This window comes from Bos grunniens, chromosome 25 (genome assembly GCF_055505025.1).
Source record: "Bos grunniens cultivar Pamir isolate PY7600 chromosome 25, Bosgru_T2T1.0, whole genome shotgun sequence".
Classification (NCBI taxonomy): Eukaryota; Metazoa; Chordata; class Mammalia; order Artiodactyla; family Bovidae; genus Bos; species Bos grunniens.
The window spans coordinates 22,523,189-22,638,299 of NC_141189.1; the positions used below are offsets into that span (position 1 = coordinate 22,523,189).

The 115,111-nt window shown below is 44.5% G+C and overlaps 1 protein-coding gene, 1 long non-coding RNA gene and 1 other non-coding gene across 4 annotated transcripts; 1 reads left to right on the forward strand and 2 right to left on the reverse strand.

Moving 5' to 3' along the window:
- Window positions 1–18,766: 18,766 nt before the first annotated feature.
- LOC147345272 (uncharacterized) lies at window positions 18,767–20,631 on the reverse strand. The gene is made up of 3 exons (XR_015154779.1): window positions 19,886–20,631; window positions 19,642–19,775; window positions 18,767–19,203 (listed from the first exon to the last, which is right to left on the reverse strand). It is a non-coding gene; the product is annotated as an uncharacterized LOC147345272 (long non-coding RNA).
- Window positions 20,632–28,154: 7,523 nt separating this feature from the next.
- OTOA (otoancorin) lies at window positions 28,155–107,871 on the reverse strand. 2 transcript variants are annotated; one of them, XM_086375334.1, is made up of 29 exons: window positions 107,704–107,871; window positions 98,084–98,175; window positions 97,722–97,750; window positions 97,599–97,629; window positions 97,457–97,484; window positions 95,302–95,389; window positions 91,677–91,808; window positions 87,523–87,758; window positions 84,127–84,230; window positions 79,768–79,868; window positions 77,050–77,189; window positions 74,806–74,929; window positions 72,216–72,431; window positions 70,277–70,444; window positions 69,388–69,528; window positions 66,165–66,223; window positions 65,871–65,988; window positions 62,568–62,641; window positions 59,741–59,876; window positions 58,589–58,779; window positions 56,750–56,843; window positions 50,011–50,140; window positions 46,180–46,367; window positions 44,196–44,351; window positions 35,211–35,353; window positions 34,840–34,976; window positions 34,232–34,329; window positions 30,842–31,037; window positions 28,155–28,733 (listed from the first exon to the last, which is right to left on the reverse strand). In XM_086375334.1, exons 2-29 carry the CDS (start codon window positions 98,169–98,171, stop codon window positions 28,663–28,665), a joined length of 3,417 nt encoding a protein of 1,138 aa, XP_086231460.1. In that variant the 5' UTR covers window positions 98,172–98,175; window positions 107,704–107,871; the 3' UTR covers window positions 28,155–28,662. The 2 variants fall into 2 exon arrangements, 1 of the variants encoding a protein (XP_086231460.1); XR_015154639.1 differs by lacking the exons at window positions 28,155–28,733; window positions 30,842–31,037; window positions 65,871–65,988.
- TRNAD-GUC (transfer RNA aspartic acid (anticodon GUC)) lies at window positions 83,344–83,417 on the forward strand. Its single transcript has one exon. It is a non-coding gene; the product is annotated as a tRNA-Asp (tRNA).
- Window positions 107,872–115,111: the final 7,240 nt, after the last annotated feature.

Consider the following 115,111-nt stretch of genomic DNA (forward strand, 5'->3'; position numbering starts at 1 on the left):
ATATACTATAGGTAGGGCTTCCCAGGTGGCTCAGTGGCAAATAACCCACCTGCCAATGCAGGATATGTGGGTTCAATCCTTGGGTTGGGAAGATCCTCTGAGGAAGGAAATGACAACCCACTCCAGTATTCTTGCCTGGGAAATCCCATGGACAGAGAAGCCTGGCGGGTTATAATCCATGGGGCCACAAAAGAGTCTGACATGACTTAGTGACTAAACACATACTCATTTACCATATATCACAGTCAAGAGTCAGGCAGGACGACAGAAACTGCACACGTTTATTTTATCAGAATTATTTAAACAGAGAACTAACAATGCAAAAAGGGAACACTTGAGTTAACACAGAAATAATAAATGCTGGAAGCAACTACCATCCTGAAGGAACAGAGGGGAGTGTATGGGGTTATTAGCACTTAGAGGCTTGAAGCAGAGCCCCTGAAAGCTGGAACTCAGACCTTTGAGAAGGAGCTGATGCCCAGACAGTGTTGGTGTCCGTGAAGGGGCTCCCGATTATGGTTCTGGGAACGTGAGCGACGAAATCAGAAACTGGAACACCTGCCAGTGTGATCAACTGCCATTGCCAAGGTGTAGAATCATTACTGGAGTGATACTGGCCAGAAAAGAAAGCAGACAAGAAGGAAGGCACCCTTTCTTCTTCCTCCTTCCTTCCAGTCTCCCTGTTCACAGAGCATCCGGCGGGCAAAGGAGAAATGTGGTTCCCAGGTCCCCAGCCCCAGCATCGCAGAGTGGAATCTAGAAGGATGGGTTAATTGAGAGACAATAGCTTAACAACCAGCACGCCACACTTGGCAAAATACTTCCGTACAAAAAGAAGTGCTCAGAAGAGAAATGCCTGTTTGGGTAAACATGCTTGTGTGTTGTGAGAGAGAGACAAGTTGGAACAGGCTTTCCAGACCCCCTCGAGGCCCAAGAAACAAATTGTAATTTAGACAAGTCTGGGATTCTTCGCAGCTCAGCTTGCGGTGAGGATATTAGCTTCGCAACTCCAAACAAGCTAAGCTGTCTGTGTGAAAGCCCCTCAGCAGCACCTCACTGGAAAGCCTGGTGGTGCTGAAAACGTGAAGCTTCTGTTCCTGTTTCCAGCCACAGGGGTTGAGCTGGCAGATGGATGCTGTGTCCAGCCCTGGCCCACCATCCATGTGGTGAGACAAGACAAATTCTCAGAAGTTTCCACCGTAGTGCAGCACAGCTCACCTTGGCACGTGCCCAGTTATTGCCAGTTCCCACTTTAAAATCTCTTGTGCCTTCCAGTCACACAAATTCCTCACTCGGTTGTGAAACCGCCCTTAATTGTGCACCCCTCCGTACATCCCACCGTCTATCATGTGACTTTGCAGCTCCTCCCATCAGGAATTGGAACATATTTCCTCAGCCCTTGTTTGGGCTGGCTGTGTGACTTGCTTTGGCCAATAGAATGTGGCAGAAATGGTAGTGCCCGTTCTGAACAGAGGTCTTGCATGCTTCCACTTTCCTCTTAGAACCCCGCCACCAGGGGAGCAAGCCTGCCTGAGCTAGCCTAGGAGAAAGATGAGAGACCAGATGGAGGAAAGGCCAGGTGGCCCAGCCAACAGCCCACTGACCCCCAGAGGCCCCGGCGCCTGCGGGTCCTTATCTGACTGCAGATGCAAAAGGGACCTCAGCCTAGATCTCAGAAACCACGAGCTGAGTCCAACCTAAACTGTCAATCTGCTGAATCATGAACCAGTAAATGACTGCCACGTCAACTCGCTACATTTTGGAGTAGTTTGAAAGGCAGCAATAGCTAACTGCGAAACATGGCCGACAAGGCAGTAGAAGAACCTCTCCTGCCACTCTCTCCAGCCACATATTTCATTTCTCTCCCCCTCATTCACTATTCTAATCCCTCTACCTAGACCACCCTTTCCTCTCCCTCATCCACCACCCAACACCAACACATTTAGATCTCAGTTTAAATATTCCTCCCTCCAAGACCTCCCTCAACCTCTAATATAAATTAGATCCATGTCTTATACTCTTGCACAGAATATTCTAATTTTTCCTGCAGGGGATGCATCATGATTTGTAATTATACATCTACCTGTGGGATTCTTTGTTTAATGTCTATATCCTCCAGGCTCCTGGAAGCTTCATGAGGACCTCTATGCACCCAGCACCTAGGCAACGCCTGGCACACACAGGAGGTGCTCCATTAATTCAGTAATGAATCATTGATGTCTTCCAAGTTAAACGGCTGAGAGCCCTTCATATCACATTCTTAAGGAAAGAAAAGAAGCCTATTTGAAGGATTAAAACAGAAAGTGGCATCTCTTCTTCCTCACTGTTTTTCCCATTCGTGTCACCAAGTCAGGCTGCTTGGAATGGATGTGACTGATGACAGGTGCAGACTTATTGCCATTCCTGAACCATGATTCTGCCAGACTCTGAACCCAACTGTCCCCAAACCCAACTGTCCCCAAACCCAACTGTCCCTCCTTCCTTTTATACTCCCCTTATGGGGTTTTAGGAGAAGGCAATGGCACCCCACTCCAGTACTCTTGCCTGGAAAATCCCATGGGCAGAGGAGCCTGGTAGGCTGCAGTCCATGGGGTCGCCAAGAATTGGGCATGACTGAGCGACTTCACTTTCACTTTTCACTTTCATGCATTGGAGAAGGCAATGGCAACCCACTCCATTGTTCTTGCTTGGAGAATCCCAGGGACAGTGGAGCCTGGTGGGCTGCCGTCTATGGGGTCGCACAGAGTCGGACACGACTGAAGCAACTTAGCATGGGGTTTTAACAGGGTGCATGGCCACCTATTTTAACTGATAGGCAGGGAGTTAGCTGAGAGCCAGGAGACACAGACCCTTCAGTTAGCCATGGAATAGCCGCCTAACTCCAACAAGCTATTTACCAGTCCTGCCCCAGTATTCCAAAAATAGTAAGTGGGCCCAGAAAAACCTGGGACTTTCCCTACTTTAGCACATGTGCACATTTCCCACTGTCCTGTATTGAGGTAACCTTTGGCAGCCATTGGACTCACTAACTGCTCATAAAGATTCTTGAATGTATACATCTAATTATAACAGACTGAATTATGGGAAAGACATGCACATTCGAACGTCTTGGTATATAACCCGCAGCAGTCAATAAAGGCTATCAATCAGTGACACCCCCTCAATGTGCAAACGACCTGCTTTAAAAGCTCTGTAACCCAGCCCTCTGTAACCCAGTGCCTCCCTGGGCGTGACCCACCTCTCTCTCAAGGTGTTTTCTCTGTTCTTTCCTCATGTGTTCTCAGGAGTGTCCAACTCTTTTCCACCTGTTCTTTCTTTCCTTATTGTTAATAAACTTTCTTGCAACAGGTATGACCTTAGATTCTTCTTTGTGTCCTTACTAAGAACAGAAGCCCGCAGGAGGAAGGGTCTCCAGACGCCCCTTCAATGTATTAGGGTTCTAATGGAATCTCAGTTCTCAGCAAGTAGGTATGACCACATGAGTAAATTCTCACCAAGGACGTTTGAGTATAAGTGATGTATCAGCAGCTTTACCATTTTACTTACAAGAAAATTATGGGTCCTCAATTTCCTCTCACCCTTCCTACGAGCTGGACCAACGATGTGGTGCTGGTGCGTCAACTTTAATCACATGAATAAAGATGACACCCCAGGGGGTGACAGAGCAGTAAGACAGAAGAAGCTTGAGTTCATGGAATCAGCCTGCCTACCCAACCCTGGACCAAACTGGACCAGAATATGGAAAAGAATTGTAGGCTTTAATCACATTCTTGAGGCATTGTATTTTAGGGTTTCTTTGTTATAGCAGCTTCACTGGTGGTCTAACCAATACACCTCACCAAGCTTCCGGTTCCTGGGGGACTCAGGAAAGGGAAATAGATATAAAACATCAACTCCACCAGCCTCTAGTGGGTGACCAGAGCTCAGAATCTCACAGTATTCCTTCTCCACATCTCCCCACCTAGTTCTCGTCATCAGATAGGACAAATTCCCACTGTCTTTTTCCATCACAGATTTTATTTTAGAATAAGAGCTTAGCCTCCACTGCCTGGGTCCTCCTAAGACTCACTCAGAAAAGGAGGAGGAAACATAAACAACACTTTATCTTGCCAAGGCTGACGGAGTTTAACAGGGGTAGGAATTAGGGCATTCGAATCATCGACTCATGATGACTCACACCAAAAAAAAAAATTTAATTCATTATACATTTTAAATGAAAACATCCTTAATGTCTTAACCTAAACAGAATCTGTACCCAGGAAATTCCTTACCCAGGTGGGGGACTGGTCTCCTGAACTTTCAGAAAATCTCATCACACCAGTGTCAGGATTTCCCACACTTTTCTATCCCAGTCTCCTCAAACTGCACCAGGAAGAGAATTTGAACCCAAAAATGTTTAGGGATTTAGCACAAAGTAGCCCTCCACAAGCAGGAGATTTCTTTGAAGTGTTATATTTTATCTTTAAAAATTACAATGCAAATTACTTACATAGTCTGCTTGTTTTAATATGAAATAATGTTTTCTTTTGCTTGCCATCATTTTAAAGCTGTTGAAAATACATTCGACCTCACTCACAAGAAGAAAAACAAATTAAAATTACGATGACAATATTTTTCACCTATAAAATTGGGTACATTGTTAAATGTGATCATACACTCTGTTGACAAGAGTGTGAGAAAACAATTCTCTCCTCCCTGCCTGGTGGGACTGTAGGCTGGCACAGCTGGGTGGGAGGAGGGGGTGTTTAGACATTATGCATCGAAATTTTAAATACAAAATTTAAATTCAACCCCTGGGAACTCATTCTCCAGATATTCCTGCATATGCGTACAAAGACACGTGTGCAAGGATTTCATTCAGCACTACCTGTAATAGCAAATAAACGTAAGCAGCCTCCATGTCAATCAGTAGAAGACTGGATACATGAGATGTGGTGTGTGGGTGGGTGTGTGGCAGTGGGTTCTAGATGGGTTCTCTGAGAAGCAGATATCCAGAGGGAGTATAAAGGGTTCATGAGGGAGTAACAGTTATAAAGGAAAGGAAATAGGATTGAGAGGGTGGGGTGCCATTAGAGCCCAATTTAGAGCTAAGAAGTTCCCCACCAGCCCAGAGAAAGCCAAGATTGACTGATAGAAAAATAGCCAGGCCCTTGTACCACCACCTTACTAAGTTCTGGGTTGGAGGCTGCCCCAAGAAGAGTGTGACCCCAACTCGACACTGAGGAGGACCCTGAAAAAGCCCCAGCTTAAGGCTGTCAGCTCCCTCCTCCTCACAGCTAGGCAGCTAGCCCTTTCTCAAAAGCTGATCTGAGCTGCTCATCTCCAGGTCTGGCACAAGAGTCGCCGATAGAATAAAGAAGAAAGAGAGGAACTTGCACTTCCTAGTATGGAACAAGCTCCAGGATGTACCCTTGAGTGAGAAATAATAACAATAAAAAGTGAAAGAAAACACAATGTTTTGGAACTAGACAGAGGTCTTGGTTGCACATCAACATGAGTGTACTAAATGCCACTGAATTTTGTTATGTAAATTTCACCTCAATGTTTTCCTTAGAAAGAGAGAGAACGCAGGGTGCTACTATTGTGCTAATAATAAAGGGAATGCATTTATGTGCACAGATAGGCATGGACAATCTCCGGAAGGAGCTGCAAAATACTGGTGCTGAGGGGAGAGACTTAATTTTCACTGAATACCCTTGGTACCGCTTAAATTTTTACCATGTGCGTGTAATTACACCCCTTCTAAAAAGAACAGCATTAAAGAGGGCGTTTAATTGTTCTCATGAATGAATAAATGACTTGCCATCAGGAAACACCAATGAAAAATTCCCCATGAGATTTTGATTCGCAAGACCCTGTCATGTTGATCTTTCCATTTCAGAAAATGCAGCCTCTGTCCAGGTACGGGACATCACAGCTTCAGGGTTGTCCTTTCTCTCAGGGTCAGAGAACTCCAGGAACAGAGACACAGTACATTTCTGAACCGCATGGCAAGTATCAATACTGCTAGAAAAGGAGAAAAATTATATCTTGCTGAAAATTGTTCACCAGCTGCTATCCCATTCACCACTGAGCAAATTAGCACACCGGCATGGCCTTCATTATTTTAAAACGTAATACGGTAAAATGGCCAAGCCACTGACATTTCCCCTTTCATCACACATAAAGAGCTGGCTGCCCCTGGGTCTCTCCACCAATTGCCCAAGTGCGTCTTTTGAACCCATTTGATGGCATCACTCAATACGGGCACCTTTTTCAACCTGGCTGCCTCTTTTTGACCCAAAATAATTTCAACCATTTCTACAGCTCCAGGCTCCACCAGGTTTTCTATTATTACATGTACCCTTTACAGTGATTCTAAACTGACCTTGAATGAAGAGACAAGCAATTTTTATCTGTTTGTTTGATTGTACTGCTCCAAGCCAAGACTTTTTTTTTTTGAGTTGCAAAAACACAAGCGCTTTGCCTCCCAAGTCACACAAGTGGTTTTCCAATGTCTCTGCAAGCCCTTTGTTTCATGCAATCAGTGCTCAGACTTTTCTCGATGGAGACATATGGTTTGGGCCCATTTTAGCATTTCCATAATAAAACCAATTATAAAAATAAGCATCTAAGAATATCTTATGCTTTTAAGATTGACACCACCACTCGCTACTCGATTGCTGGTTGTGGTTGGCAGTGCACTCAGCGTCTTTGTGGTCAAGTTCACTGGCAAACTCAGAGGCAGTGTCGTATCCCAGATCAGAGACTTTGGGTTGTAGGGACATCCATCAATCCATAACACAAGTCATTGATTTTGAGTTTTTGCTTCAAACTCTTATACCTTCTAGGTGAAAGTATAGCTTTAAACATTTTGCTGTTTAAGAAAGTAAGTGGAAAATGATACTGAAAACCAAAAGCTAGAATAGTCAGCAATCCTACGTATCTTTCTTCATTCATTTATTCAAGAAGTATTTATCAAGTGCCTCTTTACATTCCAGGCACTGTATGGGAAATACAATCAACAGTGAGCAATAAAAACAAGGCCCTGATCCTGGAGCTTATGATCTAATAGGAAGACACAAATGTTAAATAAATCATCACACAAACAAATAATTACATATTGTGGAAAGTGTCCAGAGAAAAACGAACCTGTTTCAATTTGGAATGTTAGAGAAGTGATATTTTAGATGAGACCATGTCTTAGTCTGTTTGGGTTAATAAAATACCAGACAACAACTTATAAACAATATAAATTTGTTTCTCATAGTTCTGGAGGCTGGAAATCCAAGATCCGGGTGCCGGCATGGTTGAGTTCTGATAAGAGTCCTCTTCCATGTTGTAGATGGCTGACTTCTCTTGTGTCTTCACATGGCAGAGAGCGGGGATAGAGTGCAAGCTTTCTTGTGACCCTCATAAGGGCACTAATGCCATTCATGAGGGCTCCACCCTCCTGCCTTCATCTATTTCTAGTTACCTCCCAAAGGCCCTACCTCCTAATACATACGAATGTGGGGGGATGAGTGCTGGACACGGACATTTAGTCCATACCAGACCTGAAAGATAAGTCATTTCACTGGTACAAAGTGGAAGGAAAAGTGCTTAAGCAGAAGGAACAACAAGAAGGGGAAAGAATGAGAGGATATAGTCAAGGAAATGAAGGAAGGGTCAGCATGGCTGGGGTACAATGATGGAGGTGATGATGGAGGGACCTGGCTGGGCTTTGCAGGCCACAATAAGAGTCTAGGATGCTTACAGTAACTTTAAGGGAGCCTCTGAAGGTTAAAATGAAGGGACTCACATTAGCAGATATGTATTTGTTTGAGGTGTCTCTGGCTTTTGTTGAAAGAAAACAGTCTTATGCAGGAGGCAAAAGAGGAAGTGAGGGGATCAGGTACTGTACAGGCTGTTGGGGGAGGTGGAAAGAAGTAGAGGAACTAAAGGTATGTTTTGAAAGTGGAATAGACAATACTTGGAAAGACAGTGACTGTTCAGAGGCGGAGGAGTATGAAAGGCAGTGTTGAGAACGTCAGTAGAGCAGCTGACACATCCCCTTTTTAGAAACTGGTCTTCCTGACGGTCTCCAACATCATATCCAAGTCTCAATTTCCTCCTCTATGAAAGAGGACACCACTATTTACCTCTTCAGGTGGTTGTGCTGATCGAAGGGGATAACGCATGGACAGCACCATGCTCAAAAAATGGCTTTCTTATGATTATCCCCTTTTTGCCCTATAACTTCAACTTTGCCCTCTATAATATTGCTATTCTTCAGGTGGGCTAGATTTAGTCCTCTCTCTGCCCATGCCCCCACCTCCACCCACATTTCCTCTCTTGGAATTCCCTGGCAGTCCAGTGGTTAGGACTTCATGCTTCTACTGCAGGGGACACAGGTTCGATCCCTGGTTGGGGAACTAAGATCCCACTTGGCATGTGGCACAGCCAGAAAAATTCCTCTCTCTATTCCTTTTGTGCAATACTGAGGTTACCCCTTCTCAATCCATTGTTGTTGTTCACTCACTAAGTCATGTCCAACTCTTTGCAACCCCATGAACTGCAGCACACCAGGCTTCCCTGTCCTTCATTACCTTCCGGAGTTTGCTCAGACTTACGTCAATCCGTAAGTGCCCCCATTATCAGAGTTCATGTCCAAGGTGATATTTTTCTGGGACACTGAGCAAAGAGTTGGGCTCTCCTTTATTATCAGCACATCCTTGAGGTTCTATGATCTATTTAACAGGGGCTTCCCAAGTGGCTCAAGTTGTAAGAATCCACCTGCCAATGCAGAAGACAGGAGACACCGGTTTGATTCCTGGGTCAGGAAGATCCCTGGAAGAGGAAATGGCAACCCACTCCAGTATTCTTGCCTCAGAATTTCCATGGATGGAGGAGCCTGGCTGGCTACAGTCCTAAAGAGTCGGACACAGCTGAGCATGCATGCATGCATCTTTTATTATTTTTGATGGCAAGTAGGTTAGCTAGACTTGTCCCATCATGGTTGCTAGGGCATTGACGCAACCAAATGAAGAATAAAATATCCTCCAACAAGGTATTCTGGATATGCTCCTGGCCCACACAGAGTACTCAAGGAAGAGTCCTCTCTTCCTTTTGATGAGGAAAATCACATCAGGCCCCTCACAACAAGGGGATGTCATCATGGAAATTTCTAACATATAATCTGTTTACTGTTCTCATAGAGCATAGTTGCAACTTCTCGGGCCCAGAATTACAAAGTTTGTGGTAGCTGCTTCTGGACAATACCCCAATTAAGTAATTAATCAATAAAGCTTAAAAATCAATTGGAATAGTACTAAGCCAACGTCAATTTCTTGTTTTTGACAATGTAATAGGATTATATAAATATCCCTGGGAGAAGCTGGGTGATGAATATTCAGGACATCTATAACTCTTGTACATCTTTGTTGTTTTAGTCGCTCAGTCATGTCCAACTCTATGTGACTCCAAGGACTCTAGCCTGCCAGGCTCCTCTGTCCATGGGATTTCCCAGGCAAGAATACTGGAGTGGGTTGCCATTTGCTTCCCCAGGGATTGAATCTGTGTCTCCTGCATTGGCAGGCGGGTTCTTTACCCCTGAGCCACCAGGGAAGCCCTTGTACATCTTACATTGTTTTAAAATAAGAGGTTATAATTTTAAAGATCAAATGCAGCTTAAAAAATTATACAGCAATCCAGTCTTGAAACACTCTGCCATTGTACTTCCACACACTCTGAGGAGGAATAAAATGCTTCACAGACCATCAGAGCTGCAAAAGCAGATGGAAGTCACGTGGAAAGTCAGACAGACACAAAGCAACAAAAATACCTCATTGGCAGAGTCTGAGTTTCAAGTTTATCCCAAATTCTGAGTGGTAGCAGTTGTCCCCAGGTCTGCTGGCAAAGGTTATCTTGTATCCTGGGGCTTTCAGGACCCCAACACAAGAGCCCTCCACAAGCCAGCCAGCCCCAGGGCCCTCCCCACCTTCTTCAGCCTAAATCCTGAAAAGTTCACTAAGTAGAAAGATCAACCACGAATTTATTCTCCCATAACCCTTGGTACAAACGCCCTCAGGTGTGTCTGGTAAAGTTCACTTGAGGTGCTGAGAATAATAGCAGCTAACACTGGGCACATCCAGTATCCTAATTCCTGTAATAAAATCAAGAGTGAGATCAAATAGTTAATGGGCACAATAAAGGACAGAAACGGTATGGGCCTAACAGAAGGACAAGATATTAAGAAGAGGTGCCAAGAATACACAAAAGAACAATACAAAAAAAGATCTTAATGACTCAGATAACCATGACGGTGTGATCACTCACCTAGAGCCAGACATCCTGGAATATGAAGTCAAGTGGGTCTTAGGAAGCATCACTACAAACAAAGCTAGTGGAGGTGATGGAATTCCAGCTGAACTATTTCAAATCCTAAAAGATGGTGCTATGAAAGTGCTGCACTCAATACACCAGCAAATTTGGAAGACTCAGCAGTGGCCACAGGACTGGAAAAGGCCAGTTTTCATTCCAGTCCCAGAGAAAGGCAATGCCAAAGAACCTTCAGACTCCTGCACAGTTGCACTCATCTCACACACTAGCAAAGTAATGCTTAAAATTCTCCAGTTTTATTTATTTTATTTATTCTCCAATTCTCAGTATGTGAACCGAGAACTTCCAGATGTTCAAGCTGGATTAGAAAAGGGAATACCATCTTACCTGCCTCCTCATAAATCTGTATTGTAGGTCAAGAAGCAACAGTTAGAACTGGACATGGCACAACAGACTGGTTCCAAATTGGGAAAGGTGTACATAAAGGCTTTATATTGTTACCCTGCTTATTTAACTTATATGCAGAGTACATCATGAGAAATGCCAGGCTGGATGAAGCACAAGTTGGAATCAAGATTTCCAGGAGAAATATCAATAGCCTCAGATATGCAGATAACACTACCCTTATGGCAGAAAGCAAAGAGGAACTAAAGAGCCTCTTGATGAAGGTGAAAGAGGACCATAAAAAAGCTGGCTTAAAGTTCAACATTCAAAAAATGAAGATCATGGCATCCATTCCCATCACTTCATGGCAAATAGATGGGGAAACAACAGAAATAGTGACAGACTTTATTTCCTTGGGCTCCAAAATCACTGAAGATGGTGACTGAAGCCATGAAGTTAAAAGACGCTTGCTCCTTAGAAGAAAAGCTATGAACAATCTAGATAGCATATTAAAAAGCAGAGACATTACTTTGCCGACAAAGGTCCGTCTAGTTAAAGCTATGGTTTTTCCAATAGTCGTGTATGGATGTGAGAGTTGGACCATAAACAAAGCTGAGCACCAAAGAATTGATGCTTTTGAACAGTGGTGTTGGAGAAGACTCTTGAGAGTCCCTTGGACTGCAAGGAGACCAAACCAGTTCATCCTAAAGGAAATCAGTCCTGAATATTCATTGGAAGGACCGATCTGAAGCTAAAGCTGCAATACTTCACATCTTCCTGATGTGAAGAACTGACTCATTGGAAAAGACCCTGATGCTGGGAAAGATTGAAGGCAGTAGGAGAAGGTGAAGTCAGAGGATGAGATGGTTGGATGGCATCACCGACTCAATGGACATGAGTTTGAGCAAGCTCCAGAAGTTTGTGATGGATAGGGAAGCCTGGTGAGCAGAGTCGGACATGACTGAGCGACTGAACTGAACTGAAATCAACAATCCTTATCCTAAACCAGTGTCTTTTCCATGCAGTTTTCTGCTCCCATGGTAATTAGGATGTGTCTCCCCACCCCCACCTTCATTTCTAACCCTTCTGGCCCCTCCTCTAATGTCAAAGAACTTGTAAGTAAAAAACACCCCACCTTTTGAGATGTGGAGTGAGGAGAGCAATCACTCTTGCTTTCAACCAAGATTATGAAAAATAAACTTAACCAAACTCGAGATAAATTTTGAATGCTTTTGAAAAGATTCATAAATCAAATAGCATTTGCTCCTCTCTCTGCTCTCTAAAATTATCATGCATGCACCTGAAGTTTAAGCAAAGAAATGCATTAAACAAACAAACCCCAAATCATAAAGATTTAGAGACTTATCCCTTCACTCTAATGAATGTCCAATTCAGAATAACATTTTGTCTTCAAAGAACCCTGAAGGTTCTTATCTTTGCTATCTTTCTGTACTGTTAGCAGAAATATTACATCTTTGAAAAGAAGAAAAACATTATTCCCAGAGCTAAAACAGAAAAAGCTTTGAAGTATTTAGGGATAAATCAACTCATCGTTACCAATAAACTAAAAAGAATGAAAGAGACTATTTAAAACCAAGTGGGCCCCTCTTACATACACAGTATTCAAGTGTTAATTTCCAAATCGGCCTTAGAATATGCACATATACATTCAAATTCTGCTGAAATATCACACAAGCCCTGGTTCCATCAGATAAACAATTTAATTCTTTCTCTAAGAAAAGAAAATTCAAGTAAAGCTTCTGGACCCTGATTCAGGTAGATTGTACAGGGTTCCATCTAACCTCGTTCGCCCGGATGGCATTCTTTATAACTTATACACAAATTTACCTTAACTTCATTTAGATTTTAAAATGCTTCTCTGAGCTGTCCAAGTGGCTGAGTTTTGTAATAAGGAAGAATAGCAAGCACCCTCAGGGCCTTCAAGCACAGTTGGGCTGTGCGTGCACTTCACAAAGCATCTGACCAAGGTAATGAATGAGGTCAGAAATCAAGCCCTCCCTCGGATCACTAGGTAAGCCATCTGGCCGGGTCCAGAGGGCTTCAGCCAAAGGAAGGGATGCCTTGCAGTAACTGGTCCACTCTACCCAGGGGAGGAACTTCTTTTAATCTACCTGTATAGAAGTGGTACCTCCTTATAACTCATCTAAAGGAAATGCCGATGCCAGCTGTGGCCCTGGACTCCACGCACTGCCCCAGGTGATGCATGCACTCTTGTGGGGAGAACCAGGCTTTTGTCCACAGCCCTCCCCAGATCCAACCCTTCCCTGCTATTGTCTCTCAGACTTCACCTTCATTTTTCTTTTTAACAGTTCACTTAATTTCTTTAGGCTGTGCAGCATGTGGGATTTTAGTTCCCCAACCAGGGCTCGAACTCACACCCCCTACAAAGGAAGCACAGAATCCTAACCATTGGACCCCCCAGGGAAATCCCCCTTCACCTTTATTTTAAACTTTTAGCTTACAGTTTCATATATTCCAAGACCCATTCTTTCTGATTCTTATTTAACCTAGAAGTTCAAGTACAGATGTTTCCTGGAATGCTCGGCCTTTGTCATGTACAGACATATAGAGTAAAGCACACAGTACAATTTCAGAGGTGAAGAAAATCACGTTACAGATGAATGCACAAAGTGGTGCCCAGATGAATAAACCGAAGAACCTCGGTATATGAAAATTTAAAATTAAGTTTCTGTCTTATAGGATCATGTGAAAATGGCTGGACAGATTGCCAACAAAGTTAGGGGGAATGTTTGCGATAGCTTTCATTTAAAATGTAGGAGACAGGGCACATTGGGAATACACCTCAGGGGCTGCTGGAGGATCTCAAATAAATAGATCATTATGTTCTAGAGTTTTGTGAGAGCCTTTCTGATCAGGAGGCATGGCCCATATACATCAAGATGCTGTCAATACACACTGCCATACTTAAAATGGATAATTAATAAGGACCTACTATACAGCACAGGGAATTCTGCTCAATGTTATGTGTCAGCCTGGTTGGGAATGGAGTTTGGGGAGAATGGATATATGTGTATGTATGGCTGAGTCCCTTTTCTGTCCCCCTGAAACTATCCCAACATTATTAAGCAGCTAGACTCCAATATGAAGTTTAAAAGTTTAAAATGCTGTCAATACAGAAAACCAGCAGGCTTTCAAATAGAACTCCTCAGATGTCACCTGGTCAGCCTCTCTTTTTCTGTTCCTTTTTTGTATAATATTTTTTCCAACTTTATTAGGGTATACAAATAAGTGACAAATAAAAAAGTCTTTAAGGTGTGCAAAATTCTCCAAGCTAGGCTTCAGCAGTGCGTGAACAGAGAACTCCCAGATGTTCGAGCTGGATTTAGAAAAGGCAGAGGAACCAAAGATCAAACTGCCAGCATCCACTGGATCATAGAAAAAGCAAGAGAATTCCAGATAAACATCTACTTCTACTTCATTGACTAGCTAAAGCCTTTGACTGTGTGAATCACAAAAAAACTATGGAAAATTCTTAAAGAGATGGAAATACCAGACCACCTTACCTGTCTCCTGAGAAACTTGTATACAAGTCAAGAAGCAACAGTTAGAACCAGATATGGAACAATAGACTGGTTCCATATTGGGAAAAGAATGCGTCAAGGCTGTATATTGTCACCCTGCTTATTTAACTTATATGCAAAGTACATCATGAGAAATGCCAGGTTAGATGAAGCACAAGTTGGAATCAAGATTGCCAGGAGAAATATCAATAACCTCAGATATGCAGATGACACCACTCTAATGGCAGAAAGCAAAGAGGAACTAAAGAGCCTCTTGATGAAGGTGAAAGAAGAACGTGAAAAAGCTGGCTTAAAATTCAACATTCAAAAACCGAAGATCATGGCATCCATTCCCATCACTTCATGGCAAATAGATGGGGAAACAGTTGAAACAGTGACAGACTATTTTCTTGGGCTCCAAAATCACTGCAGATGGTGACTGCATCATGAAATTAAAAGACACATTCTCCTTGGAAGAAAAGCTATGATCAATCTAGACAGCATATTAAAAAGCAGAGATATTACTTTGCAGACAAAGATTTGTATAGTCAAAGCTATGGTTTTTCCAAAAGTCATGTATAGATGTGAGAATTGGACCGTAAAGTAGGTTGAGCACCAAAGAACTGATACTTTTGAACTGTGGTGTTGGAGAAGACTCTTGAGACTCTCTTGGACTCAGTCAAGACTGATCTCTTGGAGATCAGTCAGTCCTAAAGGAAATCAGTCCTGAATATTCATTGGAAGGACTGATGCTGAAGCTGAAGCTCCAATATTTTGGCCCCCTGATGCAAAGAACTGACTCATTAGAAAAGACCCTGATGAATGAAATGAAAAGCAGTGTGCTTTTTATTTTATTTTTGGCTGCTCTGGGTCTTTGCTGCTGTGCATGGGCTTTCTCGAGTTGCAGTGAGTGGGGCTACTCTCTAGTTGAGTGCTCGACCTTCTCATCGTGGTAGCTTCTCTTGTTGCAGAGCACAGGCTCTAAGCACACAGGCTTCAGTAGCTGCAGTGAGTAAACTTCTCATTGTGGTGGCTTCTCTGGTTGGATTTCCCCTGTGACTCAACTGGTAAAGAATCTCCCTGCCAATGCAGAAGACGCAAGCGATGCAGGTTCAATCCCTGGGTGGGAAGATCTCCTGGAGAAGGAAATGGCAACTCACTCCAGTATTCTTGCCTGGAAAATTCACAGAGGAGCTGGGTGGGCTACAGTCCATGTAGTTGCAAAGAGTCGGACATGACTAAGAGTGCACACACACACACTCTTGTTGTGGAGCATGGGCTCTAGGACACGCAGGCTTCAGTAGTTGTGGTACACAAGCTTAGTTGCCCCGAGGTAGATGGAATCTTCCCTGACCAGGGATCGAACCCATGTCCCATGCATTGTCAGGCAGATTCTTATCCATTATACCACCAGGGAAGTCCAACAGTATGTTTTTATAGGAGCTGGTCAGGGAGGTAGCCAAGTGGTGACATTTGAGCAAAGACCTAAAAGAAGCGAGTACACAAGCATGGAGGCAGTGGTGTAAGCTCCTTCCAGGCAGAACAGCCAGCGCAGGTCTGGGGACTGCAGGGACCAGGAGGGAACTGAAGTGGCAGGAGAAAGGATGGGGAGCTCGGACAAGTCGGGGTGGGAGACAGCGTGTGCCTTGTAGACAGAGTTAAGAAATCAGGGGTGGGAGAGAGCATGTGCCTTGTAGACAAAGCTAAGAAACTTAGTTTTTACTTATGTGGAAAGACACTGGAAGGTTTTCAGCAGAGAAATGTCGTGATCTGACTTACTTTTTTTTCCCCTACATCCCTGAAACAACATCCTTCTTTGGCCCCATCAGGCTGTCTACCTTTGGAAACACTATGATGTGTTGCTGGCTGTAAATGGGCTTATACAATAGGTGGCCATTTGTGACTGATGGCTTTCACTTAACCTAATGTTTTCAAGGTTTATCCATAATGCCGAATGTATCCGTGCTCCATTCCTCTGGATGGGTATATGATGCTTCATTTATCCACTTATCAGTGGATGGACATTTGGTTGTTTCTCCAGTATGAAACAGATCCAGTATGAACAATGCTCGGACTTACTTTTCCAAAGGATCATTCTGATTGTTGTGTTGAAAATAAACCCCAAAGGGGCAAGTCTGAGACAAGAAGAAAAGCTGGGAAGTTCTCACAGGGATCCAGGTGAGATCTGTCAGTGCCTCACACTTTAAAAAGTCAGAAATGGCCATGTGCTGATGTATTTTTTTATAGTTTGCTCCTGAAGTTTTCCCTGTATCTTTTTCTTTTTTTAATCATTACAACTATTCCTTCACTGCATTTTTGCCAATATATTGGATCACATGTTTAAAACATTGATGTAAACACCTACATTTATCTTTCTGGCTTGAGTATATGTTAGGTATTTAGCAAGGTCTTAGCTCACCCAGGGTTTGCCTACATGAACCAACCAAATCAAAAAGTGCAAAACAGGAAATCTACAGTTTCACTATAACAATCTCACAGCCTTCGCAGTAAAGAACCCTCCTGCCAATGCAGGACATAAGAGACACAGGTTCGATTCCTGGGTCCGGAAGATCCCCTGGAGGAGGGCATGGCAATCCACTCCAATATTCTTGCCTGGAGAATCCCATGGACAGAGGAGCCTGGAGGGCTACAGTCTATGGGATCACAAAGAGTCAGACACGACTGAAGCAACTTAGTACACAGTCTCTAAAACCATCTCAAGTTCAAAGAGTGTGTGTTCTGGAATTCTTTTCTAGCCCATATTTTTCCAACAATGGTACCAACTATTTTTCTGTTGCAATATTCATGTCTAACATACAAGGTGAAATGTTGAAAAGCATAGGATTTAAAAGGCTTTTCTCCAGCAGCATGTACTTCTCCTTCACATGCCACATGAGAACTTGACTCAAACAATGTCATACAGGCATTTTCTCCGTTAAATGGAAATATTGTTTGTGCATTTTTCAATAGCTTTAAGCTCTTGAATAGCAATATATGCAAAAAAAAAAAAAAAGCTAAGAGACTTATGTAACAGATATCTTTTAGATCTATAACCCACACCGCTCCCCGAGAAAGGTGGGCTGTGTTGACAGAGGGGACATTGTTCTGCTGGAAACTTGGGGGAATTTGTCAACAAGTTAGGGAGTAGAAGTTAGTAAGCAGTAAAATTCTCTGAAAAATAGAGAAAGAACTGAAACCTGAAGTCAATGAAGCTGCTGCTGCTAAGTCGCTTCAGTCCTGTCTGACTCTGCGAGACCCCATAGACGGCAGCCCACCAGGCTCCCCCGTCCCTGGGATTCTCCAGGCAAGAGTACTGGAGTGGGTTGCCATTTCCTTCTCCAATGCATGAAAGTGAAAAGTGAAAGTGAAGTCGCTCAGTCGTGTCCAACTCTTAGCCACCCCATGGACTGCAGCCTCCCAGGCTCCTCTGTCCATGTGATTCTCCAGGCAACAGTACCGGAGTGGAGTGCCATTGCCTTCTCCAATCAAGCTAGGCACTGCCAAGCTGAAGAGTGATATCAAGGGAGAGCAAGACAGAGGATCCTTCATCACTGACGGGGCTGAGGATGCAGGAAAATGCCTGCTGGACCGCTCCATTATTTGCTGTGCAATGCAAGTCCCACTTTGGCCTCTCCACTGAAATCATCAGTAAAGTTCACTGTGCTAGATGTTTAGATTAGATTACTGTGTTAGATGCTGGAGAAGACTTTTGAGAGGCCCTTGGACTGCAAAGAGATCAAACCAATCAGTCCTAAAGGAAATCAACCCTGAATATTCATTGGAAGGACTGATGCTGAAGCTGAGGCTTCAATACTTCAGCCACCTGATGTGAAGAGCCGACTCATTAGAAACGACCCTGATGCTGGCAAAGATTAAAGGCAAAAGGAGAAGAGGCAGAGGATGAGATGATTAGATAGTATCACTGACTCAATAAACATGGTTTCTTCAAACTCCAGGAGATAGCAAAGGACAGGAAAGCCTGGCTGCTACAGTTCGTGGTGTCTCAAAGAGTCAGACACAACTGAGCAACTGAACAGCAGCTGTGCTAGATGTATATCACTGTGTAACAAATCATCCCAAATCTTAGCAGCTTAAGACAACACATATTTACTATCTCACGGTTTATGTGGGTCAGGAATTTGAACCTGGATTAATGGGGCCCTCTGCTTCAGGGTCTCTCACATGTTGCAATAAAGGTCTCAGCCAGGTTTTATCCTAAGGCTAGACTAGGGAAAGAGAAGGCAATGGCACCCCACTCCAGTACTCTTGCCTGGAGAATCCCAAGGATGGAGGATCCTGGTGGGCTGCAGTCCATGGGGTCGCTAAGAGTCAGACACGACTGAGCGACTTCACTTTCACTTTTCACTTTCATGCATTGGAGAAGGCAATGGCAACCCACTCCAGTGTTCTTGCCTGGAGAATCCCAGAGACGAGGGAGCCTGGTGGGCTGCTGTCTATGGGGTCGCACAGAGTCGGACACGACTGAAGCAACTTAGCAGCAGCAGCAGCAGCAGACTAGGGAACTCACTCACATGGTTGTTGGCAGAATTCAATTCCTCGTGAGCTGTTGGCAGAGGCTGCCCTCAGATCCCTGCCATGTGGTCCTCTCCCTAGGGGAACTTACAAGGTGGTGGCTTGATTTATCAGAGTGAGCAAGAGGGAGCATGTCAGAAAGAAGGAAATCCCAGTTTTTTGTAACTTTATCTCAAGGGCAACATATCGCTACATTCTACTGATTAAAACAAGTCAGTGGACCCAACCCACACTCAGGGAAGGGGATTACACAGAGATGTGAATACCAAGAGGCAGGGGTCGTTGGGGGCTATCTTAGAAGCCGCCCACCACAGTTACCCACCAGCGCCTTATGTGAATGGGTTGTCTGAGATATTTCACACCCGAGGCAATGAACGCATCAATAGTATACACGTGGGAGGATCCTGGGCTTCGCAGGTGCTGCAGTCGTAAAGAATCCGCTTGCCTGTGAGGGAGACACACAGGTTCAATCCCTGCGTCAGAAAGATCCCTTGGAGGAGGAAATGGCAGCCCACTCTGGTATTCTTGCTGGGAAATCCCATGGACAGAGGAGCCAGGTGGGCTACAGTCCGTGCGGTCACAAAGAGTCGGACACCACTGAGCACATTTTAGTCTTTTTAGGAGGACCCCAGAGGCATTGCTTCACCAGGAATTCACAGAAACCCAGATAGGGCTTTGGTTTTTCCCTGGTCATGAAACTCGGGGGCTCCTCACAGGCTGGATAGATTCAGCTGACCCCAGATTAATTTGAAAATTGTATCCAGGGTCATTAACAACAGATGCAGTGTCCAGCTAGCTATTCCTGAGTCAAATGTAAGAAGGATGCATCTTCATGACATCAGTAACAAATTTGATCAGATAAAGTAGGGCAGCATTAACTGACCTGATTCATCCCTACTGGAGGTGGACAGCCGCCCCAATCAAAGGGAGATTGGAGAAACTTCTTTGGGACTCCCTTTGCAGCCTTTGGAGAGTGCATTTTTTGACACTGGATGTTCTAAACGGATCAGTCTGGTCCTGGAAGGAAAGGCATAGCACACTCAAATGGGGTACTTGAAGAGAGTTCAATGAAGGGAAGATTGCAGAGTTGCAGGCAGGGTTAAGAGAAAATACGAGATGTAAATTACCCTGGAATTGTCAACAGTGGCAAGCTCTTACCACCGGGCTTAAAGGGGAATGGAGAGAGAGGCTTCTGGAATCCAGAGAGAGTTGCAGCTGTATGAAAGAGTCCCCCAAAAGAACCATGGCCTTCAAGGAGGATGGGACCCTCAGGCTGACAGAATGGGAGTCAGGACACTCCAATCGTCTGCCACGCCCCACTGCCCAACCCAGGTGGAAACCAGAGACAGTGGAGCCTACCCAGGATCTGGGACAGAGGGGAACTGATAAGAGTGGAAGGTGGATCTGGAGGTATGAGCAGAAAAATATCCAAACAAAACACCAGGCAGCTTGTTCTGAGCTTCTAAAAAGTGCAGAAGTCAAAGTAATTCTCCTGGGAAGGAGCAGACATCAGAAGGCTCTCCACAGCTGGTATTCCAACCAACATGGAGAAACACAAGGTAGCTTTTAAAATAAAGCCAGACTGAACTGGAGGCCTTGTTGGTAAGTGTAGGACAGGCAAGAGCAGGGCTTTGAGCCTGCTTCTGGATGCTGTAAGAGTGTCAGTCCTTGGGGAGCGTCGGGGAGTAAAGAACCATAATATCATGTTCCCAGGGATCCAATGAGCAGCCTTGCCTCTTAAGCTCCATTCTTTCATTGCTACAGCCCAGTACTTGACAAGACTGGCGGGGGTGTTTGACTACGGAGACAGTCGTGGACTATACAAACAAAGGGAAAAGCCCCCCTGTGTAAAGACCAGGGAGGCCTTTATAGGAAATCATACGAGATGCAGCTGGATGCCAGTTAGAAAATCAGACTTGCTAAGAGCAGGCTGCATGGGAGAACTAAAAGCCCCTCTTCTGTACCCAGAATTCGTGCCGTGCTTGATGCTAAATCAGGAGGAAGAAAAGCAGGAGGTGGTACTGGCTGCCTTCGGGGGACAGGAGGCACTACCCCATTGGACAAGCAGATCTAGACTGGTATTTGGAGTCAGCCGGATATGACTCAGCCACCTGAGGCCAAATTCCCAACAAGGAAGGTCCCTGGAGGGTGAGAGGAGCAAATCTCCCACCTCAGATGAGTGTCACCTCCAGAACAAGACCAGGGCTCAAGGCAAAAACCTTGAACATTAAATCATTACTTTGTCATCTATGTAAAGAATAGTTTTCAAAAACAGGGCCCCTATAAACCCAACAGACATTCAGGTGCATCTGAGCCTAATTCAGAGTAAAACAAAGCTGTTAGGGGCCCTGTGAAGCCAAGATACCCATAAACAATTTGTTATAGAGGAAATGACACCTTGTGATCTGCTATACCCATAATAAAAAAACAATTTGCAGACATTTGGAAATCAAGAAAAAGAAAGAACAGAGAAGCTATTCAAACCAATTGGAAGCATCAAAAAATCCAACCCAATTTTGTTCTTGTAACTGAATGGTCCAAAGACAGATGTGCAGGTATGGTTTGATCCAGGCTCCAGAAAATTCTACCAGAACCTGGGTTTTCTTACGTCATCACTCTTTTTTAAAAAAAGTTTTTGTTTGTTGTTTCTCACATCCTCTCTCAACTCTATTCTTATTCCATTTCTCAATTCCATTCCTTCATACAACCTCTCTTCTCACAATTTCAAGATGGCTGAACAGCTTGAGTCCAGAACAAAAGAACATCCCCCTTGCTTTCTCCCTCTCCTTCTCCCTCACTCTTCTAAGAGTTGAATAAAAATCCCAGACCTGGCTCTCACTGGCCCATCCCTCAATCAATTACTGTGATCTGGGGAATGGGATATGCTGATTGGTTTCAGTGCATCAGAGCCCAGCACTGGAAGTGAAGGCAGTATTGATCCCACCTAATCCATGTGAGTGAAAGTCCTAAAGGAATGTTCTCAAAGGAAATTCATAGTATCGTGGAAAAGGAGGAAATGAGGCTAAGTGAAAGTCGCTCAGTCGGGTCTCACTCTTTGCAACCCCATGGACTATATAGGCCATGGAATTCTCCAGGCCAGGATACTGGAGTGGGTAGTCTTTCCCTTCTCCAGGGGATCTTCCCAGCCCAGGGATCAAACCCAGTTCTCCCACATTGCAGCAGGATTCTTTACCAGCTGAGCCACCAAGGAAGCCCAAATGATGCTCAGTCACTGTCAATGACAAATGCAGAAAATAAACACACACACCAGGCCTCCCTCCTGCCAAGAAGCAAAAGAGGTAGAATGGCGGGGGGAGGGCGGTAGGGGGTGTTCATGCTCAAGGATATGTTTCCAGGCTAAGCTTAAATTCCAGAGCTGGTCTATTTCAACCAGAGCTGACCACTCGGCTTTCAGCTCCTCAGACACCTCAGTCACTTTGCCTCCCCTGCCTTCATTTCCCCTTATTCTGTGTCTTGGTATTCCATTGCTACAGAAGAAATTGACAGAAACGGAGTGGCTTAAATGACACACATTTATTATCTCACAGTTCTATAGGTCAAAAGGTGCAGCTGAATTCTCTGCTCAGAATCTCACTGGGCTGAAATCATGGTGCAGCTGGGGCTGGGGTCTTGTCTGGGGCTGAGGTCCTCCTCCAGAATGGCTGGTTTTCGCAGACTTCATTCCTTCTGGTCGTACGACCGAGGTCTCTGTTTTCCTGCTGGTCATCAGCCAGGGCCCTCTCTCACCTTCTTAAGTGCACCCTGGGTCCTTGCCTTGTGGTCTCCCCACATGTTCTCACATTCTGAACAGCTCTGTCATCAGCAAGGGCCTGGTTCCTTTCAAGGGCGCACCTGATCAAATCAGTTCCACCCAGTTGACCTCCCTTTTGAGGAACTCAAAGTTAGTCGATCAGCATCCCAGTCATGGGAGTGACATCTCCCCACACGCACAGGTTCTGCCTGCACTTATGGGGAGGAGGTTACATGGGGCATGCACTCCAGGGAGTTTGGGGCCAGCTTAGCATTCTGCCTGCCATGGTTTGGTAACTGAACTCTCCTGGAATCAGCCCTCTGCTGTTTGGTCACTGTGATCTGGGGTAGGGTTTGGGGTCACCTCCTGACCTAGCCTTGGCCAGTTGGTGTACTTCACCATCTCGGCCACAGGGGTCAGCTCAGCGATGTCACCTGCCTCAGGTAGGTTTGATTAAAGTAAATCCAGGGACTTCCACTGGCGTGACCAGGAAAGACCAAAGTCTCTCTCTCTCAATAATGCTAACATGTTAGGCTATGAGTCTAAATGCTGATGGTGGCCACTGTGAAAGGGGAGCCTGCCTAGGAAAGAAGCCAGGCTTAAAGGCAGAGTCAGAAGATAGCAAGAGGGAAGCCCACTCCCGGGGATGTTGTCACAGCTCCTGGATCCAGCCAGGCCTGAATCCAGAACGTTTTCCAGCTCTCAGAAGGCATATAAGTCAAGAGGGTCCTGATACATCACCTACAGTGATGCAGAGAGACTCCTGCGGCTGACCGCTCACCTGGCTGTGTGGGGAGAAGGAGATGTGCTCTCAGGGGTCATCAGCATGGGGCGGGAGGGAAGGGTCAGGTCTCTCCCCACACCAAGGACACAGCAAGAGGCTTGGAAACAAAATCCTGAGTTAAATCTTCTAAGATTAAGATAATGCTCACCAAACTGAACTGATGCAAAGACTCCTTTACAAGGAAGCAACAGGATGAGAACTACAGGGAGTGGACAATATGTAAAGGAGGCAAGACAGAACCCACAGGAGTTCTGGAGCCACAACCACTTTTTCTGAGTTCCCCTTGTGTCACGGCAAAAGGGCAAAGATCCCACGGGGTTCAACCTCCTTCCACTTTCCGTTCATTCAGAATCAGGAGACTAAGCCCAGTGATGCCCCCGAGGCCTTGCCTGATCTGGCCCGTCATCTCTCCAGCCTCATCTCCTGCCTCTCCCCACCCACCATGCCACCTGCTGGTCCTCAGACACCCGGAGCTTCAGTCCTGCCTCTGGGACTTCACACTTGCTCCTCTTTGCTACCCAGACTGGATACAGACAGAGATGATGACATCAATGTAGATATGGATGCCAATGTGAATATAGATGGAAATACAGGTATAAGTTTAGGTATACGCATGCCGCCCCATACCGCCTTCCAGTCTCTGCTCAATCACTATCTTTTCCATGATCACTTGATTTTTACCTAAAGCTTGTTCTCTGCCCTCACCCCCACCACCACCAGACTGACTTCTTTCCATTGTATTGATCACTATCTGATCACTGTCTGCATGTGTCTATTATGTGCCTCTTCTAGCTCCCAGCACAATGTGGCCTGCATGAGGACAGGGCTGTGTGTGTTCTGCCTCCATCATGACTAGCACAGGGGCTGGCAAAAAGTGAATTCTCAATATGCTTTTTTGTTAAATGAGTAGATTCTTATCACATCTCCTCAGCTCCCTTGGAGCTGAAGTTTACCAACACTTGCCTGACCAGAGGTCCTACTGAGTTCAGTCTGATGTGAGGGGGAAAGTACTTTCACCTACATATTCAACAAATATGCAGTGAACACCAACCATGACCCAGCCCATTGGGGACTGCTGAGCAGGAAGAATGCATCATTGAACAAGACGGTCAGGGTTTCTGCCCACGGGAACTTACATTCCAGTGGGGCTACATGCTTGTCATGTTCATTCCTCCAATTCCAAATCCTTCCTGGTGTGAGAGGTCCTGAAGCTGACTGGACACTAGTGGAAAACCACCAGCCTGCCCATCAGTCTCAGGATCCCTGACCCAAGATATCAGAGAGTGGGGTCTCAGTGGGCCTGACATGGCAAGGAACAGAAGACGACGGATGCAGCAGGCCCCCAAGGGAGATAGCTCAAAGTCAGACTTGTGGACCTCAGCCACTTCAGTGGGGCTTCCAGCTTCCAGTGTGAGTGGAGATGACACACACCTGGAGGAGAGCCCGATGGCTTCTCCAGCTGGGATGCTCTCCCCTGAGGATGGGCCGGTGCACCTATTCCATGCGCTATTACCTGACCTGAAAATCCATCCCTCTGGGAAACTCCAGCTAACAGAGCCTTGATGGTATCAGGGGGTAGAGCTAAGCTGCAGAGCTGGAGGCAATGATGTTGGATCGGTGAGTGCTCCAGGTGAAATAGTTCGATGAGCCATTAGATATGAAGGCTGCCATGGCAGAGCAGATGGAACAACCATGTTATGGGCAGAAGCTCTGACCCCAGAGGAGCAGTTACCTGATTTCTACGGCCCCTGGTCTTGGAAACGGGAAGTAAGCGGCAATTAGGGGCCATGGTGTTGTATCAAGAAGCACAGCATTTGACAAAGAGCTTCCCTAATGGGCACAATCTCCAGGGCAAATGATGGGAATGTGATGAAAGGGTCAGAGTGCACCACCTTCCTATCCCCAGCACGTGACCAGCCCGTGCCAGGGAGGCATGTGGAAGTCATGGAGTACAAGTCAGCTTTGGCTACAGCAACCATCAACCCTAAATCTCAATGGCTTCCCTTAACAAATACATACTTCTCACGTATGAGTATTCAGGTTGGCTGTGGCTCTCCTGGGCTTGGCTGAGCTCAGCTGGGTCCTGCTGGTCTCAACTTAGCTCCTAGCTGTGCACTGGGCTCAGGTCTGCTCCACGTCTCCTCACCCACAGGTCTCCTCACACACAGAAGCAATTACCAAGAGGTCAAATCACACAAGCGTGTGTAAGACTTCTGCTGGAGGGGTGGTGTCCTGTCTGCTCAACGGCCAAAGCCAAAGTTAGCAGGTGGAGAAGCAGACTCTACCCACTGAGGTGCACATGGAAGCCACATGGCAAGAGCCTGGCTGTTGCATCCTAATAAAGGGAGTGAGCAGAAGAGTTGGGAACCACCGTCTAGCTGCCCCCAACACAGGAGTGTTCCAGAGGGTCTCGGAGACTAGAAGGAACTTCTCAGGGCCAGAGTTCTCCTGGGAAAGGACAGCCCCTTCCCCCACATTTCATCGGCAGGCATTTTGTTGGGCTCGTAAAAGGTCAGGATGAAGGCGAAGGCAAATAAGATCTTCACCTGCCAGCGAGTTGCCAACATTTCAAGGATCAGACAAGCTATGTCCCTTTCTGAAGTAATCAGTTTCTGGGGCAGGAAAGGCAGAGAAATGGACAACGACCCTCCTGCAGTGGTTGAGAATCCCAGGACTTGCTAGACGTCCTGGGTGGATTTGTAGCAAGGACACTCACTTCAAGAAGATTTCAAGATTTGCACTTTGAAGACATGCCACTTAGACACTGTGTGGGCTGGAGTTCTGCCAGGCCTCCCTGTTCATTACATATATGCTTTATAGGGAGGCAATATAGATGTGTTTAAAGGAGGCAAGGATGAATGAAGAACTTTTAAGGACAAAGAAAATACCTAATATTTAATATTAAGTTGTTTACTGCCTCTTCCATGACAGCGTTTCTTCAGTAAAGCCAGGTAAACACACACTCACACATGTTCACACACGCACCAACTCACAGCCACCTTTCATTGGCAGTGGAGCCCATCCCAGCCGCGGTGGCTGAACCCCTGGGTACCAGGACTAGAGCGAATAGCTTAAATCTAAGTCCCATTGGATGACAGACTGAAGGTGCAGAAAGACTCCCAGCCCCCATCAAGCTTGATGGTAGGGGATCTGTAAAAGGATCTAGCTGAGCAACGTTGAAAAATTTGAATAACCGTATGGCAAGGCTCTGACCGATCAGAGCCATAACCAGCACACCGTGACCCGCACGCCAGGGACCGTGATCTCTGCAAACAGCTGGGGGGAGTTGCAGAAGGTGGAGGCTGGGAACCCAACAGCATCGCTGACGTTGAAAAGGTGAACAGGGAGCTGTACCTGCGGTGTGACTGCTGCTTTTCTGCGTGCAGAAGGCTGCACACTTCAACCCGAGACCCCGGGGGTCCTGCAGGGCATAAGCTGGATTTGTCTTCCTGCCTGAGGCAATCACTAATTATATGAGCTGTGAGGCAAGCTGGCCTCCCACCAGAGGAGAAGGGGAAGGGATCTACAGAACCTCTCTCTGATCTAACTCATTAGAGAAGTTCAAGAATATCCATCCAGGAGGCAGCAGAGGGCGAGACGAAAAGTCAGAATCCAAATCCTCGCTATCTGAGAGGCCTTAGACAAGAGTTCCTTCATCTTTCTCGGGTTCAGTCACCTCATCTGGAAAATGGGAACCAACAGCATCCACCTAGCGGGATCATGATGATGATGACGTGAACTAATGACACAGGTAAAGACCTCAGAGCAGCGCCTGATGCAGACTGGACCTGCAGAACGGGAGCCGTTACTGTCATCCACAATGGGAGGAACAACCCAGAAACTAACCCAAAAACAAATGATCAGAAGCGAAAGTGAGACGCAAAGCTACTTGGCGTTGGCAGCATGAAGTCTGACTCATAGGAAGTTGTGGTTGCCCAGGATAATTCAAGGCTGGAAGAAAGTGGGACTACTGAGCAAGGTCCAAGGCCTCTCTGATGGGAATCTGGGCAGACACATTCTCAGCCAGCATCCCGCTCGAAGCAGCCGGTCCCGCCCAGCTAACCTGGGGCTGGAGTTTGTAATGAGATAAATGATCTGGGCTCCAGAAGCAGTACTAGCAACCACTTCCCCACCAGGATGAAAGAAAATCAGATCAGACCCCAAGTAATACCCACAGGGCCACACCCTCCACACCCCAGTCTTTTAATTTTCTGTAATAACCACACAAGACTTCTGAAGACCCGCCAGCCTCCACAATATCTACCTGTATTAATAACCAGTACAGCACAGGTCCTGACCGATCAGAGCCATAGCGAGCACACTGACTCACACACCAGTGACCATGATCTCTGCAAACAGCTGGGGGAGTTGCAGACGGTAGAGGCTGGGAACTCCCCCTCCCCCCCAAAAAAATTGCCACCTTAAGCTATGTCAAGAGAAACAACTTTGATGGCTGAATTTGAGAAGGCATAACATCCAGGAAGTAGCAAAGCACCCCTTCCTAAGCTCTGCCTTCCTGAGCATCTTGCAAATTTCCAAAAGGACTGGGCCACTGGGTACATTTGCTTTGCTCCACCATAATAGCAGGAGTGACTGACTTACACAGTGTATTTTTCTTTTATTTCAACCCATCCCCAAAGCCCAGAGCACTTAAAACCTGGAAGAGCCACCACCTCCACCAAGAAAGGTATATTTTTGAAAGTTTAACAGCCATTCATTCAGCTGACTCCCAAGGAAGTGGAAGGTATCTGGAAAATGTATTTTTAAATTGATTTAATGTTGAGCCATGTTAAATGTTTTAATTTCCAAGCAATGCAATGCCCACCAAAAACATCAATTAGTCCCAACAATCAGGCAGGAATATCGGCGTCTATTACGGGATTCATTTATTTCAGCTCTGCTAAATATCTAAGAAGGAGAAATCCAATATGGCCTATATCTCCGAGGAAGGGAAATTAAAACCAGAAGAGAAGCCAGAGCAGGCCTTGGTGAAACCGGGGGCCTTGGCCTGCACCCATCGCTGGCTGGCATCTCCTTCTAGAGGGAGGATGTTAACTTGTACTAATGTCTTCATGGTGTTGACAGGAAATGGTCTCCCCTCCCCAGCGTCCCTGTCTCCAAGCTGGAAAACTAGGGAGACTGAGATGAGGTCTCCCTGCTGAGGATGCAAGCCAGTTTAAGAAGGTGTAAGACCATATTTTAATAATTATTCTTCCTTCAGTGCCTCTTCAGTTCCAAAGTCCCAGGGTCTCCTTGCCCTCGTTGAGACTCTGAGTCGGGGTGGGGGACTCCCACCCTCTGCAGCATCCTCGGGGTCTGCAAGCGCCTTGGCCAGCTGCCTGGGCCCCAGGGCGATGCGCAAACACCACTCACCACACGAGCTTGGGCATCAGGACCAGGAGAAGGTAGCCCAGCCCAAGACCCCTGGAGACCCAGGCTCCTACAAGGAAACAAGACAAGAGTTGACAGGAGGTCTCAGCAGCCCACAGAGGGTGGGCACATCGCACCCTGCACCTCCCCCCTCTCTAGGTCTTGGCTTGCTCAACCCTAAACAAGAATAATGATCCCAAATAGCAAAGGGTGGGAGGGCAAAGTATATGAGACTGCGTGAATTAGCAAGTACCAGAACTGACTCATAGGAGTCATCTGGGGAGATGGCCAAAAATGCAAATTTGGGGATCTTCCCCTGAAAATTCTGATTCAGCAAGTCAGGTACCAGGCCAGGGGATCTGGATTTTAAGTATCACACCCAGGTGGTTCAGATAACAAAGCAAGATTAGGAAACAAGATTAAGTGCCTGGCCCCCAGGAACGTTTCACCGGGCTGCCAGGACCAGCTCAGGCCAGTGGGGTGAATGGAAGGAAAGAGGATCTAGGCTTCTCCTGCATCAGAATTTCCAGATGCACCGACCCTCTGACCCCCCCAGTCTCACTTGGAAGAGTTTACCCTGCAGATATACTTGAACAGATGCAAAGTATATAAAGTCATTTGCTGCAGCATTGATTGTAGCAGTGTAAAAATAGAAACAACTGAATTATCGTCTATAGAGATCTAGTTAAAGACAGTTACAGCATAGCCAGGAAACCAAGAACTGCACGGCTCCTAGATATGGACATGGAACTGTCTCTAAGGTAAATTTTCAGGTGAAAAATGCAAGTCACAGAACAAAGTATATAATAAGCTTTTGTAAAACTGCAGGAATAATCTATGGATATGCATGGCATATCTCTGGACAGATACACAACTGGTAACACTGGTTGCTCTGAGGAGGGGAACTGGGTGACTATGGAACAGCGGGTGGAGGGTGGATGTTTCACTTCACAGCTTTTCAGACTTCTCATATTTTAAACCATGTGCATGGTCTACTGTGTGCATTATATAAGACCCAAAACACTGCAGCATTTTCAAATAACTTTTACATGTATGCAGATTATATTTCAATGAAAAAGTTTAAAGATAGTAATAAATCAAAGGGCATGGCTCCCATCTGCAGAAATTGGGCATCCTCCCATCCCCAAGGCGGGAGGAGGAGGAGGGATACCTGGAGATGGTGAGGCCCCAGCTCTCTTTGAACTCTGGGTATTTGCATCTGCTCTTGCCTCTACCTGGGACACTCCCCACGTGGCCGGGGTATCTCTCCAGCTGGGTTTGCAGCTTAGATATCAGTCTTCAGGAGGTTTCCACCGCCGCTTCCCCTCCCCGAAGCCCAGGAAGCTGCCTCTCCCCAGCGATCCCCGTGTCCTGCGATCCCTGGGATCACAGCACCCCTCGTACTGCCTCATGGTCGCCTGGGTGCTGGGGCTTCCGTCACCCCCACCCTGGACTGGGAGCTCCACAAGGACAGAGGACACATCTGGCTTGTTCACAGCTGCCTCCCCAGAGCCGAGCACCATGCTTGGTCCAAAGACGGTGTTCACTAAAGACAGGAGTCATAAAGAAGTGTGAGGGCGAGGGGAGGGAGGGGAGACAGGCAGGGAGAAAAAAAAAAAAGCCGGGAAAGAAAGCCACCGCCACCCCCACCCCCGACTCCTCCGCTCAGCTCATTTCTTCGTCACCACCACTTCCTTCTGCTGCTTTCCTTCCCTGGTCTTAATCAGATTTGAAATCTCCTTGTTTATTAGGAGAGAGCCTCACCTGCCTTACTCACCAGCTCCTAAAGCAGGCTTAGCACATAGTAGGTGCCCAAAATATATCGACTGAATTTATTAATCCTGGACGGTGAGAAGGATGGAGGAGCAAAGGAACCACTGAAAGGGCTTAAGTCCTGAGAATTCTGATTCAGTGGGTTCTGGGTAGGGTCCGTGGGGCTGGTAATTTTTAAGAGCTCCCCCCATCCCAAGACTTGCAAGTGCTCCAGAGTTGACCATTCTTTACATATGCTTGGTACGGACTGTGGGTTTTTCTCTGAATGCAGAATCTTCAAGGACTGTCAGAGACCCCACCCTGAATTTTAGGAGCCTTCTCGCCGTCCCATGTCAGGCGGGGCGGACCGAGAGACGAGGAAGGGGGATTGGGAGTGGGAGGTGGGGCTGGGTCCGTCCCGCTCACCTGGAGGAGAAAGAGAGGAGGGGGTCCGGGCGGGGCTGGCGCTCGGAGGCGCATCCAGCCAGGAGCGAGCCTTGGCGCCATCTATCGCCCGCTGGAGGCTCTGCAGCTGCAACATGCTGAGCTGCCGGCGCTGGGCTGGGGTCACCGCCGCCGCGTTTTCAGGGCCCAGGGAGGCGATCTGCTCGGCCGACAGCTCCTACAGGGGGGAAGGGGACAGCGCCCTCAGAGGCGCCCCTCCGAAACTTTCCCAAATCTCGGGCATCCGCCCCGGGCCCGCACAACTTTGCGGTACCCATGTATCTCTCATCTGTGCTACTCTTCAGGATTTTTCCTTAAAATCAGACCACTCTTTCACTACTAATATAGATGTATTATAAAATGAAAAAAAAAAAAAAAATTAATGGCAATTTCCAAAAACGGAAACAGGATGACTTGCAATAAGTACTCGTTTAAAATATGCCAGAAGAAGCAAAACAACTCTAGCTAGATCTGTTGACCAACAATGTTTGATCCTGGGGCCTCTTTTAAATATATATATATAATATATATATTTTTTTAGCTCCAAAATTGAGATTTCCTCCGTGAAGTAATCAATAGTGAAAGAGAGTTTATAAGGCGACTTAATGGTGTTTAATGCAGTGCAAGTTACCCTGCCTACAATGCTTCAAGTCCCCCACCAGAGGAATACTGATGTGGTGGAGAAAACACACGCTTAAAGGGCAAAGCTTTTAATCTGTGTCCCAGCTCTGCCACACACTAGCTGTGTGAATTGGGCAAGTTTCACAGCCTCTCTGTGCTTTTGGACTAGATGTGGGATCACACAGAGAACTTATATCCTATGTGGATTCTCAACTCATCGCAGGTGAGTCCGGTAAGGGTTCTACAAAGGGTAAGTGCAGTGATCTATTAGTGATGTGTGCCATAGACACACAGCAGTGGGAATTCTGCTCAAGGGCCCTGAACAAGATTCTTTCTGCAATCACTTCTGCCTTAGAGGACTCGGTGATTAGTTCCAGTGGGTGTGAAATGAGATGGGATGTCAGGTGCCTCTAAAGTCATCCTGCTCGTTTTCTAAGGGTCCCAAAGATTCTGAGAAAGGGGTTTCTGCTTTCTCACCCTGACTTTACTCCTTCACATTATTCTTTCTTGTCCAGGTTGGTGCTTCCCTGGAATCATGTCATTCCCCTGCTTAGAACCCTTTCTGCCCCCGTCCAGGATGCAATTCAAGCTCTTTACACAATAAGGCCTTCAAGCTCTGAGTCCTGCCCCCCTCTCCAGCACCCTATCCCTCACTCCTTGCTGGCACACTTCACTCCTGGAGAATGGACAGCCATATGTGTAACCCCCAGGAGGCAATACATCCTTCTGCCTGGAACACTGTCCCTCCCTCTCACCTAGCTAACCTGTCCTGCAAAATTCAGCATCACCTCCTCCCTCTCACCAGACACACACACACAGCAGACATGCACTTCTGGCTTATACCTTACATCTACCATTAACACAGAGTCTGCATTATAAAAATTATGTATTCTTCCAATGTTGCTGCTTGCAACCCCAGGTCTATTAAACTGTTTTTAAAAAATAAATTCAAAGCGGTTCCAACATTTAATTATCAGGAGATGTTACATGAAAACGAGACTTCAGGATTCTAAAAAAAAAAAAAGGACGATCTGGCAGCAATGCTAGGCCCACACAGTCACACTGCATTGCATCCTGTGCCAGAGATGAGAAGCAGCTTTCCCAGCTTTACACTGGCTCTCCAGTTCACCTGAATCCCTACCCAGGCCACTACATTCTTTTGTTACTTTTTCAAGCCCCTGAAGGCACTGCATTATATGCCTTCACCAGTGCCATGCCATGGGAACCTAGTCTGGTACCTACACCCTAGCACCTAGGCTGAAGCCTACCACAATGTAAGTGGCTGCTAGGAATTTTCAGAAAAGGTAAGCTGCAAAGTACATTCCAAACAAGACCAGGAGAGCGTGCTCAGCAACATGCCAACTTCAAGGACCAAGCTGCCTACCCCATGCAGAGCCCCCAGAAAAGAAGCTGAATGGGCTTTAAGGACAGCTACTTGTTTATTTCCCCTAAACAGCTTTCCTGGTAGCTCAGCTGGTAAAGAATCCACCTGCAGTGCAGGAGACACCAATTTGATTACTGGGTCAGGAAGATCTTCTGGAGATGGGATATAGGCTACCCACTCCAGTATTCTTGGGCTTCCCTGGAGGCTGACAGAAAAGAATCCGCCTGCAATGTGAGACCTGGGTTCAATCCCTGGGTTGGGAAGACCCCTTGGAGAAAGGAACGGCTACCCACTCCAGTGTTCTGGCCTGGAGAATTCCATAGACTGTATAGCCCATGGGGTCACAAAGAGTCAGAGAGGACTGAGCGACTCACTTTTCAAACAGCGCTCAAACCTGGTCTGTGCTGGGAACTGTTCTTGGTCCTGAAGTGGTTCAAGATCTGTTCTCTTGTCTTAAAAAGAACCAATGACGTGGCATCATGCAAGCTTGTCTAGCCTGGTGTGCCTTATCCAGTTTTGGTGGACAAAATATGTTTCCAAGTTACCCAAACAAGAACACCAGAGTCACTCTTCATCAGAGCAGACTCCCCCACCAAACCCGCTCCTAAACTTATACATCTGCTTCCCTATCCTCAATAGATCCACTTCAACCCTCTCAATTTTTTCCATAGCTGTTTGTGGCTTTCTTAATACTTTTCTTTAAATCAATTTAAATGTTTCATTTAAATTTATTTTAAAAGAAAATGTTAATGGAAATATCATCCCTCATCTACAATTCTGAAGTCCAAAAACAGTCTGAAACCTGTAAGTTTTTCCCAGAGTTTAAGACAAACTCATTTGCCAGCAAAATCTGACCTGAATTGATATGAAACCATTTATAGTCTCTATTTATTCCAATTAGTGTGCTTTGTCACAGATTTCTTCACAGAAATATTCATGTACTTGCTTACAAGGTGCTTCCCCCAGACACTGCTGAAGGTGTTCGGTTACAATACTGTAGATTCACAGAGTGATCTTTCTAAACTCTGGAAAATTCCAAATTCTGAAATATCCCAAGGGTTTGGGATAAGGGAATATACACCTGTCATACCATCATAAATAGAAAATTAGTGCCAGTGGCTGTGAAGAGAAGGAAACCATAAAAATAGACACAAATAAAAGATAAATTAAAAATTGAAGAAAAAACTTTAAAAACAAAAACAGCTAAAATTATGTTGTGATCCATCCATTGTTGGCACATAGCTCTCCTCTGGCCCCATTAGCAGAAGCAGGTTGTAGGTCCCTAGAATCCAACACCCACCATCTGCTTCCCTGTGTGATTTGAAATGGGGTCAGCTCCCATTCTCCTTGAAGAACTGAGTACTTACTTTGAATATCTCATCAGGAAGGCATTTGATTGCTGATGGCTGGAAATATGGCATCAAATCCTTATCAAGCATTCGGAGCTCTTCCTTAGTTAATCCAGCTGGGGAGAAAAAGGAATCAGAGGGTTTAATTCAAGCCATCAGAACTCCGTTTGTTTTATTAATGGCACTGCGTAATGTACAGATCTGCATGTTCTAGGCAAACATCATTCCTTACAAAAGGCCCTGAAAGTCACACTGGGGAATTAGGTTCCTTAATCAACTAAGGAAGAAAATATGTGGGTCACATTAGCCCTGATTGGTCTCCTACAAGGAAATTTATGCCCAGAAGGAGCTTCACTTTACACAAATTTTAAATTGTGTATAAATCTATTTTGGAGCCAATTAAATAACATTCTAAACCACTTTAGCTACACTGAATTACCAAGAGAGCTTGTTTAAAAAGCAGACTTGCAGATCCCCACCTTCTGCAACTTGAAGTCATGAAATCTAGGTTCTATCATAACCCTATGGATGTTCACTATATGTGGCCAAGGATTTTGTTTGTTTGTTTTTGTCCCCAGATTTAAGGTTGGAAAGGGAGAGAAAGGCATGCTCAAAGTACCTCTTACCTGCAATGGTCCCAAGCTCCTGCAAGACAAAGCTGGACCACTCGGTGGGCTCCCCAAACACAACTTCTGCCTTCCTCTTAAACTCTGCCAAGACCTGGGTACTGCAGAGCAGGGTCCCGATTCTGGCCACCACCACCCTGGTTACAAGGGAGGGATACAGTGTGAGCCCAGGAGACTCTCCAGGCAAAATAGATATGCAAAAGGTAGGTAGGCTCAGCACCAAGAAAGGATCCAGCTAATCTCACTCCCTATTTTATCCCAGAAAGGTTGCAAAGCAGCAGGAAGCAGAGAACACCTTGATGAATAAATTAATGAATGAATGAACCAACAAATCAATCATTTGCCACTCTGTGCACTAGTATTTTGGTTACCTGAATTCCAAGATCTTTATAAGTGAGATTTCAGTGATGTTCATGGCACACAGGGCTGCACCAAGTCCTACCAAATGGAAGCTCTTCAGATCCTGGACCCTATAGCCTGAATCCTCCAGAAACCCTTGTAGAATGGATTTAGCCTATAAAAATGTGGAAGGACAAGAAATGAACCATCCAGAGATGATCAAGACCCCAAGATCCAAGGGGATAATGGAGCCAGCCTCCTGACTGATTGCTCACGCTTCTCCTCTGGACATATTACCCATTCCAAACCACCCTAGCCACTCATCCAGGTTATCCTCCCGATGGTGCCGCTTCTACTGAGTATGTCCCCTGATCTACAAAAGCCATGAAGTTCTTGTATCCTTCAACATCAAAGACATTGGTACCTTGGGTCTGGTCTGCTGGCTTATTCCCCTCATCATTCATGACTTTCAGATAGTTTGGTCATTTAAGTTCTTCTGCATTAGGATCCAAACTTTTCCAGCCTATGTTTTCACAATTTTCTGATAAAACCTTGTAATTTTCTGCCTTTACACCTTAACTCAAGTCAGTGCCTCAATCTGAAATGTCCTTCCTACATTCCCAACTGTTAAAATCCATCCTTTTATTTGGGAGTTCAAGTCAGATGTTACCTTCGTGAAATCTACCCTGAAATACATTTGCCTCTCACTCTTCAGCTCCAGAGGGTAGTACATTAAATGCTCTGGCATTTAAAACCACACAGAAATCTTTCTAATTAGCTTTGATTTTAGGGGTTGATGTGTAGTGTAGAGTCCCCTTAATTTAACATAGTGGCTATTAATTGTTCATGACTTTCCCTGGTAAGCCAGCCCTTCCACACTCTTACTTCATCTGGTCCAACTGGAGCTAACTGCATTCTGAGTTCCAGGAGTGTTCCTGGCCAGTCAGAATGCCTCTTAGCCTGACTATAGTGATTGTTTCCAGATTGGGCATGTGGTCCAGTCAAAACCAACCAGGACTTTGGCTGGAGCAATTAGAAGAGCTGAGCTTTCTTTACTCTGGACTGGACCTTGGCAGACAAACACCTGAATCTTCTAGAACTCACCACATGAAAAGAAACTGCCTCTGAACAAAGCCAACACAGAAGAAAGCAGGGTCAAAAATGGTGAGAGACAGTCCTGACGACAGTGTTGAAGCCCCTGGATCCAGCCGTACTTTAATTCCACTCTTGACATCCTCTGTGATAGGAGGCAATAAACTCCATTCTTTTTAAAAATTTTTATTGGAGTAGAGTTGATTTACAACACTGTGTTAGTTTCAGGTTCACAGCAAAGTGAATCGGTTATACATATATGTATACACACACACACACACACACACACATGCTAAGTCACTTCAGTCGTGTCCGACTCTGTGCGACCCCAGAGATGGCAGCCCACCAGGCTCCCCCGTCCCTGGGATTCTCCAGGCAAGAGTACTGGAGTGGGATGCCATTGCCTTCTCCAATATACACATATATACACACATATATACATCTCTCTACTCTTGTTTAGATTCTTTTCCCATATAGGTCTTTACAGAACACTGAGCAGAGTTCCCTGTGCTACACAGCAAGTCCTTAGTGAAAAGTGAGTATCAGTCGCTCTGTCATGTCAGATTCTTTGTGACCCCATGGACTACAGCCCACCAGGCTCCTCTGTCCATAGGAATCTCCAAGCAAGAATACTGGAATGGGCCATTCCCTTCTTAAGGGGATCTTCCCCACCCAAGGATCGAACACAGGTCTCCTGCATTGCAGACAGATTCTCTACCATCTGAGCCATGAGGGAAGCCCGATAGTAATTCCTTTCAGTTATCAATTTTATATATGGTAGTGTGTATATGTCAACCCCAGTTTCCCAATTTATCCCTCCTCCCCTTTCCGCCTGGTAACCATAGTTTGTTTTCTACATCTGTGACTCTATTTCTGTTTTGTGAATGTGCTTTCATTTACACCATTTTTTTAGATTCCACATATAAGCGATATATTTTTCCTCCTCTGTCTGACTTATTTCACTCAGTATAACAATCTCTAGCACCATCCATGGTGCTGCAAACGGCATTACTTCACTCTTTTTATGGCTGAGTAGTATTCCATTGTATATATGTACCACATCTTCTTTATCCTTTCATCTGTGGATAGACATTTAGGTGGCTTCCTTTTCTTAGTTATTGTAAATAGGGCTGCAATGAACACTGGAGTGTGTGTATCTTTTTGAATTATGGTTTTCTCTGGACATATGCCCAGGAGTGGGATAGCTGCATCATATGGAAATTCATATTTAGTTTTTTAAGGAACCTCCATACTGTTCTCTATAATGCACCAATTTACATTTCCACCAACAGGGTAGGAGAGTCCCCTTTTCTCCACACCCTCTCCAGCATTTATTGTTTGTAGATTTTTTGACCAATGTCAGGTGACACCTCATTGTAGCTTTGATTTGCATTTCTCTAAGAATTAGTGATGCTGAGCATTTTTCCACGTGCTTTTTGGCCTGGTGTATGTCTTCTTTGAAGAACTGTCTATTTAGATCTTCCATTCATTTTTTATTGGGCTAAAAAACTCCATTCTTGCTCAAGTCTCCTTGAGTTGGGTTTTCTGTCACTTGTAACTGGGTGAATCCTGATTAATTTCATCTGCCTATGTTGGACTTGAGGAAGGACCCAAGTCAATCCCCTAAAGATGAGCTGCATAATAGTGTGGATTGTCAGGGATCATGGAGACAGATTATAAAGATTACAAAAAGACCAGAGCTCACAAGGCAAAGGTGGGGAGGGGACATCCAAGGATGAACATCTCCTGAGTGGGAGCGGAAGAGTCACAGTGAATCTTCCCATCTCCCTTTAATGTCAGTCCATCCTATCACACAATATGGATCACTCTAGTGTTAAGAGAAAGTGTTGGCAAACAATGTGAAACATTGCAATGCGATTCCACTTTTTAACGCAGCTGTTGCCTTTCTATCTCTCAGGTCTGTTTAAATGCTACCTGCTCAGAGAAGACTTCCCGGATTCTCCCATCCCAAGTAGCTTCCCTCCCCACTATTTCCATGAGAACCTTGTCCATCTTCTGCTTATCCCTTATCAAAATTTGTTAAATGTTTCCTCTTGATTGCTCAACTTTTTGTCTGTATCACCAAACAGAATCTCCAAAGATGAAGACCCTATCCAGATAGTTCACTACCATATTCCCAGTGCCTGGCACAATGCCTAGCCCACAGTAGGGTACATTCTGAATAATAAGTACTTTTTTAATGAATAAATGGATGAACATCTAAGTGAGTGATTTACAGAAGCCATAGGCAATATATATTCCTTTGAAATGACATCGAATTACTGCTTCTCTAATCCAATCACATGATGGATTGGCTTCAGAGAGATTTCCTACATTTCTGCAAATCAGATTGGTCAATGTCTTTATGAAGTTTCCCTCAATGATTACAAAGCTCACAGGTGCTATAAGGGAACTTCAATTAATACTGTGCTTAGATTTAAATGTCCTTGACTGAATGGAAATGTGCATCCCAAATAATAACAGGTAATATTTACTGAATGCTTACTGTATGCCAACACTCTTTTGACCATTTACACATACTATCTTTTCTAATCCCCACAACCCTAGGAAGTAAATATTAATATTATCTCTATTTCACAGATGCAGAAACTGAGGCACAGAGAGGTTAAGTAACTATGCCAAGGTTATGCCAAGGTAATGCCAAATATGCCAAGATGACTTGAATGACTGGTTCTAGGATTACAGCCCAGGCATTCTGACTTCAAAGCATCTACTCTAAGCCAGTGAAGATGTTTGGGGATGAAGGAGAGGTAGAGATTCAAGTTAGCTTTTGAACTTTTCTTATTAAGTCTTCATAAGCAGGTTTCACTTGTTGACTCATAGCAATCCGTGCTCCCCAACTATCAGGCATGCCCATTTTAAAATGAAAGTGCAAAAATACAATTCAAATAAAATTACTTTGAAGATGCAATATTAAATTGTTTTGTCACTGGAACCTGGAAAATGCAAGCTCAGCCTGCAAGATGATAAGCCAAAATATATTTCCTTGAATGACTAGGCCAGTGTATCTGTAATGATTTCAAGACAATTAATACCAACACTTGCAGGCAATATTAACCGCTGAAAGTGAATAGCTGTAAGATTTCAATCTCTCTGTTCATCCCTCTGGCTTCTATAATAGTTTTTTTCCTTTATATTGGTTTTTAAGCTGAACTATCTGTTAATGCAGTTCCGCCAGGTCTGACTATTAATCTAGAAACATGCATTTAAGGGTTTGATTGGGAGCTAAAGTTGAGGAACTGACTGCAAATGATATATGCAAATGTTAGGTTTTCATATCCCCTTCAAACATATTGATAAATCTCACTGCCATCCATGGGAATTGAAAATTGGTACAAAGGGAAAGAGATACTGTAGTTTCTAAGTTGGAGATATTTTCCTGTTTTCTCCCAGATTGCAAATAGAATGATTTTAATATTGGAAGTGTGATGTGGCACTTCTTAAGCCAGTCAAAACCAGTTTTAGAGTCACAGAACCCCAGGATTATAGAATGTCAGAGTGGAAGGAACTGCAGACTGGTGGGCCAGGGGGAGGTCCAACCCTCTCATCTTGCAAGCAAGGCAAATGTTAAACTGCCAGAAAGACAGAGTGTGATGATGACAATATACTGATGACAACAATGAAAACAACTGATTTTTTTGACTACTAGGTGCCAGGCATTGTTCACAGTGAAAGTGAAAGGCGCTCAGTCGTGTCTGACTCTTTGCGACCCCATGGACTGTAGCCCACCAGGCCCCTCTGTCCATGGAATTCTCCAGGCCAGAATACTGGAGTGGGTAGCCATTCCCTTCTCCAGGGGATCTTCCCAACCCAGGATCTAACCCAGGTTTCCCGCATTGCAGGTGGATTCTTAATGTCTGAGCCAGCAGGCAAGCCCATTGTTCACATATTTAACATGTATTAACTTACTTCACCCTTAGGGCCAGGACCTCCATGTTGCCCAACTCCAGCGGGGTTGGGCAGTTCACCCCGTGTTCTATTTGAATGTTGCCACTCAGTCATGAGACACGGCAATCCTGATTGCAAGAAGCTCATGAGAGTAGGGGACATGCCTTGGTTTTGCCTGCCTAGTATCCACGCTTCCCTGATAACACCATGCTTTTCTCTTTTGTGAACCACCTGTATTCATTTCCTTTTGCTGCTGTAACAGATTACCACAAACTCCGTGGCCTGAAATGACACGGATACATTCTATTATAGTTCTGGGGATCTTAAGTCCTAAAATGGGTTATCAGGATGTGTTCCTTTTGAGACTCTAGATTGCATTCATTTCCTTGTCTGTTTTAGCTCCTGGAGGCTGCCTGAAGTCCTTGACTCAGAGCCCCGTCTTCGATCTTCAAACCCAGCAGTACTGCACCTTCAAATCTCTCAATGTGTCCCCCTGCCTCCACTGTCACATTGCCCTCTCTATCTAGGGCCCCGCTGCCCTCACCTCCATCACTAAGGACCCTTGTGATTACCTTGGGCCCACCAGGATAATCTCCCACTGCAAGATTCTTAACCTAATCACATCAGCAAAGTTCCTTTTGCCACATAAGGGAACTTATTCATGGGTTCCAGCGATGAGGAAGTGGACACCTTTGGGGGTCATTACATAGCCTATCACACACGTGTTCCCCATTCTCAGTTCAGATGGTCTTGATGAGATGGATTCTACTCTCTGATGTGTGTCAGGCCAACCCACATATTCTACTTCTGACCAGATTGTTTAGAACTGGGCAATTGCATGATTGGAGGCAATGCTGGGGCTGTTTCAAAAATTAATGAGAAAGAAGCGCTTTTTTCTGAGGTTGCTAATTACATGATACGTAAGCCTAGTGCTGAAAATGACAGCTGAGGGGAGGGCCGCCTGAGAACCAAGTGAACACAGAGCAGCTAAGACACCCCCTTCCAGCAATACAGTGGATTAACTTCCTACCCAACAGAAACATATTCTGGGCAGAAGTTCTTCTTTTGCCCATGAAGGATTCACTGACACAGGAATCGCCCTCTCACCATAAACTGAAAAAAGTAAATGAAATGACTCTATTTAGACACTGGACAACAGGAAGCACAAGCCTATAATGCTGAAAGAAGGAAAACAAACCAGGTGAACCCCACAATTGCCCTTACTGTCTGCCCAGAGGCAGTTTCCGGGCTACGGAGCAGGAAAGGGAACCCAAAAAAGCCCAGTGGTCAGGCTGAGTTGAGGATACAGAGATTCAAGTCCAGAGAGGCCAGAGATGCTATAATTTGTCAAGCAAAGTACTGGAGAGGAAGAAACTGCACAGAGAGGAAACAGGGTCCATAAGTCTACAGAGAGGTTTTATCAAGCCTGGCTGAGCACTGATCACATGCAAGGAATGGAAGTCCACATAAATATCAAAGAGGCATCAGAAAGCAGGAGGCCAAACAATTCTCAGAGCTCACACGGAGCTGGGAAGAGTTCACATTCCCACCAGCCCTAGAGAAGAGATCTTGAACTATACGGAGCATTGGATGGAGTCCTCAGAAGAATCACGTCTCAGTGATGGGGATAAATTAACCACTGAATAAAGTTCACTCTCAGTTCAGTTCAGTCGCTCAGTCGTGTCCGACTCTTTGCGACCCCATGAATCGCAGCACGCCAGGCCTCCCTGTCCATCACCAACTCCCGGAGTTCACCCAAACCCATGTCCATTGAGTCGGTGATGCCATCCAGCCATCTCATCCTCTGTCGTCCCCTTCTCCTCCTGCCCCCAATCCCTCCCAGCATCAGGGTCTTTTCTAATGAGTCAACTCTTTGCATGAGGTGGCCAAAGTATTGGAGTTTCGGCTTCAACAACAATCCTTCCAAAGAACACCCAGGGCTGATCTCCTTTAGAATGGACTGGTTGGATCTCCTTGCAGTCCAAGGGACTCTCAAGAGTCTTCTCCAACACCACAGTTCAAAAGCATCAATTCTTCGGTGCTAAGCTTTCTTCACCATCCAACTCTCATATCCATACATGACTACTGGAAAAACCATAGGCTTGATTAGATGGACCTTTGTTGGCAAAGTAATGTCTCTGCTTTTCAATATACTATCTAGGTTGGTCATAACTTTTCCTTCCAAAGAGTAAGCATCTTTTAATTTCATGGCTGCAACCACCATCTGCAGTGATTTTGGAGCCCCCCAAAATAAAGTTTGACACTGTTTCCCCTGTTTCCCCATCTATTTCCCATGAAGTTATGGGACCAGATGCCATGATCTTAGTTTTCTGAATGATGAGCTTTAAGCCAACTTTTTCACTCTCCTCCTTCACTTTCATCAAGAGGCTTTTTAGTTCCTCTTCACTGTCTGCCATAAGGCTGGTGTCATCTGCATGTCTGAGATATTGATATTTCTCCTAGCAATCTTGATTCCAGTTTGTATTTCTGTGAAGTCAAGTGGGCCTTAGAAAGCATCACTACAAACAAAGCTAGTGGAGGTGATGGAATTCCAGTTGAGCTATTTCAAATCCTGAAAGACGATGCTGTGAAAGTGCTGCACTCAATATGCCAGCAAATTTGGAAAACTCAGCAGTGGCCACAGGACTGGAAAAGGTCAGTTTTCATTCCAATCCCAAAGAAAGCAATGCCAAAGAATGCTCAAACTACCGCACAATTGCACTCATCTCACACGCTAGTGAAGTAATGCTCAAAATTCTCCAAGCCAGGCTTCAGCAATATTTGAACCGTGAACTTCCAGATGTTCAAGCTGGTTTTAGAAAAGGCAGAAGAACCAGAGATCAAATTGCCAACATCCGCTGGATCATCGAAAAAGCAAGAGAGTTCCAGAAAAACATCTATTTCTGCTTTATTGACTATGCCAAAGCCTTTGACTGTGTGGATCACAATCAACTGTGGAAAATTCTGAAAGAGATGGAAATACCAGACCATCTGACCTGTCTCTTGAGAAACCTGTATGCAGGTCAGGAAGCAACAGTTAGAACTGGACATGGAACAACAGACTGGTCCCAAATAGGAAAAGGAGTACATCAAGGCTGTATATTGTCACCCTGCTTATTTAACTTCTATGCAGAGTACATCATGAGAAACGCTGGGCTGGAAGCTCACTCTAGATTCACCCTTATAATGCTCAAAGGGAAGCCTCAAAATCATCAAACTGATCTAAAAGTAATTGAAGTGTGTGCCAGAACAAAGCCTAGTACTCTTCAAAGGAGAACAACTGAACTGAGTGCTCAAAGATGTAAAATTCACAATGCCCATTAGCCCATTAAAATTTTTAGACTTACAAATAAGAAAATATGACCATAATTAGGGGGAAAATTAGCTAACAAAAAGACAATGATAAACTTCCCTGGTTGTCCAACGGTTAAGAATCTACCTGCCAGTGCAGGGGACACGGGTTTGAGCCCTGGTTTGGCAAGATCCCCATATGCCGAGAAGCAACTAAGCCCGTGCAGCACGACTACTTAAGTCCAAGAGCTTGGAGCCCATGTTCCGCAACAAGAGAAGCCACGGGAACGAGTAGTCCCACTCACCACAACTAGAGAAAGCCCACAGCAGCAGTGAAGATCCAGTGCAGCCAAAAATAAATAAATAGAAATGACAATGATAATGAAATTAGCAGCAAAGACTTTTATTTTTTTACAGTTATTTTTTAAGTCTTTATTGAATTTGTTACAATATTGTTTCTGTTTCATGTTTTGTGTGTTTTGTTTTTTGTTTTTTTTTTTTGCTGTTAGGCATACAGGATCTTAGCTCCCTGGCCAAGGATTGAATCCACATTTCATGCATTGAAAGTGAAGTCTTAACCACTGGACCACCAGGGAAGCCCCAGCAGCAAAGACTTTTAAAGTTGCTATAATGACTACTGTAAGTATGCTCTAGATTGTAAAGGAAAATATACACACTATTAAGACTGAAATAGAATACTTAAGAGATCCAGCATGTCTACTTACCTGCCCTGGGGTCCACTCTGTCTGCTGGCTGAGGGAAGCCACAGTATCAATGGAGCTGAGATCCAGCTGCTCCAGCTCACTCTCATTAAGAGCCAGAGCAATGCGCCCCAGGGAAACAATATGGTACTCTCTCCAGGAAGAAGGTATGTCCCAAACCTTCAGGTGAAAAAAAAAGGCAGATTAGACTGACCCCTACTGACTGTGGTTTCCCTCATAGCTCAGTTGGTAAAGAATCCACCTGCAATGCAGGAGACCCCAGTTCAATTCCCGCGTGGGGAAGATCCCCTGGAGAAGGAAAAGGCTACCGACTCTAGTATTCTAGCCTGGAAAATTCCATGACCTGTACGGTCCATGGGGTCGCAAAGAGTCGGACATGACTGAGCAACTTTCACTTTCACTTTTACTGACTGTATTTGAAACTGACATGGGGCAAATTTCTTTAATATATAAAGTTCTCAAACAAATCAATAAGAAAATAATGACTTTTTTTTAAACAGACAAAAACATGAATAGGAAATTCACAAGAAAAGAAACAAACATATGAGAAAAGTTGTCTCAGTCATATTAAAGAAATGTACGTTAACAACAATCAAAGAATAGTAAGTAGGCTGATCGAATTGACAAAGAGTAAAAAGAATGATCACTTATGGTATCGGAAAGATATGGGATAAAGGATGCCCTCATTTGTTGATGTTAAGAATGTAAATTGGTACATGCTTTTTAGAGGGAAATTTGGCTACATGCATCAAAAGCTTTTAAAACATTTATACTCTTTGATTCAGAAATTCCACCTCTGAGAATTTAGCCTAAGTAAATAATAAGACAAGTGCCCAAAGAAATATGTATAAATATATACATGGAGGCATTAAAAAAATAAAGTCTAAAAGTCTACCAACTAGTTAAATAAATAAAGACCAACCATAAAGTAGGATATTACATAGCTCTTTAAAAGGCTGATATAGATTTATATTTCTGATATATAATAATATGTGCTGTACACTGTTCGTGTGGAGAGGAAGCTATTGAAGTATGATCCTATTTTTTGTAACATATATATGTTAGATATATGAAATACATGTATGAAATATATAAATATATTTTACATGCATACACAGAAGTCTGGGAAGCTTCGGGTAAACATACCAAAATATTAATAGTGCTTGAAAGTGAAAGCAGTAGTCTCTCAGTCGTGTCTGACTCTTTACAACCCCGTGGACTGGAGCCTGCCAGGCTCCTCTGTCCACAGAGATTCTCCAGGCAAGGATACTGGAGTGGGTTGCCATGCCCTACTCCAGGGAATCTTCCCAACCCAGGCATCGAACCCAGGTCTCCCGCTTTGCAGGTGGATTCTTTACCGTTTGAGCTACCCGGTTATCTCCAGGTAAAAGATTGACTGATTTTCTTATTTATTATTTTCTGACTTGCCTACAATAAACTTGGATTACTCATATGAAAAACAGACTTATCATTTTAAGGAATTTAATATCTTAACCCCACAACCATAACTACATAGTCCACGACGATCTTAACAGCTGAAACAAGCCACTCAAGGGGATCTTTATAAAGATGGCAAATTACTTCCAGTTCTCTTTTTATTCCTTTCTGCTCTGTTCTCAGGTGACTTTGCAACAGATTCTGAGAAAACCTCCTGCAAGAAGCAGTGGGGTTCTCCAAGTGGAGAAAGAAAAGGCTTGATTCCTGGAAACCACCTCAGTCAGAGGCACCAGGGTATCCCCAAAATTTGATTTATGGAGCATCCTCTAGATGCCAAGACATCTCATCCCATCCCTAACAGAGCCCTGAGAGGGAGGAGCTGGAACCCTCTCAGGCTCATAGATCACAGCTTTGGCTCGGAGCAGACGCAGTGGGATTCCAACAAGATGACCCAAGTGCAAACTCCATGAGATGGGTCTGTGCACAGCAGGGCTGGGACCCTGGGCTGGGTTTCCCTCTGTGAGGGCTTCCTCCCTGACTCGGGCTTCACCTGTACTGCCTTCTCCTTCAGCTTCCTCAGCTGAGCCAGGCTGAAGCTCCTGACGGCCCCCAGCAGCTCCACGCTCCTGAGGAACGTGTCCTCCTCCAGGCAGAGCAGGTCCTCGGGGGCCCAGCAGGCATTGGCTTCGGCCAGCTTGATGATGTCATCGGAAGAGGGAGCCATGATGCCATGGCAACCTGAGGAATGGGTGACATGGAGAAGGAACAGACGAAAGGGAATTTCAGGAAATGTGAGTCTTTCCTCCTCCCCCGCCCCCCATGATCACTGGTTTCAGTAACTTTATTTTCATTTATTTATTTCTGGCTGTGAGGCCTGTGGGATCTTCATTCCCCGACTAGGGATCGAACCCAGGCCCCCTGCAATGAAAGCGCAGAGTCCCAACCACTGGACTGCCAGGGAATTCCCTGAGTCTGCTTCTTTATTGAAGTGAGTAATGTTCTTCTCCAAGTAGATTTACCCAAGAGAAGCGGTGTAGGGTAGAAGCTGAGCTCAGGCACCAGGGACCAGTTTGAATTAAACTTCTGCCGTGTCTTGCTAACTCTGTACAAAGCCCCACGCACACAGTAGAAGCTTTGCATCCCTCTGACTGGGCAGTAGGAGCTATTCACTCTGGTGAACAGTTCTGGCTTTAGATTCAAATCCAAAGCTACTTAACCCCTCTGTGCCTCGTACTCCTAGTCTATAAAATGAGGATTAAAATTTTGAATACCTTATAGAATTTTTGCGAGGACTAAACATATCATTACATGTAAAGCCAAGTATACAGTAAGCACTCAATACATGTTAGCCATTTTTATTACTTATACTACCTGTCATAGCCACCCCATGCATATGAGTTTGCAATCCAGAGTTAGAGTTAGGGCTTCCAGAATTATGAGGAAGATGTGCTCCTGTCTAAGTGTGGAAAGGGAAGATGACCCACCTGCCATAAAAGTCTTGGTAGAGGCTGTGGCCTTCCCATCCCAGGACAGACAAGAAATGGGTCTGTTACATTTTCCTTGGCAACAGGAGAAACCCATCCGTGTCAGTCTTTGAATAAGCTTAACCTTACCTAGTCAAACCATTTACTCACCAATACACAAATGAGATACTGCCTTAGCTGCCCCAGATGTGCATAGCCTAAGAGAAAACCAGGCCCCTTGTCTTAAGAAGAGTCCTGGATTTCCCATCTTAGTAGCTGACAACCCCTGATGCTCACAGACTTACCAGCACCACCCAGGGCTGGACATTTCTTGAGCCCTGTGGCCACATCCCTCTCACTGCATCTTCGATGGAAATTCATTGGACGTCAATCAAGAGGGAAAACTGCACCAGGTCAAAGGTACACGTCTGGTGCTCAAACATCTTTATCACAGCCCACTTGTAGAAGATAAAAGACCTGTCTCTCCCAGACCCCCTTGGCCCCACTTTCCAATGAAAGCAGGATCCAGTAAAAGTACGGAATTGAGGAGAAAAGAATGGTTTTAAAGTACAGCAGGGATTTGTGCTTATCACTGCTATGTTTCCAGGGCTTAGAATAGGGCCTGGCACATAGTAGGTATTCAGCAAATATTTGTTGAATGAATCAACACACACACACAAAATTTACCGAAGTGAAACCAAGTAGCAGTTCTGCTAATCCATTAGTTACTATAATCACAGCAGCAATTAATACCCAGAACCAACCAAAGAAAATGCCAACTAAGCACTGGAGGTAAGGGCCTCCTCCCCGGGTGAGAAAAGTCTTACTTTCTCATAGCCACGGACACAGGAGGAGCTTGTGACAACTGGACTGTTGGGCCGTGAGGGCCGTGGGGGCTAGTGGTGATCTTCAGCTGCTTTGGGTTCAGTTCCAAGAGCTGCCATTTACTAGCTCTGAGACTTTGGCCGAATCTCTGAGTCTCTTGAAACTTCATTTCCTTTGTTAAGAAAGTGGGAGGAACCATGCCACCCACCCCATAGGACAGAGGTGAGGACCCAAGGTGAGCATCAATCCGACCGTGATGCTGCCGTGCTTGCTGCCCCATGAAACCCTCACCTTAAGATCTCCTCTACAGGGAGACAAGGCTCCACTCCAGCCACACCGCCCTTCATGTCTCCTTCCTCCCCCAGTCCTGTCCACTCCTGTCTGCAGATGCTAACTTCACATGTCCACTGGCCCCGCTCCCAACTCCCTTGAGTCTTTCCTCAAGTGTCACCTTAGTGAAACCTTCCTTAACCAATCTCCTTTCAGATTACAACCCTGCACCCCACACTCTCTGACTCCTGTTCTTGCTTTAATTTCCTTCGTCTTAAAAAAATTTCATTGGAGGATAGTTACCTTACAATGCTGTGTTGGTTTCTGCTATACAGCAAAATGAATCCGAGATATATATCTGCTACATATATTTATCTCCCCTCTTTTTTTGATTTCTTTCCCACTCAGGTCACCCTAGAGCACAAAGCAGAGTTCCCTGAGCTACACCGTAGGTTCTTATTAGTTACCTATTTTACACATAGTAGTGTATATATGTCAAGCCCAATCTCCCAATTCTTCCTAGCCCCTCTTTCCCCTTGGAAGCAACCTAAATGTCCATCAACAGAGGAATGGATAAAGAAGATGTGGCACATATATACAATGGAATATTAGCCATAAAAAGGGAATGACATTGAGCCATTTGCAGAGACACAGATGGACCCAGAGACTGTCATATAGAGTGAAAAAGAGAAAAACAAATATCATGTGTTAACACACATGTGTGGGATCTAGAAAAATGGTACAGAAGAACCTATTTGCAAGCAGGAATACAGACATAGATAGACATAGAGAAGAAACAAATTTTCCTTCTTGATACTTATCACACAACACACTTCGTATTTCACTTACATCTGCAATTTATTGTCTGGCGACCCCACCCCATCTTGCCCCTGCCACCATTTGAAAATAAGCTCTATGACGGCAGGGATTTCTATTTTGTTCACGTAGTCGGTGCTCAAAAATTATTTGTTGCAAAAAACAAAAAGTCAGCATGGATTGTCAACTATCATTATTACAATTATTCTTTGGTCTGGTTAACTTTGTCTCCTCCTGCTGGGCACAAGTCTAAGCTTAATAGGTGTACAATAACACGTATTAATATCTAATACTTACTGAGCATTTCCTACATGCCAGGCACTCTTGTGGACATGTTGATAGGTTTAAAGGATGTTTAAGGGGCTTCCCTGGTAGCTCAGCTGGTAAAGAATCCACCTGCAATGCGGGAGATCTGGGTTTGATCCCTGGGTTGGGAAGATCCCCTACAGAAGGGAATGGATACCCACTCCAGTATTCTGGCCTGGAGAATTCCATGGACTGTATAGTCCATGGGGCTGCAAAGAGTCAGACACGACTGAGCAACTTTCACTTTCATAGGTTTAAACCCACCAGTCTTCACAATAATCTAGTGAGGTAGAGGCTTTCATTACCCTCATTTTACAGAGGATGAAACATGAGGCACAGAGAGGTTGGGGAGTTCACCCAAAGTCACACAGCTCACAAGTAGCAGCCCCAGGGTTCAAATCCAGTCAGCCTGGTCCCAGTACAGCAATTCACAGTCACACAGACATTTTGGCCCTTAAATCAATTGTTCTGAAATGTTTGTTGCACATGTTCACCCATTAAACCTACTGGCCTAACTGATGAGAACACGATATGATTTCAAATCACTTTACAAAGATGTAATTTTTGCCCTGTGGATTTTTGCTACTCATTGTTTTGCAAACACTACATCCAGTCCCTGGGACAAGGAGTCCGCCTGATGCCAGGAACTCAGCCAAAACACCGCTGCCAGACACAGACTCAGATACTCCAGAAACACTCACCAGGACTGGGGTCAGAGCTGGGCTTCTCTGCACTGCTGTTCCGAACAGATTCAAACACAGCCTGGAGGAATTCTTTAGGGGGCAAAGTCCCGGCCATCTTGGAAGCTGTTTGTTGAAGGATGTCAGGAAACTATGTGGGCAGAAAAGATGACGGACGAGGAATGAATAATAATTAAAGCACATTAAACAGAGACTTAAATCAGAGTGTAAAGTGGAACACTGCTGCGTTGCCTCCATTGCTTTGTTTTTTCTTTATACAGGCATGCATCGTTTCATTGTACTTTTTATTGCATTGCAGTACTGCATTTTTACATGTTGAAGGTTTGTGGTAACTCTGTGATGAGCAAATCAATCACCACCATTTTGCCAACAGCATTTGTTCATTTCAAGTCTCTGTGTCACATTTTGGTAATTTTCACAATATTTCGCACTTTTTCATCATTACTATATTTGTTATGGTGATCTGTGATCCATGACCCTTGATGTTACTATTATAATTGGGGCACCACAAACCACACCCTTATCAGACAGTGACCTTGACTGATAAATGTAGTGTGTGTTCTGACTGCTCTACCAATGAGCTGTTCCCATCTCTCTCCCTCTCCTCACACCTTCCTATTCTCTGAGACACAACAATATTGAAATCCGGTCAATTAGTAACCTGACGATGGCCTTTAAGTGTCAGAGTGAACAGAAGAGTCATAAGTCTCACTTTAAAACCTAGAAATGATTAAGCTTAGTGAGGAAAGCATGTCAAAAGCTGAGACAGGCTGAAAGCTAGGCCTCTTGCACCAAACAGTTAAATGAAATCGTGCATGCAAATGAAAAGTTCTTGAGCAAATAAAAAGTCCTACTTAGTGAACACACAGATGATAAGAAACCACAACAGTCTTATTGATGATGTGGAAAGTTTTAGTGGTCTGGTGTGTGCATGAAGTCACTTCAGTCGTGTCCGACTCTTTGCAACCCCATGGACTATAGCCTGCCAGGCTCCTCTGTCCATGGAGATTCTCTAGGCAGGAATGCTGGAGTGCGTCACCATGCCATCCTTCCGGGAATCCTCCTGACCCAGGGATCAAACCTGCTTCTCTTATGTCTCCTGCAGTAGAAGGTGGGTTCTTTACCACTAGCGCCACCTGGAAAGCCCTTCAGTGGTCCGGATAGAAGATCAAACCAACCACAACATTCTTTTAAGCCAAAGCCTAATCCAGAGCAAAGTCCAACCTTCAATTCTATGAAGAACTGAGAGGCTGAGAGAGGTGAGGAAGTTGCAGGGCAAAGATTGAAGCTAGCAGAAGTTGGTCCATGAGGTTTAAGAAAAGAAGTCTTCTCTATGAAAGGTTGTTGCTGACCCATGCAAAAACGCCAGGATTTTTGGCCTCCGGAGGAGAAGAATTCAATCCGGGGCCAGAGACGAGGCTTGATCACTCAGAGCTTTTGTGCAATAAAGTTTTATTAAAGTATAAAGGAGATACAGAAAGCTTCTGACATAGGGATCAGAAGGGGACAGAAAGAGTACCCCCTTGCTAGTGTTAGCAATGGAGTTATAGACTCTCTAATTAGTTATTCAGTTCAGTTCAGTTCAGTTCATTTCAGTCGCTCAGTCATGTCCAACTCTTTGCAACCCCATGAATTGCAGCATGCCAGGCCTCCCTGTCCATCACCAACTCCTGAAGTTCACTCAAACTCATAATTAGTTATTACAGTGAATCAAAAGAATATCTGGAGGTTGTAAAGACCTCACTAGACCTACTCCCATAATTTACATTTTAAGATAACAGGATTAGCCAGAAGGTTTTTTCCAGAGACTGTCCTCAAGCAGGATACATTATTGTTATATAATCCTAAGGAATGTAGAAGGAAAAAAAAAGTTTGTCCTTTCTTCCTCCTTGAGAATTCCAGACCCCTCTCTCCTTGGGGTCCCCTAGACTTCTTATCAACCTGCCTAGGAAACGACTGTCTCATCTATAACATAAAATTTCAAGATGAAGCAGCAAGTGCTGATGTAGAAGCTACATTAAGTTATCCAGAAGATCTAGCTAAGCTAATTAAAAAGATGGCTACACTAAACAGCCTTATATTGGAGAAAGATACCATCTAGGATGCACATAGCTAGAGAAGAGAAGTCAATGCCTGACTTCAAAGCTTGAAAGGACCAGCTGATTCTCTCTTTAGCGGCTAATTCAGCTGGTGACTTTAAGTTGAAGCCAGTTCTCATTTACCATTTCAAAAATCCTAGGGTCCTTAAGCATTATGCTAAATATACTCTCTCTGCACTCTATAAATGGGACAATAAAGCCTAGATGACAGCACATCTGAGTGCAGTATGGTTTACTAAATATTTCAAGCCCACTGTTGAGACCCACTACCCAGAAAAAGAGATTCCTTTCAAAATATTACTGTTCATTGACAATGCACTCAAGAGTTCTGATGGAGATGTGCAATGAGATTGATGTTGTTTTCATACTTAACAAAACATCCACTCTGTAGCCCATAGATCAAGGAATACTTTTGGCTTATTATTTAAATGTTTTATTATTCAATTAAATTATTATTATTTTAAAAGCCTTATTATTTAAAAATACATTTCCTAAGACTATGATTGCCACAGATAATAACTCCTCTGATGGATCTGGGGAAAATAAATTAAACACCTCCTGGAAAGGATGGTTATTCTAGATGCCATTAAACACTTGTGATTCAAGCAAAGTGGTCAAAATATCAATACTAACAGGGATTTGGAAGAAGTTGATTCCAACCCTTGTGGATGACTTTGAGGCATTCAAGACATCAGTGGAGGAAGTAACTGAAGATGTGGTGAAAATAGCAAGAGAACTAGAAATAGAAGTGAAGCCTAAAGATGTGACTGAAACAAGAGTCTCTATCTGCAAAACATTAACAACTCACTGAAGGCTTAGATGATAGTTAGCATTTTTAGCAACAAAGTACTTTTTATTTAATGTATTTACATTGTTTTTTAGGCATAATACTATTGCACACTAATAGACTATCAGATCAGATCAGATCAGTCGCTCAGTCCTGTCTGACTCTTTGTGATCCCATGAATCGCAGCACACCAGGCCTCCCTGTCCATCACCAACTCCCGGAGTTCACTCAGACTCACATCCATCGAGTCAGTGATGCCATCCAGCCATCTCATCCCCTGTCGTCCCCTTCTCCTCCTGCCCCCAATCCCTCCCAGCATCAGGGTCTTTTCCAATGAATCAATTCTTCGCATGAGGTGGCCAAAATACTGGAGTTTCAGCTTTAGCATCATTAAACATAACTTTCCTATGCACTTGGAAACCAAAAAATAAAAAAATTCATGTGACTCAATGTATTGCAATACTCACTTTATTGTGGTGGTCAGTAACCCAACCCACAATATCTCTGAGGTGTGCTTGTAGCAGCTTCTCATATAAATTTAATTCTTAGCCCAACTAACCTAGTCTCTACAAAGAGTCATATAAAATGATATCCAACCTCAGTGCTAATCCAATACATGTTCGTATATATAGCTTTCACCCATCAGATTGTAAGAAATAAAGTGATAATACCTAATGCTAGCCAAGATGTAGGAATTATGCGTACTTATTTCTCTATGGGACTATTAGACGGTGTATCATTACCACCTGAAAACATCTATAAAAATGTATGCATGCCTGTCTCTTTTGGTGGTGTACTGTTTTTCAATTTTCATTAAAATATACATGTATAAAAGGAGGAGAAAAGAGTTATCTCTGAGTTCGAGGTAAAGACTAGCAATGAAGGGGCTTCTAGTTGCCCTAAGAAAGGTGCCATGTCTTATCCAGAGCTGATACACTTTTTCAAGACTCGGGATATTATTGGTAAATCTGTCCAAGAGTCCAGAGAATTCATCAAACTCTCCCCTGCAGTTGCGTGTGTCCCAAAAGTCACCAGGTTATATGTAGTTCCTCCTTCTATTCTAATTTTCAGAATCAGAGTTACAGTCTAAGCCAGTAGTTCCCAGTCCAGGTTGTAGGTTAGAAGCACCTGGGAAATTCACACTCAGGCCCCACCCTAGAGATTCGAGACCATTGGTCTAGGGTCGGGCCATGTATCTGTCCATTTTAGTTCCCTGGTGCTTCCCATATTGGAGAAGGAAATGGCAACCCACTCCAGTGTTCTTGCCTGAAGAATCCCAGGGACGGGGGAGCCTGGTGGGCTGCCGTCTCTGGGGTCACACAGAGTCGGACACGACTGAAGTGACGCAGCAGCAGCTTCCCATATGGAGTTAAGGTCACGAGCGGCTGCTCTAAGATAAACAGTTAACTTTTAACAGGAGATTACACAGCAGAGTATTTTCCATTTTGTATTTTTAAAGGGAGGAGGAGGATTTTTCATAAAGGATGCAGAAAAATCTAGGAAGAGCAACTACCATTGATGAGAGAGGCTGGGGACCCAGAAACACAGAGCCAGAAACTTCACATTCTGTAGCCTTTGATGTATTGGGGATTTTTCTAACCCAAGTATGTATTTCTTGTTCTATTAACACTTCAGTCATTAAAACTAAAAGTAGAATAAGACTGCTGAAAGAAATATCAACAACCTCAGATATGCAGATTACACCACCCTAATAGCAGAAAGCAAAGAGAAACTAAAGAGTTTCTTGATGAAGGTGAAAGAGAGTGAAAAAGCTGGCTTAAAACTCAACATTCAAAAACTGAAGATCATGACATCCAGTCCCATCACTTCATGGCAAATACATGGGGAAAAAAATGGAAACAGTGACAGACTTTATTTTCTTGGGCTTCAAAATCACTGCAGACAGTGACTGCAGCCATGAAATTAAAAGACACTTGCTGCTTGGAAGAAAAGCTATGACAAACCTAGACAGCATATTCAAAAGCACAGACATTACTTTGCCAACAAAGGTCCATCTAGTCAAAACTATGGTGTTTTCAGTAGTCATGTATAGATGGGAGAGTTGGACCATTAAGAAGGCCAAGCATCAAAAAACTGATGCTTTTGAACTATGGTGTTGGAAAAGACTCACGAGTCCTTTGGACAGCAAGGAGATCAAACCAGTCAATCCTAAAGGAAATCAACCCTGAATATTCACTGGAAGGACTGATGCTGAAGCTGATGCTCCAATACCTTGGTCATCTGATGTGAAGAGCCAACTCACTGGAAAAGACCCTGATGTGGGGAAAGACTGAAGGCAGGAGGAGAAGCGGACGATAGAGGATGAGATGGTCGGATGGCATCATCAACTCAATGGGCATGAGTTTGAGCAAACTCAGGGAGACAGTAAAGGACAGGGAAGCCTGGCGCGCTGCAGTTCATGGGGTCACAAAGAGTCAGACACGACTGAGTGACAGAAGAAAAACAAAAAAGAATAATACCACAAAACATCCACATGCCCACAACCCAGATTAAAAACTAAAACATCACAAATAAAACCGATGGCTCATCCTAGGCCTCCCTCCTTCCCCAGAAGTAACTCTCACTGCAAATTCAGTATTTGATAATTAACCATTCTCATGCACTTTTAAACTTCTCTTACATATGGAATTGTTTTGAATGTGCTTAAAATTAATCTAACTAGTATTTATTTACTTAGTATCCTACTGTATGTATTTTTTGAAACTTTTTTAAATCACACATTGTGTTTCTGAGATTTTTAACTATGTTGATACAAAACTTTTTCAATTTTAAAAATTGATTTTTAAAAAAACTAGATAAGCTTATAAGACACATGCATCTGCTGCTTATGACTCTGGGTTTGGACACCCCAAGAGAAGATTTTACCGTGACTGGACACCGGATGTTGCTGTTCTTATGTGAATCTGGGTGACACGCGAGGTATTCGGGTACCCTGAGCGAGTATGACAACGTACATCTTACGTGTGTGCGTACGGAGAATGAAAGTGTGTGGAGGTGCTTTGCAGTCTATCTAACTCTTGTTCAGCACATCCCCTCCTACCCCACCCTCCACCTGCATGGAGGAAATTTCCTGCCCCACTAAGGTGGGCTTGATCATATAACTTACTTTGGCTACTGAAATGTGATGGTTAGTAGTTTCCCAGCCCAGGCTTTAAAGAGAACTGCACTTTGCCCTCCCTTTTGTAGAGTTTCAAATTTCCACAGCAAGAAAAACAGGTTCCAGGGAGCCTAGCCCCAGAGGCAGACTCGTAGCCCCAGACCCACAGAGCAGTCAGCAAAAAAATAAATGTTTTCTGTTGCATGCCACTGAGAGTGTGCAGCTTTGTTACACGCAGGAGATGACTAGTACGTGACAATTTGGCATGCCTCCTGGCCTTGTCGAACTCTTGGGGAGTTGCTGCAAGGATAATGTTACACCCAAACGCAATGCTCAATTAAGATTTGGTTTGGGATCGAATATGTTTGCCCATGTGACTGCACACGCTGGACACACATGTTGTGTACATATGGTGCTGATGCGTGTAAGCCCTCCAACAGGCATGCATGTGGGAAGCACAAGGATAGCAGAGTGGCAGCCAAATGACAGCTCCCAAGTCACACACATCTGCCTAGAAGCCACGTGAAAGGCTCAGAGTTCCTTTAGCTGCTGCCTCACTGCCTTTCCCTGAACCCTGGGCACCCTGAAGTGGAGCTGGAAACATCTGAGCTCTTTGAGGCAGGGAGGAGCTTTCCAGAAAGATGAACTGACAGCAAACCCAAGGGACTATAACTAACCACATTTTTCTCTTCTTCAAACTCCTTCAGCCTTCTCTAAGATAGAACATTGTGGTACCTTTGTGGCAACAGAGCTTAATTCATCTCCTGAGAAAAGCACTAGAAAGGATTCCAAATCCTTCGCTGTCTCAGCTGTCCAGTTCTGGGGGAGTCTAGGAGAGAGAATAAGCAGTAAATGGAAAGATCGTGCTGTTGCCCTTGTCCCGCAGCATCTTTTTCTGTTAGGAAAAGGTTATCTATATACCCGGAGAAGCTGTCAATCATGTGGTCCACATCCCTAACCAAGAAAACAGACATGTGATGTAGGCTGACCAATGAGAATCATCCTGGGACTTTTGATGGAACTATGAGAGAAGCTCTCTTTCTTCTGGTATCTCTAGCAATAAAAAGGATATTGCAGGTGAATACTATCACCAAATGGAGAAAATAAAGGCCACACCCAAGAACACAGAGCTGAGAGGTGGGAGGAACATTTTCCTGATGACATCATTCGAGACCCTGGATCCAGCCATGCCTGAAGTCACATTCACTTCTAAACTCGATCAACTCCCATTTTTTTTAGTGTGAATTGAGCTCCTGAATTTCTTTCATTTGCATCAGAGTGTTTCCTTCCTCCCTTTCCTCAACAGAAAAGTAATGCTATATTTGTTCCTTTTATAATTACCATTATAAGTCTCGTCCTATAGCAAGATAAAATTTCCTCTCAAACTTGGCAGAATAAAAACTTGCCAGGATCCTGGCCCTGACCCAGGATCCACTGTTGTTCTTATGGAGACACAAATGTCTACAGGGACATACCCCACACTATCTCTAAAGGATGTCTGGTGATATCTCTAAAGGAGATCTGCCTAATTAGCAGTGATAAGCCTTCTGCTAAGACCAAGGCAAACCATCCCTAGCCAAAAAAACTCCCTTTATCTCTTTCATTAACAATAGTATCCCATTAGACTATAAGTTCCATGACAACAGGTAATAACACATGTAATAATAACAGCTGAATCCTCATTCCTTGTGATAAAGCAGTTGTCAAATACTCAGTTCTACGTGTGGGGCACCGTTGTAAGTCCTTTGCATGCATTAACTCAGCTAATTGTCACAACAGCCCTGTGGGGACTCTCGCTGCCCCCATCCTGCAGATGCAAAAATAAAATGCAAAAAGACTGAGTAGCTTTTCCCAGATCACACAGGCTGTAGGTGATAGAAAAATTTAACCCAAGGACTCAGGCTCCAAGTCCCGGCTCTTAAACTCTATATAGTATTAAGTGCCTGGGCCATAGTAACTACTCCAAAGACATTTGTTGTCTAACCATTAACTGAGGTCTAAGCCCTACTCAAATCTGACCTAACTTCAGAAAATTCTGCATGGGAAAGCACAGCTCTGTTTTCCCCCAGGGAGTTCTCACTCACCCAGAGCTGACAGTGCCTCAGTTATTTGCATTATTATTATTGTTGTTGTTTTAACAACAATAATAATAACACCTCCTTGCATTTGTAACGTGCCATCTTTTTTTTCAAAGTTTATTTTTTGGCTGCATCTCACAGCATGTGGGATCTTAGTTCCCCAACCAGGGATTGAACCCACTCCCCCTGCCTTCAAAGCATGGTACTAGGCCACCAGAGAAGTCCCATAAAGTGCCATCTTTTTTGAGACTCCTTCCCTTTCCATAAGCCAAGATGTATTGGTGACAACCACATGAGGCCTGCAGAGAAGCTATCATTCTCACTTTACAGGGAATCTGAGTCCAAAAGAAGAAAGGTCGAGTTTCCAGAATAAATCCCAGGATCTAACCTCATCACAAGTTAGAGACTCCGCTTTGAGGCGGAAGAGCCAGGGCCGGGGGCCCCTCTGCCAGCAGCCCCACCCCAGCCCCGGAGCCGAGCCTGGGGCCCTCCTCACCCATGCTGTTCCAGGAGCCTCAGCCTCAGCGCCGCCTTCTGCTGGGGGCTGAGGTCCAGGCAGTCTCTGAGGCCACGCAGGGCGGTGGCCCAGGCGCTGGGGGACAACCCGCGGCGGATGACGGCTGCTGGCAGGTGACAGAGCAAGTTCCCCAGGATGTCCACGGTGTACTCGTCAGCAATGGTGTGGCTCTGAAATTGACAAGTGGAGCTGGTGGAAAGGCCCAGTGGGTTCCAGATCGTGATCCCATAAAACACTTCCTGACCCCAAACCTCACCAAGGTTTCAGGATCTGAACCACCTACCCTACCGTGGACTTACACAAGGCCTAATTTCACTCCAAGGGAGTAGGCCTCAGAAGTCTGGGCGACCACACGGAGTGCGGGGTGGGTGTGGGCAGAAGACTTGTCCATCAGGAGCACTCATTCACTGAGGCTGTGGTCACTGTCACTGTTACTGCTCTGGGGACACCCCATTGTTCAGTACCCATTATGATGAGAGTACAGCAGTAACAGTACTTTCAAGTTTGTAGGCCCTTGAAAGCCTCCAAAGCTCTTTCTCAAAATGCCAAAAATAGCTAACATTTATTCAGTGCTTACTATGTGCTCGGCACTGTTTTAAGTGTTTCCAGGTCTTACTCTCTTCATCTTCAAAGTAACTAACTGTACAAGTACTAATATCATACACTTTTTCAAGATAAATAAACTGCCAGCTTGGCCCTTTGAGCCTTTGCATTAAACAATATATTACCTATTTCACGTCCTCGAGAGCTCTATGAACAAAGTGCTACTGTACCCATTTTACAGATGAGGAGACTGAGGTTCAAGGATGGGAAGTGACCTGCCCAAAGCCACAAAACCAATCACTGGCAGAGACTTGTCCAGAGCCCAGACTCTGTGTACTGTGCTCTTTCCAGTCCTCCAGGGTGGCCTCCCCTCATTCAGGCCCCAGAATGGAAGTCCCCAGAACCAGAGGCCAAGAGTGTCCCACCCAGTGGTTTCAGAGCCAGCTTTGAGACCCACAAATCAGACTTCTGGCCCTCACATCAGACCTGAGAACCCAGCCAGCTCCTCTGAGGACTCCCCAGGATGCCCACAGGCCCCAGAGGGGAAGGGACATGAGTCAAAGTGTCACCCAGGAAGAGTTTCCTTACCAGGCACTGCTGCACTTTCTTGAGGATGGAATTTTTTTTGTGGGAATCCAAAACCAAGGAGTCCAACTGACTCTTCCCCAGGCTGATCAGGAAGGGCACACACTGAGAAGCTGGGATGGAAGCCAGGTAGTGAGCCCTGGAGAGAGATGGGAGAATGAGGGAAGGAAAACAGGGGCTGCTCTCTATTTGCCCAAGAACTTATCGCAGAGCTGATCCTTAAGTATTGGTTCTCCCCAGTGATGTCCTGGCTCCTTTGAGCAGAGAGCAAGCCTCCCACCCATCATTTTTCTTTTTTACTGGCAGGAAAAAAAACTTCCCATAATGCTCTTCTCTCACAGGTGGAAACAAGTTTCCCATCATGCTCCTCTTCCCTGACCCAACAGCAGGATATGAGAACAGGTTCTCCATAGACAAAAGCTGCCTGCTGGACTGGTTGAGGGGAGATATGAAGAAAGAAAATGAAAAACCAGAAGAAGAAAGAGACAAAGAGGAGGCAAAAACGAAATAGAAAGTGGAGGGAAAAAGATGAGGAGAGAGTGGGGAGAGAAATGATTCCCAATTCTGTCAACCCCAGGATTCTCTAGGGCAAAGAGACCAGTTAATAACACAGATTATTTCAGCTAGTAATGGATGGAAGGAAGAAAATTAAATGGCTCTATAATGAAGGATGATGTGGGGACCACCCAGGGAAGCCCCTCTGAAGGGAGTACTGTTTGAGTTGAGAACTCTCCTCCAAGCTCTTGACCTTATATTCTCAAGAGGAGCAATATTTCCCCCAATGGGGAGAAACTGGTTCAGGGAGAGGGAGGGAATGAGGGTGGGAAATATTCGTTATAACAGTGATTTGTGACCTGCCAAAGCTCAACCCTACCCAATACAATTTTATTCCTTATAATTTCTCTCATTATGGAGAAATTAAATTTTTCTCCTTTGGGAGGCAATAATGAAATAAAGGTTGAGAAAGACCCATGTGGCATCACTGCCACCTCACTATTCCAATACCAAATTCAACCTCCTCCTTTCAAACATGTTCTGCCTTCTCTCTGCCATCCAAGACTCCTTCATCTCTTTATCCCTAAATCTTTCTTTGCTGGCTCCTCAGTAATACTCAAATCTGTTCTTGTCTCTCAATTCCTAATGTCACTGTCTTACTTATTTTTTCATTCATTCAGTCAGAGGGCTTCCCTGGTAGCTCAGACAGTAAAGAATCTGCTTGCAATGCGAGATACCCGGATTTGATCCCTGGGTTGGGAAAATACTCTGGAGAAGGGAATGGCAACCCACTCCAGTATTCTCGCCTGGATAATTCCATGGACAGAGGAGCCTGGCAGGCTACAGTTCATGGGGTCACAAAGCGTCGGACATGACTGTGCGACTAACACTTTCACTTTCACACTTTACTTTCATTCATTCAGCAAATAAATAGAGCATCTGCGGCATGCCAGGACTTCCCAGGTGGCAGTAGTGGTAAAGAGCCTGCTTGCCAACACAGAAGATGTAAAGAGACATGGGTTCAATCCCTGGATCAGGAAGATCCCCTGGAGGAGGGCACTGCAACTCACTCCAGTCTTCTTGCCTGGGGAATCTCATGGACAGAGGAGCCTAGTGGGATACAGTCCATAGGTTAGCAAAGAGTTGGACACAACTGAAGTAACTTAGCATGCATGCATGCTGCCAAGCACTGTGCTGGGCACCAGCTACCAACATGAATAAGACATGTGCAGCAGGTCCCTACCCTCAGGATTCTCTAGGGGGAAGAAACACAGAAACCAATTAATAAAACAGATTATTTCAGCTAGTAATGAATGGAAGGAAGAAAATTAAATGGCTCTATCATGGAGGATGATCTGGGGACAGCTAGGGGAACCCCTCTGAAGGGAGTACTGTTTGAGCTGAGACATGGATATGTGGAATAACATATCCATGCCATATGTGGAATAACAACCATGCCAAGGTCAAGTTTATAGAAATAAGCCTCCACTGTCTCTCTCCTTCCAGCCAGGCTCCCTGCACTCCATCCTCTCTATGGACTGTGATGATGATCTCTCTGAAACATAAACCTGTGCCCAGAATACAAAACATCCCAGAGTGTCACACAAGCCCTCCCTGACCTCTCTGGCCTTCTCACTTGAGCCCCTGGATCCAGCTATGCCTGAAGTCCACACCTGGATTTTCCTGAACACAAAATTACCTTTTATTGCCTAAGCCAGTTTGAGTTAAGGTTCTGTTACTTTCAATTAAATATCAACTTGATATTATAGTTAGCTTAACACTTGTCTGTTTTTCCTCCATGAGAATGTAGGCTTTTATAAGGGGAAAATTAACTTACCTCTTAGAACTTAGTATGTAGTAAGTACTCAACAAATATTTTTAATTTAGTGAAGACAATGGCAGCAAGAGAAGGAAGAGGGAAATAAATAGAAAAAGAGAGAAACTGTGTCCAGACCATATTTAAAAAGCAGGGCTGCCCCCCAGACCTGAACACCCACTCATCTTAGAAATCCGACTGTTCACATTAGTCCTGATTCCCCTGCCCAGACCCAGCTGTGAGGCCAGCTCAGATGTGACCTGCTTCACTGGCATTCACTCATTCAAGCTCAGGTTGCCTTGGCTTTGGTTTTTAAATAACAAGAAAAAGCAAGAGAGTCTGCCTGAAACATCAACGTGGGGCTCAGAATTTATCTGCTGGATCTCAAGGATTTAACAGTCGAAGGCACTCCCTACTTGCCTCCAGTTCGTCACCAACATCCAGGGAAAGAGAATCACTTTGGCTTTGGGGACACCCACCGATCATACTGCCAAAAAGGGGGACTTGATGTTCACTTACGGAAGTGCAGCCAAGAGGAAGGGTGGCATAGAGGACCTGGAAACCTCCCAGTATTTCCACGCCAAACAGTTAACCTGAAAGATGAAAGCAGTTCTAGGAATTGAGTCCAATAAGACCAAACACAGATTGTGCTTTCTGTGGGTCAGACACTGTTCTAAGTGCTTTGAATGCATTCACTTATTAACTTATACATTCACTTTAACAGCCTAAGATGTAGGTAACACTATTACACCAAGTTTATGGATGAGGAAACTGGGGCAAGAACAAGATGCCCACAAAAATTTAAGTCTGAGAATGCTCACCACAGTTTCTTTTATAACTATAAACAAGACGTGACCTTAAGATACATCACTAGGGGACTGACTAAGTAAATTATGGTATAGTCATATGGTGGAATACTACGCAACTATTTTGTTTCCATATGGTAGATTTATGTGTGCGTGTATCATATACATTTAAACAGAACGTTGCGTATGGCGTGAGCTTATTTGTGTTTTTTAAATTACATGTAGATATGTTTTAGATATACCAAAAATTCTCCAAGTCAATAGCAAACTTCCTCTGTAGTTATACCTCTGAAGCCGCATGACTGACATTTGAGGCAGGATAAATCCATGTTGCAGGAACTGTCCTCAGGATCATGGGATGGTTAAGTAGCATCCCTGGCGTCTACCTCCTAGATGCCAGTAACATCTCCCCCAGGTGTGATGAAAAAAGGTGTTTCCAGATATGTCCAAATGGTCCCTTGTTGGAAACTATGCTCTAGGAGAAATTTTACTTTCTCTCTATTGTTTTGTTTTATAAGAATTATGTGTTTTCAGCAAAAAGATAAACAATAAAGGCAAATTTTCTAATTACTGGTATCTGAAGGTTCTTAGAACTGGGCAGAGTCAGGTAAGGAGGTTTATGGAGACATCTCTTCCTATTTGAAGGTGCAGGTCTTCCTCAAAGCGGGCCTGAACTCTATCCATTGCATCAGTTGGATAAGTGGAAGGAGACAGCCACGCCAAGGTCCAGGTTAAAGAAACTACCTGCTTCCCGCCCTACCTGGGTAAGGCTTTTTGTAGATTTCAGTGGTTCTTACCAGGGAACTGTCAAAATGAAAGGTATCAGGCTTCGTACCTGATACCTTCGTACCTGGAGCCCCAGGGAAACTCTGCAAGTGGGGCTCTGTATTTTTCAAGTATTGCTGAGGTATAATCGATATGCAGAGAATTACACATATTTAATGCATACTCTTTGATGAGACGAGCACAGGCAAACATCCGTGATGGCAGGCATCACCACAGTCGGGGTAATAGGCGTGCCCAGCATCTCCCAAAGTGTCCTTCTGTCCCTTTGCTTTGGTTCTTTAGAAAGAGCACATAACTTGAGAGCAACCCTCTTAGCAAATTGTGAAGTGCAGATACCATATTGTGAACTGCAGGTGCTGTGCGGTACTGCTAACTGCTGCTGCTAAGTCGCTTCAGTCGTGTCCGACTCTGTGCGACCCCATAGACGGCAGCCCACCAGGCTCCCCTGTCCCTGGGATTCGCCAGGCAAGAACACTGGAGTGGGTTGCCATTCCCTTCTTCAATGCATGAAAGTGAAAAGTGAAAGTGAAGTCACTCAGTTGTGTCCGACTCTTAGCGACCCCATGGACTGCAGCCCACCAGGCTCCTCCGCCCATGGGATTTTCCAGGCAAGAGTACTGGAGTGGGGTGCCCCTGCCTTCTCCGCTGTGTGGAACAGCACATCACAACTCGCTCATCCAGCAAAACTGAAACGTGCTGCACAGCAGACAAGCCTTCCAGGCAGTGCTGATGCAAGCTCGGCTTTGAGAACCACTGACAGAATAAACAATCCGAGGGAATGACAGGCTTCATTAAAATTTTGCACATTATTCTAATGATTTCAAAGGATTATATAGTTGGCTTTACCCTTCCTGGCTCTTGGGGAGAAAATTCTCTTTTCATTTTTGTTCTGTTGCAAATATTTTCAAATTTTCCTTGTTATGGCTGCTTAGATACACCCATCATTTAAAAGTGGGACATTTAACTTCCAAATACATGGGTGTTTTTTAAGTATCCTTGATATTAATTTTCTCATTTAAATGCTTTCTTCTCTGCAATCACCCTCTTTGTTTTTTCAGTCTTTTAACTTTATTGAGGTTTTCAATGGCTAAGTCAAAGAGCTTTCTCAGTAAATGTTACATTGCACTTGAAAATATGTGGATTATTTTCAAATATCTTCTAATATTGATCTCTAACACAATTCCACAGTGATAAGAGAACAGACCCTGTATGGCTTCAATGCCTTTAGACCAGGAAATGTTTGCACCTTGTTTTATGGCCCTGGATATGTTCCAGTGACTCCTGGTTTATAGTCTACAAGAACTTGAATAGAACCTATATCCTGCTGTTGTGTGAAAATTGTATAAATCTTAATTATGTTGAATTGGTTCATAATGCTTTTTCAGGTCTACTATAAACTTTCTGCCTGTTCATTCTATTAATATTCGAGAGTTTGATATAGAAACTCCAATCTGAAATTATCTACTTAAAAAAATAATTGTAATATATAGTGGAACTGTGTGTGACTTTGTTCAGTATTTTTCAAGTCTCCTTGGAAATGTGTTATCATACTTCCATTATTTAAGAAAGAAAAACAAAAAAATAAAAGATTTTTTAAAATAATAAAAAATAAAAATATATGGAAGCGGGGGAAAAAAAGAAAATGTTATTGCTTGGAAACATTTCATTCAGATCTGAAATGCACAGTGCTCACCCTCTCAGACACTATACAGCTCACTGCTTACACTCCAAGTCCAAACGCTGCTCCCCAGGCCTGTTTTCACTTACTTAGATATAGTGAAAATCAGGCACTGCTTCTGGTCTCCCCAAAGAGTTAAAGAGTCTCCTTAACTGTTTGGAAAGTGAAGTTCTAAATGAAAAATTAAATTCTCCCAGAGGACTGTTCCCATGCCAGGCTACCCCTGGCAAGAATAGAAAGGTAGATGAGGGTGTGACTAGCACTCCCAGGAGAGCGTAGTTGTAAATGTGCAAAAATGGTCTACTTGCCAACTGAAATCTGAGGTTCACACCTGGGTATAGAATAGCCCGTCTGCTGAGACTCTGGCTGCAGAGGCATGGGTATGTGGAGCTTTTAAAACAGAAATTAGAGAAAAGCTGGCTCAATACTTGGCCCCATATCATCACCTGCATCAGTAATCCTGGCACGAGTATCTTAAGACACCACAGTTAATCCACCCGGTGACCGGGGTAGGGAGAGAGAAGGAGAAGCAGGGAAGGGCTTTGATGGTACCTGATATGGTGAAAGCAGAGAGAAGTTGTTCTCGAAATACTGGAAATGAGCCAGAAAGGAGTCGGCGCTCATAGCGTCAATGTGGGGGCACGTCACACCTTTGAGCAGCTGCCCTGCACTAGAAAATGAGACAAGGGGCCCAGGAGAAAGGGGCAGCAGGGAGGAGGAAAGAAGGAGCAAGAGCAGGCAGATCTGATCCGACACCCACTGCAGGCAGGACATCCGACTCTCCCTCCGGGGGAATAAGGCTCCTGGAGAAGGAGACTGCAGAGGGCTCGTCAGCCCCAGGCTCACCTCAGGAGCTCCTCAGGTCTCCTGGTCGTCTTTGACAGAAGCTCAAACAGGAACAAGGCCTGAGGGAAAAGAATGATTGCCACATTGATGGAGCACTCATGGGCCATCGTCCTGAGTCCTATGCTCCCATTTCACAGATGGGAAAATGGAAGCTTTGTTATTTACCTAGAACCACACACTTGCGGGAATTCCCTGGTGGCTCAGAGTCTGCCTGCAATGCGGGAGGCCCGAGTTCCATCCCTGGGTCAGGAAGACCCCCTGGAGAAGGAAATGGCAACCCACTCCAGTATTCTCGCCTGGAAAATCCCATGAATGGAGGAGCCTGGAAGCAGCATTCCAAAAAGTCAGACACGACTAAGCGTCACTTTCACTTTCACTTTCACACAGTCTCTAAGCTGCTGAGCTGGGATTTGAGCTGGTGTCCTGTGATTGCAGAGCCCGTGCTCTCACACCCCAGGTGGTCCAGGAGGTGAACGAGGAGCCAAGTCAAGGCAGCGAGGTGGGAGGTTTACTTCCTGTGCTCAGAGAAGCCGCCGCCCGGTTGAGGACCCCCTGCAGCCCCTATTTCATGCCCACCTGCTGGTTCCCGAACACACACCATTCCAGGAAGTAAAACTGACGATGACTAGACCAGGATGGGCTAGAAAGTTCCATAGATGAAGAATCTCCTGGGTCTTCCCTAGTGGTCCAGGGGTCAAGACTCCACGCTCCCAGTGCAGGGTGCCTGGGTTCAATCCCTGATCAGGGAACTAGATCCTACATGCTGTAGGTAAGAGTTCGTGGCCCCTTCAACCTCTCTGCGCTCAGCAAGTCGCCTGTCTAAACAGCTCACTCCCCACCCCCTAGAACCCCTGCCTCCTCCCCTGGCTTACTGTCTCCTTAGCACTCATCAGCATCTATCATCTAACAGGGCACACATTTATTCCCTGGAGTACCAGTGGTTAGGATGCCACGCTGTCATTGCCAAAGACTCAGGTTCAATCCCTGGTTGGGGAACTTACATCCCACAAGCCTTGAAGAGGGACCAAAAAAAAAAAAAGAAGAAGAGGCAACAAGTATCAGTGCATACATTTAACTACTGATCTTCTGTACTGTCTCCCTTATTAGGAAGGAAGCTCCCTTCACTTCCATGTCCCCAGGACCATGAACAGCACCTGGCACCTGAGAGGGCAGAGAAGTGGCCAGGGGCTCCATAAACACTATGAACGAATGAATGAATGCAAGTGAGAGGACGTTCAAGGGCCTCCACAGCACAATGCTCCCCAGGCAGCCCCAGTAGTAACCACTCTCATGTGAAGTGCATGCCCAGCAGAGTCTCATGAGAAATGAGCCCCATTTTGCAGATGAGAAAACTGAGGCCATGGGAGGAGAAGCAGTGACCCCAAAGTTAATCAACAGTAGCCCGGGAATTCACACTTGGGTTTCATCTAACTTAACACAAAAAAGATCTTCACGACCCAGATAATCACGATGGTGTGATCACTGACCTAGAGCCAGACATCCTGGAATATGAAGTCAAGTGGGCCTTAGAAAGCATCACTACGAACAAAGCTAGTGGAGGTGACGGAATTCCAGTTGAGCTCTTTCAAATCCTGAAAGACGATGCTGTGAAAGTGCTGCACTCAATATGCCAGCAATTTTGGAAAACTCAGCATCAATCCCAAAGAAAGGCAATGCCAAAGAATGCTCAAGCTACCACACAATTGCACTCATCTCACATGCTAGTAAAGTAATGCTCAAAATTCTCCAAGCCAGGCTTCAGCAATATGTGAACCGTGAACTTCCAGATGTTCAAGCTGGTTTTAGAAAAGGCAGAGGAACCAGAGATCAAATTGCCAACATCCGCTGGATCATCGAAAAAGCAAGAGAGTTCCAGAAAAACATCTATTTCTGCTTTATTGACTATGCCAAAGCCTTTGACTGTGTGGATCACAATAAACTGGAAAATTCTGAAAGAGATGGGAATACCAGACCACCTGATCTGCCTCTTGAGAAATCTGTATGCAGATTAGGAAGCAACATTTAGAACTGGACATGGAACAACAGACTGGTTCCAAATAGGAAAAGGAGTACGTCAAGGCTGTATATTGTTATCCTGCTTATTTAACTTATATGCAGAGTACATCATGAGAAACGCTGGACTGGAAGAAACACAAGCTGGAATCAAGATTGCCGGGAGAAATATCAATAAGCTCAGATATGCAGATGACACCACCCTTATGGCAGAAAGTGAAGAGGAACTAAAAAGCCTCTTGATGAAAGTGAAAGAGGAGAGTGAAAAAGTTGGCTTAAAGCTCAACATTCAGAAAACAAAGATCATGGCATCCGGTCCCACCACTTCATGGGAAATAGATGCGGAAACAGTGGAAACAGTGTCAGACTTTATTTTTTTGGGCTTCAAAATCACTGCAGATGGTGACTGCAGCCATGAAATTAAAAAACGCTTATTCCTTGGAAGGAAAGTTATGACCAACTTAAATAGCATATTCAAAAGCAGAGACATTACTTTGCCAACAAAAGTCCATCTAGTCAAGGCTATAGTTTTTCCTGTGGTCATGTATAGATGTGAGAGTTGGACTGTGAAGAAGGCTGAGCGCTGAAGAATTGATGCTTTTGAACTGAGGTGTTGGAGAAGACTCTTGAGAGTCCCTTGGACTGCAAGGAAATCCAACCAGTCCATTCTGAAGGAGATCCCTGGGATTTCTTTGGAAGGAATGATGCTAAAGCTGAAACTCCAGTACTTTGGCCACCTCATGCGAAGAGTTGACTCATTGGAAAAGACTCTGATGCTGGGAGGGATTGGGGGCAGGAGGAAAAGGGGACGACAGAGGATGAGATGGCTGGATGGCATCACTGACTCGATGGACGTGAGTCTGGGTGAACTTCGGGAGTTGGTGATGGACAGGGAGGCCTGGCGTGCTGCAATTCATGGGGTTGCAAAGAGTTGGACACTACTGAGCGACTGAACTGAACACTATTCTGCCTCCTGAGTTTGTTGCTGTTGTTCAGTCACCAAGTCATGTCTGACTCTTCCCAAGCCCATGACCACAGCACACCGGGCTTCCCTGTCCCTTACCACCATCTCCCGGAGTATGCCCAAGTTCATGAGTTTAATCACACAGAAATAAGTTTGTTTTACCAAGTACCAAATTAACCTTAGAACAGACCTTTCCCACAAGACAATCAGAAGTCCAGGCACCACCTCTGGGCGTTGCAGTCGTACCTGACTCCTCCGGATCTCCTTTTCCTTCAGGACTGTGGAGTTGAATCCAGGTTCCCTCCATAAATCAAAGAGAGACACTTCCTTAAAGAAAGCGCCCTGTATTTTGACAATGCCAGAGGCAGTATCTCCTGCTTCGATCACCTGTCAAAAGTGAGAAGAAACATAATAACAACTTTGCAGAGAATGGACTGAGTGTTGGGTGAGGGCCAGGGGCTGCATCAGTTGGGTGCTTCACGGGCAATAAGTCCCACCAGATCTGCTCAGCAACCCAATGAGGTGGGGACAGTCCTTATCCCCATTTTACAGGTAAGAAAACCAAAGCTTAATGAGTAATTGGCTGAAAGTTGATAATGTGAGATTCAAGCCCAATTCTGTCGTATTCCAAAACCCACACCCTTTAACCACAAGAGCTACAGCTATCTGCAAGGTATTGGTATTTTAGGCCCAACCCTTTGAGTTTCTTTCTTAGCAGACTGTGCAATTAGACATGGCAGGTCCAACAGGATATGATGCCCAGAAGACCCACTGCAAGTGAGAGCGAGAAATGTGGACATGGCTTTGGAACAGGAAAGGGGGGCCTTTCTGAAGCACTAGGGGAATTCAGGATTCATTTCCACATTTGAAAACCAAACCCCTAAAACATTATGACAGCAAGAAATCCAACTGAAGAAAAGTGTTTCGGATTCAGCTGGCTGGGGACAGCACCAGGGTCTGGGGAGAATCAGGTTCAACCCAGAGGCACTTTCTGGAAAGGAGGGGAGGTGGGCATCAGAAGAAGGCATTCTCCAGGCTTAGAACAACCCCACCCAAAGACAGAGCCCCCTCACAAAGTCCCAAAACCACACGCCTGAGAGCCCCAGGGGCTGCGGACCAGACATCTTCCTCTCACCTTGCTCAGGACAGCGTGCTGCTGGGCAGGTGACAAGTCGGACACGTGCAGGGAGGTGGCGCTTCTTAGGAGCTGCATAAGGTCCCTGCGGTCCATGGCGTGGAAGGCCTGCGTGCCGACCCCAGCCAGCAGCACGCCCATCTGACTGATGTTGTAGAAGGACAGCACCTGGGGGCGCCGGCAAGGGAGGGTGAGGACCAGCCTCGGGGCTGCACCTCAAGGGCGTGTACCAGGCCCCACTGCAGGCTGGGTGTCGGGAGGGGCACTGGGGCACCATTGTGAGCAAGACACAAGCTGCCCTCCCAGACCCTCCTCCTTCTATCAGGAAAGAGACTTAAGTATCAAAACACAACACATAGGTAACCGTGCCGCTGGGGTAATCACTATGCCATCCGAGGCCACAGCAGAATTAATAAAAAGCAGTGGAGGAGGGCAAGGCAGCCCACTCCAGTATTCTTGCCTGGAGAAACCCCATGGACAGAGGAGCCTGGTGGGCTGCAGTCCATGGGGTCATGAAGAGTTGGACATGACTGAGCGACTAAGCACAGCACAGTGACCCATATGCCACCTTTGACCAGGCAATGGGCTCTCTGGTGTAATCTGATCTAGCTGACGAGATTTAAAAATTGGGGGGATCCTATAAAAATCCAAATTAGTGTTTCTGCTTTATTTAAAAAAAAAAAAAACACCTGAACATCAGGCAGTACCCACAGTGGCAGTAATGGGCAAGAACCTTGGGGTGGGTCACGGCATCTCTGTCTGCCCTGCCCACCCCTCTCATGGGACCAGGAGAAGCCTGCTGCCCTCCGTATGTCACCCGTCGGGCAACTGACACAGCAAAGCCCCGCACTCGTCTATCTTCACGTGGCAGCTTTGAGGTGAATTAAAGAAGCATTTTAGGATGTGAATCTGATATTTTATATATAAAAAAAAAATATGACCGTAGCTGGACACCTTAACAGAAATCATGCCTGTTTCCCAACCCCTCCTTTGGAGTAAAGAGGCTAAATGTAATATAATCAGAAAATTTTATTGGTTTTTAAAAAAAAAACCAGTTGAGTGGTTTCCTTGAGCTATTCCATGTAGAATGAACAGTCTCTTACTGTCCTGAAGGAGAGCAGACTTTTGAGCACTTGGCTTCTTAGCAAAAGTCACCTCATTCCTCTGTAAGAAGAGGATGCCAGGAAAGGGAAAAGCCACTCGGTCCAGGGCTGGGAGGAACAAGACTGTCTCCCTCAGCGCTCTAAAATCACATTCACAGAGTGGACTTAGGTGGCCCCAGTCAAAACAGAAGGTCTGCAAAGCCTTCAAACTAAAGTCACCAGAAGTCTTGAAGGGACAAGATGGATGGTCTCCCCTTAGCCTTGAGTCAGAAAGGAGAATGAGTGGGCAGTGGTCATGGCGCCATGATAGAGGCAGTCAGCATGGGAATGAAACAAGTGGGCTCTGAAGCCAGATGCCCTGGGTTCAATCCCAGCCCTGTCCCTCTCATGTGGCCTTGGCAATTCCCTTGTATGCTCTGTGCCTCATATGAATGGCCTAGAAAATGGAGGTTATAACATTACTGACCTAATAGGGTTGTTGGGAAGGTTAAATGATTAACTCAGTGATAGCTAACACTCACTGAGCTCGGACTCTAGGTCAGGTGTTGTCCAACCTCTTCCTGTGTACCGACTCACATAAATCTATGGTATAGGAGCTACTGTTATCCCCATGTTACAAAGAGGGAAAGTAAGGCAAGGAGAAGTTGTCAGTTCCCCACTGTCACGCAGCAGACACTGTCACACAGCAGATACTGTCACACATGGGAGACCAAGGATTGGCACCCAGGTAGCCTTCTTCGGCACCGTCTTCTTACCGATTGGCTGTCCCTGCTGAAGGTCTATAACCAGCCCTTCGGTCTTGGGCCATTAAAACAGAGTCCAAAGCTCCAACTGACCTTCTGGTGGGCCAGGTATTTGGCAGACAAGATGATGACCTGGCTCCTGGCCCAGCCCGAGACCTGGTTGAGGGTCGAGATGGCACTGTGCACAGCCTCGGGGGAGAGGGATTCCAGCTGACTGTGGGTCAAGCCCACGACCGCATCCGACAAAGAGCCCAGAGTCTCATTGAGGGTCTGGTTCTCCGTGGCAATTTCCAGGAGCTCAGCTTTGAGCTAGAAAGGGAGCAAGCCAGGGTGAGAGTCGACAGCAAGCAGGAAGGCGGCTCCTTCGGACTACACCCCAGCGTGCACCCTCCCCCTCCCTGCTCATCAAAAGGAAGGGGGCTCCTGCTGAGGCCAGACCATGAGTCACCCCGCTGAAAATGCCACCTCCTCTGGCCTTGACCTTCCTATGCTCAAATTCACTCTATGCTTCATTTAAATATTAATTTGTTATTAAATCAACCTTAAAGCATGGCAGAAGGAAATTTTGTTCACTCATAACTCCACCACATTCCTGTAGCATCTATATTTTTTTTGTGACCTTGAACTCTACATCCTGTCTATATGGCCACTTTTCTTTTATGAAATATCCAGGGAAGCTTTATGATAATATATAAATGTGTAAAAATAATTCTCAACAGTAAAAGTCTCCTGAAAACTCTACCTCAAAAAAAGTACTATGGTTAGTAATTGGGTGTTTATGTTTCCAAAATTTATTATGCCTATATAAATAAACTATGGTATCTAGTCTTTACATAGGTGTAACATGAACAGAAATGCAACTTTCTGCTCTATTTTAAATTTTTCATTTAAAATTATGTCTTACAAGTTTTCACGTTTTGTGATTCCCTTATTTTTATAACATGCCTGTCCAGTTATAGTCAAGTGTGTTTCCCAACTGCTTTCAGTAAAGAAGGTGATCAATTTATCTGTTGTAACGTGACCTCTATACAAAAAACAAAAACAAAAACAAAAACAGAACGGTTTGTGTTTTGACACCTGAATTTGCATGAACCACATAGTCATGTCAGAGGCGTGTACGCAAGTATTCCAGATGGCCACTGGGGGGCAGCAGAGTAAAGTGAAAGAGACAGCTATCACAGCTGGTTTTCTCCAGACTCAGCAGCTCCCCTCCCCTAGAGATCAGCTTCCACATCTGCAAAAGGCCTACAGCAGTGGCTCCCAACGTGTGGGGCTTAACCAGTAGTTTCAGCATCACCTGGAGAGTTGTTGGAAATGCAACATCTCAGGTTCCACCCCAGCCCTCCTGAGTCAGGTGTTTATTAAGCTGTTTCTAACAAGCCCTCCAGCTGATTCTGATGCACCCTCAGGGTAAGAACTATTGATCCAAATGAGCCAAAGGGTTCTCTCATATCTAATTGCACCCAACTTTCTTCTTGGTCACAACTGTCCCTGTGGCCCTAAATTACACCTATTTTCTTATTTTTGCTTGAGCTTACTTGGGAAGGATTCTTTTCCTGGAAAACAAAAATATGCACTGACCAACAAAATGCCTATAGTGTCAAATGCCAAATGGGACTGAGGATTTGGTGATGTGTGAAAAACTGATGTGGAATAACTGATGATGTTACCAAAATTTTCTTGAATATTGCTCTCATGTCATCTTTCCCATTTAGAAAATGAGAAACAACAAAAAGAAGTGAGAAAGGGGCTTCCCTGGTGGCTCAGTGGTAAAGAATCCTCCTACCAATGCAGGAGACTAGGGTTCAATCCCTGGTCGGGGCAGATCCTACACGCTGCAGAGCAACTAAGCCCATGTGCTACAACTACTGAGCTTTGCTCTAGAGCCTGGCAGCCGCAACTTCTGAGCCCACAGGCCTAGAACCCGTCCTCCACAACAAGAGAGCCACAGCTATGAGAAGCCTGCACATCACAACTAGAGAGAAAGCCCATTCAGCAATAAAGGCCCAGCATGGCCATAAACAAATAAAATCTTTTTAAAAAAAGGAAGAAGTGAGAGGAGCCAGGCAGAATTAAGACTTCAAGGGAAGAAAGGAGAGAAAGAGATGGAGTCAGGAGGGAAATGAGATAGTCCCCATGTCCCAATTTGCCCAAAATCTTGGTCTAGGAATTCAGTAACCCCCCTGGCTACATCGGAATCATCTGAGTAGCTTTGAAGACCTACCATACCCAGGCCAAACCCCAGACCAATAACTTGAGAATCTCTGAGGGCAGAGCCTGGGGAAGGGACATGACACTAGTAGAACCAGATTTGAGTTCTTTTATTTCCTCTCTATTCCAAGCACAGTCACCAGCCAAGCAGCTTCAACATCGCCTGGAAGCTTGATAGAAACGCAGAGTCTCAGGCCCCACCCAGACCTTAAATCTGCATTTAAGATCCCCAAATAACCTCACGCACATTCAAGTCTGAGGTGGACACTCTGATTGAACTTTGATCTATTCAAGCTTGTCCTACAGTTTTTTGTTGTTTCTCCCTACTTTAAGCTCATCCCGGTGTTTCTGCTGTGGCTGGACTTAGATCTGATTCACACTTTCTTGCAAAGGGCAGACAAGACTATTCTTCCCATTTCTCTGGCTAGTGAAACTGAGGCCAAGGGTGCGGGGCCTCACAGCACTTCTGCACCTTCTGAACACCAGCCTGGAAGCCCCTCAGGTGGCTGCATTTGATCATCTGGTGAAGGAGGACTTGGGCCACAGCAGCGTCCAGCAGCTCCAGGTCATCGTAGAAACAAACCAGCAGCCCCAGCCTGCGTGAAAAGATAAGGGATGCTGGTGGAGGGCGGAGAGGAGGGGGGCCACAACCAAGACTCCACTCCAGTTAGAACCAAGAGGTCACAATCATAGCAGCTGCTGAGCACCAGGAACCGTGTTGAGCCCTTTATATCTCATCACAACCCTGCAAGGTGAGTGCTCTCATTAGCCCCATTTCACAGAAGGGTAAACTGAGACTCAGACAGATTAAGGCTAGTGGTGATGGGCCTTAAATCTAGATCCATCCAACTACGCTGTCTCTCCTCCTGGGGCTTTAAGGGATACAAGGAAAGCATTCCTTATCCACACAGAGATAAGAGATTTGCCCACCCTGAAGGCAGAAGTTTATTTCCAGGATGCTCTACAACCAACACCTCTAGATGATGAGGCTTCAAAAGAAAATAAAAAGACAGAAGTCAGAACACTGTAGGAGCAGAGATGAGATCTGAACCCTGGTCTAGCTGGAAGCACTGCATCTATTGCTTAAGAACATAACTTCACCCCCAACTGGAATTTGAAGCTCAGCTCTGTGAGACATCTGACCTCCAGCAAGTTACTTCTCTGCAAGCTACACACGTTGTGCAGCGCACACTCTACTATAACCCTGCCTCTCTAAGTGTTTAATGGGGAGGTTTCCTTTGCCCATCATAGCACGTCATAATAAATATGATGAATGAAGGAATGAGGAGTACTGTGGGAGTTAAATGAGAAGATGCATACCAACTGATTAGCATACTTCCTGGTAGATGCTGAGCATTTATTCTGAAATGGATGCTCTTAGCATTAGAATGGAATCTACTTGACTTAGCATGGTTGGAGCACCTAGTTGACCATGATCAAACACTGACACTCTCAGACATGTCCCCAGGAAAGCAACCAGCCCAGGGAAAGGATTTTAAAGTGTGTCTAAAGAGAAAAAAAAATACTCAGAGGAAGTGAAGACCAAATATTAATAACCATGTTAAGAATAACTAATCTTTATTGAGCACTTTCTATGTGCAAATGTGCTTAATCCTTACAAGGGTCTTAATGAAATAGGCAGCTTATTAGCTCCCATTTCACAGATGGGGAAGTAGAGACACAGGGAGGTGCAGATCACACAACCTGTAAGTGGCAGAGCCAGGATCAAACCCAGGACTTCTGGCTCCAGGCCCCATGTTCTTAATCACTAAACTATTTTTTGTGTAAGATTGAAGGCGGGAGGAGAAGGGGACAACAGAGGATGAGATGGTTCGATGGCATCACCGACTCGATGGACGTGAGTTCGAGTAAACTCCGGGAGGCCTGGCGTGCTGCTGTCCATGGGGTCGCAAAGAGTCAGACACGACTGAGCAACTGACTAAACTGACTAGAAAATATAGGGCCCATGCTATTGAGTGAAAATTACTAAGGACAGGGGAAGAGGGTGTAAGAGTTTTAAATGAGAATATTCTCTGCAAGTGACTTTGGAAAATGTAAGGTCATGTGATGCTGTCAGAGGAAGGTCTGTGACAGTAAGACCCTGGGAGATGGAGAAAGGATGGTGAACGGTGCCCACCACCCCTCCTCACTGCACAATTACCCCCCACATTCAAACCCTTTCTGGGGTCACCAGGTACACAGCTCCTGGCCCTTCCCTGCTGGAAATGGTTCCAGTTCCTGGGGATCAGGTTACAATCACTAAATTCTAGAGCTGACCTCACTCCAGGGCTCCCTGCCTGAGGGTCTAGGATACAACAGGTTCACAAATATGAGGCCCGTGAGCTAGCTATTTCCAATACTCGACCTAACCAATTATAAATGACACATTTACAACTTGGAATGGAGGGAATACCAAGAATGTAAAAAGTTCCATTTCTGTGCTTAGAGCTGGAATCTTAGCACTTGATAGATAAGGCTGTATAAAATGTTAGCACATAGGAGATGCCTTCAAAGCATTTTGTTTTCTTCTCCACTTCATAACCTCTTTAAAGGGATCTCTTTGGGGAAACACCTCCCTCACATGCACAGAGATGTGGGACGATTCAAAGAGATGGATCAGCCACTTCCCTCCCCCTCCCCGGCTCTTTTGCTGCTCAGAGGAAGCTGATGCTTAGATGGGAAACAGCTCCGGGGGCCCGGCACCCACGCCCCTTGCCTGTGGATGGTAGAGGTATTCCTCATGTCAAAGTTGGAGGAGCTGATCCTCTCCAGAAACGCCTGGGCCAGTTCAGGTGTGACGTCATAAACCGTGTCCAGCTGCTTGGTGGCGTTGTCATAGCTGATAAACAGCCCAATCTGGTGGAGGAGGCCAGGAAGATCAGTGAGGGGCTGCAGGAGCCCTGTGAAGTCCCGCCCCGGTGGCCTGTGCTGCGCCCCACCCCCAGACACCTGGAGATGCCCATTCCTCATTTTCATTGATTTCTTTTTTTTTTTTTCTGTAATAGTTTATTACAAGATATTGAATATAGTTCCCTGTGCTATACAGTAGGACCTTGTGGTTTATCTTTTTTATATATAGAGGCATGGATCTGCTAATCCCAAACTCCTAATCCATCGATCCCTCATCCCATTTCCTCTTTGGTAACTGTAAGTGATGTTGATTTCCTAATGGTCTGTAACTGCTGCTTCAGTTTCTTCTACAATCCAACTGTTATTTAGGAAAGTTTTCCTTTTTTAATATATGAGCAGTTGAACTTTTTTCAAGCTAATATTTGCACATTTATTTCTAGATTTGTTTTATTGAGGTCAGAGAATGTGGTCCACAGATTGTTTGCTTTGGGGAATCAGAATTTTTTTAATAGATAAATCAGTTTGCAAATGACCCACAGGTAATTTAAAAAAAGAATGTGTGTTCTCTTTGTAAGATATAAAGTTGGATATATGTATACAATATGTATGTAAATACCTGTTTACATAATATTTAACACACATTTATTATGTAAATATATACATAATGCATTCAAGTTTATTAAATATACTCTTCAGGTTCTTTCTATTATTGTTCACTTTTTGCCTGTGTGTCCCAGAGTGTCGCACTGAGGTCTCCTATATTTTGAGGCACTGTTACTCTTCGCTTAAAGATTTCATAAAGCTGTCTCTCCCTCACAGATTGTGGTCTTCATCCATAAGAAATTCCCTCTGAGTGTTGGTACCCTGTGGCTTCACCTCCCTTCTCCACATGTTTAGAAGATGAAGAAATGTTGAGAAGAGCCCCTGGATCTCAAGAAGTCCCTGCTAGGGGGCCCAGCTTCCTGAGAATTTAACCTCTATCGACTTTCTGAAATTCACTCTACTTTGAAAAAGTAAAATGGAGGTCTAATCCATTTTATAACTGAGGGTTATGAGACTGAGAGACATCTGTAATATTCCCAGCCTGTCAGGTAAAAAGAAGAACCTAGGGACTTCCCTCATGGTCCAGTGGCTAAGACTCCATGATCCCAATGCAGGGGGCTCAGGTTCAAAACCTGGTCAGGGAACTAGATCCACGTGCCACAACTGAGGATCCTCCATACTGCAACCAAGACCTGGTACAGCCAAATTAGGAAATAATTTTTTTTAAAGAAAGAGGAACCTAGTTCTGCCTCTGGTTTCATAATAACCAGACACGGTTGGGTGAGTCAGTTCTTGAACAGGCCAGTCATTTGCTGCAAACACTTCTTTCACTGGCCAGGATAAAGTTAGGGCACACAGGGTAAAAACTGGTGGCAACCCCCACACTCTTTTTGTGTGTGTGTGTGTGTGTGTGTGTAATAAAGTTTTATTAAAGTATAAAGGAGATAGAGAAAGCTTCTGACATAGGCATCAGAAGCGGGTAGAAAGAGTACCCGCCTGCTAGTCTTCAGCTGGATGTTATATAGTCACTAGCAGTCTGATAATGAAACAAAGGAATGTCTTAAAATTCAGAATGGCACTAGGCCCCTCACCCATAAGATGCATTTTGGGATAGTCTTGGCACCAAATGGTTTATCCTGGGCCATAAAATGATTAACTTGAATCTTGAAGAAGGGCACTCTTTATGAAAGCCTCCCTGGCGGCAGCATTCCTTGGAGGCTGAGTTCTAGAATCATGCCTCCCAAGGGATTTTAGTATCATCAGACCAACATCAGGAAAAGGAGAGTAATTCCTGAGCAGTGAGTTAAGCACCATGAATATGTACACTTCTCACTGTAAACTTTAAAGTCCAATCATCGCTCATGCTGAAGTAGCTATCAATAGAAGTAGCCATAAATAGAAGCAACAATTGATCCATGTTGCTTTTGACTTGGGTTTGTGCTTCCAATGACTGTAAACTCTATAGCTACGATCCTTGGCATTTCTTGAGTTCAAAAATACCCTTAAATGACCTTTGGTTCATAGCCAGCCTTCTCTTTAGATCATGTTGTTGACATTAGAACTGTCTTAGCTGTCCACAATTCTTTTTGTTTTCTTAGCTCTTCTATACTAGAACACAATCCAGCAACTGACTGCTTGAGGCCTTATTCAAGGAGTTTTCTTTAGATGCTCAAGTTATATTGAGCTAAGGTGAGTGGTCAATTTCCAGGGCACCTCGACTGGCTGGCTGAACATGAGAGGTTTAGAACACACCTTTGTGTACATGCTAAGTCGATTCAGTCGTGTCCGACTCTTTGTGATTTAATGGACTATAGCCCGCCAGGCTCCTCTGTCCATGGGATTCTCCAGGCAAGAATACTGGAGTGGGTTGCATCGCCCTCCCCTCCAGGGGATCTTCCCAACCCAGGGATCGAACCCACGTCTCTTAGGTCTCCTGCATTGGCAGGCAGGTTCTTTACCACTAGCGCTTAGGAAGTCCAGAACACACCTTACTTCAGATGTGTTGGTGATGGAGACATGTAAATGTATTTTTCAAACTTACTTCCATAGGACTAATTCTCATAATTTCTTCAAAGGGTAGGTGAACCATGTATCTGCCCAAAATCCATAAGTTTTCTGCACTAACCCATGAAAAAGAATCATCTGCAAAAAAGACAAAACACAGATTAAAAAGTAAATAAATAAAAGCCTATGCACTGGCAAATGATTGTCAAAAATATCTTTGATATCAGGACCTCTTTTTGCATCCATTAATTCATTCAACAGCCAATTTTTGAGAGCCCTCTGCTTATGAGATGCTACACTATACATAGGCAGGGACGGATATCCACCACTTCATTATTCATAGTGCGGCTCCTTGGACCAGCAGCCTCAGCACCACTTAGGAACTAGTCAGACATGCAGATTATTTTGTAATACTAAGACCACAAAATATAGTTTCATTTTTAGTTACTAACTTGAAATATATTTGATTATTTTATTACTGCCAGTAACAAATCTTATCTTCCTTATTGATTATCACTGAGTACATGAGCCAACCCAAACTATTTGCCCTTTCTTGAATGCACCCCTAATGGTCTCCAAATCTTTCCTCTCTTGGGACTTTCCCAACAGCCAGACTGCCTTTCCCCTAACCCTTCTGCTTCCAAACCCAACCTTAAAAACTGAGCTCAAATATTTCCTCTTCCTTGAAGCCCTCTCTCATCTCCTCAGCCAGCAGTATAATTTCTCTCTTCTCTGAATTCCCAGAGAACTTTATCACTCTGTTCAGACATTTGAAATTCCCCATCAGCAAAATGTCAGTGGGATTTTAGGAACAATCCTGGCCAGGATCCAAATTCAAATTTCAGTGAACTGGGACTTCTCTGGTGGTCCAGTGGTTAAGAATTCACTTTTCAATGCAAAGGGCAAGGGTTCAATCGCTGGTTGGGGAACTAAGGCCCCCACAGGCTGTGAAAAGGTAAAAGTGAAAGTGTTAAGTCATTTAGTCTTGTCTGACTCTTTGTGACCCCATGGACTGTAACCCACCAGGCTCCTCTGTCCCTGGAATTCTCCAGGCAAGAATACTGGAGTAGGTAGCCATTCCCTTCTCCAAGAGATCTTCCCAACTGTGGGGTGTGGCCAAAAAAAAAATTTTTTTTAAGTTTCAGTGAACTAGAATTGGCTGCCATTGCCTAATCCTCCACCTCCAGTAAAAGATTTACAAAGTACAACATTGCGTTGGCAGCATTTGAGGGAAATGAAAAAAGCAGGGAGCATTTTTAGGGTGCCATGAATCAGCCACCAAAAGCTATTGCAAGAAGCCATGGGCAACGGCTGATGCCCAGAGGAGATGGTGAGGCCAGCTGATCTGTGGACCATATCACAAGAACCAGAGGGTGCCTCCCCAACCCAAGAATCACAGCTGTTGCTGTGAGCACGGGTAAACATCCTCTAGATGGGAACTCTGAACCCTGACTTGGTTATTAGAAGAAAGGGTGGCCCTGAAGGCGAGATAATTCTGGGGGGAAGCCACTAAATTCACCAAGAACTAAGCTGAGATGTCCATTTTTAATTCATTATTAAGCATGAACTATATTTCTGCAGATCAATGATCCCCAAACTCGGGATATTTTTGACACCCAAAGCATTTCCAGTTACCTCAAGGAGCTTCATGAAAAAGAAGTTTAAAGTCCAAATAGAATTCATTTTAATTCACTTTAGTTTAATAATGGGATTTTATTATTAACATAGGGATTTTATTATTAACATAGGGATTTTAGGAGAGTCTGTCCCTAATTACATTCTGGCAACAAGGACTTAAGGGAAGTCTACAGTCTAGAACTGTGGTGCTGGAGAAGACTCTTGAGAGTCCCATGGACAACAAGGAGATCAAACCAGTCAATCCTAAAGGAAATCAACCCTGAATATTCATTGGAAGGACTGATACTGAAGCTAAAACTCCAATACTATGGCCACCTGATGTGAAGAGTCGACACCCTGATGCTGGGAAAGATTGAGGGCAGGAGGAGAAGGGGTCAAAGGATAAGGATAAGGTCATTGGATGGCATCACCAACTCCATGGACATGAATTTGAGCAAACTGCAGGAGATAGTGAAGAACAGGGAAGCCTGGCATGCTGCAGACTATGGGGTCACAAAGACTTGAACATGACCTACCAACCGAACAGTAAGAATCTAGTGGGTGAGTTGAGTGAATTTCCCAGGTTACATAGTGTGAGATTCAGTTTCCCAGAGGTCACAATTATGCACCAGGCAGAGGGAATTCTGCTGAGCATGGAAGACATTTATTATTCCACTGTTTAATGCTTTTTTATACACAAATCTCAGAGATGAATTCCAGGAAAAGGACTGGCTGGCACTCCCTCCACTTCCACCCACTGGCTCTCTCTGTCTCCCCCATATACATAGGCTCACTTCCACCTCAGGGCCTTTTATCTGCTGCTTCCCCTGCCTGGAATACTTTTCCTCCAGAGCCTCACACGTCTGATTCCATTTCTCATTTTGGTTTCAAACCAAATGTCGCATGCGCAAAGAGCTCTTCTCTGACTCCTTAATCTGAGGGTCAGAAACTACAGCCTGTGGGCCAAACCCACCCAGCATCTCTTTTTGCACAGACTTCAGCTTGGCTTTTTCATTTTTTAATGGTTGCTGCTGCTACTGCTACTGCTAATTCGCTTCAGTAGTGTCCGACTCTGTGCAACCCCATAGACAGCAGCCCACCAGGCATCCCCGTCCGGGAAAATCAAAAGAAGAATATTTTGTGACACTTGAAAATTACATGAAATTCACATGTCAGTATCTGTAAATGAGGCTTTCTTCAGTTACAGCTACACCTACTTACTTGCTGTCTAAGGCCGTTTTTCTGTTACACCCACAAAGCCTAAAACATTTACTCTGGCCCTTTACAGAAAACTGTGGCCAAGTCCTGTTCTAGTCTAAAGCAGTAACCCTCTCCATGGCATTGATCGATTTTATTTTCTGCAGAGCTGTTACTCGTATCAGTATTCTCTCTCTCTCCCTCTATTCTTTTTATTTACTTGCCTAAAAGTTTTCTCCACCTTCTCACCCACAATAAAACTATAGCTCCGTAAAGCAAAGACCTGTCTTCTGTTCCTCTGTATCTCCAGTGGCTGACACATAGTAGGCTTTTTTTAAAATAAATGTGATTTTTTAAAAAATCACACCCTGTCGCATCCATTGGCCACACCCTATGGCATGTGCAATCTTCGTTCCCCGACCAAGAAATGAACCTGTGCCTCCTGCGCTGGAAGGTGGAATCCCAACCACCGGACCACCAGGTAAGTCCAATGGGCTCTTTTTAGGTGTTGAGTTTATTCTGTGTACATTACTAACATTAAAGATTCAACAAGTTGACATTACCTGTGAAACTGTTTGCATTACTAATCTGCATCGCTATTCTTGTCTTCTTTTTTTTTTTCAATTGTAGTAAAATACACATAACATAAAATTTACCATCTGAATCATTTTTAAGTACACAGTTCAGTGCCATTAAGTACATTCACTTTGCTGGGCAACCAGCACCACCATCCATTTCCAGAACTTTTTCATCTTGCAAAACTGGAACTCTGCACCCATTAAACAGCAACTCTGGGAATTCCCTGGTGGTCCAGTGGCTAGGACTCGGCACTGTCACTGCCGTGGGCCTGGGGTTCAATCCCTGCTCAGGGAACTAAGATCCCACAAGCCACTCGACACAGCCAATAAACAAAATGGAATAAATAAAATAAATAGTAACTCTCCATACTCTCCATTCCTTCCTCTCCCAACCCCTGGCAACCACCACTCTACTTTCCATCTCTATGAATTTGACTATTCCAGAAAATAGTAGGTTTTTAATAAACATCTGTTAGTACACCCATGGTTGATTCATGTCAATGTATGGCAAAAACCACTACAATATTGTAAAGGAATTAGCCTCCAATTAGAATTAATTAATTAATTTACAAAAAAAATAAACATCTGTCAAATAAATCCTGGCCTATTTCTGCTTTGGTTGCCAGGAAGCTTAGTGCTGAATTTCTGGGCTTTACTATCTAGATTTTCTTTAAAAGAACTATATTGTCCCATTTTGATACAGATTTTTAACACAGATTTTGAACTTGTAAACTTGTTATTATTTCCTAAGAACCTAGGACACATCTTTGATTCTAAGATACAGATGATTGTTACTTCAGAGACTTCAACATGTGAAAAATGCACTGATGAGATGGGGTATGTGTGTTTTCCCACAAGCCACATCACGTTCATTTTGGAAGCCTAGAGAGGTAAACGTCTTAAGCGACAATGAAATCAAATCCCTATTTATAGAGATGAAGCACCACCATGCTTAAGGATGGACTCCGCCTAAAAAGTGTTCCCACCTCAAGGCCTGGGCTCACCAGTCACATTGGAGGATGTCTTCAGAACCCCAGTCATCCAGCAGTAGACAGCTCTCTGGGCGTGGGCCGAGGTCTGGTCATAGAGATCTTTGAACAACGCAGACCTAAACGATGCAAACACGGGTATCAGTTAAGGAACAAACAGATGCAGGCCTGCAGGCAGGGTCCAAACAGCAAATGCACACAAAGCCGTCATCGGTTAAAAGCCTTTCCCACTCCCCTTGCTATCTGTAGCTATTTTCCATTTTCCTCTTTCCATCACATTTAAATATCTGCCAAAGACTGATCTCCATTTCCCAACCACCTGGTCATTTTTTTTTTAATAACAGTTTCATTAAGCTGTAATTTGTGTACCATACAATTTGTCCATTTAAAATACACAACTCAGTGATTTTCAATATATTCATGGACTTGTACAACCATCACTACAATCCATTTTAGAACCCATTTAGTGCCTCAAAAAGGAACCCTGTACTCTTATCTATCACCCCTGAATCTCCAGTGACCCCATCTCTTAGAAACCACTAATCTACTTTCTGTCTCTATAGATTTTCCTCTCCTGGATATTTCAGATAAATGCAGTCATACAATATGTCACACTTGTATCTGGCCTCTTTCACATGGCATGATGTTTTCAAGGTTCATGCACGTTGGGACATGTATCAGTACTTTGATGGTCAAATTGTATTCTGTTGTACAAATATACCAAATTTCCTTTATCTGCTCATCAGTTGGGCTATTTCCACCTTTTGCCTATTATGAATAATGCTGCTATAATTATTCATGTACAAGTGTTTATGTAACATGCTTCATTTTCCTTGGGTGTAGACCTAGAAGTGGAATTTCTAGGTCAAATCACAACTTTATACTTAGTCTTTTGAGGAACTGCCAGACTGCTTTCCAAAGTAGCTACACTGTTTTACTTTCTTACCAACAGTGTCTGAAGGTTCTGATTTCTCCACCTCCTTGTCAACACTTGTTAGTATCTGACATTTCAGTTTCAGACATCCTGTGGCTATAAAGTGTCTTGGTCACTTTTTAAGTCACGGTCATCTGGTTTCCCCACTGCCACATTACTCCCTGTGGCCCAAATCCCAAACGACCTCCTTGTCACCGCAGCCAGAAGTTCCATTTGGTCCAATCTGAGTTGACCTTTCAGCATTTGGCACTGATCACCCCTCTGGTTCATCCTGGCAAAACAGTTGAGTCTCTTCATCTCGGAAGACTTCGCTCAATTCCACCCACCACTGAAAATCAATTCACCAAATGAGCAATTCGCCAACCTTTCCTAAGCTTAAGGTTGGTCCCTGCCACTCTCCCAGTCACTTCATATGTGAAGAGGCAAACTTTCAATCCATCGTAGGGTCTTCTCTCTGTATCTTTCTTTTCTTCTTTTTCTCCTCACCCTTCCTCCTCCTCCTCCTTCTTGTTTTTCTTCCTCTTTCTCCTCTTATTCCGGTTCTTCCTCTTCCTCTTCTTTCTCTCTTTCTCTTTCAGTTGTTGTTTTGATTTTCATAACAGCAGCGGGGGTGAAAGGGACAGGAGATAGCTATATTCAGTAATTCTGAAAAAATGGCAACCATCATTTAAGGGAAAGCTTGCCCATTTGTAACAATGCTCTATCGTGACCTAGGTCAAGTTATTCAATCTCACTGTGCCTCAGTTTTCCCATTTGAAAAATGGGAATGGGGTTAATGACATCATCCTCACAAGCAGAAAGGCAGAGTAAGAAGAAGGCAAAACTGAGGTTCAGGAGAACTGGCTTGAGTTCAGATTAAGTCAAGCCCTATGGGGTCACTTCAGGTATACCGTCCCCTTGTTGGGCCTCAGTTTCTTCATCTGGGAAAGAAGAGGTTGGATTAAATGATGCTCATCGGGAAACAGGAAATGGCATATTCTGGACTCCCCAGTGATGATGAGAACCCGCTGTCATGCAGTGTTATACCTGTATTGTTCTGTTGTCTTTCTCTCTGTAGGGCCTGAAATCTTTCCCCAGGCTCTTATTCAGGCTTTCTGTTTCTGTGCTGGACATCTGAGTTTTGACTGTCAAGCATCCACCCCCTCTCTTGTCATAACAGCACCTCAGTTTTTCCTTGGGAAAATGATGTTTCTCTCACATCCATGTGGTTTGGGTGGAACTGTGAGCCACATGCAAGCCATTCATCTCACCAGATCCCATTGGCCACAGTCATCGGCTCAAGAATGGGCACATGACCTAGTCTGGACCAATGAGAATCAGGTCTAGGACTCTGCTTGGAACTGCTGGGAAAGTCCTCTGGACCAGGCACGCTGAGGAGGGGCCTGGAACTGCCCACATTCCGTTGTGGAGAGAGCTTGCCTGGGAGCAAGGCCAACGCAGAGGAGGGCAGAGCTGAGAGATTAAAAAACCGAGGCGTTGCTGATGGTGTAATTTGAGCTCCTGGATCCAACCGTGTTCGGTCAGTCTGCTGCCTCTCAAGGAGAAAGTCTCAATTTAGCGCTAGGGAGTCTTCAACACACACTCAGCTCCTTTTTTACCTGAGAACAGGTCCCAAGCTCAGAGCAACATATCCAGCTAAGATTTAATGACACTTTTAAAATTGCTGTTGTATTTATTTTTATGATTCCTTACATGACAGTGATTAAACAACAACAAATACAAATGATACTGGTTTCCCATTTACAGTAACTATACCATATTTACTTTTTAAAAATTTATTTAATTTTATTCAAGTATAGTTGATTTAAAATGTTACCTTAGTTTCAAGTGTACAGCAAAGTGATTCAGTTATACATACATATATATCTCTATTTTTTTCAGATTCATTCCCCTTATAGATTGTTACCAAATTTGAATCTAGTTCTCTGTGCTATACAGTAGGTCCTTGTTGGTTATTTCTTTTATATACAGCAGCATGTATCATTTTTTACTTTTAATATAGATATTTTAAGCAAATAGAATGAATCACTATTTTTTTTTCTCTAATTTTATTTTATTTTTAAACTTAACATAATTGTATTAGTTTTGCCAAATATCAAAATGAATCCGCCACAGGTATACATGTGTTCCCCATCCCGAACCCTCCTCCCTCCTCCCTCCCCATACCATCCCTCTGGGCCGTCCCAGTGCACCAGCCCCAAGCATCCAGCATCATGCATCGAACCTGGACTTATTTTTTAAATACATGAAATAAATAATAATACAGGCAGTATACAAATATGGCAAAAATTATGAGGATGATACCAGAATGACTAAAACGTGGGAGACTGTTTTAATTGAGCCATCTCTAAGCTGAACTTGAATATTAACCTGTCCTCACCTGCCTTCTCCCCTCCCTCATGTGTTATCTCCTTGACCTCAGGATAGACTCTGAGGGGCAGTGAGTGGAGTCAGCGGGTTGCGGGGAGGATACTCACAGGTTCTTGAAGGCATCTTCACGCAGGTCGTGTGGGAGCATCTCTGTGATGTCCGGCTGGAGAAAGCGGCCTGAGGACCCCCTCAGCACCCTGCCCAGGATCTCCACACAGTCCAGGGGGTTCAGCACCTGGAAACACCTCTCCAGTGTGATGAGAAACAGGCTGCGGTTCACACCTGGGCTCTGCAAGGCTTGTTTCCGAACCTCTCCCAAGTCAATAATGATGTCGTCCAGCTCCTAAAGCAGTGACAGAAGTCAGCGTTGCCTCTCAATCTGGAAACACTGGGAGGGACCATGCTTAGCAGCAGAGGTGAAATTCAGGACCACTATTAAGCACTATGCTGCTATGTCAAATATGCTAGACTTTTCTGTCACCTGCAGAATACCTTGTCCTTCTCCAGATACATCATGACTGTCACACCTCAGGCCCTTGCTCTCGCTGGAATCCCCACCTCTTTGTCTCAGTGAATTCCAACTCATTCTTTCAGGTCAAGGTCAGTCATCACTGAATCAGTGAAGTCTTCTCTGATGTCCTACTTTGGTCAAATCAAACCTCCCTCCACTCTGGGCTTCCAAGAGCATCCTGAACCAAACTCCGTGATTAGAAATGCTTACCAACCTATCTTTCCTCCAAGCCAGTGGACCTCAACCCTGGCTGTACATAAGAACGACTAGGGAGGTGATTCGAGCACCACCATAGAGCCTGCTTTCACTGGGCTCTGGCGGAGCCCTGGCATCTGATTTCAGTGTATAGATGAGGCTGAGCCAGGAAAGTGCTGAGGCCCATACCATGTGCTCAGTGGGATTCCTGGTACGCAGAAGATGTTGAGAAATAACCTGATAGGATGAATGAATGAATCCTTTGGACCGCAGACCCCAGGAACACTGACAGAGTTTAAGCAAAATTTGACTGTTCACAACTCTGTCCTTCACCCAACATACCCTCCAAAAATAACCACAATTTACTGAGTATGGACTACATGCCAGGCACTGTGCCAAGCATGGAGCAGCCATGTATAGTCTCCTGTTATTCTCACAACAGTCTTATAGATTGAGACTCACAGGTCTGAGGGTCAGATATTCCTAGGTTCAAAACCCAGGCCCTTGACTTATATGTGTGTGTCCCTGCGTAAGTCACTTATCCTTTTTAAGTCTCGGTGTCTTCCTCTCGAATGAAGATAAAAATTAGTGCCTATCTCCTAGATTTACAAAAACCGAATGAGATTTAATGAATGGAGAGTGCTTGGTACCTAGTGAATGCTCAGCAAACATTACATGCTATAATTAACTCACTATCACAGGTGACAAGAAGCGAGATTAGACAACCTGCCCAAAGGCGCACAAAGCTGGGATCTGAAACAAGGGTACTGAATCCAAGCCCACTCATCTAACCATGTTTACAAGTTTCCTAACTTCTGCCATTGCCAACTGGGGCCTAACAGTGCAATGGTGACGAGTGTAACTTGGGGGTTCTGAGGCAGGGGTCTGTGGAGAGTGTTAGGGGTGGGGAGTGGAGGGAATTGCATCCTCCCTTTCACGGCTGTGGAACTGACCCCCACCGTCTCCTTCAAGGATGAACATAGGCAGCGAGCCAGCAAGGTGGCTTTGAACCAACAAGAAGCATTGATGTATCATCACTAAAAATCACAAACACTTTCATAACTCACTACCGTTGTTGCAAATGACTGGAAATCTCGCTTACACTCAACATTTCCTCAAAATTACAGAAGCTATTAGACCAACCACTAAACCTTACTATTGAAAGTATTCAAGAATTACTGACCCCCAACTTAGTCTTACGTATTTTGATAAATGTCTTTCAATAGAATCAACTTCCTTGATCATCCTTTGTATTTCATTGTATAGATGTTAACACCTTATTCTGAGAAGGAGCCTGCGGGCCTTGCCACGGGCTCACAGCTAAGAGTCAGGAACCCAGGTTCTTACCTCAGATTTGCCACTTTCAAGCTGTGTAACCTGAAGTTACTTACTCAACCTCTCCACGCCTGTTTCCTCATCTGAATATTGAAATGGTAAGATTCTAGTTATCCTTATTTCAGAAGGTCCTGGCTTGTTAAACCTTTAGAAGAGTGTTGGCAAATACGGCCCAGAGGCCCAATTCAGCCTACTGCCTGTTCCTGTAAATAAAGTTTTATAGGCACACGTCCAGATCCATTCATTTACCTGTCATCTACTTTGACACTACAACCACAGAGTTTAGTAGTTGTGACAGAGACTGTAAGGCCTACAAAGCCTGAAATATTTCTTATCAGGCCCTCTACAGAAACAGCTCACTGATCATTCCCTCAGGATAATACCTGACACATGGTAAATCCTCAACAAACATTAATCCAGACCATTTTCATAGGCCACCATCCTCATTTTTGCTGTATCTTTCATCACCTTTACAATTATTTAGTTTATTTTTTACTTTAAACTGACTTCTTAAAACTTAAATTCATTTCAAAAGGAAAAATTACATCTCCATCAAACTCACAGTTTTGATGTGTGTTTTAATAACAGATATTGAAATTAATTTATGATTAGTAAAATGTTTAAATGCTTCAATTCCCTTAGGAAAATGCTGCTCCACTTTCAACTGTCTCTGAAAAACTCTAAACCTCACCTTTCTGATTCCCAGTGACTCTCTGTGTCTCAGAGGCCTTGCTTTGCTCTTACATAGCCAACCTTATTTTGTGAAAATTACCTGTTTCTGTTTTTGTCTCCTCTGGACCATAAGCTCCTTGAGGGCAGAGACAGCCTTTCATCTCGGAACCCAGTGTCTCCTGCTACATAGTAATCATTCATGGGTATTTATGAAGCCAAATTATTGGGACTCCTCAGTACCCCTCATTTCTTCGTGTGTGTGTGTGTTGTGTAGCCTTTTGTTAATAACTAAAATAGAAGGTACCTGTTGTACAACATGGGTAGTAATTGAATATAACTGGAGATTTTTATATTCTAATACTGCTGCTAAGTCGCTTCAGTCGTGTCCAACTCTGTGCGACCCCATGACGACAGCCCTTCAGGCTCCGCCGTCCCTGGGATTCTCCAGGCAAGAACACTGGAGTGGGTTGCCATTTCCTTATCCAATGCATGAAAGTGAAAAGTGAAAGTGAAGTCGCTCAGTCGTGTCCGACTCCTAGCGACCCCATGGACTGGAGCCCACCAGGCTCCTCCGTCCATGGGATCTTCCAGGCAAGAGTACTGGAGTGGGGTGCCATTGCCTTCTCTGATATTCTAATACAGATCATTTATAAATGCAATATCTATATTAAAAAGCTTCCTCCTTTTTGTGTATAATTTGCAAATTTATTCTGAAAGCAGAGCATATGTGCACAAGTCTGCAAAGAGTGCAAATTTAGGATATGGTAAATGCTTCACAAGTTACTTTCAAAAAGTTGACTGCCACAACTGTGCCTTTACAATACTTTTTTTTTTATCAAAATATTTTTATACCAGCCTTCCTCAGACTGCTTTTAACTACAAAGCATTTTTTTACAGAGCTGAAATTGAGGAAGGACTATACCTACTAGAAAAGAAGAAAGTTCTGTTCATTTGAGGTTTCAGAATCCCCCCAAACCAGGACCAGTATCTTGGTAAGGCTTAGGCCAGGATCCTGGACAGACTGTGACTGTGTGCAGGTGGCATTCCTGAGGGTTCAGAGCTGCAGTGAGCTGGGAGAGCTCCAGCTGCACAGCCCACTGAGCTGTCTTGCCAGTTTCTACACTGGCTGGTCTGGGCACCCCTCATTTCTTAGTACTTATAAAGTGTCAGTTTCTCAGTCATGTCCAACTCTTTATGACCCCATGGACTGTAGCCCACCAGGCTTCTCTGTTCACAGGCTTCTCCAGACAAGAATACTGGATTGGGTTGCCTTTCCCTTCTCCAAGGGATCTGCCCAACCCCGGGATCAAACCCAAGTCTCCTGTATAGCAGGTGGATTCTTTACCATCTGAGTTACCATAAGAATATGAATTATAAGGCACTTCATTTGAACTCTGGAGGAAGTAAGACAGAAAATCTAGGTCCCAAGGAGTTTTCAGGGTGGAAATGAAGAAAGGCCAGAATGAGGCTCAATTACATTCAACTTGACAAGCACCAAGTTGAATGCCCTGGACTTGCCCCACTCCCAGGATGCCAAGAAAGCCTCACCAGACGGTCCTTCTTGTCTTCTAAGAGGTATTTCATGGCGGTATGGAACTGTTGAGCATCTGTCCCCCTCAGGTCCTCCAGCAGCTTCTGGGGCTGGTACAAACGCTGCTCCAGGAGGTTTTCCATGGCTGCCTGGACATGGAATGCTGGGCGAGTCAGTGAGGACAGGACAGGAGCACACCGCCAGCACCCAGCCAAGCCACCTAATTCCCTGCAGGGACTGCAAGCTGGCAGCCTGCACACGTTTGGCTGAGTTGGCTCCAAAATTTTTAATGAGCTGCCAACATTTAAAATTCAGGAAATTCCTCACAAAAATCCACAAAGATGTGGCAATGCTGGATACATATCCCCTTCTGTGTAATAATCAACAGGCCAAGGGGCAGTCGCTCACTGTAATTACTCTTCCTGATCACCACCCTCCAGGTAGCCGATTATCCCATAGCTGCCTGGTCCCTGCAGGCAATTGAGGTTTCAAGTCCAGAGCAGCTGACCTCTACCCAGATATTTTACTATGCCCAGATGGTCACTGCTCAAACCCCCTGCCATGCTTCAAACCCTCTGCCATGCTCCAAACCCTCTGCACAGGAGCAACATTCAGGCAGCATGAACTGGCTATGCCTCCCCTCCAGGGTAAGGAGCAGAGGCCAGCAGTTTCTCCTAGAGGAGATTTCCTCTGCTATCTGGGGAGCTATTTTCTAAATCTTCCTTAAATAAAAATGCTCTGGAAAGGCAGCAAAGCATCATGGACAAAAGGTAAGCTCTAGAACCAGACAGTTCAGGACATGGAACAACAGACTGGTTCCAAATAGGAAAAGGAGTATGTCAAGACTGTATATTGTCACCCTGCTTATTTAACTTATATGCAGAGTACATCATGAGAAACGCTGGGCCGGATGAAGCACAAGCTGGAATCAAGATTGCCGGGAGAAATATCAGTAACCTCAGATATGCAGATGACACCACCCTTATGGCAGAACCAGACAACCCACGTGCAAATCCCCACCCTGACACTTACCAGTTGTGCAGCCTCATGCAAGTTCCTTAACTAGGATTGCTAGATAAAATACAGGATGCCTGGCTACATTTGAACTAAAGATAAACAACTAATAATTTTTAGCATAAGTATATCCCAAATATCGCATGGGACGTACTTATACTAAAAATGTATTTGTTATTAATCTGCAAGTCAAATTTAACTGAGATTCCTGGGTTTTGACAAATGGGCAACAGTATCTCCAGGTCTCAGTTTTCTCAGCTGAAAAGTAGGGACAAGAGTCAAACTTAACTATGTAAGTAAGGATTAATCCTATATCACAAGGAGTAAATGAGTATGCAAAGTGTTCTCAGTCAGTGCCAGCCATTATCCTCTGTCTTGAATGAACTGAAGAACTGTTTACTCAATGTCTCTCCCTCTAGAATGAAAAGCCCACAAGGGTGGTAAGGTGACTGCCTGTTCTGAGTCTCCAGTGTCTACAACTGTGCCTGGCAGAGACTAGAGGCTGAATGAGTAGGTACTGAACGAATAAATGAATATACAAACAGGAAGAGAGGGAGTATAGCTCAAATCAGGTTAAAATATACACATTTCATGAGGAGCCCTACTGCTAGAGAGAAAAGGGCAAGCACCACTTCTTTATAGATTACACAGACTGATCAACAAGACGAAGAAAGCAGATGCCATGAGGCTACCAGCCACATCCATCTAGTGGCTGTAAGTGGTTAACAACCAGCAATCTCAGCGTAGCTCTCACATGAATGTTCATCTTCACCATAAAGTCAGTAAAAGTTGAAACAACAAAGACGTATGTCGGAACTTCATTCATAAGTGATGTGACCTCTTTGCCGAATCAGGTAACAGTCTTTGAATTCAGAAAGAATGTTCTTTTGGTTTTCTGTGCTCTTCACAGAGTATTGGTAAAGGCACAACATTGCACCCCATCTACTAATTACGCTAATGAGGTACAGGCTGGCCAACTCACTGCAGTTCCTACCATGCCCTGCTGCTGCTGCTGCTGCTAAGTCGCTTCAGTCGTGTCCAACTCTATGCAACCCCATGGACTGCAGCCCACCAGGCTCCCCGGTCCCTGGGATTCTCCAGGCAAGAACACCGGAGTGGGTTGCCATTTCCTTCTCCAATGCATGAAAGTGAAAAGTGAAAGTGAAGTTGCTCAGTCGTGTCCGACTTAGTGACCCTATGGACTGCAGCCTACCAGGCTCCTCCATCCATGGGGTTTTCCACGCAGGAGTACTGGAGTGGGGTGCCATTGCTTCTCCACCATGCCCTATTGTTCTCTAATGTAAATATCCATCGCCATCTATTTACGCACTTGAGCTACTGTTTTTCTTATGGTAGAATTTAAAGGGAAGAAAAATATTTCCTGGACCTGCGGTTGAGAGACTGATAATTATACCCAAAGATCCACTCTCTTGTAATTCCTTTTAGCAACAGAAGCCCACAAGTTTTATCCGGGTACAAGGCCTCTCATCTTACTCCTCTGCAGTAAGATGTGACTGTGGACTGTGAGCCAATGAAATGTGAGCAGGAGGAAGTATGCAACCTGCAGGTCTCATCCTTAAAGAGAGGCTGTTGACCCTTCACTTCCTCTTTCCCACGGCGCCCTCTCTGGGTTGGAGAATGGATATGTTATTTCAACCACACAAGCAACAACTCCCTAGATGATGGTAAAGCAGCAAGACAGAAGGAACCTGGGTCCCCCGGTGGCCTTTTGCGGTAGAGTTGCCTCTCCTCTCTGGACTTCCCACCTGGCCCTGGACTATCACATATAATAGAAATAAGCTAAATTGTTTCCGTTCAGTTCAGTTCAGTCACTCAGTCGTGTCTGACTCTTTGCGATCCCATGAATTGCAGCACGCCAGGCCTCCCTGTCCATCAACAACTCCCAAAGTTCACCCAAACTCATGTCCATCGAGTCGGTGATGCCATCCAGCCATCTCATCCTCTGTCGTCCCCTTTTCCTCCTGCCCCCAATCCCTCCCAGCATCAGGGTTTTTCCAATGAGTCAACTGTTCACATGAGGTGGCCAAAGGATTGCAGTTTCAGCTTCAGCATGACTCCTTCCAAAGAACACCCAGGACTGATCTCCTTTAGAATGGACTGGTTGGATCTCCTTGCAGTCCAAGGGACTCTCAAGAGTCTTCTCCAACACCACAGTTCAAAAGCATCAATTCTTCGGCGCTCAGCCTTCTTCACAGTCCAACTCTCACGTCCATACATGACCACAGGAAAAACCATAGCCTTGACTAGACGGACCTTTGTTGGCAAAGTAATGTCTCTGCTTTTTAATATGCTGTCTAGGTTGGCCATAACTTTCCTTCCAAAGAGTAAGCATCTCTTACTTTCATGGCTGAGCTGCTGTAACTTGAGGGGGCTTTGCTGAGAGACAGCAGCTCAGCCTATACCCTATACAGACACCACGTCTCCAACAAAAGTAGAAAAACGAAAGACAGAAGAGCTTATAGCACGTTTCAAAATAAAATGGACAGAACACGTTTCTTTGTGGAAGTGAAGACTAGCTCTCCACCAGTTCTCCAACTCACCTGGCTCCTGAGTTTGCAATCCCAGTGCACTGAGAGGGGAACAGAGGGGTGGGTCTCAGATACACACCTTCAGGCTGGGGATGGTGAAGGCAACGTTCCGTGAGTTCAGATAGGCCAGGACTCTGTGGGACAGGTCTGCCGTCCACACGTGGGAGCTTCAGTCAAACACAGACAGAGAAGGTCATGATGACAGGTTCCGCTAGGATGGGTAGTCCCCCTGCTAGCTGAGAGCTCAGGGGACCGAAGTTCAGAGAGGACAGTGGGAGTGGGCCAGGATGCTAGGAACTCTGTGCTTGGAGGAAGGCGATGTGTTGCCCTGGCACAGTGTGGGAGAGTTTCCAGTATTAGGAACCCACCCAAACACCAGTCTCTCAAAGACAATAATCAGTTTCAGAGCTGTGTGCTATATTCTAAATCCTGTAACAATCCACTCAGATTAACAATCCAAACAGATGGACTTGGACAGGTGTCCCTCCTCCAGGGGATCTTCCCAACCCAGGGATCAAACCCAGGTCTCCGTCACTGTGGGTGGATTCTTTACCAGCTGAGCCACCAGGGAAGCCCCCTGACTATGTTAAATTTACAAAACAAACACTGTGTATACCATGGGAGGCTGGAATAGCATAGTTAAGACTGTTGGCTCAAAACCTGGATTTGAATCCTGGCTCTACCACTCAACTGTGTGGACTCAAGCAATTTATTGAGTTTTCCTGTGCCCCAGTTTCCCTTTCTATGTAATATAGCTGCTGCTAAGTCACTTCAGTCGTGTCCAACTCCATGTGATCCCATAGACGGAAGCCAACCAGCCTCCCTCATCCCTGGGATTCTCCAGGCAAGAGTATTGGAGTGGGTTGCCATTTCCTTCTCCAATGCATGAAAGTGAAAAGTGAAAGTGAAGTAACTCAGCTGTGTCTGACTCTTAGCGACCTCATGGACTGCAGCCTACCAGGCTCTGCTGCCCATGGGATTTTCCAGGCAAGAGTACTGGAGTGGGGTGCCATTGCCTTCTCCGATGTAATATAGCTAACTGTGAGAATTAAATTTGTCCACACATGTAAAGTGCTAAAACATTGCCAAACACACAGAAAAGGCACACCTTCATTCGTAACAGCCAAAAATTGAAAACAACTCAGATGTCCAACAACAGGTGGTAATACCCATTCAATGGAATGCCACTCACTCAGAAAAGGGGAATGAGTGGGACTTTGGCTTCCAGCTCTTATGGAGTAGCTGGCAGTGGATGAATTCTCCTGCCTTAAACAATTAGAAGTCCTTTTATAACTACATTCATGTTATAGATAGATAGGCGCTGCTAGATAGATGGATAGAGGCAGATAAAAAATTTTAGCCTGCAAGAATATATTCAATACTATCAACTGGAGTTACCTTAGGGAGAAGAGTGTTTATGGGGTCTTTCACTTTAATATGATTGAGTGCTCCTGTCATGGGGCCCCAAGTCTCCCATCTGTCCTTCATAGCACTTGTTATATTAGAATTGTCTGTTAATGTTTACCTTGCCACAACACTACGTAGTGCCCTGCTCCACAGGGTGGCATCTAACAGTACATAAAGGGACAGTGAGGGACTTTCCTGGTGGTCCAGTGGTTAAGACTCCCATCGCAGGTGGCACCAGTTCAATTCCTGGTCAGGGAACTAAGATCCCACATGCCGCATGGTGTGGCCAAATAAAATAAAATGATAGAGCAGTCTAAAAAAATAAAGTGACAGTGAGCCCTGGGGCCAGGCTGCTGGATACACACCCCAGCTTCACCACTTCCCAGCTGAGTGACCTTAAATCACCTCCTTGGGCCTCAGTTTCATTATTCTATCCAATGAGATAACAAAAGGACCTACCTGGGTGGGAGGAGGCTCAGGTTTGTGAGGATTATATGTGTATTCTATGCATAAAGCACTTAGAATAGTACCTGCTACATAGTAAGCACTCAGTAAATGTTAGCTCTTGTGTTACAGCTGCTGCAGCTAAGTCGCTTCAGTCGTGTTCGACTCTGTGCAACCCCATAGACGGCAGCCCATCAGGCTCCCCCATCCCTAGCAGAGGGGGCCAAAACTGTATGGAACAAATGTATCTATTCTAAAACACTTGTGCATTGGATGAATTTTGGATAAACTGGATAAATGAGTATATAGTAGTTTTTACAGTTAAGGGACTTCCATTAAGAAAATCTATTCCATCCCTCCCCCTCCCCTTTAGGATGAGTTACCTTTGGAACTGTATGAGATCCAGCAATGCTACAATGGAAATAAAATGAAAAGACAACTTAAAAAGGAATCATTCCAGAGAGATCACAGGCACCTCCTGTTTGAAATTCTTAGACACAACAAGCAGGGACGGGGGAACGTTACCATTCAGGTAGCTTCCATCTATTATTTCTTCCTAAAAGGCAAAGAGATAACATCAAGTTTAACATCCATGAGTTGGCGGTTTCAGCAGAGGGGATGTTGTTTAGAAGAAAATGGAATACTCACCGCCATCTTTTGCAACAATGGGTGCAAATCTGCAACAAAGCCATTGAATATAAAAACAGAATTGAATGGGATGACCTTCACAAATACAGATGTGTTAAGAAAAGAGCCCCCAAAAAAGGTTACTCATGAAGGAAATTTTTAGTGAATTTTTATTATACTTGTGCCAGTGTGAGGAAATCTTGGTTTAAGAAACCCTTTTAGAATAACCCTGAAAATTCTACACATACAGGCACATACAGGGCAACAGGCAGGCACACATCCCAGAACACTCCATAGCACCACATACCTGAACTGACCTAACCCCACTCCATCCCCTGAGATGTGTGGAAACCGAGACAGATGACTCCTCCCTCGGGACTTACCCTGGGAGTCTGGAACGCTATAACTTGCCACTCCATGGCTCAGGAAAAGGAACAGCCAAAGAGAGCATCTCCAAGGTTCCTGAGACATTCTCCTGCAGTTAATTCAAGCAGACATAATTCAGGGTTGTATATTTTAGACATATTTAAGAATAATCAGAAGACACGGGAAAAACAGATAGACCCAGAATCCCTTAAAGATTTTTTTTTAAATTCCATCCACCTTGCTCCATCTAAACTTCTTTGCTGGTATAAAACACAATCATCTCTCTCCTCAGTTATAATGGCCTGTTTATATTCTTACAACCACCTCTCATACCCCTCAATTGAACAAAGAGGAGTGGGTAAAAGCATGGACTCTGCTATAGCTGACAAGGGACTTACATCTAGAAAATAAAAAGAACTCTTACAATTCAGTAAGTAGAAGATGAACAAGCCAAGAGGGAAAAAATATGAACCTGAACTTCATTTTTAAAAAATACAAATGGCCAATAAGCATGTAAAGGACTATCAGTGTCATTCAGTTCAGTGCAGTCGCTCAGTCATGTCCAGCTCTTTGCAACCGCATGGACTGCAGCACGCCAGGCAAATATTAGTTTCCAAGAACATGCTGTTGATAACTAATGAGATACTGTAAATGAGCCAGACCCTGTGGAGCTTTCCCAGAATGGACCCCCCCACCCCCACCCCCACCATGTCCTCTGCCTGCCTCTTGTGTAAAGAAAGACTTTAGCTTCCTAGGCCATCCCCAGGTTCCAAAGAGTAAATTCAGAGAAGTGAGAAAATGCAGAAAGGAAGGGAAACAGACAAGCAAGACAAAATAATAATACTTTAGCCATTAAGCCATTAAAAAGTGTCAAGGACCTTTAGTTTCCTTTTAGTTTCTCCTCAAAGACTGAAGATAATATTCTGAGCCACGTCATTTGAGCTGTTTTATAGATACTAAAGCCCCCAATAGGTGGAAGAAGTTAACTGTATTCTCCCCTTCGTGTGTGCACCTCAGTCACTTCAGTCGTGTCCGACTCTTTGTGACCTCATGGATTGTAGTCGGCCAGGCTCCTTTGTCCATGGGATTTCCCAGGCAAGAATATTGGAGCGGATTGCCATGCCTTCCTCCAGGGAATCTTCCCGACCCAGGGACTGAACCCAGGTCTCCTGCGTCTTCTGCATCACAGGCAGTTTGTTTACAGCTGAGCCCCTGGGGAAGCCAGTATGCTGCCCACAAGCACATAAACCCCAGACGAGTTGGAACTAGATGGTCACTCCTGATTACCTCACCAGTAACCAATCAGAAGAATGTCCATGAGCTGATCACCCCAAGTCCCTCCTCTGCCTTCACCCTGTCTTTAAAAATCTTTCCCTGAAAGACTCTGAGGAGTTGGGGGGGACTTTTAAGCACCAGTTGCCCTGGACTCTTTGGTTTGTGCCCTGCAATAAACACAACACTTTCCTTCACCACAACCTGGTGTCTGTAGATTGGCTGTACCGTGTGCAGGCTGTTGCTGCTGCTGCTGCTAAGTCGCATCAGTCATGGCCGACTCTGTGCGACCCCATAGACGGCAGCCCACCAGGCTCCTCCATCCTTGGGATTTTCCAGGCAAGAGTACTGGAGTGGGGTGCCATCGCCTTCTCCATACAGGGCTCCTAAGTCCTTGCAAATTCTTAAGTGATAAGAGAACTAGGAGCTGTGCAGCCACTCTGGAGAACAGTGTGGAGGTTCTTAAAAACAAATAGAGCTACCATAGATGACTAATAAGGACCTACTGTGTAGCACAGGGAACAGCAATCCTACTCGTGGGCATATACCCACAGAAAACCATAACAGGAAAAGATAACATGCATCCCATTGTTCATTGGAGCACTATTTACATTCCATCCAGGACATGGAAGCAACCTAAGTCTCCATCAACAGATGAATGGATAAAGAAGATGCAGTACATACATATAATGGAAAATTACTCAGCCATAAACAAAAAGAATGAAATGCCATTTGCAACAACACGGATTGACCTAGAGACTGTTATACTGAGTGAAGTAAGACAGACAAATATCACATGATATCATTTATATGTGGAATCTTTAAAAAGACTACAAAAGAACTTATCTAGAAAACAGAATCAGAGTTACAGATATAGAAAATAAACTTATGGTTATGGGACAGGGGAGGGGGAGGGGTAAATTGGAAGATTGGGATTGACATTTACACACTACTGTGTATAAGATAGATATTAATAAGGACCTACTATATAGCACAGGGAACTCTACTCAATACTCTGTAATGATGTGTACAGGAAAAGAATCTGAAAAAGAGAAGATAAGGGCTTCCTTGGTACCTACCTCATAGCATCATATGAGGATAAAATTAGCTAATGAAGTAAATCACTTAGAACAATGCTTGGCATGAAGAAAGCCCTACATATGGGTTTAGGAAATAAACAAGCCAAACTGATGTTTTCAAAATTCAAATAATGGGAAAGTGTGGAGAAAGAATGTTCCAGAAAAAGGGAATCAGAAGTGCAAAGGCTGTGACGTTAGGAATGCAACTGACATGTTCAATAAATCACACAAAGATGACAGCAGTAGGTGATATTAGGTCATCGTAAGCACCTTGACTCCTACTTGGAGGGAGACGGGAGCCATTAAGGAATATTAGAATGACAGCAGGCTTCGCCGGTAGCTTAGCAGTAAAGACTCTGCCCGCAATGCAGGAGACGCAGGAGACCTGGGTTCGATCCCTGGGTTGGAAAGAACCCCTGGAGAAAGAAATGGCAACCCACTCCAGTATACTTCCCAGGAAAATCCCAAGGACAGACGAGCCTGGTGGGTTATAGTCCATGGGGTCACAAAGAGTCAGACACGACTGAAGTGACTGAGCACAGCACAGCCTGAGTGTCAAAGCCATGCTCTGACTTTTAAAATACTAGCTCTATAACCCCAGTTGCTTGTTGAGAATACTCTGAACAAGGGCAACAGGTAAAGCAAAGAGACCAGTAAGAGATGAATAGTGATGACTTAGTCACAGATGGCAGGGAGGCTGGTAAGAAGTGGTTGGGGATATTTTGAAGGGTTGCTGTTGTTCAGTCACTCAGTCACGTCCAACTCTTTGCAATCCCATGGACTGCAGCACTCCAGGCCTTCACCTGTCCTTCCCTGTCCTTCACCATCTTCCAGAGCCTGCTCAAACTTATGTCCATTGAGTCAGTGATGCCATCCAACCATCCTGTCCTCTATCATCCCCTTCTCCTCCTGCCTTCAATCTTGCCCAGCATCAGGGTCTTCTCTAATGAGTCAGCTCTTGGCATCAGGTGGCCAAAATACTGGAGCTTCAGCTTCAGCATCAGTCCTTCCAATTAATATTCAGGATCAATTTCCTTTAGGATTGACTGGTTTGATCTCCTTGTAATCCAAGGGACTCTTAAGAGTCTTCTCCAACACCACAGTTCAAAAGCATCAATTCTTTGACACTTGGACTTCTTTATGGTACAACTCTCACATCCACATGTGACTACTAGGAAAACCATAGCTTTGACTATACAGACCTTTGTAGGCAAAGTGATGTCTCTGCTTTTTAATATGCTGTCTAGGTTTGTTATAAGGAGCAAGCGTCTTTTCATTTTATGGTTGAAGTCACCATCTGCAGTGATTTTGGAGCCCAAGAAAATAAAGCCTGTCACTGTTTCCATTGTTTCTCCATCTATTTGCCATTAAGTGATGGGCTCGGATGTCATGATCTTCATTTTTTGAATGTTGAGTTTTAAGCCAGCTTTTTCACTCTCCTCTTTCACCTTCATCAAGAGGCTCTTTAATTCCTCTTCACTTTCTGCTATAAGGGTGGTGGCATCCGTATCTGAGGTTGCTGATTTTTTGAAGGGTAGAGCCAATAAACTGAATGTGAGGAATAAAAGGCAAGTCACAGACACCTCCAAGGATTTGGGCCTGAGCATTCAGAGAGATGGGAAATAGGAAAAAACCGTAGGAGTTGCAGGTTTGAGGAAGATGCCCTGGAGATGTGGACAAGCTAAGCTTGAGACGACCATAAAATATCCAAGTGGACAAAGCAAGTAGGCAGTTTGGCGTTTGAGTCTGCAGTTAGAGCAGGGCTCAGACTGGAGCTATCTACACAGAGCAGCCAGCAGATACTTGAACCCAAGCCACTGGATGAGATCACCAAGAAAATGAGCACAAGGGAGAACATGGGTGAGCTTTAAGGACTGAGACCCAGGTGTTCCTTTGTTAAAATGTTAGGTAGACCAGGTGCAATCAGCAAACTCAACTGTAGGAAACTCCCCAGAATCAACTACCTAGTTTCTTCAGCAAATACACTGCAAATAGAGAGGCAGACATAGACACACACACATACACACAGAGGAAGAAACTAGGAACTTAAAAAACTTAGGAGCTATAACAATTATTCGTAGCATATAGACTTTCTTTGGATCCTAATTGAAGCAAACCATGAAAAACAAAAACTATGGGGCAACTGTGGAAACTTGCTCCCTGTCTGGATATTTGAACATTTTAAAGAATTGCTGTTAATGTTTTTGATAACAGAAATGTGGCTATATTTTTAAAGGAGTACTTATCTTTTAAAGGAGGGATGTTGGTTCACAATCTTGCCCCCATACAGGTAGGGTAAGGAGAAACTGGAGAAAGAAGCAGCCCCTCCAGATTGGTAGATGGCAGGTGTACTAAGCAAGAACACTTACTTACAATGCTTGCCTTTTTTCTTGTTGTTGCTGTTATATTTTTTAAAATAATTTTAAAATTTGTTTATTTTTTATTGTGCTCGGTTTTCATTGCTGCCCGGGCTTTTCTTTAGTTGCCATTAGCAGGGACTACTCTTCCTTCCAGTATTCCAGCTTCTCAATGGGGTGACTTCTCTTCTTGCAGAGCACTGGCTCTGCAGGCTTCAGTAGTTGCTGCTCAAGGGCTCAATAGTTTTGGTTTCCAGGCAATAGAGCACAAATTCAATAGTATGGCTTACTTGTTTCATGGCATGTGGGATCTTCCCAGACCAGGGATCGAACCCACATCTCTTGCACTGGCAGGTGGATTCTTTACCACTGAGCCACCAGGGAAGCCTGCTGTTAAATGTTTTAATGAGGATTTTGTTTTGTTAATTTTTTATTTTCTATTGTATAGTTGACTTATAATTGTCAGGTTGGTTCTTCTTCCATGTTATTGTCTTGTCATGCATGCATGCACGCATGCTAAGTCGCTTCAGTCATGTCCAACTCTGTGCGACCCTATGGACAGCAGCCCACCAGGCTGTCCATGGGATTCTCTAGGCAAGAATACTGGAGTGGGGTGCCATTTCCTTCTCCCATGTCTTGTCATAGTAAAGAGTTGAAAGGACAGACCAGTAACACCTCAAACAGGCAAGATTTACTGGGCATGCGGTAAGCAGTACAATCTCCAAGCATAATAACAGACCAACACCTGCCCCGCCTTGGAGTGACCCTGTCCCATTTTGGCTCCCCTCCTTTATATCCCTTGTTCCCGCCCCTGGGCAGGTTCCTGGGCCCTGATTGGCTATACCCTATGCAAATAGAGAAATTGTACTGTTCCTGGGGTCTGATTGGTTACATGCAAGACCAATCAGAGAAGAGGGTGTGTTTTTCCACCGGAGGTTCTTAGTCCCTTGGGAAGTTTCCTCGTTTTGTTTTTTTCTAGCAGCTGCTTCCTGACTGACATCTTGGGCCCTGTTTCCCTATTCTAACTACCTAGCAGAATGTGTTAGTTTCAGGTGTACAGCAAAGTAATTCAGTTATACATATACATATATCCATTCTTTTTCAGATTCTCTTCTCATAAAAGTTATTACAGAATATTGAGTAGAGTTCCCTGTGCTATACAGTAGGCTTGTCTTGAGAGGCCCCAAGATGAATAGATCTCTACCCTCGCCTCCCCAGAATCTGGAAAGTTTACATAGAGGACTTAACAGATCTTGGTCAAGTCCAGGTGGTCTCAGCAACACATTGCTCTCTCAAGGTTAGGTCCCTGAAAAAGTGCTCCCCTGGTGGGAACAGTGGGCAGAACATACATTCCAAGGATGGGGAAGGGGTGAGGAGTCTCTGATTGCTCTGGTCCAGCTTGAAGGTCAATGGTGGTCACATCCTCTCCATGACCTCCTTCAAGGGGTTAGCTAACTACAACCCAAGGACCAAATTCACAGGTTACCTGGTTTTGCATGGCTCACGAGATAAAAATGGTTTTTACGTTTTTAAACAGTTTCAAAAAATCAAAAGAACAATATGTCTGGACACATGAAAATTTCATATATGCAATTTAAATATTAGTGTCCATAAATACAGTTGTATTAGACGACAACCACTCCACTCACTTAAGTATCGTCTATGGCTGCCTTCACGCTACAATGGCAGAGCTGGGAAGTTGCAACAGAGGCTGTGTGGCCCCATAAAGCTGAAAATACTCTCTGTTCCTTTACTGAAAAAGTTTGCCAAGCCTGCTCTAGAGCAACATTCTTATATACTTAACAGAAGAAATGTGATGTTTGAGATGGTTTCAACATAATACAGGAGGGAGGAAATAAGTATGGAGGAAACAAATTGAAAACTGAAGCTGAAGCCCATTATATTCCTGTATCTACCTTTGTATGGGTTCGAAATTTTCTACATACAAAACATAAATTATTTTTTAAAAGAAAAACAAAATGAAAGAAACTGTTTTTATTTTTAAAAAAGCTTGGAGAGATGTGGAGGAACTGGGAAAGGGTTCTGAAAGGAGGGACCAGAGGTCTGATAGGAAAACAGGTGACTCCCAGGCAGCTCACAACCCAATCCCCAGATGCCACCCTCTCAGGAATTTAAAAGGAGCCCCATAGTGCACATCTATGGTTTCTTGAGATTACTTTATAAGTGCCCCAGCATCCTCTAATACAGATTTCCCTGCTATTGTCTGGCTTGTTATGCAAATAGATTCTCTATCCCCCCAAGGGGACTTCCACAACCGGCTTTGGGAACAGTTAATGCTCATTTTACTGCTCAGGGCAAAAACAAACTGAAATTTTGGAAACCTCCAGACGCAGAAGGCAGAGCATTCTAACAGATTCTGAGTGAACCTGATCTCAATGCACTTGGTAGACGCCTTCTGCTCCATCAATCCCACCCCGCAGGTGGGGATGTTCAGCTCGCCTAAGAGCTCTTACTGGCTTTGGGACTTTGGGGAACCTCTGGCCTTTTTTTTCTCCCTTCCCTTTGGTCAGCTGCCCTGGGGCATTGGCCTCATTCACAATTCTCCAGTTTCCCAGACAATGAGGCTTCTTGTGCTTATTGCTGCAGTCTCCCTATTAATTCTACAAGGGGTTTACAATTACTGAAATAGAAGCTCCACTTTCTGCTGCACATTAAGTCTTCGTTCCAACGAAATCCCAGTCCAAAGCCAGGATGGGATTTGGTTTTAATTAAAAGTCCCTCAGGTCACTCTCTTTCAGGAGCTTGGCCAAGAGGATTAAAAGGACTGAGCTGGGCAATGGTGATTTGGGGGTCAATAGGTTTCTCCATGCATCCAACCCCCTCCCCACCCAAAGGCCTGCAGATGGGCAAAAATCAGGCAGGCAAGGACTACTCTGAAGGAACTCAAAATGAAACCAGTAACAATAACCACAAACCTGAACTGAACGTGGGTTCCTAAAAACCTTGACCATAGGGGTTTCCTGGGACTGAGGGCTTTTGCTTTAAGACCTGGAAAGTTGCAGGCCAACTGGGATGAGCTAGTCTTTCAATGCATGAGAGACATTTTGAAAAGATGCTGGGAGGTTCCCCCAATGCTGGGGCATCCCATCCCAGACAGAAACCAACAATTCACAATTACATGGAGTTTTACTGTCTGCAAAGCAGTGCCATTTAAGGTCCATATCATGGATACAAAGATACAGGTCTACAGATACTAACCTGGAGATTTTCTACTGAAAGCAAAAAAAATAACCCCACAAGACCATTTTCATTAGTATTAATGCAAAGTGGTCTAACTTGTCTGGTTTGTAGGCTGCCAGGCTATTTGAACTGGATTTGGATTTCATTTCGAACTGTGGTATTAGAACAGCCCCATCCCTTGAGTTCTACTCAAGGGAATGTGTGCTTTCTTTTTAGGCTAGAGGCATCGGGCCTGAGTGCTGCTCCCAGCTCTGTCCCTAACGGTGAGACTGGCCTGTCATTCTCCTCCCTGTCTTTGAGTCTCAGGAGAGCAAAATGGAAGGCTTGGGATTCTGTGATAGAAGGAGAGAGAGGAGGATGCTGTCTCACTGGGCATCCTCTGCCTGCTGAGCCAACATTTGCTCCATCCACCAGCCCTGAAGGTTCACTTGGTCTCACAGGTGAGTTCAGCAGACACACAGAACTCAAAAAGTGAGCAAATGGCAGAAGCGGGGCCCAGATGCAGGGCCACCTGGCTGTCTAGGAATCATAATTGTAGCGACCACTGAATTGAGTGAGAACGAAGCCCTCACCCCTCTACACACACTGCCTCATGTAGTCCTTGCAGAATCTTTGAGGCAAATGTTAACTGCAATTTCTATTTCACAGACAAGGAAATGGGTTTTAAAAGGTCGAGTGGCCTGCCGAGGATCACATAACTATTAGGTGGCAGGGCCAGGTCCCAAGCCCTGAGCTAAATGATTCCAAACACTGAGTAGCTCTGCTCTCCAGCCTCTGCTTAGTGGCCCTGAACCTGAACTCCAGATGGCCAGTGCCATCTCGGGGCTAGAAGCCCCAGTTTTCATTTAGACCACTGATTACTAGCTGTGTGCTCTTCAACAAACTCTTTGACTTCTTAGGGCTTACGTTCCCTTCTTTGTACAATGCGGATGGTGATAATACCTCACAAAGACAGGGGCTTCCCTGGTGGCTCAGATGGTAAAGAATCTGCCTGCAGTGCAGGAGACCCCAGTTCCATCCCTGGATGGGGAAGAGCCCCAGGAGGAGAGCATGGCAACCTGCTTCCGTATTCTTGCCTGGAGAATCCCATGGACAGAGGAGCTTGGCAGGCTTCAGTCCATGGGGTCCCAAAGAGTTGGACATGATTGAAACCCCTAAGCAGGCACAAAGACTGTGTAAATGTTATTTTATAGTTCATCAATTTATCCAATGTGTAACGGTTCGCTCTGCCTGAATATTCTCATTTCTTGCTCACAACAGCCATGAAATATAATTGGAAAAATATGTAAAGAAATTTCCTTGTATGTAAAATATGTAAAAAAAAAAAAAAAAAAAAACTGACCCCAGCACTGGCACATATAAACACTGGACAAATAGTAGCTATTATTATTGATGCTTCTGTTGTTGCTATTGATATTATCATGACAAAGTCCTTGCCTTCATGGCTGCTTTTATTAAGGGGGTTCGGATCCCTTTCTTAGAAATTTCCTCCCCTCCCCACCCATGGACGCCCCCTCCCCACGAGCCCTTCAAGGCGCCGAATCTCCCTCTACCCACTCTCCTTTCTCCCTCTGGCCTCCGCCGCCCCCCTTGTAGCTTGCGCCCCTTTTCCAGGCAGCCCCCGCGGCGAGTCCCTGGCCCCAGCGCCCCCAAGCGCCTGAGCAGCGGCCGCCCGCGTCCCCTGCGACGGGCCCTGCGGGGGCCTCGTCCCCGCCGCCCGCGCCTCACCTGCCGTGCCCGGCGCCGCTGCTCCGAGTCCAGCGCGGGCGGTCCCTGCGGCGGCCGGAGTGGAGACCCGGGCACCGAGCGCCGTGGGGGTCACAGTCCCGCAGGTGCAAGATGCCAACAAAAGCGCGCTCTCTCCCTCGCCCCTTTCCGAAAGACCGGTGAGGAAAGAGGCTGAAGGGCTCTCCAAACACATCCACCAATTGCGTGTAGGAACTTTATTTGGATCTGAATTCAAACAAACTATTTTAAAAATGATGGAACAATTGGAGCAATGTGGTCGCTGGAGGTTTACTGGTTAGTTTTTTCACGTGTGACAACTGCAATATGGCTCTTTTTTTAGAGTCCTTATATTTTGCAGATACATATTTACAAAGCTGAAACATGATGTCTGGGACTTGCTTGGAAATAACCGGGACCAAGGAGGGGCAGGAATCTGGGTGAAACAATCTGGGTCCCTGTTGATACTAGCTGCCTCCCGAGCAGGGGTTATTATTATCTATTTTCTTCTTTTTCATGTGCTTGGAATTTTCCATAATACAATGGTAAAAAAAACAAACAAAAGAACTGTAAAGATATTCAGACACCTTGGTCAGTAAATGTGACCAAATTTATATAAAGGGGAAAAAAATCCCCAGAAGTAAAAAAAAAGTTGTTTTTTTTTTAAAAGTAAAAAAAAAGTGCACCAAAAAAAAAGTAAAAAAAAGTGTACCAAAATATTTAATGCAGCAGCACTGCATATAAATGCAAAAGGAGACTCAGGTGGGAAAAGATTCAACTCGGGTTGCCATTAAGGAAATGGTTACATAAACTATACTACATCAACTTCATGGGTTATACAGCTATTTAAATGGGTATGAACAAAGACTGTGTAATAAACACACAAGGAAATAATTTTATATCTAAAAAAGTCAAACATGAAGTCATATGTGTTTATGTAAGGGCTTCCTAGGTGGCTCAGTGAAAAAGAATCCGCCTGCCAATGCAGGAGACATAGATTCCATCCCTGGGTTGGTAGATTCCCTGGAGGAGGAAATGGCAACCCACACCAGCAGTCTGGCCTGGAAAATTCCAAGGACAGAGAAGCCTCGAAGGCTACAGTCCATGGGGTTGCAAAGAGTTAGACACAACTGAGTTGCTTTTGAACTGTGGTGTTGGAGAAGACTCTTGAGAGTCCCTTGGACTGCAAGGAGATCCAATCAGTCCATTCTGAAGGAGATCAGCCCTTGGATGTCTTTGGAAGGAATGATGCTAAAGCTGAAACTCCAGTACTTTGGCCATCTCATGCGAAGAGTTGACTCATTGGAAAAGACTGATGCTGGGACGGATTGGGGGCAGGAGGAGAAGGGGACGACAGAGGATGAGATGGCTGGATGGCATCACTAACTCGATGCACGAGAGTCTGAATGAAGTCCGGCAGTTGGTAATGGACAGGGAGGTCTGGCGTGCTGCGATTCATGGGGTTGCAAAGAGTCGGATACGACTGAGCGACTGAACTGAACTGAACTGAACTGAGCATGCACACATGCAACATATATGCACTTGTATTAAAACAGGAAATACATTGAAGTGTTAAGTGTGCATGATGGAATTATCCATAACTATCTTTTCTATCTTTTCTAAGCTCTATACAGTCAACAAAAAGAAGGACCAGGAGCTGACAGTGGCTCAGATCTTGAACTCCTTATTGCAAAATCAGACTTACATTGAAGAAAGTAGGGAAAACCACTAGGCCATTCAGGTATGGCCTAAATCAAATCCCTTACAATTATACAGTGTAAGTGACAAATAGATTCAAGGGATTAGATCTGATGGACAGAGTGCCTGAAGAGCTATGGACAGAAGTTCGTAACATTGTACAGGAGGCAGTGATCAAAACCATCCCCAAGGAGAAGAAATGCACAAAGGCAATAATGGCTGTCTGAGGAGGGCTTACAAATAGCTGAGAAAAGAAGAGAAGCAAAAGGCAAAGGAGAAAAGGAAAGACATACCTATCCGAATGCAGAGTTCCAAAGAATAGCAAGGAGCGATAAGAAAGCCTTCCTCAGTGATCAATGCAAAGAAATAGAGGAAAACAATAGAATGGTAAAGACTAGAGATCTCTTCAAGAAAATTAGAGATACCAAGGCAACATTTCATGCAAAGATGGGCACAATAAAGGACAGAAATGGTATGGACCTAATAGAAGCTGAAGATATTAAGAAGAGATGGCAAGAATACACAGAAGAACTATACAAAAAAAGATCTTAATGACCCAGATAACCACGATGGTGTGATAACTCATCTAGAGCCAGACATCCTGGAATGCAAAGTCAAGTGGGCCTTAGGAAGCATCACTCCAGACAAAACTAGTGGAGGTGATGGAATTCCAGTTGAGCTATTTCACATCCACAGAGATGATGCTGTGAAAGTGCTGCACTCAATATGCCAGCAAATTTGGAAAACTCGGTAGTGGCCACAGGGCTGGAAAAGGTCAGTTTTCATTCCAATCCCAAACAAAGGCAATGCCAAAGAATCTTCAAACTACCCCACAACTGCACTCATTTCACATGCTAGCAAAATAATGCTCAAAATTCTCCAAGCCAGGCTTCAACAGTACATCAACCGAGAATTTCCAAATGTTCAAGCTGGATTCAGAAAGACAGAGGAACCAGAAATCAAACTGCCAACATTCACTGGGTCACAGAAAAAGCAAGAGAATTCCAGAAAAACATCCACTTTTGCTTCACTGACTATGCTAAAGCCTTTGACTGTGTGGATCACAACAAACTGTGGAAAATTCAAGAGATGGGAATACCAGACCACCTTACCTGCCTCCTGTGAAACCTGTATGCAGGTCAGGAATCAACAGATAGAACTGGACATAGAACAATGGACTGATTCCAAATTGGGAAAGGATAACATCAAGGCTGTATATTGAAACCCTGCTTATTTAACTTATATGCTGAGTACATGATGTGAAATGCTGGGCTGGACAAGCTAGAATCCAGACTGCCAAGAAAAATATCAATAACCTCAGATATACCGATGACACCATCCTTATGACAGAAAGCGAAGAGGAATTAAAGAGCCTCTTGACAAAGGTGCCTTTTCATACTGTTCATGGGGTTCTCAAGGCAAGAATACTAAAGTGATTTGCCACTCCCTTCTCCCATCACTTCATGGCAAATAGATGGGGAAACAGTGGCAGACTTTATTTTTCGGGGCTCCAAAATCACTGCAGCCATGAAATTAAAAGACACTTACTCCTTGGAAGAAAAGTTATGACCAAACTAGACAGCTTATTAAAAAGCAGAGATACTACTTTGCCAACAAAGGTCTGTCTAGTCAAAGCTATGGTTTTTCCAGTGGTCACATATGGATGTGAGAGTAGGACCATAAAGAAGGCTGAGTACTGAAGAATTGATGCTTTTGAACTGTGGTGTTGGAGAAGCCTCTTGAGAGTTCCTCAGACTGCAAGGAGATCAAACCAGTCAATACTAAAGGAAATCAGTCCTGAATATTAATTGGAAGGACTGATGCTGAAACTGAAGCTCCAATACTTTGGCCACCTGATGTGAACAACTGACTCACTGGAAAAGACCCTGATGCTGGGAACAACTGAAGGCAGGAGAAGGGTATGACAGAGGATGAGATGGTTGGATGGCATCGCTGACTCGATTGACATGAGTTTGAGCAAGCTCTGGGAGTTGGTGATGGACAGGAAAGCCTGGCGTGCTACATAGAGTCCATGGGGTCCGCAAAGAGTCGGACAAAACTGAGCAACTGAACAACACATATAATTGTGAACTCTAGAGATTTTCTTGCAATCCTTTACATTTAATGAAACACATCTCAATGCCTGAAATTTTTTAAAAACTGAAATGTATAATGCTGACATTACTTTGTTGGTGGCAGAATTACATATACTCTTCAAAAATGATCGACTCCGCTGCTGTTGCTCAGTTGATGGTTATTTATAAATATTTATTAATGTTATTTATAAATAGTTATAATATTTATCAGCATCCTCAAAAACATCCTTTTATTCCTAGGCTCCTGGTTTAATCCTTCAAACAAGCAGCTTACTGTCAAGCACTAGATGATAGAAAATGTCTTCCATCTTTTGTCAATTTTTGATTTAGAAAATAGGTGTCTATGAGTTTCACATGATTCATCTTGGAAGCATAAAGGTATCTTTTATTGTCAAAATTTTTAATGTTAGAAATTTGTAAATGTGTATGTGTGGGCACATACAGGTATGTAAAAAAGTCCAGAAGGGTATATACCAAAATGTTAATCGTGGTCCTCTAAGGGTTATGGTTCAGCTAAAATCTACTTGCATATTCTTTACACCTGTCTGTATTTTCCACTTTTTCTATAACAAACATGCTACTTATAGTGCCAAAACCAGAAGTGCTTTATGATCAGTCACAGCCACCTTATAAATAATAAATAATAAAAACAAGAGGGCAACATCAAGTGTAGGGAAAACTGTTTTGTTCGGGTGAGTATAAAACGGACTGCCAACATATTCTCAAACATTTCAACTCTACCATTTGAAAAGCATTGAGGGTTCCAAGTTTAAAAGCAGCGTTCTGCATCTTGGTTCCTGGGTTTCCACACCAAAAAAAAAACAAAAAAACAAAAACGACGAGAACAAACTTATGGTTGCCAATACACAATGCTCTATATAAAACGGGTAACCAGCAAAGACCTACCGTACAGTACATGGAACCCAGCTCATTGTTCTGCGGCAACCTGAATGGGAGTTTGGGGAGAATGGATACATGTATATGTTTGGCTGAGTCCCTTCACTGTTCACCTGAAACTAACACATTGTTAATCGGCTATTTGTCATTGTTGTTCAGTCTCTAACTCGTGTCTGACTCTTTGTGATCCCATGGACTCCATGGACTGCAGCACACCAGGCTTCCTTGTCCTTCATTATCTCCCAGTTTGCTCAAACTCATGTCCATTGAGTGGGTGTACTGGCTATACCTGAATACAAAATAGTTTTAAAAAGTGAAAAAAGATGAAAATATAAAACCAATGTACTGTGTTGATTCCTGAACAGGATAGAAGAAAATAGCATTTGGACATCATCAGATCAGATCAGTCGCTCAGTCGTTTCCGACTCTTCGCGACCCCATGAATCGCAGCACACCAGGCCTCCCTGACCATCACCAACTCCCGGAGTTCACTCAGACTCACGTCCATCGAGTCAGTGATGCCATCCAGCCATCTCATTCTCTGTCGTCCCCTTCTCCTCTTGCCCCCAATCCCTCCCAGCATCAGAGTCTTTTCCAATGAGTCAACTCTTCGCGTGAGGTGGCCAAAGTACTGGAGTTTCAGCTTTAGCATCATTCCTTCCAGAGAAATCCCAGGGCTGATCTCCTTCAGAATGGACTGGTTGGATCTCCTTGCAGTCCAAGGGACTCTCAAGAGTCTTTTCCACCACAGTTCAAAAGCATCAATTCTTCGATGCTCAGCTTTCTTCACAGTCCAACTCTCACATCCATACACGACCACAGGAAAAACCATAGCCTTGACTAGACGAACCTTTGTTGGCAAAATAATGTCTCTGCTTTTGAATATGCTATCTAGGTTGGTCATAACTTTCAAGGAGTAAGTGTATTTTAATTTCATGGCTGCAGTCACCATCTATAGTGATTTTGGAGCCCAGAAAAATAAAGTCTGACACTGTTTCCACTGTTTCCCCATCTATTTCCCATGAAGTGGTGGGACAAGATGCCATGATCTTCGTTTTCTGAATGTTGAGCTTTAAGCCAACTTTTTCACTCTCCACTTTCACTTTCATCAAGAGGCTTTTGAGTTCCCCTTCACTTTCTGCCATAAGGGTGGTGTCATCTGTATATCTGAGGTTATTGATCTTTCTCCCGGCAATCTTGATTTCAGTTTGTGTTTCTTCCAGTCCAGCATTTCTCATGATGTACTCTGCATATAAGTTAAATAAACAGGGTGACAATATACAGCCTTGACGATTTGTTCTTAGTTATTTTCCACAACTTAAGAAATGCAGGTGTATAAGACATTCCAGATTTACATGGTCATTTATTTGGGGGTGTAAAGAGGGGATCTTTACTTTTCATTTTATACTTACTCAAAGTAATTTTCAAATGGTCCTGCACTTTCATGCACTGGAGAAGGAAATGGCAACCCACTCCAGTGTTCTTGCCTGGAGAATCCCAGGGACGGGGGAGCCTGGTGGGCTGCCATCTATGGGGTCACACAGAGTCGGACACGACTGAAGCGACTTAGCAGCAGCAGCAGCAGCACAAAAAATAGACTAGTATTTACTTCATGTGAATACAGCATATTGACTCTAAAATCCAGAGGGAAATCTTAAGTTCTAGTTATGGAATAATAATTCTAATTCTCCAGAAGTATGAAATTTCTTAATGAAAAAGTACTTTGGTATCAGTGTACCGTGATTCCAATTCTTTGGTATCAATATGGATCAGATCAGATCAGATCAGATCAGTCGCTCAGTCATGTCCGACTCTTTGCGACCGCATGAATCGCAGCACTCCAGGCCTCCCTGTCCATCACCAACTCCCGGAGTTCACTCAGACTCACGTCCATCGAGTCAGTGATGCCATCCAGCCATCTCATCCTCTGTCGCCCCCTTCTCCTCCTGCCCCCAATCCCTCCCAGCATCAGAGTCTTTTCCAATGAGTCAACTCTTCGCATGAGGTGGCCAAAGCAAGCTACAAAGTACAGGTTACTAGTAAATGAAACGCAATGCCATACAAGTTGTAGTATAAAAACAAATCACCAGAGAAATGGAAATCAAACCCACTGTATACCACCTCACATTCATTGAACGGCTACTATCAAGAAAAACACAAAATAACAAATGTTAGGGAGGATGTGGAGAAATTAGAACCCTTGTGCACTGTTAGTGGGAATGGAAAATGGTGCAACCACTGAGAAAAACAACACGGCAATTCCTCAACAAACTAAACACAGAATTCGTGTCTGATCCAGAAATTCCACTTCTGGGTATAGATCCCGAAGAAGTGAAAACAGCAACTCAAAACAGATTGTTCATAGTCGCATTACTCTCAATAACAAATACCAGTAATGCAGGTGTCCACTGACAGATGAATGGACAAGCAAAAGACACAATGAAATATTACTCAGCATTAAAAAGGGAAGAAACTTTGACACATTTTATAACATGCATAGACTTTGAGATCATTGTGCTCAAATAAGCCAGTCACACACAAAATAATATTGTATGATTCTACTTATATGAGGTACCTAGAATAGCCAAATTCAAAGAAAGTAGAATGGTGATCGCCAGGACTGGGGTGGGGGAAGGGGGAAAGGAATAGGGAGTTAGTGTTAATGGCTACAGAGTCCCAGTTTTGCCAAATGTGAAAACGTAAAAATGGATTATGGTGAT

What these genes read in the sequence shown, in the direction of transcription:
- OTOA (XM_086375334.1), bottom strand. Translation starts at nt 98,171, where the DNA reads ATGTCTCAGGAACCTTGGAGATGCTCTCTTTGGCTGTTCCTTTTCCTG. An exon ending in GATCTCATACAGTTCCAAAG is followed by an intron (nt 95,390 to 97,456) that starts GTAACTCATCCT and finishes GTTTGACTGAAG; the next exon opens with CTCCCACGTGTGGACGGCAG. An exon ending in TAAGCTCTGTTGCCACAAAG is followed by an intron (nt 50,141 to 56,749) that starts GTACCACAATGT and finishes CTGCCCACATAG; the next exon opens with TTTCCTGACATCCTTCAACA.